Here is a 144179-nt window from a genome sequence, read left to right on the forward strand (position 1 = left end):
AGTAGGCACCCTGTCCGCTACTCACGCCTGTCGGCTTGTTGAATGATCTCCTCCATGCTGTTTGAGCAAAGGCTTCTCCCAAAACCTTCCTATGATATTGTTAGTACGAAAGGTGCCACCACGAACGCAGTTATCGACAGAGCTTAAATCAACCCCTCACGTGGAAATCCCAGGGAAATTCTCCTTCTTTTGCAACTGAAAAAGAATCGGAAAAACTTCCATGTGCAAGCTTACACGTGGTGATAAAACGAGAAGTTTCTGAACAGATGAGGCATGTTGCACCAGAAAGAAAAGCCCCCTTTGCTAGACTTAAAAATCAGCTTGCATAAGCTTGTAAAATGTAAAGAAGAAGATGGGGGGAGCTTCATTCAAATGCTAAACACTTCTTCAGTTTTAGGCCCCCCTCAGCTTTAAGCTACCAGTAAAAATACTCAGTGCTTGCAGGAACAGGTCAAAAAGCACCCCAGATCATTTTGGGCTTTGTGTTTTGTGTTTACGCAGAAGCAAAAAACATGGATGTAAGAAATACCTTTAAAAGGTTAGACGGGTAGACCAACCCCCTCAGCGACTCACGAGTAGAACCCAGCGGCCATACATGCGGGTTGCTTTACTCGTGAGTAGACCCTGGTAGCCTTACTCACGAGTAGACCCCGCTCAGCTTATTCGTGAGAAGAGCACGGGTGGCTTACTCGTGAGTAGACCCTGCTCAGCTTACTCATGAGTAGACCTCAGTTGGCTTACTCGTGAGTAGGCACCCTGTCCGCTACTCAAGCCTGTCGGCTTGTTGAATGATCTCCTCCATGCTGTTTGAGCAAAGCCTTCTCCCCAAACCTTCCTATGATATTGTTAGTACGAAAGGTGCCACCACGAACGCAATTATTGACAGAGCTTAAATCAACCCCTCACGTGGAAATCCCAGGGAAATTCTCCTGCATTTGCAACTGAAAAAGAATCGGAAAAACTTCCATGTGCAAGCTTACACATGGTGATAAAACGAGAAGTTTCTGAACAGATGAGGCATGTTGCACCAGAAAGAAAAGCCCTCTTTGCTAGACTTAAAAATCAGCTTGCATAAGCTTGTAAAATGTAAAGAAGAAGATGGGGGGAGCTTCATTCAAATGCTAAACACTTCTTCAGTTTTAGGCCCCCCTCAGCTTTAAGTTACCAGTAAAAATACTCAGTGCTTGCAGGAACAGGTCAAAAAGCACCCCAGATCATTTTGGGCTTTGTGTTTTGTGTTTACGCAGAAGCAAAAAACATGGATGTAAGAAATACCTTTAAAAGGTTAGACGGGTAGACCAACCCCCTCAGCGACTCACGAGTAGACCCCAGCGGCCATACATGCGGGTTGGTTTACTCGTGAGTAGACCCTGGTAGCCTTACTCACGAGTAGACCCCGCTCAGCTTATTCGTGAGAAGAGCACGGGTGGCTTACTCGTGAGTAGACCCTGCTCAGCTTACTCATGAGTAGACCTCAGTTGGCTTACTCGTGAGTAGGCACCCTGTCCGCTACTCACGCCTGTCGGCTTGTTGAATGATCTCCTCCATGCTGTTTGAGCAAAGCCTTCTCCCAAAACCTTCCTATGATATTGTTAGTACGAAAGCTGCCACCACGAACGCAGTTATCGACAGAGCTTAAATCAACCCCTCACGTGGAAATCCCAGGGAAATTCTCCTGCATTTGCAACTGAAAAAGAATCGGAAAAACTTCCATGTGCAAGCTTACACGTGGTGATAAAACGAGAAGTTTCTGAACAGATGAGGCATGGTGCACCAGAAAGAAAAGCCCCCTTTGCTAGACTTAAAAATCAGCTTGCATAAGCTTGTAAAATGTAAAGTAGAAGATGGGGGGAGCTTCATTCAAATGCTAAACACTTCTTCAGTTTTAGGCCCCCCTCAGCTTTAAGTTACCAGTAAAAATACTCAGTGCTTGCAGGAACAGGTCAAAAAGCACCCCAGATCATTTTGGGCTTTGTGTTTTGTGTTTACGCAGAAGCAAAAAACATGGATGTAAGAAATACCTTTAAAAGGTTAGACGGGTAGACCAACCCCCTCAGCGACTCACGAGTAGACCGCAGCTGCCATACATGCAAGTTGGTTTACTCGTGAGTAGACCCTGGTAGCCTTACTCACGAGTAGACCCCGCTCAGCTTATTCGTGAGAAGAGCACGGGTGGCTTACGCGTGAGTAGACCCTGCTCAGCTTACTCATGAGTAGACCTCAGTTGGCTTACTCGTGAGTAGGCACCCTGTCCGCTACTCAAGCCTGTCGGCTTGTTGAATGATCTCCTCCATGCTGTTTGAGCAAAGCCTTCTCCCCAAACCTTCCTATGATATTGTTAGTACGAAAGGTGCCACCACGAACGCAGTTATCGACAGAGCTTAAATCAACCCCTCACGTGGAAATCCCAGGGAAATTCTCCTGCATTTGCAACTGAAAAAGAATCGGAAAAACTTCCATGTGCAAGCTTACACGTGGTGATAAAACGAGAAGTTTCTGAACAGATGAGGCATGTTGCACCAGAAAGAAAAGCCCTCTTTGCTAGACTTAAAAAAAAGCTTGCATAAGCTTGTAAAATGTAAAGAAGAAGATGGGGGGAGCTTCATTCAAATGCTAAACACTTCTTCAGTCTTAGGCCCCCTCAGCTTTAAGTTACCAGTAAAAATACTCAGTGCTTGCAGGAACAGGTCAAAAAGCACCCCAGATCATTTTGGGCTTTGTGTTTTGTGTTTACGCAGAAGCAAAAAACATGGATGTAAGAAATACCTTTAAAAGGTTAGACGGGTAGACCAACCCCCTCAGCGACTCATGAGTAGACCGCAGCTGCCATACATGCAAGTTGGTTTACTCGTGAGTAGACCCTGGTAGCCTTACTCACGAGTAGACGCCGCTCAGCTTATTCGTGAGAAGAGCACGGGTGGCTTACTCGTGAGTAGACCCTGCTCAGCTTACTCATGAGTAGACCTCAGTTGGCTTACTCGTGAGTAGGCACCCTGTCCGCTACTCACGCCTGTCGGCTTGTTGAATGATCTCCTCCATGCTGTTTGAGCAAAGGCTTCTCCCAAAACCTTCCTATGATATTGTTAGTACGAAAGGTGCCACCACGAACGCAGTTATCGACAGAGCTTAAATCAACCCCTCACGTGGAAATCCCAGGGAAATTCTCCTGCTTTTGCAACTGAAAAAGAATCGGAAAAACTTCCATGTGCAAGCTTACACGTGGTGATAAAACGAGAAGTTTCTGAACAGATGAGGCATGTTGCACCAGAAAGAAAAGCCCTCTTTGCTAGACTTAAAAATCAGCTTGCATAAGCTTGTAAAATGTAAAGAAGAAGATGGGGGGAGCTTCATTCAAATGCTAAACACTTCTTCAGTCTTAGGCCCCCTCAGCTTTCAGTTACCAGTAAAAATACTCAGTGCTTGCAGGAACAGGTCAAAAACCACCCCAGATCATTTTGGGCTTTGTGTTTTGTGTTTACGCAGAAGCAAAAAACATGGATGTAAGAAATACCTTTAAAAGGTTAGACGGGTAGACCAACCCCCTCAGCGACTCACGAGTAGACCGCAGCTGCCATACATGCAAGTTAGTTTACTTGTGAGTAGACCCTGGTAGCCTTACTCACGAGTAGACGCCGCTCTGCTTATTCGTGAGAAGAGCACGGGTGGCTTACTCGTGAGTAGACCCTGCTCAGCTTACTCATGAGTAGACCTCAGTTGGCTTATTCGTGAGTAGGCACCCTGTCCGCTACTCACGCCTGTCGGCTTGTTGAATGATCTCCTCCATGCTGTTTGAGCAAAGGCTTCTCCCAAAACCTTCCTATGATATTGTTAGTACGAAAGGTGCCACCACGAACGCAGTTATCGACAGAGCTTAAATCAACCCCTCACGTGGAAATCCCAGGGAAATTCTCCTTCTTTTGCAACTGAAAAAGAATCGGAAAAACTTCCATGTGCAAGCTTACACGTGGTGATAAAACGAGAAGTTTCTGAACAGATGAGGCATGTTGCACCAGAAAGAAAAGCCCCCTTTGCTAGACTTAAAAATCAGCTTGCATAAGCTTGTAAAATGTAAAGAAGAAGATGGGGGGAGCTTCATTCAAATGCTAAACACTTCTTCAGTTTTAGGCCCCCCTCAGCTTTAAGCTACCAGTAAAAATACTCAGTGCTTGCAGGAACAGGTCAAAAAGCACCCCAGATCATTTTGGGCTTTGTGTTTTGTGTTTACGCAGAAGCAAAAAACATGGATGTAAGAAATACCTTTAAAAGGTTAGACGGGTAGACCAACCCCCTCAGCGACTCACGAGTAGAACCCAGCGGCCATACATGCGGGTTGCTTTACTCGTGAGTAGACCCTGGTAGCCTTACTCACGAGTAGACCCCGCTCAGCTTATTCGTGAGAAGAGCACGGGTGGCTTACTCGTGAGTAGACCCTGCTCAGCTTACTCATGAGTAGACCTCAGTTGGCTTACTCGTGAGTAGGCACCCTGTCCGCTACTCAAGCCTGTCGGCTTGTTGAATGATCTCCTCCATGCTGTTTGAGCAAAGCCTTCTCCCCAAACCTTCCTATGATATTGTTAGTACGAAAGGTGCCACCACGAACGCAGTTATTGACAGAGCTTAAATCAACCCCTCACGTGGAAATCCCAGGGAAATTCTCCTGCATTTGCAACTGAAAAAGAATCGGAAAAACTTCCATGTGCAAGCTTACACATGGTGATAAAACGAGAAGTTTCTGAACAGATGAGGCATGTTGCACCAGAAAGAAAAGCCCTCTTTGCTAGACTTAAAAAAAAGCTTGCATAAGCTTGTAAAATGTAAATAAGAAGATGGGGGGAGCTTCATTCAAATGCTAAACACTTCTTCAGTTTTAGGCCCCCTCAGCTTTAAGTTACCAGTAAAAATACTCAGTGCTTGCAGGAACAGGTCAAAAAGCACCCCAGATCATTTTGGGCTTTGTGTTTTGTGTTTACGCAGAAGCAAAAAACATGGATGTAAGAAATACCTTTAAAAGGTTAGACGGGTAGACCAACCCCCTCAGCGACTCACGAGTAGACCGCAGCTGCCATACATGCAAGTTGGTTTACTCGTGAGTAGACCCTGGTAGCCTTACTCACGAGTAGACGCCGCTCAGCTTATTCGTGAGAAGAGCACGGGTGGCTTACTCGTGAGTAGACCCTGCTCAGCTTACTCATGAGTAGACCTCAGTTGGCTTACTCGTGAGTAGGCACCCTGTCCGCTACTCACGCCTGTCGGCTTGTTGAATGATCTCCTCCATGCTGTTTGAGCAAAGGCTTCTCCCAAAACCTTCCTATGATATTGTTAGTACGAAAGGTGCCACCACGAACGCAGTTATCGACAGAGCTTAAATCAACCCCTCACGTGGAAATCCCAGGGAAATTCTCCTGCTTTTGCAACTGAAAAAGAATCGGAAAAACTTCCATGTGCAAGCTTACACGTGGTGATAAAACGAGAAGTTTCTGAACAGATGAGGCATGTTGCACCAGAAAGAAAAGCCCTCTTTGCTAGACTTAAAAATCAGCTTGCATAAGCTTGTAAAATGTAAAGAAGAAGATGGGGGGAGCTTCATTCAAATGCTAAACACTTCTCCAGTCTTAGGCCCCCTCAGCTTTAAGTTACCAGTAAAAATACTCAGTGCTTGCAGGAACAGGTCAAAAAGCACCCCAGATCATTTTGGGCTTTGTGTTTTGTGTTTACGCAGAAGCAAAAAACATGGATGTAAGAAATACCTTTAAAAGGTTAGACGGGTAGACCAACCCCCTCAGCGACTCACGAGTAGACCGCAGCTGCCATACATGCAAGTTAGTTTACTTGTGAGTAGACCCTGGTAGCCTTACTCACGAGTAGACGCCGCTCTGCTTATTCGTGAGAAGAGCACGGGTGGCTTACTCGTGAGTAGACCCTGCTCAGCTTACTCATGAGTAGACCTCAGTTGGCTTATTCGTGAGTAGGCACCCTGTCCGCTACTCACGCCTGTCGGCTTGTTGAATGATCTCCTCCATGCTGTTTGAGCAAAGGCTTCTCCCCAAACCTTCCTATGATATTGTTAGTACGAAAGGTGCCACCACGAACGCAGTTATCGACAGAGCTTAAATCAACCCCTCACGTGGAAATCCCAGGGAAATTCTCCTGCATTTGCAACTGAAAAAGAATCGGAAAAACTTCCATGTGCAAGCTTACACGTGGTGATAAAACGAGAAGTTTCTGAACAGATGAGGCATGTTGCACCAGAAAGAAAAGCCCCCTTTGCTAGACTTAAAAATCAGCTTGCATAAGCTTGTAAAATGTAAAGAAGAAGATGGGGGGAGCTTCATTCAAATGCTAAACACTTCTTCAGTTTTAGGACCCCCTCAGCTTTAAGTTACCAGTAAAAATACTCAGTGCTTGCAGGAACAGGTCAAAAAGCACCCCAGATCATTTTGGGCTTTGTGTTTTGTGTTTACGCAGAAGCAAAAAACATGGATGTAAGAAATACCTTTAAAAGGTTAGACGGGTAGACCAACCCCCTCAGCGACTCACGAGTAGAACCCAGCGGCCATACATGCGGGTTGCTTTACTCGTGAGTAGACCCTGGTAGCCTTACTCACGAGTAGATCCCGCTCAGCTTATTCGTGAGAAGAGCACGGGTGGCTTACTCGTGAGTAGACGCTGCTCAGCTTACTCATGAGTAGACCTCAGTTGGCTTACTCGTGAGTAGGCACCCTGTCCGCTACTCAAGCCTGTCGGCTTGTTTTATGATCTCCTCCATGCTGTTTGAGCAAAGCCTTCTCCCCAAACCTTCCTATGATATTGTTAGTACGAAAGGTGCCACCACGAACGCAGTCATCGACAGAGCTTAAATCAACCCCTCACGTGGAAATCCCAGGGAAATTCTCCTGCATTTGCAACTGAAAAAGAATCGGAAAAACTTCCATGTGCAAGCTTACACATGGTGATAAAACGAGAAGTTTCTGAACAGATGAGGCATGTTGCACCAGAAAGAAAAGCCCTATTTGCTAGACTTAAAAAAAAGCTTGCATAAGCTTGTAAAATGTAAATAAGAAGATGGGGGGAGCTTCATTCAAATGCTAAACACTTCTTCAGTTTTAGGCCCCCTCAGCTTTAAGTTACCAGTAAAAATACTCAGTGCTTGCAGGAACAGGTCAAAAAGCACCCCAGATCATTTTGGGCTTTGTGTTTTGTGTTTACGCAGAAGCAAAAAACATGGATGTAAGAAATACCTTTAAAAGGTTAGACGGGTAGACCAACCCCCTCAGCGACTCACGAGTAGACCGCAGCTGCCATACATGCAAGTTGGTTTACTCGTGAGTAGACCCTGGTAGCCTTACTCACGAGTAGACGCCGCTCAGCTTATTCGTGAGAAGAGCACGGGTGGCTTACGCGTGAGTAGACCCTGCTCAGCTTACTCATGAGTAGACCTCAGTTGGCTTACTCGTGAGTAGGCACCCTGTCCGCTACTCACGCCTGTCGGCTTGTTGAATGATCTCCTCCATGCTGTTTGAGCAAAGGCTTCTCCCAAAACCTTCCTATGATATTGTTAGTACGAAAGGTGCCACCACGAACGCAGTTATCGACAGAGCTTAAATCAACCCCTCACGTGGAAATCCCAGGGAAATTCTCCTGCTTTTGCAACTGAAAAAGAATCGGAAAAACTTCCATGTGCAAGCTTACACGTGGTGATAAAACGAGAAGTTTCTGAACAGATGAGGCATGTTGCACCAGAAAGAAAAGCCCTCTTTGCTAGACTTAAAAATCAGCTTGCATAAGCTTTTAAAATGTAAAGAAGAAGATGGGGGGAGCTTCATTCAAATGCTAAACACTTCTTCAGTCTTAGGCCCCCTCAGCTTTAAGTTACCAGTAAAAATACTCAGTGCTTGCAGGAACAGGTCAAAAAGCACCCCAGATCATTTTGGGCTTTGTGTTTTGTGTTTACGCAGAAGCAAAAAACATGGATGTAAGAAATACCTTTAAAAGGTTAGACGGGTAGACCAACCCCCTCAGCGACTCACGAGTAGACCGCAGCTGCCATACATGCAAGTTGGTTTACTTGTGAGTAGACCCTGGTAGCCTTACTCACGAGTAGACGCCGCTCTGCTTATTCGTGAGAAGAGCACGGGTGGCTTACTCGTGAGTAGACCCTGCTCAGCTTACTCATGAGTAGACCTCAGTTGGCTTATTCGTGAGTAGGCACCCTGTCCGCTACTCACGCCTGTCGGCTTGTTGAATGATCTCCTCCATGCTGTTTGAGCAAAGGCTTCTCCCAAAACCTTCCTATGATATTGTTAGTACGAAAGGTGCCACCACGAACGCAGTTATCGACAGAGCTTAAATCAACCCCTCATGTGGAAATCCCAGGGAAATTCTCCTGCATTTGCAACTGAAAAAGAATCGGAAAAACTTCCATGTGCAAGCTTACACGTGGTGATAAAACGAGAAGTTTCTGAACAGATGAGGCATGTTGCACCAGAAAGAAAAGCCCTCTTTGCTAGACTTAAAAATCAGCTTGCATAAGCTTGTAAAATGTAAAGAAGAAGATGGGGGGAGCTTCATTCAAATGCTAAACACTTCTTCAGTCTTAGGCCCCCTCAGCTTTAAGTTACCAGTAAAAATACTCAGTGCTTGCAGGAACAGGTCAAAAAGCACCCCAGATCATTTTGGGCTTTGTGTTTTGTGTTTACGCAGAAGCAAAAAACATGGATGTAAGAAATACCTTTAAAAGGTTAGACGGGTAGACCAACCCCCTCAGCGACTCACGAGTAGACCGCAGCTGCCATACATGCAAGTTGGTTTACTTGTGAGTAGACCCTGGTAGCCTTACTCACGAGTAGACGCCTCTCTGCTTATTCGTGAGAAGAGCACGGGTGGCTTACTCGTGAGTAGACCCTGCTCAGCTTACTCATGAGTAGACCTCAGTTGGCTTATTCGTGAGTAGGCACCCTGTCCGCTACTCACGCCTGTCGGCTTGTTGAATGATCTCCTCCATGCTGTTTGAGCAAAGGCTTCTCCCAAAACCTTCCTATGATATTGTTAGTACGAAAGGTGCCACCACGAACGCAGTTATCGACAGAGCTTAAATCAACCCCTCACGTGGAAATCCCAGGGAAATTCTCCTGCATTTGCAACTGAAAAAGAATCGGAAAAACTTCCATGTGCAAGCTTACACATGGTGATAAAACGAGAAGTTTCTGAACAGATGAGGCATGTTGCACCAGAAAGAAAAGCCCTATTTGCTAGACTTAAAAAAAAGCTTGCATAAGCTTGTAAAATGTAAATAAGAAGATGGGGGGAGCTTCATTCAAATGCTAAACACTTCTTCAGTCTTAGGCCCCCTCAGCTTTAAGTTACCAGTAAAAATACTCAGTGCTTGCAGGAACAGGTCAAAAAGCACCCCAGATCATTTTGGGCTTTGTGTTTTGTGTTTACGCAGAAGCAAAAAACATGGATGTAAGAAATACCTTTAAAAGGTTAGACGGGTAGACCAACCCCCTCAGCGACTCACGAGTAGACCGCAGCTGCCATACATGCAAGTTGGTTTACTTGTGAGTAGACCCTGGTAGCCTTACTCACGAGTAGACGCCGCTCCGCTTATTCGTGAGAAGAGCACGGGTGGCTTACTCGTGAGTAGACCCTGCTCAGCTTACTCATGAGTAGACCTCAGTTGGCTTATTCGTGAGTAGGCACCCTGTCCGCTACTCACGCCTGTCGGCTTGTTGAATGATCTCCTCCATGCTGTTTGAGCAAAGGCTTCTCCCAAAACCTTCCTATGATATTGTTAGTACGAAAGGTGCCACCACGAACGCAGTTATCGACAGAGCTTAAATCAACCCCTCACGTGGAAATCCCAGGGAAATTCTCCTGCATTTGCAACTGAAAAAGAATCGGAAAAACTTCCATGTGCAAGCTTACACGTGGTGATAAAACGAGAAGTTTCTGAACAGATGAGGCATGTTGCACCAGAAAGAAAAGCCCTCTTTGCTAGACTTAAAAATCAGCTTGCATAAGCTTGTAAAATGTAAATAAGAAGATGGGGGGAGCTTCATTCAAATGCTAAACACTTCTTCAGTTTTAGGCCCCCTCAGCTTTAAGTTACCAGTAAAAATACTCAGTGCTTGCAGGAACAGGTCAAAAAGCACCCCAGATCATTTTGGGCTTTGTGTTTTGTGTTTACGCAGAAGCAAAAAACATGGATGTAAGAAATACCTTTAAAAGGTTAGACGGGTAGACCAACCCCCTCAGCGACTCACGAGTAGACCGCAGCTGCCATACATGCAAGTTGGTTTACTCGTGAGTAGACCCTGGTAGCCTTACTCACGAGTAGACGCCGCTCAGCTTATTCGTGAGAAGAGCACGGGTGGCTTACGCGTGAGTAGACCCTGCTCAGCTTACTCATGAGTAGACCTCAGTTGGCTTACTCGTGAGTAGGCACCCTGTCCGCTACTCACGCCTGTCGGCTTGTTGAATGATCTCCTCCATGCTGTTTGAGCAAAGGCTTCTCCCAAAACCTTCCTATGATATTGTTAGTACGAAAGGTGCCACCACGAACGCAGTTATCGACAGAGCTTAAATCAACCCCTCACGTGGAAATCCCAGGGAAATTCTCCTGCTTTTGCAACTGAAAAAGAATCGGAAAAACTTCCATGTGCAAGCTTACACGTGGTGATAAAACGAGAAGTTTCTGAACAGATGAGGCATGTTGCACCAGAAAGAAAAGCCCTCTTTGCTAGACTTAAAAATCAGCTTGCATAAGCTTGTAAAATGTAAAGAAGAAGATGGGGGGAGCTTCATTCAAATGCTAAACACTTCTTCAGTCTTAGGCCCCCTCAGCTTTAAGTTACCAGTAAAAATACTCAGTGCTTGCAGGAACAGGTCAAAAAGCACCCCAGATCATTTTGGGCTTTGTGTTTTGTGTTTACGCAGAAGCAAAAAACATGGATGTAAGAAATACCTTTAAAAGGTTAGACGGGTAGACCAACCCCCTCAGCGACTCACGAGTAGACCGCAGCTGCCATACATGCAAGTTGGTTTACTTGTGAGTAGACCCTGGTAGCCTTACTCACGAGTAGACGCCGCTCTGCTTATTCGTGAGAAGAGCACGGGTGGCTTACTCGTGAGTAGACCCTGCTCAGCTTACTCATGAGTAGACCTCAGTTGGCTTATTCGTGAGTAGGCACCCTGTCCGCTACTCACGCCTGTCGGCTTGTTGAATGATCTCCTCCATGCTGTTTGAGCAAAGGCTTCTCCCAAAACCTTCCTATGATATTGTTAGTACGAAAGGTGCCACCACGAACGCAGTTATCGACAGAGCTTAAATCAACCCCTCATGTGGAAATCCCAGGGAAATTCTCCTGCATTTGCAACTGAAAAAGAATCGGAAAAACTTCCATGTGCAAGCTTACACGTGGTGATAAAACGAGAAGTTTCTGAACAGATGAGGCATGTTGCACCAGAAAGAAAAGCCCTCTTTGCTAGAGTTAAAAATCAGCTTGCATAAGCTTGTAAAATGTAAAGAAGAAGATGGGGGGAGCTTCATTCAAATGCTAAACACTTCTTCAGTCTTAGGCCCCCTCAGCTTTAAGTTACCAGTAAAAATACTCAGTGCTTGCAGGAACAGGTCAAAAAGCACCCCAGATCATTTTGGGCTTTGTGTTTTGTGTTTACGCAGAAGCAAAAAACATGGATGTAAGAAATACCTTTAAAAGGTTAGACGGGTAGACCAACCCCCTCAGCGACTCACGAGTAGACCGCAGCTGCCATACATGCAAGTTGGTTTACTTGTGAGTAGACCCTGGTAGCCTTACTCACGAGTAGACGCCGCTCTGCTTATTCGTGAGAAGAGCACGGGTGGCTTACTCGTGAGTAGACCCTGCTCAGCTTACTCATGAGTAGACCTCAGTTGGCTTATTCGTGAGTAGGCACCCTGTCCGCTACTCACGCCTGTCGGCTTGTTGAATGATCTCCTCCATGCTGTTTGAGCAAAGGCTTCTCCCAAAACCTTCCTATGATATTGTTAGTACGAAAGGTGCCACCACGAACGCAGTTATCGACAGAGCTTAAATCAACCCCTCACGTGGAAATCCCAGGGAAATTCTCCTGCATTTGCAACTGAAAAAGAATCGGAAAAACTTCCATGTGCAAGCTTACACATGGTGATAAAACGAGAAGTTTCTGAACAGATGAGGCATGTTGCACCAGAAAGAAAAGCCCTATTTGCTAGACTTAAAAAAAAGCTTGCATAAGCTTGTAAAATGTAAATAAGAAGATGGGGGGAGCTTCATTCAAATGCTAAACACTTCTTCAGTTTTTGGCCCCCTCAGCTTTAAGTTACCAGTAAAAATACTCAGTGCTTGCAGGAACAGGTCAAAAAGCACCCCAGATCATTTTGGGCTTTGTGTTTTGTGTTTACGCAGAAGCAAAAAACATGGATGTAAGAAATACCTTTAAAAGGTTAGACGGGTAGACCAACCCCCTCAGCGACTCACGAGTAGACCGCAGCTGCCATACATGCAAGTTGGTTTACTCGTGAGTAGACCCTGGTAGCCTTACTCACGAGTAGACGCCGCTCAGCTTATTCGTGAGAAGAGCACGGGTGGCTTACTCGTGAGTAGACCCTGCTCAGCTTACTCATGAGTAGACCTCAGTTGGCTTATTCGTGAGTAGGCACCCTGTCCGCTACTCACGCCTGTCGGCTTGTTGAATGATCTCCTCCATGCTGTTTGAGCAAAGGCTTCTCCCAAAACCTTCCTATGATATTGTTAGTACGAAAGGTGCCACCACGAACGCAGTTATCGACAGAGCTTAAATCAACCCCTCACGTGGAAATCCCAGGGAAATTCTCCTGCATTTGCAACTGAAAAAGAATCGGAAAAACTTCCATGTGCAAGCTTACACGTGGTGATAAAACGAGAAGTTTCTGAACAGATGAGGCATGTTGCACCAGAAAGAAAAGCCCTCTTTGCTAGACTTAAAAATCAGCTTGCATAAGCTTGTAAAATGTAAAGAAGAAGATGGGGGGAGCTTCATTCAAATGCTAAACACTTCTTCAGTCTTAGGCCCCCTCAGCTTTAAGTTACCAGTAAAAATACTCAGTGCTTGCAGGAACAGGTCAAAAAGCACCCCAGATCATTTTGGGCTTTGTGTTTTGTGTTTACGCAGAAGCAAAAAACATGGATGTAAGAAATACCTTTAAAAGGTTAGACGGGTAGACCAACCCCCTCAGCGACTCACGAGTAGACCGCAGCTGCCATACATGCAAGTTGGTTTACTTGTGAGTAGACCCTGGTAGCCTTACTCACGAGTAGACGCCGCTCTGCTTATTCGTGAGAAGAGCACGGGTGGCTTACTCGTGAGTAGACCCTGCTCAGCTTACTCATGAGTAGACCTCAGTTGGCTTATTCGTGAGTAGGCACCCTGTCCGCTACTCACGCCTGTCGGCTTGTTGAATGATCTCCTCCATGCTGTTTGAGCAAAGGCTTCTCCCAAAACCTTCCTATGATATTGTTAGTACGAAAGGTGCCACCACGAACGCAGTTATCGACAGAGCTTAAATCAACCCCTCACGTGGAAATCCCAGGGAAATTCTCCTGCATTTGCAACTGAAAAAGAATCGGAAAAACTTCCATGTGCAAGCTTACACGTGGTGATAAAACGAGAAGTTTCTGAACAGATGAGGCATGTTGCACCAGAAAGAAAAGCCCTCTTTGCTAGACTTAAAAATCAGCTTGCATAAGCTTGTAAAATGTAAATAAGAAGATGGGGGGAGCTTCATTCAAATGCTAAACACTTCTTCAGTTTTAGGCCCCCCTCAGCTTTAAGTTACCAGTAAAAATACTCAGTGCTTGCAGGAACAGGTCAAAAAGCACCCCAGATCATTTTGGGCTTTGTGTTTTGTGTTTACGCAGAAGCAAAAAACATGGATGTAAGAAATACCTTTAAAAGGTTAGACGGGTAGACCAACCCCCTCAGCGACTCACGAGTAGAACCCAGCGGCCATACATGCGGGTTGGTTTACTCGTGAGTAGACCCTGGTAGCCTTACTCACGAGTAGACCCCGCTCAGCTTATTCGTGAGAAGAGCACGGTTGGCTTACTCGTGAGTAGACCCTGCTCAGCTTACTCATGAGTAGACCTCAGTTGGCTTACTCGTGAGTAGGCACCCTGTCCGCTACTCACGCCTGTCGGCTTGTTGAATGATCTCCTCCATGCTGTTTGAGCAAAGGCTTCTCCCAAAACCTTCCTATGATATTGTTAGTACGAAAGGTGCCACCACGAACGCAGTTATCGACAGAGCTTAAATCAACCCCTCACGTGGAAATCCCAGGGAAATTCTCCTGCATTTGCAACTGAAAAAGAATCGGAAAAACTTCCATGTGCAAGCTTACACGTGGTGATAAAACGAGAAGTTTCTGAACAGATGAGGCATGTTGCACCAGAAAGAAAAGCCCTCTTTGCTAGACTTAAAAAAAAGCTTGCATAAGCTTGTAAAATGTAAAGAAGAAGATGGGGGGAGCTTCATTCAAATGCTAAACACTTCTTCAGTCTTAGGCCCCCTCAGCTTTAAGTTACCAGTAAAAATACTCAGTGCTTGCAGGAACAGGTCAAAAAGCACCCCAGATCATTTTGGGCTTTGTGTTTTGTGTTTACGCAGAAGCAAAAAACATGGATGTAAGAAATACCTTTAAAAGGTTAGACGGGTAGACCAACCCCCTCAGCGACTCACGAGTAGACCCCAGCGGCCATACATGCGGGTTGGTTTACTCGTGAGTAGACCCTGGTAGCCTTACTCACGAGTAGACCCCGCTCAGCTTATTCGTGAGAAGAGCACGGGTGGCTTACTCGTGAGTAGACCCTGCTCAGCTTACTCATGAGTAGACCTCAGTTGGTTTACTCGTGAGTAGACACCCTGTCCGCTACTCAAGCCTGTCGGCTTGTTGAATGATCTCCTCCATGCTGTTTGAGCAAAGCCTTCTCCCAAAACCTTCCTATGATATTGTTAGTACGAAAGGTGCCACCACGAACGCAGTTATCGACAGAGCTTAAATCAACCCCTCACGTGGAAATCCCAGGGAAATTCTCCTGCATTTGCAACTGAAAAAGAATCGGAAAAACTTCCATGTGCAAGCTTACACGTGGTGATAAAACGAGAAGTTTCTGAACAGATGAGGCATGTTGCACCAGAAAGAAAAGCCCTCTTTGCTAGACTTAAAAAAAAGCTTGCATAAGCTTGTAAAATGTAAATAAGAAGATGGGGGGAGCTTCATTCAAATGCTAAACACTTCTTCAGTTTTAGGCCTCCCTCAGCTTTAAGTTACCAGTAAAAATACTCAGTGCTTGCAGGAACAGGTCAAAAAGCACCCCAGATCATTTTGGGCTTCGTGTTTTGTGTTTACGCAGAAGCAAAAAACATGGATGTAAGAAATACCTTTAAAAGGTTAGACGGGTAGACCAACCCCCTCAGCGACTCACGAGTAGACCGCAGCTGCCATACATGCAAGTTGGTTTACTCGTGAGTAGACCCTGGTAGCCTTACTCACGAGTAGATGCCGCTCAGCTTATTCGTGAGAAGAGCACGGGTGGCTTACTCGTGAGTAGACCCTGCTCAGCTTACTCATGAGTAGACCTCAGTTGGCTTATTCGTGAGTAGGCACCCTGTCCGCTACTCACGCCTGTCGGCTTGTTGAATGATCTCCTCCATGCTGTTTGAGCAAAGGCTTCTCCCAAAACCTTCCTATGATATTGTTAGTACGAAAGGTGCCACCACGAACGCAGTTATCGACAGAGCTTAAATCAACCCCTCACGTGGAAATCCCAGGGAAATTCTCCTGCATTTGCAACTGAAAAAGAATCGGAAAAACTTCCATGTGCAAGCTTACACGTGGTGATAAAACGAGAAGTTTCTGAACAGATGAGGCATGTTGCACCAGAAAGAAAAGCCCTCTTTGCTAGACTTAAAAATCAGCTTGCATAAGCTTGTAAAATGTAAAGAAGAAGATGGGGGGAGCTTCATTCAAATGCTAAACACTTCTTCAGTCTTAGGCCCCCTCAGCTTTAAGTTACCAGTAAAAATACTCAGTGCTTGCAGGAACAGGTCAAAAAGCACCCCAGATCATTTTGGGCTTTGTGTTTTGTGTTTACGCAGAAGCAAAAAACATGGATGTAAGAAATACCTTTAAAAGGTTAGACGGGTAGACCAACCCCCTCAGCGACTCACGAGTAGACCGCAGCTGCCATACATGCAAGTTGGTTTACTTGTGAGTAGACCCTGGTAGCCTTACTCACGAGTAGACGCCGCTCTGCTTATTCGTGAGAAGAGCACGGGTGGCTTACTCGTGAGTAGACCCTGCTCAGCTTACTCATGAGTAGACCTCAGTTGGCTTATTCGTGAGTAGGCACCCTGTCCGCTACTCACGCCTGTCGGCTTGTTGAATGATCTCCTCCATGCTGTTTGAGCAAAGGCTTCTCCCAAAACCTTCCTATGATATTGTTAGTACGAAAGGTGCCACCACGAACGCAGTTATCGACAGAGCTTAAATCAACCCCTCACGTGGAAATCCCAGGGAAATTCTCCTGCATTTGCAACTGAAAAAGAATCGGAAAAACTTCCATGTGCAAGCTTACACGTGGTGATAAAACGAGAAGTTTCTGAACAGATGAGGCATGTTGCACCAGAAAGAAAAGCCCTCTTTGCTAGACTTAAAAATCAGCTTGCATAAGCTTGTAAAATGTAAATAAGAAGATGGGGGGAGCTTCATTCAAATGCTAAACACTTCTTCAGTTTTAGGCCCCCCTCAGCTTTAAGTTACCAGTAAAAATACTCAGTGCTTGCAGGAACAGGTCAAAAAGCACCCCAGATCATTTTGGGCTTTGTGTTTTGTGTTTACGCAGAAGCAAAAAACATGGATGTAAGAAATACCTTTAAAAGGTTAGACGGGTAGACCAACCCCCTCAGCGACTCACGAGTAGAACCCAGCGGCCATACATGCGGGTTGGTTTACTCGTGAGTAGACCCTGGTAGCCTTACTCACGAGTAGACCCCGCTCAGCTTATTCGTGAGAAGAGCACGGTTGGCTTACTCGTGAGTAGACCCTGCTCAGCTTACTCATGAGTAGACCTCAGTTGGCTTACTCGTGAGTAGGCACCCTGTCCGCTACTCACGCCTGTCGGCTTGTTGAATGATCTCCTCCATGCTGTTTGAGCAAAGGCTTCTCCCAAAACCTTCCTATGATATTGTTAGTACGAAAGGTGCCACCACGAACGCAGTTATCGACAGAGCTTAAATCAACCCCTCACGTGGAAATCCCAGGGAAATTCTCCTGCATTTGCAACTGAAAAAGAATCGGAAAAACTTCCATGTGCAAGCTTACACGTGGTGATAAAACGAGAAGTTTCTGAACAGATGAGGCATGTTGCACCAGAAAGAAAAGCCCTCTTTGCTAGACTTAAAAAAAAGCTTGCATAAGCTTGTAAAATGTAAAGAAGAAGATGGGGGGAGCTTCATTCAAATGCTAAACACTTCTTCAGTCTTAGGCCCCCTCAGCTTTAAGTTACCAGTAAAAATACTCAGTGCTTGCAGGAACAGGTCAAAAAGCACCCCAGATCATTTTGGGCTTTGTGTTTTGTGTTTACGCAGAAGCAAAAAACATGGATGTAAGAAATACCTTTAAAAGGTTAGACGGGTAGACCAACCCCCTCAGCGACTCACGAGTAGACCCCAGCGGCCATACATGCGGGTTGGTTTACTCGTGAGTAGACCCTGGTAGCCTTACTCACGAGTAGACCCCGCTCAGCTTATTCGTGAGAAGAGCACGGGTGGCTTACTCGTGAGTAGACCCTGCTCAGCTTACTCATGAGTAGACCTCAGTTGGTTTACTCGTGAGTAGACACCCTGTCCGCTACTCAAGCCTGTCGGCTTGTTGAATGATCTCCTCCATGCTGTTTGAGCAAAGCCTTCTCCCAAAACCTTCCTATGATATTGTTAGTACGAAAGGTGCCACCACGAACGCAGTTATCGACAGAGCTTAAATCAACCCCTCACGTGGAAATCCCAGGGAAATTCTCCTGCATTTGCAACTGAAAAAGAATCGGAAAAACTTCCATGTGCAAGCTTACACGTGGTGATAAAACGAGAAGTTTCTGAACAGATGAGGCATGTTGCACCAGAAAGAAAAGCCCTCTTTGCTAGACTTAAAAAAAAGCTTGCATAAGCTTGTAAAATGTAAATAAGAAGATGGGGGGAGCTTCATTCAAATGCTAAACACTTCTTCAGTTTTAGGCCTCCCTCAGCTTTAAGTTACCAGTAAAAATACTCAGTGCTTGCAGGAACAGGTCAAAAAGCACCCCAGATCATTTTGGGCTTCGTGTTTTGTGTTTACGCAGAAGCAAAAAACATGGATGTAAGAAATACCTTTAAAAGGTTAGACGGGTAGACCAACCCCCTCAGCGACTCACGAGTAGACCGCAGCTGCCATACATGCAAGTTGGTTTACTCGTGAGTAGACCCTGGTAGCCTTACTCACGAGTAGATGCCGCTCAGCTTATTCGTGAGAAGAGCACGGGTGGCTTACTCGTGAGTAGACCCTGCTCAGCTTACTCATGAGTAGACCTCAGTTGGCTTATTCGTGAGTAGGCACCCTGTCCGCTACTCACGCCTGTCGGCTTGTTGAATGATCTCCTCCATGCTGTTTGAGCAAAGGCTTCTCCCAAAACCTTCCTATGATATTGTTAGTACGAAAGGTGCCACCACGAACGCAGTTATCGACAGAGCTTAAATCAACCCCTCACGTGGAAATCCCAGGGAAATTCTCCTGCATTTGCAACTGAAAAAGAATCGGAAAAACTTCCATGTGCAAGCTTACACGTGGTGATAAAACGAGAAGTTTCTGAACAGATGAGGCATGTTGCACCAGAAAGAAAAGCCCTCTTTGCTAGACTTAAAAATCAGCTTGCATAAGCTTGTAAAATGTAAATAAGAAGATGGGGGGAGCTTCATTCAAATGCTAAACACTTCTTCAGTCTTAGGCCCCCCCTTAGCTTTAAGTTACCAGTAAAAATACTCAGTGCTTGCAGGAACAGGTCAAAAAGCACCCCAGATCATTTTGGGCTTTGTGTTTTGTGTTTACGCAGAAGCAAAAAACATGGATGTAAGAAATACCTTTAAAAGGTTAGACGGGTAGACCAACCCCCTCAGCGACTCACGAGTAGACCCCAGCGGCCATACATGCGGGTTGGTTTACTCGTGAGTAGACCCTGGTAGCCTTACTCACGAGTAGACCCCGCTCAGCTTATTCGTGAGAAGAGCACGGGTGGCTTACTCGTGAGTAGACCCTGCTCAGCTTACTCATGAGTAGACCTCAGTTGGCTTACTCGTGAGTAGGCACCCTGTCCGCTACTCACGCCTGTCGGCTTGTTGAATGATCTCCTCCATGCTGTTTGAGCAAAGGCTTCTCCCAAAACCTTCCTATGATATTGTTAGTACGAAAGGTGCCACCACGAACGCAGTTATCGACAGAGCTTAAATCAACCCCTCACGTGGAAATCCCAGGGAAATTCTCCTGCATTTGCAACTGAAAAAGAATCGGAAAAACTTCCATGTGCAAGCTTACACGTGGTGATAAAACGAGAAGTTTCTGAACAGATGAGGCATGTTGCACCGGAAAGAAAAGCCCTCTTTGCTAGACTTAAAAATCAGCTTGCATAAGCTTGTAAAATGTAAATAAGAAGATGGGGGGAGCTTCATTCAAATGCTAAACACTTCTTCAGTCTTAGGCCCCCCTCAGCTTTAAGTTACCAGTAAAAATACTCAGTGCTTGCAGGAACAGGTCAAAAAGCACCCCAGATCATTTTGGGCTTTGTGTTTTGTGTTTACGCAGAAGCAAAAAACATGGATGTAAGAAATACCTTTAAAAGGTTAGACGGGTAGACCAACCCCCTCAGCAACTCATGAGTAGACCCCAGCTGCCATACATGCAAGTTGGTTTACTCGTGAGTAGACCCTGGTAGCCTTACTCACGAGTAGACCCCGCTCAGCTTATTCGTAAGAAGAGCACGGGTGGCTTACTCGTGAGTAGACCCTGCTCAGCTTACTCATGAGTAGACCTCAGTTGGCTTACTCGTGAGTAGGCACCCTGTCCGCTACTCACGCCTGTCGGCTTGTTGAATGAACTCCTCCATGCTGTTTGAGCAAAGGCTTCACCCAAAACCTTCCTATGATATTGTTAGTACGAAAGGTGCCACCACGAACGCAGTTATCGACAGAGCTTAAATCAACCCCTCACGTGGAAATCCCAGGGAAATTCTCCTGCATTTGCAACTGAAAAAGAATCGGAAAAACTTCCATGTGCAAGCTTACACGTGGTGATAAAACGAGAAGTTTCTGAACAGATGAGGCATGTTGCACCAGAAAGAAAAGCCCTCTTTGCTAGACTTAAAAATCAGCTTGCATAAGCTTGTAAAATGTAAATAAGAAGATGGGGGGAGCTTCATTCAAATGCTAAACACTTCTTCAGTCTTAGGCCCCCCTCAGCTTTAAGTTACCAGTAAAAATACTCAGTGCTTGCAGGAACAGGTCAAAAAGCACCCCAGATCATTTTGGGCTTTGTGTTTTGTGTTTACGCAGAAGCAAAAAACATGGATGTAAGAAATACCTTTAAAAGGTTAGACGGGTAGACCAACCCCCTCAGCGACTCACGAGTAGACCCCAGCGGCCATACATGCGGGTTGGTTTACTCGTGAGTAGACCCTGGTAGCCTTACTCACGAGTAGACCCCGCTCAGCTCATTCGTGAGAAGAGCACGGGTGGCTTACTCGTGAGTAGACCCTGCTCAGCTTACACATGAGTAGACCTCAGTTGGCTTACTCGTGAGTAGGCACCCTGTCCGCTACTCACGCCTGTCGGCTTGTTGAATGATCTCCTCCATGCTGTTTGAGCAAAGGCTTCTCCCAAAACCTTCCTATGATATTGTTAGTACGAAAGGTGCCACCACGAACGCAGTTATCGACAGAGCTTAAATCAACCCCTCACGTGGAAATCCCAGGGAAATTCTCCTGCATTTGCAACTGAAAAAGAATCGGAAAAAGTTCCATGTGCAAGCTTACACGTGGTGATAAAACGAGAAGTTTCTGAACAGATGAGGCATGTTGCACCGGAAAGAAAAGCCCTCTTTGCTAGACTTAAAAATCAGCTTAGATAAGCTTGTAAAATGTAAATAAGAAGATGGAGTGAGCTTCATTCAAATGCTAAACACTTCTTCAGTCTTAGGCCCCCCCTCAGCTTTAAGTTACCAGTAAAAATAATCAGTGCTTGCAGGAACAGGTCAAAAAGCACCCCAGATCATTTTGGGCTTTGTGTTTTGTGTTTACGCAGATGCAAAAAACATGGATGTAAGAAATACCTTTAAAAGGTTAGACGGGTAGACCAACCCCCTCAGCGACTCACGAGTAGACCCCAGCGGCCATACATGCGGGTTGGTTTACTCGTGAGTAGACCCTGGTAGCCTTACTCACGAGTAGAGCCCACTCAGCTTATTCGTGAGAAGAGCACGGGTGGCTTACTCATGAGTAGACCCTGCTCAGCTTACTCATGAGTAGACCTCAGTTGGCTTACTCGTGAGTAGGCACCCTGTCCGCTACTCACGCCTGTCAGCTTGTTGAATAATCTCCTCCATGCTGTTTGAGCAAAGGCTTCTCCCAAAACCTTCCTATGATATTGTTAGTACGAAAGGTGCCACCACGAACGCAGTTATCGACAGAGCTTAAATCAACCCCTCACGTGGAAATCCCAGGGAAATTCTCCTGCATTTGCAACTGAAAAAGAATCGGAAAAACTTCCATGTGCAAGCTTACACGTGGTGATAAAACGAGAAGTTTCTGAACAGATGAGGCATGTTGCACCGGAAAGAAAAGCCCTCTTTGCTAGACTTAAAAATCAGCTTAGATAAGCTTGTAAAATGTAAATAAGAAGATGGAGTGAGCTTCATTCAAATGCTAAACACTTCTTCAGTCTTAGGCCCCCCTCAGCTTTAAGTTACCAGTAAAAATAATCAGTGCTTGCAGGAACAGGTCAAAAAGCACCCCAGATCATTTTGGGCTTTGTGTTTTGTGTTTACGCAGATGCAAAAAACATGGATGTAAGAAATACCTTTAAAAGGTTAGACGGGTAGACCAACCCCCTCAGCGACTCACGAGTAGACCCCAGCGGCCATACATGCGGGTTGGTATACTCGTGAGTAGACCCTGGTAGCCTTACTCACGAGTAGACCCCGCTCAGCTTATTCGTAAGAGCACGGGTGGCTTACTCGTGAGTAGACCCTGCTCAGCTTACTCATGAGTAGACCTCAGTTGGCTTACTCGTGAGTAGGCACCCTGTCCGCTACTCACGCCTGTCGGCTTGTTGAATGATCTCCTCCATGCTGTTTGAGCAAAGGCTTCTCCCAAAACCTTCCTATGATATTGTTAGTACGAAAGGTGCCACCACGAACGCAGTTATCGACAGAGCTTAAATCAACCCCTCACGTGGAAATCCCAGGGAAATTCTCCTGCATTTGCAACTGAAAAAGAATCGGAAAAACTTCCATGTGCAAGCTTACACGTGGTGATAAAACGAGAAGTTTCTGAACAGATGAGGCATGTTGCACCGGAAAGAAAAGCCCTCTTTGCTAGACTTAAAAATCAGCTTGCATAAGCTTGTAAAATGTAAATAAGAAGATGGAGTAAGCTTCATTCAAATGCTAAACACTTCTTCAGTCTTAGGCCCCCCTCAGCTTTAAGTTACCAGTAAAAATAATCAGTGCTTGCAGGAACAGGTCAAAAAGCACCCCAGATCATTTTGGGCTTTGTGTTTTGTGTTTACGCAGATGCAAAAAACATGGATGTAAGAAATACCTTTAAAAGGTTAGACGGGTAGACCAACCCCCTCAGCGACTCACGAGTAGACCCCAGCGGCCATACATGCAAGTTGGTTTACTCGTGAGTAGACCCTGGTAGCCTTACTCACGAGTAGAGCCCGCTCAGCTTATTCGTAAGAAGAGCACGGGTGGCTTACTCGTGAGTAGACCCTGCTCAGCTTACTCATGAGTAGACCTCAGTTGGCTTACTCGTGAGTAGGCACCCTGTCCGCTACTCACGCCTGTCGGCTTGTTGAATAATCTCCTCTATGCTGTTTGAGCAAAGGCTTCTCCCAAAACCTTCCTATGATATTGTTAGTACGAAAGGTGCCACCACGAACGCAGTTATCGACAGAGCTTAAATCAACCCCTCACGTGGAAATCCCAGGGAAATTCTCCTGCATTTGCAACTGAAAAAGAATCGGAAAAACTTCCATGTGCAAGCTTACACGTGGTGATAAAACGAGAAGTTTCTGAACAGATGAGGCATGTTGCACCGGAAAGAAAAGCCCTCTTTGCTAGACTTAAAAATCAGCTTGCATAAGCTTGTAAAATGTAAATAAGAAGATGGGGGGAGCTTCATTCAAATGCTAAACACTTCTTCAGTCTTAGGCCCCCCTTAGCTTTAAGTTACCAGTAAAAATACTCAGTGCTTGCAGGAACAGGTCAAAAAGCACCCCAGATCATTTTGGGCTTTGTGTTTTGTGTTTACGCAGAAGCAAAAAACATGGATGTAAGAAATACCTTTAAAAGGTTAGACGGGTAGACCAACCCCCTCAGCGACTCACGAGTAGACCCCAGCGGCCATACATGCGGGTTGGTTTACTCGTGAGTAGACCCTGGTAGCCTTACTCACGAGTAGACCCCGCTCAGCTTATTCGTAAGAAGAGCACGGGTGGCTTACTCGTGAGTAGACCCTGCTCAGCTTACTCATGAGTAGACCTCAGTTGGCTTACTCGTGAGTAGGCACCCTGTCCGCTACTCACGCCTGTCGGCTTGTTGAATGAACTCCTCCATGCTGTTTGAGCAAAGGCTTCTCCCAAAACCTTCCTATGATATTGTTAGTACGAAAGGTGCCACCACGAACGCAGTTATCGACAGAGCTTAAATCAACCCCTCACGTGGAAATCCCAGGGAAATTCTCCTGCATTTGCAACTGAAAAAGAATCGGAAAAACTTCCATGTGCAAGCTTACACGTGGTGATAAAACGAGAAGTTTCTGAACAGATGAGGCATGTTGCACCGGAAAGAAAAGCCCTCTTTGCTAGACTTAAAAATCAGCTTAGATAAGCTTGTAAAATGTAAATAAGAAGATGGAGTGAGCTTCATTCAAATGCTAAACACTTCTTCAGTCTTAGGCCCCCCCTCAGCTTTAAGTTACCAGTAAAAATAATCAGTGCTTGCAGGAACAGGTCAAAAAGCACCCCAGATCATTTTGGGCTTTGTGTTTTGTGTTTACGCAGATGCAAAAAACATGGATGTAAGAAATACCTTTAAAAGGTTAGACGGGTAGACCAACCCCCTCAGCGACTCACGAGTAGACCCCAGCGGCCATACATGCGGGTTGGTTTACTCGTGAGTAGACCCTGGTAGCCTTACTCACGAGTAGACCCCGCTCAGCTTATTCGTGAGAAGAGCACGGGTGGCTTACTCGTGAGTAGACCCTGCTCAGCTTACTCATGAGTAGACCTCAGTTGGCTTACTCGTGAGTAGGCACCCTGTCCGCTACTCACGCCTGTCGGCTTGTTGAATAATCTCCTCTATGCTGTTTGAGCAAAGGCTTCTCCCAAAACCTTCCTATGATATTGTTAGTACGAAAGGTGCCACCACGAACGCAGTTATCGACAGAGCTTAAATCAACCCCTCACGTGGAAATCCCAGGGAAATTCTCCTGCATTTGCAACTGAAAAAGAATCGGAAAAACTTCCATGTGCAAGCTTACACGTGGTGATAAAACGAGAAGTTTCTGAACAGATGAGGCATGTTGCACCAGAAAGAAAAGCCCTCTTTGCTAGACTTAAAAATCAGCTTGCATAAGCTTGTAAAATGTAAATAAGAAGATGGAGTAAGCTTCATTCAAATGCTAAACACTTCTTCAGTCTTAGGCCCCCCTCAGCTTTAAGTTACCAGTAAAAATACTCAGTGCTTGCAGGAACAGGTAAAAAAGCACCCCAGATCATTTTGGGCTTTGTGTTTTGTGTTTACGCAGAAGCAAAAAACATGGATGTAAGAAATACCTTTAAAAGGTTAGACGGGTAGACCAACCCCCTCAGCGACTCACGAGTAGACCCCAGCGGCCATACATGCGGGTTGGTTTACTCGTGAGTAGACCCTGGTAGCCTTACTCACGAGTAGACCCCGCTCAGCTCATTCGTGAGAAGAGCACGGGTGGCTTACTCGTGAGTAGACCCTGCTCAGCTTACACATGAGTAGACCTCAGTTGGCTTACTCGTGAGTAGGCACCCTGTCTGCTACTCACGCCTGTCGGCTTGTTGAATGATCTCCTCCATGCTGTTTGAGCAAAGGCTTCTCCCAAAACCTTCCTATGATATTGTTAGTACGAAAGGTGCCACCACGAACGCAGTTATCGACAGAGCTTAAATCAACCCCTCACGTGGAAATCCCAGGGAAATTCTCCTGCATTTGCAACTGAAAAAGAATCGGAAAAACTTCCATGTGCAAGCTTACACGTGGTGATAAAACGAGAAGTTTCTGAACAGATGAGGCATGTTGCACCGGAAAGAAAAGCCCTCTTTGCTAGACTTAAAAATCAGCTTGCATAAGATTGTAAAATGTAAATAAGAAGATGGGGGGAGCTTCATTCAAATGCTAAACACTTCTTCAGTCTTAGGCCCCCCTCAGCTTTAAGTTACCAGTAAAAATACTCAGTGCTTGCAGGAACAGGTCAAAAAGCACCCCAGATCATTTTGGGCTTTGTGTTTTGTGTTTACGCAGATGCAAAAAACATGGATGTAAGAAATACCTTTAAAAGGTTAGACGGGTAGACCAACCCCCTCAGCGACTCACGAGTAGACCCCAGCGGCCATACATGCGGGTCGGTTTACTCGTGAGTAGACCCTGGTAGCCTTACTCACGAGTAGAGCCCACTCAGCTTATTCGTGAGAAGAGCACGGGTGGCTTACTCGTGAGTAGACCCTGCTCAGCTTACTCATGAGTAGACCTCAGTTGGCTTACTCGTGAGTAGGCACCCTGTCCGCTACTCACGCCTGTCGGCTTGTTGAATGATCTCCTCCATGCTGTTTGAGCAAAGGCTTCTCCCAAAACCTTCCTATGATATTGTTAGTACGAAAGGTGCCACCACGAACGCAGTTATCGACAGAGCTTAAATCAACCCCTCACGTGGAAATCCCAGGGAAATTCTCCTGCATTTGCAACTGAAAAAGAATCGGAAAAACTTCCATGTGCAAGCTTACACGTGGTGATAAAACGAGAAGTTTCTGAACAGATGAGGCATGTTGCACCGGAAAGAAAAGCCCTCTTTGCTAGACTTAAAAATCAGCTTGCATAAGCTTGTAAAATGTAAATAAGAAGATGGAGTAAGCTTCATTCAAATGCTAAACACTTCTTCAGTCTTAGGCCCCCCTCAGCTTTAAGTTACCAGTAAAAATAATCAGTGCTTGCAGGAACAGGTCAAAAAGCACCCCAGATCATTTTGGGCTTTGTGTTTTGTGTTTACGCAGATGCAAAAAACATGGATGTAAGAAATACCTTTAAAAGGTTAGACGGGTAGACCAACCCCCTCAGCGACTCACGAGTAGACCCCAGCGGCCATACATGCAAGTTGGTTTACTCGTGAGTAGACCCTGGTAGCCTTACTCACGAGTAGAGCCCGCTCAGCTTATTCGTAAGAAGAGCACGGGTGGCTTACTCGTGAGTAGACCCTGCTCAGCTTACTCATGAGTAGACCTCAGTTGGCTTACTCGTGAGTAGGCACCCTGTCCGCTACTCACGCCTGTCGGCTTGTTGAATAATCTCCTCTATGCTGTTTGAGCAAAGGCTTCTCCCAAAACCTTCCTATGATATTGTTAGTACGAAAGGTGCCACCACGAACGCAGTTATCGACAGAGCTTAAATCAACCCCTCACGTGGAAATCCCAGGGAAATTCTCCTGCATTTGCAACTGAAAAAGAATCGGAAAAACTTCCATGTGCAAGCTTACACGTGGTGATAAAACGAGAAGTTTCTGAACAGATGAGGCATGTTGCACCGGAAAGAAAAGCCCTCTTTGCTAGACTTAAAAATCAGCTTGCATAAGCTTGTAAAATGTAAATAAGAAGATGGGGGGAGCTTCATTCAAATGCTAAACACTTCTTCAGTCTTAGGCCCCCCTTAGCTTTAAGTTACCAGTAAAAATACTCAGTGCTTGCAGGAACAGGTCAAAAAGCACCCCAGATCATTTTGGGCTTTGTGTTTTGTGTTTACGCAGAAGCAAAAAACATGGATGTAAGAAATACCTTTAAAAGGTTAGACGGGTAGACCAACCCCCTCAGCGACTCACGAGTAGACCCCAGCGGCCATACATGCGGGTTGGTTTACTCGTGAGTAGACCCTGGTAGCCTTACTCACGAGTAGACCCCGCTCAGCTTATTCGTAAGAAGAGCACGGGTGGCTTACTCGTGAGTAGACCCTGCTCAGCTTACTCATGAGTAGACCTCAGTTGGCTTACTCGTGAGTAGGCACCCTGTCCGCTACTCACGCCTGTCGGCTTGTTGAATGAACTCCTCCATGCTGTTTGAGCAAAGGCTTCTCCCAAAACCTTCCTATGATATTGTTAGTACGAAAGGTGCCACCACGAACGCAGTTATCGACAGAGCTTAAATCAACCCCTCACGTGGAAATCCCAGGGAAATTCTCCTGCATTTGCAACTGAAAAAGAATCGGAAAAACTTCCATGTGCAAGCTTACACGTGGTGATAAAACGAGAAGTTTCTGAACAGATGAGGCATGTTGCACCGGAAAGAAAAGCCCTCTTTGCTAGACTTAAAAATCAGCTTAGATAAGCTTGTAAAATGTAAATAAGAAGATGGAGTGAGCTTCATTCAAATGCTAAACACTTCTTCAGTCTTAGGCCCCCCCTCAGCTTTAAGTTACCAGTAAAAATAATCAGTGCTTGCAGGAACAGGTCAAAAAGCACCCCAGATCATTTTGGGCTTTGTGTTTTGTGTTTACGCAGATGCAAAAAACATGGATGTAAGAAATACCTTTAAAAGGTTAGACGGGTAGACCAACCCCCTCAGCGACTCACGAGTAGACCCCAGCGGCCATACATGCGGGTTGGTTTACTCGTGAGTAGACCCTGGTAGCCTTACTCACGAGTAGACCCCGCTCAGCTTATTCGTGAGAAGAGCACGGGTGGCTTACTCGTGAGTAGACCCTGCTCAGCTTACTCATGAGTAGACCTCAGTTGGCTTACTCGTGAGTAGGCACCCTGTCCGCTACTCACGCCTGTCGGCTTGTTGAATGATCTCCTCCATGCTGTTTGAGCAAAGGCTTCTCCCAAAACCTTCCTATGATATTGTTAGTACGAAAGGTGCCACCACGAACGCAGTTATCGACAGAGCTTAAATCAACCCCTCACGTGGAAATCCCAGGGAAATTCTCCTGCATTTGCAACTGAAAAAGAATCGGAAAAACTTCCATGTGCAAGCTTACACGTGGTGATAAAACGAGAAGTTTCTGAACAGATGAGGCATGTTGCACCGGAAAGAAAAGCCCTCTTTGCTAGACTTAAAAATCAGCTTGCATAAGCTTGTAAAATGTAAATAAGAAGATGGGGGGAGCTTCATTCAAATGCTAAACACTTCTTCAGTCTTAGGCCCCCCTCAGCTTTAAGTTACCAGTAAAAATACTCAGTGCTTGCAGGAACAGGTCAAAAAGCACCCCAGATCATTTTGGGCTTTGTGTTTTGTGTTTACGCAGATGCAAAAAACATGGATGTAAGAAATACCTTTAAAAGGTTAGACGGGTAGACCAACCCCCTCAGCGACTCACGAGTAGACCCCAGCGGCCATACATGCAAGTTGGTTTACTCGTGAGTAGACCCTGGTAGCCTTACTCACGAGTAGACCCCGCTCAGCTTATTCGTGAGAAGAGCACGGGTGGCTTACTCGTGAGTAGACCCTGCTCAGCTTACTCATGAGTAGACCTCAGTTGGCTTACTCGTGAGTAGGCACCCTGTCCGCTACTCACGCCTGTCGGCTTGTTGAATAATCTCCTCTATGCTGTTTGAGCAAAGGCTTCTCCCAAAACCTTCCTATGATATTGTTAGTACGAAAGGTGCCACCACGAACGCAGTTATCGACAGAGCTTAAATCAACCCCTCACGTGGAAATCCCAGGGAAATTCTCCTGCATTTGCAACTGAAAAAGAATCGGAAAAACTTCCATGTGCAAGCTTACACGTGGTGATAAAACGAGAAGTTTCTGAACAGATGAGGCATGTTGCACCGGAAAGAAAAGCCCTCTTTGCTAGACTTAAAAATCAGCTTGCATAAGCTTGTAAAATGTAAATAAGAAGATGGGGGGAGCTTCATTCAAATGCTAAACACTTCTTCAGTCTTAGGCCCCCCTCAGCTTTAAGTTACCAGTAAAAATACTCAGTGCTTGCCCGGAACAGGTCAAAAAGCACCCCAGATCATTTTGGGCTTTGTGTTTTGTGTTTACGCAGATGCAAAAAACATGGATGTAAGAAATACCTTTAAAAGGTTAGACGGGTAGACCAACCCCCTCAGCGACTCACGAGTAGACCCCAGCGGCCATACATGCGGGTTGGTTTACTCGTGAGTAGACCCTGGTAGCCTTACTCACGAGTAGAGCCCACTCAGCTTATTCGTGAGAAGAGCACGGGTGGCTTACTCGTGAGTAGACCCTGCTCAGCTTACTCATGAGTAGACCTCAGTTGGCTTACTCGTGAGTAGGCACCCTGTCCGCTACTCACGCCTGTCAGCTTGTTGAATAATCTCCTCTATGCTGTTTGAGCAAAGGCTTCTCCCAAAACCTTCCTATGATATTGTTAGTACGAAAGGTGCCACCACGAACGAAGTTATCGACAGAGCTTAAATCAACCCCTCACGTGGAAATCCCAGGGAAATTCTCCTGCATTTGCAACTGAAAAAGAATCGGAAAAACTTCCATGTGCAAGCTTACACGTGGTGATAAAACGAGAAGTTTCTGAACAGATGAGGCATGTTGCACCGGAAAGAAAAGCCCTCTTTGCTAGACTTAAAAATCAGCTTGCATAAGCTTGTAAAATGTAAATAAGAAGATGGAGTAAGCTTCATTCAAATGCTAAACACTTCTTCAGTCTTAGGCCCCCCTCAGCTTTAAGTTACCAGTAAAAATAATCAGTGCTTGCAGGAACAGGTCAAAAAGCACCCCAGATCATTTTGGGCTTTGTGTTTTGTGTTTACGCAGATGCAAAAAACATGGATGTAAGAAATACCTTTAAAAGGTTAGACGGGTAGACCAACCCCCTCAGCGACTCACGAGTAGACCCCAGCGGCCATACATGCGGGTTGGTATACTCGTGAGTAGACCCTGGTAGCCTTACTCACGAGTAGACCCCGCTCAGCTTATTCGTGAGAAGAGCACGGGTGGCTTACTCGTGAGTAGACCCTGCTCAGCTTACTCATGAGTAGACCTCAGTTGGCTTACTCGTGAGTAGGCACCCTGTCCGCTACTCACGCCTGTCGGCTTGTTGAATGATCTCCTCCATGCTGTTTGAGCAAAGGCTTCTCCCAAAACCTTCCTATGATATTGTTAGTACGAAAGGTGCCACCACGAACGCAGTTATCGACAGAGCTTAAATCAACCCCTCACGTGGAAATCCCAGGGAAATTCTCCTGCATTTGCAACTGAAAAAGAATCGGAAAAACTTCCATGTGCAAGCTTACACGTGGTGATAAAACGAGAAGTTTCTGAACAGATGAGGCATGTTGCACCGGAAAGAAAAGCCCTCTTTGCTAGACTTAAAAATCAGCTTGCATAAGCTTGTAAAATGTAAATAAGAAGATGGAGTAAGCTTCATTCAAATGCTAAACACTTCTTCAGTCTTAGGCCCCCCTCAGCTTTAAGTTACCAGTAAAAATAATCAGTGCTTGCAGGAACAGGTCAAAAAGCACCCCAGATCATTTTGGGCTTTGTGTTTTGTGTTTACGCAGATGCAAAAAACATGGATGTAAGAAATACCTTTAAAAGGTTAGACGGGTAGACCAACCCCCTCAGCGACTCACGAGTAGACCCCAGCGGCCATACATGCGGGTTGGTATACTCGTGAGTAGACCCTGGTAGCCTTACTCACGAGTAGACCCCGCTCAGCTTATTCGTGAGAAGAGCACGGGTGGCTTACTCGTGAGTAGACCCTGCTCAGCTTACTCATGAGTAGACCTCAGTTGGCTTACTCGTGAGTAGGCACCCTGTCCGCTACTCACGCCTGTCAGCTTGTTGAATAATCTCCTCTATGCTGTTTGAGCAAAGGCTTCTCCCAAAACCTTCCTATGATATTGTTAGTACGAAAGGTGCCACCACGAACGCAGTTATCGACAGAGCTTAAATCAACCCCTCACGTGGAAATCCCAGGGAAATTCTCCTGCATTTGCAACTGAAAAAGAATCGGAAAAACTTCCATGTGCAAGCTTACACGTGGTGATAAAACGAGAAGTTTCTGAACAGATGAGGCATGTTGCACCGGAAAGAAAAGCCCTCTTTGCTAGACTTAAAAATCAGCTTGCATAAGCTTGTAAAATGTAAATAAGAAGATGGAGTAAGCTTCATTCAAATGCTAAACACTTCTTCAGTCTTAGGCCCCCCTCAGCTTTAAGTTACCAGTAAAAATAATCAGTGCTTGCAGGAACAGGTCAAAAAGCACCCCAGATCATTTTGGGCTTTGTGTTTTGTGTTTACGCAGATGCAAAAAACATGGATGTAAGAAATACCTTTAAAAGGTTAGACGGGTAGACCAACCCCCTCAGCGACTCACGAGTAGACCCCAGCGGCCATACATGCGGGTTGGTATACTCGTGAGTAGACCCTGGTAGCCTTACTCACGAGTAGACCCCGCTCAGCTTATTCGTGAGAAGAGCACGGGTGGCTTACTCGTGAGTAGACCCTGCTCAGCTTACTCATGAGTAGACCTCAGTTGGCTTACTCGTGAGTAGGCACCCTGTCCGCTACTCACGCCTGTCGGCTTGTTGAATGATCTCCTCCATGCTGTTTGAGCAAAGGCTTCTCCCAAAACCTTCCTATGATATTGTTAGTACGAAAGGTGCCACCACGAACGCAGTTATCGACAGAGCTTAAATCAACCCCTCACGTGGAAATCCCAGGGAAATTCTCCTGCATTTGCAACTGAAAAAGAATCGGAAAAACTTCCATGTGCAAGCTTACACGTGGTGATAAAACGAGAAGTTTCTGAACAGATGAGGCATGTTGCACCAGAAAGAAAAGCCCTCTTTGCTAGACTTAAAAATCAGCTTAGATAAGCTTGTAAAATGTAAATAAGAAGATGGAGTGAGCTTCATTCAAATGCTAAACACTTCTTCAGTCTTAGGCCCCCCTCAGCTTTAAGTTACCAGTAAAAATAATCAGTGCTTGCAGGAACAGGTCAAAAAGCACCCCAGATCATTTTGGGCTTTGTGTTTTGTGTTTACGCAGATGCAAAAAACATGGATGTAAGAAATACCTTTAAAAGGTTAGACGGGTAGACCAACCCCCTCAGCGACTCACGAGTAGACCCCAGCGGCCATACATGCGGGTTGGTATACTCGTGAGTAGACCCTGGTAGCCTTACTCACGAGTAGACCCCGCTCAGCTTATTCGTGAGAAGAGCACGGGTGGCTTACTCGTGAGTAGACCCTGCTCAGCTTACTCATGAGTAGACCTCAGTTGGCTTACTCGTGAGTAGGCACCCTGTCCGCTACTCACGCCTGTCGGCTTGTTGAATGATCTCCTCCATGCTGTTTGAGCAAAGGCTTCTCCCAAAACCTTCCTATGATATTGTTAGTACGAAAGGTGCCACCACGAACGCAGTTATCGACAGAGCTTAAATCAACCCCTCACGTGGAAATCCCAGGGAAATTCTCCTGCATTTGCAACTGAAAAAGAATCGGAAAAACTTCCATGTGCAAGCTTACACGTGGTGATAAAACGAGAAGTTTCTGAACAGATGAGGCATGTTGCACCGGAAAGAAAAGCCCTCTTTGCTAGACTTAAAAATCAGCTTGCATAAGCTTGTAAAATGTAAATAAGAAGATGGAGTAAGCTTCATTCAAATGCTAAACACTTCTTCAGTCTTAGGCCCCCCTCAGCTTTAAGTTACCAGTAAAAATAATCAGTGCTTGCAGGAACAGGTCAAAAAGCACCCCAGATCATTTTGGGCTTTGTGTTTTGTGTTTACGCAGATGCAAAAAACATGGATGTAAGAAATACCTTTAAAAGGTTAGACGGGTAGACCAACCCCCTCAGCGACTCACGAGTAGACCCCAGCGGCCATACATGCAAGTTGGTTTACTCGTGAGTAGACCCTGGTAGCCTTACTCACGAGTAGAGCCCGCTCAGCTTATTCGTAAGAAGAGCACGGGTGGCTTACTCGTGAGTAGACCCTGCTCAGCTTACTCATGAGTAGACCTCAGTTGGCTTACTCGTGAGTAGGCACCCTGTCCGCTACTCACGCCTGTCGGCTTGTTGAATAATCTCCTCTATGCTGTTTGAGCAAAGGCTTCTCCCAAAACCTTCCTATGATATTGTTAGTACGAAAGGTGCCACCACGAACGCAGTTATCGACAGAGCTTAAATCAACCCCTCACGTGGAAATCCCAGGGAAATTCTCCTGCATTTGCAACTGAAAAAGAATCGGAAAAACTTCCATGTGCAAGCTTACACGTGGTGATAAAACGAGAAGTTTCTGAACAGATGAGGCATGTTGCACCGGAAAGAAAAGCCCTCTTTGCTAGACTTAAAAATCAGCTTGCATAAGCTTGTAAAATGTAAATAAGAAGATGGGGGGAGCTTCATTCAAATGCTAAACACTTCTTCAGTCTTAGGCCCCCCTTAGCTTTAAGTTACCAGTAAAAATACTCAGTGCTTGCAGGAACAGGTCAAAAAGCACCCCAGATCATTTTGGGCTTTGTGTTTTGTGTTTACGCAGAAGCAAAAAACATGGATGTAAGAAATACCTTTAAAAGGTTAGACGGGTAGACCAACCCCCTCAGCGACTCACGAGTAGACCCCAGCGGCCATACATGCGGGTTGGTTTACTCGTGAGTAGACCCTGGTAGCCTTACTCACGAGTAGACCCCGCTCAGCTTATTCGTAAGAAGAGCACGGGTGGCTTACTCGTGAGTAGACCCTGCTCAGCTTACTCATGAGTAGACCTCAGTTGGCTTACTCGTGAGTAGGCACCCTGTCCGCTACTCACGCCTGTCGGCTTGTTGAATGAACTCCTCCATGCTGTTTGAGCAAAGGCTTCTCCCAAAACCTTCCTATGATATTGTTAGTACGAAAGGTGCCACCACGAACGCAGTTATCGACAGAGCTTAAATCAACCCCTCACGTGGAAATCCCAGGGAAATTCTCCTGCATTTGCAACTGAAAAAGAATCGGAAAAACTTCCATGTGCAAGCTTACACGTGGTGATAAAACGAGAAGTTTCTGAACAGATGAGGCATGTTGCACCGGAAAGAAAAGCCCTCTTTGCTAGACTTAAAAATCAGCTTAGATAAGCTTGTAAAATGTAAATAAGAAGATGGAGTGAGCTTCATTCAAATGCTAAACACTTCTTCAGTCTTAGGCCCCCCCTCAGCTTTAAGTTACCAGTAAAAATAATCAGTGCTTGCAGGAACAGGTCAAAAAGCACCCCAGATCATTTTGGGCTTTGTGTTTTGTGTTTACGCAGATGCAAAAAACATGGATGTAAGAAATACCTTTAAAAGGTTAGACGGGTAGACCAACCCCCTCAGCGACTCATGAGTAGACCCCAGCGGCCATACATGCGGGTTGGTTTACTCGTGAGTAGACCCTGGTAGCCTTACTCACGAGTAGACCCCGCTCAGCTTATTCGTGAGAAGAGCACGGGTGGCTTACTCGTGAGTAGACCCTGCTCAGCTTACTCATGAGTAGACCTCAGTTGGCTTACTCGTGAGTAGGCACCCTGTCCGCTACTCACGCCTGTCGGCTTGTTGAATGATCTCCTCCATGCTGTTTGAGCAAAGGCTTCTCCCAAAACCTTCCTATGATATTGTTAGTACGAAAGGTGCCACCACGAACGCAGTTATCGACAGAGCTTAAATCAACCCCTCACGTGGAAATCCCAGGGAAATTCTCCTGCATTTGCAACTGAAAAAGAATCGGAAAAACTTCCATGTGCAAGCTTACACGTGGTGATAAAACGAGAAGTTTCTGAACAGATGAGGCATGTTGCACCGGAAAGAAAAGCCCTCTTTGCTAGACTTAAAAATCAGCTTGCATAAGCTTGTAAAATGTAAATAAGAAGATGGGGGGAGCTTCATTCAAATGCTAAACACTTCTTCAGTCTTAGGCCCCCCTCAGCTTTAAGTTACCAGTAAAAATACTCAGTGCTTGCAGGAACAGGTCAAAAAGCACCCCAGATCATTTTGGGCTTTGTGTTTTGTGTTTACGCAGATGCAAAAAACATGGATGTAAGAAATACCTTTAAAAGGTTAGACGGGTAGACCAACCCCCTCAGCGACTCACGAGTAGACCCCAGCGGCCATACATGCAAGTTGGTTTACTCGTGAGTAGACCCTGGTAGCCTTACTCACGAGTAGAGCCCGCTCAGCTTATTCGTAAGAAGAGCACGGGTGGCTTACTCGTGAGTAGACCCTGCTCAGCTTACTCATGAGTAGACCTCAGTTGGCTTACTCGTGAGTAGGCACCCTGTCCGCTACTCACGCCTGTCAGCTTGTTGAATAATCTCCTCTATGCTGTTTGAGCAAAGGCTTCTCCCAAAACCTTCCTATGATATTGTTAGTACGAAAGGTGCCACCACGAACGAAGTTATCGACAGAGCTTAAATCAACCCCTCACGTGGAAATCCCAGGGAAATTCTCCTGCATTTGCAACTGAAAAAGAATCGGAAAAACTTCCATGTGCAAGCTTACACGTGGTGATAAAACGAGAAGTTTCTGAACAGATGAGGCATGTTGCACCGGAAAGAAAAGCCCTCTTTGCTAGACTTAAAAATCAGCTTGCATAAGCTTGTAAAATGTAAATAAGAAGATGGAGTAAGCTTCATTCAAATGCTAAACACTTCTTCAGTCTTAGGCCCCCCTCAGCTTTAAGTTACCAGTAAAAATAATCAGTGCTTGCAGGAACAGGTCAAAAAGCACCCCAGATCATTTTGGGCTTTGTGTTTTGTGTTTACGCAGATGCAAAAAACATGGATGTAAGAAATACCTTTAAAAGGTTAGACGGGTAGACCAACCCCCTCAGCGACTCACGAGTAGACCCCAGCGGCCATACATGCGGGTTGGTATACTCGTGAGTAGACCCTGGTAGCCTTACTCACGAGTAGACCCCGCTCAGCTTATTCGTGAGAAGAGCACGGGTGGCTTACTCGTGAGTAGACCCTGCTCAGCTTACTCATGAGTAGACCTCAGTTGGCTTACTCGTGAGTAGGCACCCTGTCCGCTACTCACGCCTGTCGGCTTGTTGAATGATCTCCTCCATGCTGTTTGAGCAAAGGCTTCTCCCAAAACCTTCCTATGATATTGTTAGTACGAAAGGTGCCACCACGAACGCAGTTATCGACAGAGCTTAAATCAACCCCTCACGTGGAAATCCCAGGGAAATTCTCCTGCATTTGCAACTGAAAAAGAATCGGAAAAACTTCCATGTGCAAGCTTACACGTGGTGATAAAACGAGAAGTTTCTGAACAGATGAGGCATGTTGCACCGGAAAGAAAAGCCCTCTTTGCTAGACTTAAAAATCAGCTTGCATAAGCTTGTAAAATGTAAATAAGAAGATGGAGTAAGCTTCATTCAAATGCTAAACACTTCTTCAGTCTTAGGCCCCCCTCAGCTTTAAGTTACCAGTAAAAATAATCAGTGCTTGCAGGAACAGGTCAAAAAGCACCCCAGATCATTTTGGGCTTTGTGTTTTGTGTTTACGCAGATGCAAAAAACATGGATGTAAGAAATACCTTTAAAAGGTTAGACGGGTAGACCAACCCCCTCAGCGACTCACGAGTAGACCCCAGCGGCCATACATGCGGGTTGGTATACTCGTGAGTAGACCCTGGTAGCCTTACTCACGAGTAGACCCCGCTCAGCTTATTCGTGAGAAGAGCACGGGTGGCTTACTCGTGAGTAGACCCTGCTCAGCTTACTCATGAGTAGACCTCAGTTGGCTTACTCGTGAGTAGGCACCCTGTCCGCTACTCACGCCTGTCAGCTTGTTGAATAATCTCCTCTATGCTGTTTGAGCAAAGGCTTCTCCCAAAACCTTCCTATGATATTGTTAGTACGAAAGGTGCCACCACGAACGCAGTTATCGACAGAGCTTAAATCAACCCCTCACGTGGAAATCCCAGGGAAATTCTCCTGCATTTGCAACTGAAAAAGAATCGGAAAAACTTCCATGTGCAAGCTTACACGTGGTGATAAAACGAGAAGTTTCTGAACAGATGAGGCATGTTGCACCGGAAAGAAAAGCCCTCTTTGCTAGACTTAAAAATCAGCTTGCATAAGCTTGTAAAATGTAAATAAGAAGATGGAGTAAGCTTCATTCAAATGCTAAACACTTCTTCAGTCTTAGGCCCCCCTCAGCTTTAAGTTACCAGTAAAAATAATCAGTGCTTGCAGGAACAGGTCAAAAAGCACCCCAGATCATTTTGGGCTTTGTGTTTTGTGTTTACGCAGATGCAAAAAACATGGATGTAAGAAATACCTTTAAAAGGTTAGACGGGTAGACCAACCCCCTCAGCGACTCACGAGTAGACCCCAGCGGCCATACATGCGGGTTGGTATACTCGTGAGTAGACCCTGGTAGCCTTACTCACGAGTAGACCCCGCTCAGCTTATTCGTGAGAAGAGCACGGGTGGCTTACTCGTGAGTAGACCCTGCTCAGCTTACTCATGAGTAGACCTCAGTTGGCTTACTCGTGAGTAGGCACCCTGTCCGCTACTCACGCCTGTCGGCTTGTTGAATGATCTCCTCCATGCTGTTTGAGCAAAGGCTTCTCCCAAAACCTTCCTATGATATTGTTAGTACGAAAGGTGCCACCACGAACGCAGTTATCGACAGAGCTTAAATCAACCCCTCACGTGGAAATCCCAGGGAAATTCTCCTGCATTTGCAACTGAAAAAGAATCGGAAAAACTTCCATGTGCAAGCTTACACGTGGTGATAAAACGAGAAGTTTCTGAACAGATGAGGCATGTTGCACCAGAAAGAAAAGCCCTCTTTGCTAGACTTAAAAATCAGCTTGCATAAGCTTGTAAAATGTAAATAAGAAGATGGAGTAAGCTTCATTCAAATGCTAAACACTTCTTCAGTCTTAGGCCCCCCTCAGCTTTAAGTTACCAGTAAAAATAATCAGTGCTTGCAGGAACAGGTCAAAAAGCACCCCAGATCATTTTGGGCTTTGTGTTTTGTGTTTACGCAGATGCAAAAAACATGGATGTAAGAAATACCTTTAAAAGGTTAGACGGGTAGACCAACCCCCTCAGCGACTCACGAGTAGACCCCAGCGGCCATACATGCGGGTTGGTATACTCGTGAGTAGACCCTGGTAGCCTTACTCACGAGTAGACCCCGCTCAGCTTATTCGTGAGAAGAGCACGGGTGGCTTACTCGTGAGTAGACCCTGCTCAGCTTACTCATGAGTAGACCTCAGTTGGCTTACTCGTGAGTAGGCACCCTGTCCGCTACTCACGCCTGTCGGCTTGTTGAATGATCTCCTCCATGCTGTTTGAGCAAAGGCTTCTCCCAAAACCTTCCTATGATATTGTTAGTACGAAAGGTGCCACCACGAACGCAGTTATCGACAGAGCTTAAATCAACCCCTCACGTGGAAATCCCAGGGAAATTCTCCTGCATTTGCAACTGAAAAAGAATCGGAAAAACTTCCATGTGCAAGCTTACACGTGGTGATAAAACGAGAAGTTTCTGAACAGATGAGGCATGTTGCACCGGAAAGAAAAGCCCTCTTTGCTAGACTTAAAAATCAGCTTGCATAAGCTTGTAAAATGTAAATAAGAAGATGGGGGGAGCTTCATTCAAATGCTAAACACTTCTTCAGTCTTAGGCCCCCCTCAGCTTTAAGTTACCAGTAAAAATACTCAGTGCTTGCAGGAACAGGTCAAAAAGCACCCCAGATCATTTTGGGCTTTGTGTTTTGTGTTTACGCAGATGCAAAAAACATGGATGTAAGAAATACCTTTAAAAGGTTAGACGGGTAGACCAACCCCCTCAGCGACTCACGAGTAGACCCCAGCGGCCATACATGCAAGTTGGTTTACTCGTGAGTAGACCCTGGTAGCCTTACTCACGAGTAGAGCCCGCTCAGCTTATTCGTAAGAAGAGCACGGGTGGCTTACTCGTGAGTAGACCCTGCTCAGCTTACTCATGAGTAGACCTCAGTTGGCTTACTCGTGAGTAGGCACCCTGTCCGCTACTCACGCCTGTCGGCTTGTTGAATAATCTCCTCTATGCTGTTTGAGCAAAGGCTTCTCCCAAAACCTTCCTATGATATTGTTAGTACGAAAGGTGCCACCACGAACGCAGTTATCGACAGAGCTTAAATCAACCCCTCACGTGGAAATCCCAGGGAAATTCTCCTGCATTTGCAACTGAAAAAGAATCGGAAAAACTTCCATGTGCAAGCTTACACGTGGTGATAAAACGAGAAGTTTCTGAACAGATGAGGCATGTTGCACCGGAAAGAAAAGCCCTCTTTGCTAGACTTAAAAATCAGCTTGCATAAGCTTGTAAAATGTAAATAAGAAGATGGGGGGAGCTTCATTCAAATGCTAAACACTTCTTCAGTCTTAGGCCCCCCTCAGCTTTAAGTTACCAGTAAAAATACTCAGTGCTTGCAGGAACAGGTCAAAAAGCACCCCAGATCATTTTGGGCTTTGTGTTTTGTGTTTACGCAGATGCAAAAAACATGGATGTAAGAAATACCTTTAAAAGGTTAGACGGGTAGACCAACCCCCTCAGCGACTCACGAGTAGACCCCAGCGGCCATACATGCGGGTTGGTTTACTCGTGAGTAGACCCTGGTAGCCTTACTCACGAGTAGACCCCGCTCAGCTTATTCGTGAGAAGAGCACGGGTGGCTTACTCATGAGTAGACCCTGCTCAGCTTACTCATGAGTAGACCTCAGTTGGCTTACTCGTGAGTAGGCACCCTGTCCGCTACTCACGCCTGTCGGCTTGTTGAATGATCTCCTCCATGCTGTTTGAGCAAAGGCTTCTCCCCAAACCTTCCTATGATATTGTTAGTACGAAAGGTGCCACCACGAACGCAGTTATCGACAGAGCTTAAATCAACCCCTCACGTGGAAATCCCAGGGAAATTCTCCTGCATTTGCAACTGAAAAAGAATCGGAAAAACTTCCATGTGCAAGCTTACACGTGGTGATAAAACGAGAAGTTTCTGAACAGATGAGGCATGTTGCACCGGAAAGAAAAGCCCTCTTTGCTAGACTTAAAAATCAGCTTGCATAAGCTTGTAAAATGTAAATAAGAAGATGGGGGGAGCTTCATTCAAATGCTAAACACTTCTTCAGTCTTAGGCCCCCCTCAGCTTTAAGTTACCAGTAAAAATACTCAGTGCTTGCAGGAACAGGTCAAAAAGCACCCCAGATCATTTTGGGCATTGTGTTTTGTGTTTACGCAGATGCAAAAAACATGGATGTAAGAAATACCTTTAAAAGGTTAGACGGGTAGACCAACCCCCTCAGCGACTCACGAGTAGACCCCAGCGGCCATACATGCGGGTTGGTTTACTCGTGAGTAGACCCTGGTAGCCTTACTCACGAGTAGAGCCCACTCAGCTTATTCGTGAGAAGAGCACGGGTGGCTTACTCGTGAGTAGACCCTGCTCAGCTTACTCATGAGTAGACCTCAGTTGGCTTACTCGTGAGTAGGCACCCTGTCCGCTACTCACGCCTGTCAGCTTGTTGAATAATCTCCTCTATGCTGTTTGAGCAAAGGCTTCTCCCAAAACCTTCCTATGATATTGTTAGTACGAAAGGTGCCACCACGAACGCAGTTATCGACAGAGCTTAAATCAACCCCTCACGTGGAAATCCCAGGGAAATTCTCCTGCATTTGCAACTGAAAAAGAATCGGAAAAACTTCCATGTGCAAGCTTACACGTGGTGATAAAACGAGAAGTTTCTGAACAGATGAGGCATGTTGCACCGGAAAGAAAAGCCCTCTTTGCTAGACTTAAAAATCAGCTTGCATAAGCTTGTAAAATGTAAATAAGAAGATGGAGTAAGCTTCATTCAAATGCTAAACACTTCTTCAGTCTTAGGCCCCCCTCAGCTTTAAGTTACCAGTAAAAATAATCAGTGCTTGCAGGAACAGGTCAAAAAGCACCCCAGATCATTTTGGGCTTTGTGTTTTGTGTTTACGCAGATGCAAAAAACATGGATGTAAGAAATACCTTTAAAAGGTTAGACGGGTAGACCAACCCCCTCAGCGACTCACGAGTAGACCCCAGCGGCCATACATGCGGGTCGGTTTACTCGTGAGTAGACCCTGGTAGCCTTACTCACGAGTAGACCCCGCTCAGCTTATTCGTGAGAAGAGCACGGGTGGCTTACTCGTGAGTAGACCCTGCTCAGCTTACTCATGAGTAGACCTCAGTTGGCTTACTCGTGAGTAGGCACCCTGTCCGCTACTCACGCCTGTCGGCTTGTTGAATGATCTCCTCCATGCTGTTTGAGCAAAGGCTTCTCCCAAAACCTTCCTATGATATTGTTAGTACGAAAGGTGCCACCACGAACGCAGTTATCGACAGAGCTTAAATCAACCCCTCACGTGGAAATCCCAGGGAAATTCTCCTGCATTTGCAACTGAAAAAGAATCGGAAAAACTTCCATGTGCAAGCTTACACGTGGTGATAAAACGAGAAGTTTCTGAACAGATGAGGCATGTTGCACCGGAAAGAAAAGCCCTCTTTGCTAGACTTAAAAATCAGCTTGCATAAGCTTGTAAAATGTAAATAAGAAGATGGAGTAAGCTTCATTCAAATGCTAAACACTTCTTCAGTCTTAGGCCCCCCTCAGCTTTAAGTTACCAGTAAAAATAATCAGTGCTTGCAGGAACAGGTCAAAAAGCACCCCAGATCATTTTGGGCTTTGTGTTTTGTGTTTACGCAGATGCAAAAAACATGGATGTAAGAAATACCTTTAAAAGGTTAGACGGGTAGACCAACCCCCTCAGCGACTCACGAGTAGACCCCAGCGGCCATACATGCGGGTTGGTATACTCGTGAGTAGACCCTGGTAGCCTTACTCACGAGTAGACCCCGCTCAGCTTATTCGTGAGAAGAGCACGGGTGGCTTACTCGTGAGTAGACCCTGCTCAGCTTACTCATGAGTAGACCTCAGTTGGCTTACTCGTGAGTAGGCACCCTGTCCGCTACTCACGCCTGTCGGCTTGTTGAATGATCTCCTCCATGCTGTTTGAGCAAAGGCTTCTCCCAAAACCTTCCTATGATATTGTTAGTACGAAAGGTGCCACCACGAACGCAGTTATCGACAGAGCTTAAATCAACCCCTCACGTGGAAATCCCAGGGAAATTCTCCTGCATTTGCAACTGAAAAAGAATCGGAAAAACTTCCATGTGCAAGCTTACACGTGGTGATAAAACGAGAAGTTTCTGAACAGATGAGGCATGTTGCACCGGAAAGAAAAGCCCTCTTTGCTAGACTTAAAAATCAGCTTGCATAAGCTTGTAAAATGTAAATAAGAAGATGGGGGGAGCTTCATTCAAATGCTAAACACTTCTTCAGTCTTAGGCCCCCCTCAGCTTTAAGTTACCAGTAAAAATACTCAGTGCTTGCAGGAACAGGTCAAAAAGCACCCCAGATCATTTTGGGCTTTGTGTTTTGTGTTTACGCAGATGCAAAAAACATGGATGTAAGAAATACCTTTAAAAGGTTAGACGGGTAGACCAACCCCCTCAGCGACTCACGAGTAGACCCCAGCGGCCATACATGCAAGTTTGTTTACTCGTGAGTAGACCCTGGTAGCCTTACTCACGAGTAGAGCCCGCTCAGCTTATTCGTAAGAAGAGCACGGGTGGCTTACTCGTGAGTAGACCCTGCTCAGCTTACTCATGAGTAGACCTCAGTTGGCTTACTCGTGAGTAGGCACCCTGTCCGCTACTCACGCCTGTCGGCTTGTTGAATAATCTCCTCTATGCTGTTTGAGCAAAGGCTTCTCCCAAAACCTTCCTATGATATTGTTAGTACGAAAGGTGCCACCACGAACGCAGTTATCGACAGAGCTTAAATCAACCCCTCACGTGGAAATCCCAGGGAAATTCTCCTGCATTTGCAACTGAAAAAGAATCGGAAAAACTTCCATGTGCAAGCTTACACGTGGTGATAAAACGAGAAGTTTCTGAACAGATGAGGCATGTTGCACCGGAAAGAAAAGCCCTCTTTGCTAGACTTAAAAATCAGCTTGCATAAGCTTGTAAAATGTAAATAAGAAGATGGGGGGAGCTTCATTCAAATGCTAAACACTTCTTCAGTCTTAGGCCCCCCTCAGCTTTAAGTTACCAGTAAAAATACTCAGTGCTTGCAGGAACAGGTCAAAAAGCACCCCAGATCATTTTGGGCTTTGTGTTTTGTGTTTACGCAGATGCAAAAAACATGGATGTAAGAAATACCTTTAAAAGGTTAGACCGGTAGACCAACCCCCTCAGCGACTCACGAGTAGACCCCAGCGGCCATACATGCGGGTTGGTTTACTCGTGAGTAGACCCTGGTAGCCTTACTCACGAGTAGACCCCGCTCAGCTTATTCGTGAGAAGAGCACGGGTGGCTTACTCATGAGTAGACCCTGCTCAGCTTACTCATGAGTAGACCTCAGTTGGCTTACTCGTGAGTAGGCACCCTGTCCGCTACTCACGCCTGTCGGCTTGTTGAATGATCTCCTCCATGCTGTTTGAGCAAAGGCTTCTCCCAAAACCTTCCTATGATATTGTTAGTACGAAAGGTGCCACCACGAACGCAGTTATCGACAGAGCTTAAATCAACCCCTCACGTGGAAATCCCAGGGAAATTCTCCTGCATTTGCAACTGAAAAAGAATCGGAAAAACTTCCATGTGCAAGCTTACACGTGGTGATAAAACGAGAAGTTTCTGAACAGATGAGGCATGTTGCACCGGAAAGAAAAGCCCTCTTTGCTAGACTTAAAAATCAGCTTGCATAAGCTTGTAAAATGTAAATAAGAAGATGGGGGGAGCTTCATTCAAATGCTAAACACTTCTTCAGTCTTAGGCCCCCCTCAGCTTTAAGTTACCAGTAAAAATACTCAGTGCTTGCAGGAACAGGTCAAAAAGCACCCCAGATCATTTTGGGCTTTGTGTTTTGTGTTTACGCAGATGCAAAAAACATGGATGTAAGAAATACCTTTAAAAGGTTAGACGGGTAGACCAACCCCCTCAGCGACTCACGAGTAGACCCCAGCGGCCATACATGCGGGTCGGTTTACTCGTGAGTAGACCCTGGTAGCCTTACTCACGAGTAGACCCCGCTCAGCTTATTCGTGAGAAGAGCACGGGTGGCTTACTCGTGAGTAGACCCTGCTCAGCTTACTCATGAGTAGACCTCAGTTGGCTTACTCGTGAGTAGGCACCCTGTCCGCTACTCACGCCTGTCGGCTTGTTGAATGATCTCCTCCATGCTGTTTGAGCAAAGGCTTCTCCCAAAACCTTCCTATGATATTGTTAGTACGAAAGGTGCCACCACGAACGCAGTTATCGACAGAGCTTAAATCAACCCCTCACGTGGAAATCCCAGGGAAATTCTCCTGCATTTGCAACTGAAAAAGAATCGGAAAAACTTCCATGTGCAAGCTTACACGTGGTGATAAAACGAGAAGTTTCTGAACAGATGAGGCATGTTGCACCGGAAAGAAAAGCCCTCTTTGCTAGACTTAAAAATCAGCTTGCATAAGCTTGTAAAATGTAAATAAGAAGATGGGGGGAGCTTCATTCAAATGCTAAACACTTCTTCAGTCTTAGGCCCCCCTCAGCTTTAAGTTACCAGTAAAAATACTCAGTGCTTGCAGGAACAGGTCAAAAAGCACCCCAGATCATTTTGGGCTTTGTGTTTTGTGTTTACGCAGATGCAAAAAACATGGATGTAAGAAATACCTTTAAAAGGTTAGACGGGTAGACCAACCCCCTCAGCGACTCACGAGTAGACCCCAGCGGCCATACATGCGGGTTGGTTTACTCGTGAGTAGACCCTGGTAGCCTTACTCACGAGTAGACCCCGCTCAGCTTATTCGTGAGAAGAGCACGGGTGGCTTACTCGTGAGTAGACCCTGCTCAGCTTACTCATGAGTAGACCTCAGTTGGCTTACTCGTGAGTAGGCACCCTGTCCGCTACTCACGCCTGTCGGCTTGTTGAATGATCTCCTCCATGCTGTTTGAGCAAAGGCTTCTCCCAAAACCTTCCTATGATATTGTTAGTACGAAAGGTGCCACCACGAACGCAGTTATCGACAGAGCTTAAATCAACCCCTCACGTGGAAATCCCAGGGAAATTCTCCTGCATTTGCAACTGAAAAAGAATCGGAAAAACTTCCATGTGCAAGCTTACACGTGGTGATAAAACGAGAAGTTTCTGAACAGATGAGGCATGTTGCACCGGAAAGAAAAGCCCTCTTTGCTAGACTTAAAAATCAGCTTGCATAAGCTTGTAAAATGTAAATAAGAAGATGGGGGGAGCTTCATTCAAATGCTAAACACTTCTTCAGTCTTAGGCCCCCCTCAGCTTTAAGTTACCAGTAAAAATACTCAGTGCTTGCAGGAACAGGTCAAAAAGCACCCCAGATCATTTTGGGCTTTGTGTTTTGTGTTTACGCAGATGCAAAAAACATGGATGTAAGAAATACCTTTAAAAGGTTAGACGGGTAGACCAACCCCCTCAGCGACTCACGAGTAGACCCCAGCGGCCATACATGCGGGTTGGTTTACTCGTGAGTAGACCCTGGTAGCCTTACTCACGAGTAGACCCCGCTCAGCTTATTCGTGAGAAGAGCACGGGTGGCTTACTCGTGAGTAGACCCTGCTCAGCTTACTCATGAGTAGACCTCAGTTGGCTTACTCGTGAGTAGGCACCCTGTCCGCTACTCACGCCTGTCGGCTTGTTGAATGATCTCCTCCATGCTGTTTGAGCAAAGGCTTCTCCCAAAACCTTCCTATGATATTGTTAGTACGAAAGGTGCCACCACGAACGCAGTTATCGACAGAGCTTAAATCAACCCCTCACGTGGAAATCCCAGGGAAATTCTCCTGCATTTGCAACTGAAAAAGAATCGGAAAAACTTCCATGTGCAAGCTTACACGTGGTGATAAAACGAGAAGTTTCTGAACAGATGAGGCATGTTGCACCAGAAAGAAAAGCCCTCTTTGCTAGACTTAAAAATCAGCTTGCATAAGCTTGTAAAATGTAAATAAGAAGATGGGGGGAGCTTCATTCAAATGCTAAACACTTCTTCAGTCTTAGGCCCCCCTCAGCTTTAAGTTACCAGTAAAAATACTCAGTGCTTGCAGGAACAGGTCAAAAAGCACCCCAGATCATTTTGGGCTTTGTGTTTTGTGTTTACGCAGAAGCAAAAAACATGGATGTAAGAAATACCTTTAAAAGGTTAGACGGGTAGACCAACCCCCTCAGCGACTCACGAGTAGACCCCAGCTGCCATACATGCAAGTTGGTTTACTCGTGAGTAGACCCTGGTAGCCTTACTCACGAGTAGACCCCGCTCAGCTTATTCGTGAGAAGAGCACGGGTGGCTTACTCGTGAGTAGACCCTGCTCAGCTTACTCATGAGTAGACCTCAGTTGGCTTACTCGTGAGTAGGCACCCTGTCCGCTACTCACGCCTGTCGGCTTGTTGAATGATCTCCTCCATGCTGTTTGAGCAAAGGCTTCTCCCAAAACCTTCCTATGATATTGTTAGTACGAAAGGTGCCACCACGAACGCAGTTATCGACAGAGCTTAAATCAACCCCTCACGTGGAAATCCCAGGGAAATTCTCCTGCATTTGCAACTGAAAAAGAATCGGAAAAACTTCCATGTGCAAGCTTACACGTGGTGATAAAACGAGAAGTTTCTGAACAGATGAGGCATGTTGCACCGGAAAGAAAAGCCCTCTTTGCTAGACTTAAAAATCAGCTTGCATAAGCTTGTAAAATGTAAATAAGAAGATGGGGGGAGCTTCATTCAAATGCTAAACACTTCTTCAGTCTTAGGCCCCCATCAGCTTTAAGTTACCAGTAAAAATACTCAGTGCTTGCAGGAACAGGTCAAAAAGCACCCCAGATCATTTTGGGCTTTGTGTTTTGTGTTTACGCAGATGCAAAAAACATGGATGTAAGAAATACCTTTAAAAGGTTAGACGGGTAGACCAACCCCCTCAGCGACTCACGAGTAGACCCCAGCGGCCATACATGCGGGTTGGTTTACTCGTGAGTAGACCCTGGTAGCCTTACTCACGAGTAGAGCCCACTCAGCTTATTCGTGAGAAGAGCACGGGTGGCTTACTCGTGAGTAGACCCTGCTCAGCTTACTCATGAGTAGACCTCAGTTGGCTTACTCGTGAGTAGGCACCGTGTCCGCTACTCACGCCTGTCGGCTTGTTGAATGATCTCCTCCATGCTGTTTGAGCAAAGGCTTCTCCCAAAACCTTCCTATGATATTGTTAGTACGAAAGGTGCCACCACGAACGCAGTTATCGACAGAGCTTAAATCAACCCCTCACGTGGAAATCCCAGGGAAATTCTCCTGCATTTGCAACTGAAAAAGAATCGGAAAAACTTCCATGTGCAAGCTTACACGTGGTGATAAAACGAGAAGTTTTTGAACAGATGAGGCATGTTGCACCGGAAAGAAAAGCCCTCTTTGCTAGACTTAAAAATCAGCTTAGATAAGCTTGTAAAATGTAAATAAGAAGATGGAGTGAGCTTCATTCAAATGCTAAACACTTCTTCAGTCTTAGGCCCCCCCTCAGCTTTAAGTTACCAGTAAAAATACTCAGTGCTTGCAGGAACAGGTCAAAAAGCACCCTAGATCATTTTCGGCTTTGTGTTTTGTGTTTACGCAGATGCAAAAAACATGGATGTAAGAAATACCTTTAAAAGGTTAGACGGGTAGACCAACCCCCTCAGCGACTCACGAGTAGACCCCAGCGGCCATACATGCAAGTTGGTTTACTCGTGAGTAGACCCTGGTAGCCTTACTCACGAGTAGACCCCGCTCAGCTTATTCGTGAGAAGAGCACGGGTGGCTTACTCGTGAGTAGACCCTGCTCAGCTTACTCATGAGTAGACCTCAGTTGGCTTACTCGTGAGTAGGCACCCTGTCCGCTACTCACGCCTGTCGGCTTGTTGAATGATCTCCTCCATGCTGTTTGAGCAAAGGCTTCTCCCAAAACCTTCCTATGATATTGTTAGTACGAAAGGTGCCACCACGAACGCAGTTATCGACAGAGCTTAAATCAACCCCTCACGTGGAAATCCCAGGGAAATTCTCCTGCATTTGCAACTGAAAAAGAATCGGAAAAACTTCCATGTGCAAGCTTACACGTGGTGATACAACGAGAAGTTTCTGAACAGATGAGGCATGTTGCACCGGAAAGAAAAGCCCTCTTTGCTAGACTTAAAAATCAGCTTGCATAAGCTTGTAAAATGTAAATAAGAAGATGGGGGGAGCTTCATTCAAATGCTAAACACTTCTTCAGTCTTAGGCCCCCCTCAGCTTTAAGTTACCAGTAAAAATACTCAGTGCTTGCAGGAACAGGTCAAAAAGCACCCCAGATCATTTTGGGCTTTGTGTTTTGTGTTTACGCAGATGCAAAAAACATGGATGTAAGAAATACCTTTAAAAGGTTAGACGGGTAGACCAACCCCCTCAGCGACTCACGAGTAGACCCCAGCGGCCATACATGCGGGTTGGTTTACTCGTGAGTAGACCCTGGTAGCCTTACTCACGAGTAGAGCCCGCTCAGCTTATTCGTGAGAAGAGCACGGGTGGCTTACTCGTGAGTAGACCCTGCTCAGCTTACTCATGAGTAGACCTCAGTTGGCTTACTCGTGAGTAGGCACCCTGTCCGCTACTCACGCCTGTCGGCTTGTTGAATGATCTCCTCCATGCTGTTTGAGCAAAGGCTTCTCCCAAAACCTTCCTATGATATTGTTAGTACGAAAGGTGCCACCACGAACGCAGTTATCGACAGAGCTTAAATCAACCCCTCACGTGGAAATCCCAGGGAAATTCTCCTGCATTTGCAACTGAAAAAGAATCGGAAAAACTTCCATGTGCAAGCTTACACGTGGTGATAAAACGAGAAGTTTCTGAACAGATGAGGCATGTTGCACCGGAAAGAAAAGCCCTCTTTGCTAGACTTAAAAATCAGCTTAGATAAGCTTGTAAAATGTAAATAAGAAGATGGAGTGAGCTTCATTCAAATGCTAAACACTTCTTCAGTCTTAGGCCCCCCCTCAGCTTTAAGTTACCAGTAAAAATAATCAGTGCTTGCAGGAACAGGTCAAAAAGCACCCCAGATCATTTTGGGCTTTGTGTTTTGTGTTTACGCAGATGCAAAAAACATGGATGTAAGAAATACCTTTAAAAGGTTAGACGGGTAGACTAACCCCCTCAGCGACTCACGAGTAGACCCCAGCGGCCATACATGCGGGTTGGTATACTCGTGAGTAGACCCTGGTAGCCTTACTCACGAGTAGAGCCCGCTCAGCTTATTCGTGAGAAGAGCACGGGTGGCTTACTCGTGAGTAGACCCTGCTCAGCTTACTCATGAGTAGACCTCCGTTGGCTTACTCGTGAGTAGGCACCCTGTCCGCTACTCACGCCTGTCGGCTTGTTGAATGATCTCATCCATGCTGTTTGAGCAAAGGCTTCTCCCAAAACCTTCCTATGATATTGTTAGTACGAAAGGTGCCACCACGAACGCAGTTATCGACAGAGCTTAAATCAACCCCTCACGTGGAAATCCCAGGGAAATTCTCCTGCATTTGCAACTGAAAAAGAATCGGAAAAACTTCCATGTGCAAGCTTACACGTGGTGATAAAACGAGAAGTTTCTGAACAGATGAGGCATGTTGCACCGGAAAGAAAAGCCCTCTTTGCTAGACTTAAAAATCAGCTTAGATAAGCTTGTAAAATGTAAATAAGAAGATGGAGTGAGCTTCATTCAAATGCTAAACACTTCTTCAGTCTTAGGCCCCCCCCTCAGCTTTAAGTTACCAGTAAAAATAATCAGTGCTTGCAGGAACAGGTCAAAAAGCACCCCAGATCATTTTGGGCTTTGTGTTTTGTGTTTACGCAGATGCAAAAAACATGGATGTAAGAAAAACCTTTAAAAGGTTAGACGGGTAGACCAACCCCCTCAGCGACTCACGAGTAGACCCCAGCGGCCATACATGCGGGTTGGTTTACTCGTGAGTAGACCCTGGTAGCCTTACTCACGAGTAGACCCCGCTCAGCTTATTCGTGAGAAGAGCACGGGTGGCTTACTCGTGAGTAGACCCTGCTCAGCTTACTCATGAGTAGACCTCAGTTGGCTTACTCGTGAGTAGGCACCCTGTCCGCTACTCACGCCTGTCGGCTTGTTGAATGATCTCCTCCATGCTGTTTGAGCAAAGGCTTCTCCCAAAACCTTCCTATGATATTGTTAGTACGAAAGGTGCCACCACGAACGCAGTTATCGACAGAGCTTAAATCAACCCCTCACGTGGAAATCCCAGGGAAATTCTCCTGCATTTGCAACTGAAAAAGAATCGGAAAAACTTCCATGTGCAAGCTTACACGTGGTGATAAAACGAGAAGTTTCTGAACAGATGAGGCATGTTGCACCGGAAAGAAAAGCCCTCTTTGCTAGACTTAAAAATCAGCTTAGATAAGCTTGTAAAATGTAAATAAGAAGATGGAGTGAGCTTCATTCAAATGCTAAACACTTCTTCAGTCTTAGGCCCCCCCTCAGCTTTAAGTTACCAGTAAAAATAATCAGTGCTTGCAGGAACAGGTCAAAAAGCACCCCAGATCATTTTGGGCTTTGTGTTTTGTGTTTACGCAGATGCAAAAAACATGGATGTAAGAAATACCTTTAAAAGGTTAGACGGGTAGACCAACCCCCTCAGCGACTCACGAGTAGACCCCAGCGGCCATATATGCGGGTTGGTTTACTCGTGAGTAGACCCTGGTAGCCTTACTCACGAGTAGAGCCCGCTCAGCTTATTCGTGAGAAGAGCACGGGTGGCTTACTCGTTAGTAGACCCTGCTCAGCTTACTCATGAGTAGACCTCAGTTGGCTTACTCGTGAGTAGGCACCCTGTCCGCTACTCACGCCTGTCGGCTTGTTGAATAATCTCCTCTATGCTGTTTGAGCAAAGGCTTCTCCCAAAACCTTCCTATGATATTGTTAGTACGAAAGGTGCCACCACGAACGCAGTTATCGACAGAGCTTAAATCAACCCCTCACGTGGAAATCCCAGGGAAATTCTCCTGCATTTGCAACTGAAAAAGAATCGGAAAAACTTCCATGTGCAAGCTTACACGTGGTGATAAAACGAGAAGTTTCTGAACAGATGAGGCATGTTGCACCGGAAAGAAAAGCCCTCTTTGCTAGACTTAAAAATCAGCTTAGATAAGCTTGTAAAATGTAAATAAGAAGATGGAGTGAGCTTCATTCAAATGCTAAACACTTCTTCAGTCTTAGGCCCCCCCTCAGCTTTAAGTTACCAGTAAAAATAATCAGTGCTTGCAGGAACAGCTCAAAAAGCACCCCAGATCATTTTGGGCTTTGTGTTTTGTGTTTACGCAGATGCAAAAAACATGGATGTAAGAAATACCTTTAAAAGGTTAGACGGGTAGACCAACCCCCTCAGCGACTCACGAGTAGACCCCAGCGGCCATACATGCGGGTTGGTTTACTCGTGAGTAGACCCTGGTAGCCTTACTCACGAGTAGACCCCGCTCAGCTTATTCGTGAGAAGAGCACTGGTGGCTTACTCGTGAGTAGACCCTGCTCAGCTTACTCATGAGTAGACCTCAGTTGGCTTACTCGTGAGTAGGCACCCTGTCCGCTACTCACGCCTGTCGGCTTGTTGAATAATCTCCTCTATGCTGTTTGAGCAAAGGCTTCTCCCAAAACCTTCCTATGATATTGTTAGTACGAAAGGTGCCACCACGAACGCAGTTATCGACAGAGCTTAAATCAACCCCTCACGTGGAAATCCCAGGGAAATTCTCCTGCATTTGCAACTGAAAAAGAATCGGAAAAACTTCCATGTGCAAGCTTACATGTGGTGATAAAACGAGAAGTTTCTGAACAGATGAGGCATGTTGCACCGGAAAGAAAAGCCCTCTTTGCTAGACTTAAAAATCAGCTTGCATAAGCTTGTAAAATGTAAATAAGAAGATGGGGGGAGCTTCATTCAAATGCTAAACACTTCTTCAGTCTTAGGCCCCCCTCAGCTTTAAGTTACCAGTAAAAATACTCAGTGCTTGCAGGAACAGGTCAAAAAGCACCCCAGATCATTTTGGGCTTTGTGTTTTGTGTTTACGCAGAAGCAAAAAACATGGATGTAAGAAATACCTTTAAAAGGTTAGACGAACGAGTTAGATGAAGCTTACTCCATCTTCTTATTTACATTTTACAAGCTTATGCAAGCTGATTTTTAAGTCTAGCAAAGAGGGCTTTTCTTTCCGGTGCAACATGCCTCATCTGTTCAGAAACTTCTCGTTTTATCACCACGTGTAAGCTTGCACATGGAAGTTTTTCCGATTCTTTTTCAGTTGCAAATGCAGGAGAATTTCCCTGGGATTTCCACGTGAGGGGTTGATTTAAGCTCTTTCGATAACTGCGTTCGTGGTGGCACCTTTCGTACTAACAATATCATAGGAAGGTTTTGGGAGAAGCCTTTGCTCAAACAGCATAGAGGAGATTATTCAACAAGCTGACAGGCGTGAGTAGCGGACAGGGTGCCTACTCACGAGTAAGCCAACTGAGGTCTACTCATGAGTAAGCTGAGCAGGGTCTACTCACGAGTAAGCCACCCGTGCTCTTCTCACGAATAAGCTGAGTGGGCTCTACTCGTGAGTAAGGCTACCAGGGTCTACTCACGAGTAAACCAACCCGCATGTATGGCCGCTGGGGTCTACTCGTGAGTCGCTGAGGGGGTTGGTCTACCCGTCTAACCTTTTAAAGGTATTTCTTACATCCATGTTTTTTGCATCTGCGTAAACACAAAACACAAAGCCCAAAATGATCTGGGGTGCTTTTTGACCTGTTCCTGCAAGCACTGAGTATTTTTACTGGTAACTTAAAGCTGAGGGGGGCCTAAGACTGAAGAAGTGTTTAGCATTTGAATGAAGCTCCCCCCATCTTCTTATTTACATTTTACAAGCTTATGCAAGCTGATTTTTAAGTCTAGCAAAGAGGGCTTTTCTTTCCGGTGCAACATGCCTCATCTGTTCAGAAACTTCTCGTTTTATCACCACGTGTAAGCTTGCACATGGAAGTTTTTCCGATTCTTTTTCAGTTGCAAATGCAGGAGAATTTCCCTGGGATTTCCACGTGAGGGGTTGATTTAAGCTCTGTCGATAACTGCGTTCGTGGTGGCACCTTTCGTACTAACAATATCATAGGAAGGTTTTGGGAGAAGCCTTTGCTCAAACAGCATGGAGGAGATCATTCAACAAGCCGACAGGCGTGAGTAGCGGACAGGGTGCCTACTCACGAGTAAGCCAACTGAGGTCTACTCATGAGTAAGCTGAGCAGGGTCTACTCACGAGTAAGCCACCCGTGCTCTTCTCACGAATAAGCTGAGCGGGGTCTACTCGTGAGTAAGGCTACCAGGGTCTACTCACGAGTATACCAACCCGCATGTATGGCCGCTGGGGTCTACTCGTGAGTCGCTGAGGGGGTTGGTCTACCCGTCTAACCTTTTAAAGGTATTTCTTACATCCATGTTTTTTGCATCTGCGTAAACACAAAACACAAAGCCCAAAATGATCTGGGGTGCTTTTTGACCTGTTCCTGCAAGCACTGATTATTTTTACTGGTAACTTAAAGCTGAGGGGGGCCTAAGACTGAAGAAGTGTTTAGCATTTGAATGAAGCTTACTCCATCTTCTTATTTACATTTTACAAGCTTATGCAAGCTGATTTTTAAGTCTAGCAAAGAGGGCTTTTCTTTCCGGTGCAACATGCCTCATCTGTTCAGAAACTTCTCGTTTTATCACCACGTGTAAGCTTGCACATGGAAGTTTTTCCGATTCTTTTTCAGTTGCAAATGCAGGAGAATTTCCCTGGGATTTCCACGTGAGGGGTTGATTTAAGCTCTGTCGATAACTGCGTTCGTGGTGGCACCTTTCGTACTAACAATATCATAGGAAGGTTTTGGGAGAAGCCTTTGCTCAAACAGCATGGAGGAGATCATTCAACAAGCCGACAGGCGTGAGTAGCGGACAGGGTGCCTACTCACGAGTAAGCCAACTGAGGTCTACTCATGAGTAAGCTGAGCAGGGTCTACTCACGAGTAAGCCACCCGTGCTCTTCTCACGAATAAGCTGAGCGGGGTCTACTCGTGAGTAAGGCTACCAGGGTCTACTCACGAGTATACCAACCCGCATGTATGGCCGCTGGGGTCTACTCGTGAGTCGCTGAGGGGGTTGGTCTACCCGTCTAACCTTTTAAAGGTATTTCTTACATCCATGTTTTTTGCATCTGCGTAAACACAAAACACAAAGCCCAAAATGATCTGGGGTGCTTTTTGACCTGTTCCTGCAAGCACTGATTATTTTTACTGGTAACTTAAAGCTGAGGGGGGCCTAAGACTGAAGAAGTGTTTAGCATTTGAATGAAGCTTACTCCATCTTCTTATTTACATTTTACAAGCTTATGCAAGCTGATTTTTAAGTCTAGCAAAGAGGGCTTTTCTTTCCGGTGCAACATGCCTCATCTGTTCAGAAACTTCTCGTTTTATCACCACGTGTAAGCTTGCACATGGAAGTTTTTCCGATTCTTTTTCAGTTGCAAATGCAGGAGAATTTCCCTGGGATTTCCACGTGAGGGGTTGATTTAAGCTCTGTCGATAACTGCGTTCGTGGTGGCACCTTTCGTACTAACAATATCATAGGAAGGTTTTGGGAGAAGCCTTTGCTCAAACAGCATGGAGGAGATCATTCAACAAGCCGACAGGCGTGAGTAGCGGACAGGGTGCCTACTCACGAGTAAGCCAACTGAGGTCTACTCATGAGTAAGCTGAGCAGGGTCTACTCATGAGTAAGCCACCCGTGCTCTTCTCACGAATAAGCTGAGCGGGGTCTACTCGTGAGTAAGGCTACCAGGGTCTACTCACGAGTAAACCAACCCGCATGTATGGCCGCTGGGGTCTACTCGTGAGTCGCTGAGGGGGTTGGTCTACCCGTCTAACCTTTTAAAGGTATTTCTTACATCCATGTTTTTTGCATCTGCGTAAACACAAAACACAAAGCCCAAAATGATCTGGGGTGCTTTTTGACCTGTTCCTGCAAGCACTGAGTATTTTTACTGGTAACTTAAAGCTGAGGGGGGCCTAAGACTGAAGAAGTGTTTAGCATTTGAATGAAGCTCCCCCCATCTTCTTATTTACATTTTACAAGCTTATGCAAGCTGATTTTTAAGTCTAGCAAAGAGGGCTTTTCTTTCCGGTGCAACATGCCTCATCTGTTCAGAAACTTCTCGTTTTATCACCACGTGTAAGCTTGCACATGGAAGTTTTTCCGATTCTTTTTCAGTTGCAAATGCAGGAGAATTTCCCTGGGATTTCCACGTGAGGGGTTGATTTAAGCTCTGTCGATAACTGCGTTCGTGGTGGCACCTTTCGTACTAACAATATCATAGGAAGGTTTTGGGAGAAGCCTTTGCTCAAACAGCATGGAGGAGATCATTCAACAAGCCGACAGGCGTGAGTAGCGGACAGGGTGCCTACTCACGAGTAAGCCAACTGAGGTCTACTCATGAGTAAGCTGAGCAGGGTCTACTCACGAGTAAGCCACCCGTGCTCTTCTCACGAATAAGCTGAGCGGGGTCTACTCGTGAGTAAGGCTACCAGGGTCTACTCACGAGTAAACCAACCCGCATGTATGGCAGCTGGGGTCTACTCGTGAGTCGCTGAGGGGGTTGGTCTACCCGTCTAACCTTTTAAAGGTATTTCTTACATCCATGTTTTTTGCATCTGCGTAAACACAAAACACAAAGCCCAAAATGATCTGGGGTGCTTTTTGACCTGTTCCTGCAAGCACTGATTATTTTTACTGGTAACTTAAAGCTGAGGGGGGCCTAAGACTGAAGAAGTGTTTAGCATTTGAATGAAGCTTACTCCATCTTCTTATTTACATTTTACAAGCTTATGCAAGCTGATTTTTAAGTCTAGCAAAGAGGGCTTTTCTTTCCGGTGCAACATGCCTCATCTGTTCAGAAACTTCTCGTTTTATCACCACGTGTAAGCTTGCACATGGAAGTTTTTCCGATTCTTTTTCAGTTGCAAATGCAGGAGAATTTCCCTGGGATTTCCACGTGAGGGGTTGATTTAAGCTCTGTCGATAACTGCGTTCGTGGTGGCACCTTTCGTACTAACAATATCATAGGAAGGTTTTGGGAGAAGCCTTTGCTCAAACAGCATGGAGGAGATCATTCAACAAGCCGACAGGCGTGAGTAGCGGACAGGGTGCCTACTCACGAGTAAGCCAACTGAGGTCTACTCATGAGTAAGCTGAGCAGGGTCTACTCATGAGTAAGCCACCCGTGCTCTTCTCACGAATAAGCTGAGCGGGGTCTACTCGTGAGTAAGACTACCAGGGTCTACTCACGAGTAAACCAACCCGCATGTATGGCCGCTGGGGTCTACTCGTGAGTCGCTGAGGGGGTTGGTCTACCCGTCTAACCTTTTAAAGGTATTTCTTACATCCATGTTTTTTGCATCTGCGTAAACACAAAACACAAAGCCCAAAATGATCTGGGGTGCTTTTTGACCTGTTCCTGCAAGCACTGATTATTTTTACTGGTAACTTAAAGCTGAGGGGGGGCCTAAGACTGAAGAAGTGTTTAGCATTTGAATGAAGCTCACTCCATCTTCTTATTTACATTTTACAAGCTTATCTAAGCTGATTTTTAAGTCTAGCAAAGAGGGCTTTTCTTTCCGGTGCAACATGCCTCATCTGTTCAGAAACTTCTCGTTTTATCACCACGTGTAAGCTTGCACATGGAAGTTTTTCCGATTCTTTTTCAGTTGCAAATGCAGGAGAATTTCCCTGGGATTTCCACGTGAGGGGTTGATTTAAGCTCTGTCGATAACTGCGTTCGTGGTGGCACCTTTCGTACTAACAATATCATAGGAAGGTTTTGGGAGAAGCCTTTGCTCAAACAGCATGGAGGAGATCATTCAACAAGCCGACAGGCGTGAGTAGCGGACAGGGTGCCTACTCACGAGTAAGCCAACTGAGGTCTACTCATGTGTAAGCTGAGCAGGGTCTACTCACGAGTAAGCCACCCGTGCTCTTCTCACGAATAAGCTGAGCGGGCTCTACTCATGAGTAAGGCTACCAGGGTCTACTCACGAGTAAACCAACTTGCATGTATGGCCGCTGGGGTCTACTCGTGAGTCGCTGAGGGGGTTGGTCTACCCGTCTAACCTTTTAAAGGTATTTCTTACATCCATGTTTTTTGCATCTGCGTAAACACAAAACACAAAGCCCAAAATGATCTGGGGTGCTTTTTGACCTGTTCCTGCAAGCACTGATTATTTTTACTGGTAACTTAAAGCTGAGGGGGGCCTAAGACTGAAGAAGTGTTTAGCATTTGAATGAAGCTTACTCCATCTTCTTATTTACATTTTACAAGCTTATGCAAGCTGATTTTTAAGTCTAGCAAAGAGGGCTTTTCTTTCCGGTGCAACATGCCTCATCTGTTCAGAAACTTCTCGTTTTATCACCACGTGTAAGCTTGCACATGGAAGTTTTTCCGATTCTTTTTCAGTTGCAAATGCAGGAGAATTTCCCTGGGATTTCCACGTGAGGGGTTGATTTAAGCTCTGTCGATAACTGCGTTCGTGGTGGCACCTTTCGTACTAACAATATCATAGGAAGGTTTTGGGAGAAGCCTTTGCTCAAACAGCATGGAGGAGATCATTCAACAAGCCGACAGGCGTGAGTAGCGGACAGGGTGCCTACTCACGAGTAAGCCAACTGAGGTCTACTCATGAGTAAGCTGAGCAGGGTCTACTCATGAGTAAGCCACCCGTGCTCTTCTCACGAATAAGCTGAGCGGGGTCTACTCGTGAGTAAGACTACCAGGGTCTACTCACGAGTAAACCAACCCGCATGTATGGCCGCTGGGGTCTACTCGTGAGTCGCTGAGGGGGTTGGTCTACCCGTCTAACCTTTTAAAGGTATTTCTTACATCCATGTTTTTTGCATCTGCGTAAACACAAAACACAAAGCCCAAAATGATCTGGGGTGCTTTTTGACCTGTTCCTGCAAGCACTGATTATTTTTACTGGTAACTTAAAGCTGAGGGGGGGCCTAAGACTGAAGAAGTGTTTAGCATTTGAATGAAGCTCACTCCATCTTCTTATTTACATTTTACAAGCTTATCTAAGCTGATTTTTAAGTCTAGCAAAGAGGGCTTTTCTTTCCGGTGCAACATGCCTCATCTGTTCAGAAACTTCTCGTTTTATCACCACGTGTAAGCTTGCACATGGAAGTTTTTCCGATTCTTTTTCAGTTGCAAATGCAGGAGAATTTCCCTGGGATTTCCACGTGAGGGGTTGATTTAAGCTCTGTCGATAACTGCGTTCGTGGTGGCACCTTTCGTACTAACAATATCATAGGAAGGTTTTGGGAGAAGCCTTTGCTCAAACAGCATGGAGGAGATCATTCAACAAGCCGACAGGCGTGAGTAGCGGACAGGGTGCCTACTCACGAGTAAGCCAACTGAGGTCTACTCATGTGTAAGCTGAGCAGGGTCTACTCACGAGTAAGCCACCCGTGCTCTTCTCACGAATAAGCTGAGCGGGCTCTACTCGTGAGTAAGGCTACCAGGGTCTACTCACGAGTAAACCAACTTGCATGTATGGCCGCTGGGGTCTACTCGTGAGTCGCTGAGGGGGTTGGTCTACCCGTCTAACCTTTTAAAGGTATTTCTTACATCCATGTTTTTTGCATCTGCGTAAACACAAAACACAAAGCCCAAAATGATCTGGGGTGCTTTTTGACCTGTTCCTGCAAGCACTGAGTATTTTTACTGGTAACTTAAAGCTGAGGGGGGCCTAAGACTGAAGAAGTGTTTAGCATTTGAATGAAGCTTACTCCATCTTCTTATTTACATTTTACAAGCTTATGCAAGCTGATTTTTAAGTCTAGCAAAGAGGGCTTTTCTTTCCGGTGCAACATGCCTCATCTGTTCAGAAACTTCTCGTTTTATCACCACGTGTAAGCTTGCACATGGAAGTTTTTCCGATTCTTTTTCAGTTGCAAATGCAGGAGAATTTCCCTGGGATTTCCACGTGAGGGGTTGATTTAAGCTCTGTCGATAACTGCGTTCGTGGTGGCACCTTTCGTACTAACAATATCATAGGAAGGTTTTGGGAGAAGCCTTTGCTCAAACAGCATGGAGGAGATCATTCAACAAGCCGACAGGCGTGAGTAGCGGACAGGGTGCCTACTCACGAGTAAGCCAACTGAGGTCTACTCATGAGTAAGCTGAGCAGGGTCTACTCACGAGTAAGCCACCCGTGCTCTTCTCACGAATAAGCTGAGTGGGCTCTACTCGTGAGTAAGGCTACCAGGGTCTACTCACGAGTAAACCAACCCGCATGTATGGCCGCTGGGGTCTACTCGTGAGTCGCTGAGGGGGTTGGTCTACCCGTCTAACCTTTTAAAGGTATTTCTTACATCCATGTTTTTTGCATCTGCGTAAACACAAAACACAAAGCCCAAAATGATCTGGGGTGCTTTTTGACCTGTTCCTGCAAGCACTGATTATTTTTACTGGTAACTTAAAGCTGAGGGGGGGCCTAAGACTGAAGAAGTGTTTAGCATTTGAATGAAGCTCACTCCATCTTCTTATTTACATTTTACAAGCTTATCTAAGCTGATTTTTAAGTCTAGCAAAGAGGGCTTTTCTTTCCGGTGCAACATGCCTCATCTGTTCAGAAACTTCTCGTTTTATCACCACGTGTAAGCTTGCACATGGAAGTTTTTCCGATTCTTTTTCAGTTGCAAATGCAGGAGAATTTCCCTGGGATTTCCACGTGAGGGGTTGATTTAAGCTCTGTCGATAACTGCGTTCGTGGTGGCACCTTTCGTACTAACAATATCATAGGAAGGTTTTGGGAGAAGCCTTTGCTCAAACAGCATGGAGGAGATCATTCAACAAGCCGACAGGCGTGAGTAGCGGACAGGGTGCCTACTCACGAGTAAGCCAACTGAGGTCTACTCATGTGTAAGCTGAGCAGGGTCTACTCACGAGTAAGCCACCCGTGCTCTTCTCACGAATAAGCTGAGCGGGCTCTACTCGTGAGTAAGGCTACCAGGGTCTACTCACGAGTAAACCAACTTGCATGTATGGCCGCTGGGGTCTACTCGTGAGTCGCTGAGGGGGTTGGTCTACCCGTCTAACCTTTTAAAGGTATTTCTTACATCCATGTTTTTTGCATCTGCGTAAACACAAAACACAAAGCCCAAAATGATCTGGGGTGCTTTTTGACCTGTTCCTGCAAGCACTGATTATTTTTACTGGTAACTTAAAGCTGAGGGGGGCCTAAGACTGAAGAAGTGTTTAGCATTTGAATGAAGCTTACTCCATCTTCTTATTTACATTTTACAAGCTTATGCAAGCTGATTTTTAAGTCTAGCAAAGAGGGCTTTTCTTTCCGGTGCAACATGCCTCATCTGTTCAGAAACTTCTCGTTTTATCACCACGTGTAAGCTTGCACATGGAAGTTTTTCCGATTCTTTTTCAGTTGCAAATGCAGGAGAATTTCCCTGGGATTTCCACGTGAGGGGTTGATTTAAGCTCTGTCGATAACTGCGTTCGTGGTGGCACCTTTCGTACTAACAATATCATAGGAAGGTTTTGGGAGAAGCCTTTGCTCAAACAGCATGGAGGAGATCATTCAACAAGCCGACAGGCGTGAGTAGCGGACAGGGTGCCTACTCACGAGTAAGCCAACTGAGGTCTACTCATGAGTAAGCTGAGCAGGGTCTACTCATGAGTAAGCCACCCGTGCTCTTCTCACGAATAAGCTGAGCGGGGTCTACTCGTGAGTAAGACTACCAGGGTCTACTCACGAGTAAACCAACCCGCATGTATGGCCGCTGGGGTCTACTCGTGAGTCGCTGAGGGGGTTGGTCTACCCGTCTAACCTTTTAAAGGTATTTCTTACATCCATGTTTTTTGCATCTGCGTAAACACAAAACACAAAGCCCAAAATGATCTGGGGTGCTTTTTGACCTGTTCCTGCAAGCACTGATTATTTTTACTGGTAACTTAAAGCTGAGGGGGGCCTAAGACTGAAGAAGTGTTTAGCATTTGAATGAAGCTTACTCCATCTTCTTATTTACATTTTACAAGCTTATGCAAGCTGATTTTTAAGTCTAGCAAAGAGGGCTTTTCTTTCCGGTGCAACATGCCTCATCTGTTCAGAAACTTCTCGTTTTATCACCACGTGTAAGCTTGCACATGGAAGTTTTTCCGATTCTTTTTCAGTTGCAAATGCAGGAGAATTTCCCTGGGATTTCCACGTGAGGGGTTGATTTAAGCTCTGTCGATAACTGCGTTCGTGGTGGCACCTTTCGTACTAACAATATCATAGGAAGGTTTTGGGAGAAGCCTTTGCTCAAACAGCATGGAGGAGATCATTCAACAAGCCGACAGGCGTGAGTAGCGGACAGGGTGCCTACTCACGAGTAAGCCAACTGAGGTCTACTCATGAGTAAGCTGAGCAGGGTCTACTCATGAGTAAGCCACCCGTGCTCTTCTCACGAATAAGCTGAGCGGGGTCTACTCGTGAGTAAGACTACCAGGGTCTACTCACGAGTAAACCAACCCGCATGTATGGCCGCTGGGGTCTACTCGTGAGTCGCTGAGGGGGTTGGTCTACCCGTCTAACCTTTTAAAGGTATTTCTTACATCCATGTTTTTTGCATCTGCGTAAACACAAAACACAAAGCCCAAAATGATCTGGGGTGCTTTTTGACCTGTTCCTGCAAGCACTGATTATTTTTACTGGTAACTTAAAGCTGAGGGGGGGCCTAAGACTGAAGAAGTGTTTAGCATTTGAATGAAGCTCACTCCATCTTCTTATTTACATTTTACAAGCTTATCTAAGCTGATTTTTAAGTCTAGCAAAGAGGGCTTTTCTTTCCGGTGCAACATGCCTCATCTGTTCAGAAACTTCTCGTTTTATCACCACGTGTAAGCTTGCACATGGAAGTTTTTCCGATTCTTTTTCAGTTGCAAATGCAGGAGAATTTCCCTGGGATTTCCACGTGAGGGGTTGATTTAAGCTCTGTCGATAACTGCGTTCGTGGTGGCACCTTTCGTACTAACAATATCATAGGAAGGTTTTGGGAGAAGCCTTTGCTCAAACAGCATGGAGGAGATCATTCAACAAGCCGACAGGCGTGAGTAGCGGACAGGGTGCCTACTCACGAGTAAGCCAACTGAGGTCTACTCATGTGTAAGCTGAGCAGGGTCTACTCACGAGTAAGCCACCCGTGCTCTTCTCACGAATAAGCTGAGCGGGCTCTACTCGTGAGTAAGGCTACCAGGGTCTACTCACGAGTAAACCAACTTGCATGTATGGCCGCTGGGGTCTACTCGTGAGTCGCTGAGGGGGTTGGTCTACCCGTCTAACCTTTTAAAGGTATTTCTTACATCCATGTTTTTTGCATCTGCGTAAACACAAAACACAAAGCCCAAAATGATCTGGGGTGCTTTTTGACCTGTTCCTGCAAGCACTGATTATTTTTACTGGTAACTTAAAGCTGAGGGGGGCCTAAGACTGAAGAAGTGTTTAGCATTTGAATGAAGCTTACTCCATCTTCTTATTTACATTTTACAAGCTTATGCAAGCTGATTTTTAAGTCTAGCAAAGAGGGCTTTTCTTTCCGGTGCAACATGCCTCATCTGTTCAGAAACTTCTCGTTTTATCACCACGTGTAAGCTTGCACATGGAAGTTTTTCCGATTCTTTTTCAGTTGCAAATGCAGGAGAATTTCCCTGGGATTTCCACGTGAGGGGTTGATTTAAGCTCTGTCGATAACTGCGTTCGTGGTGGCACCTTTCGTACTAACAATATCATAGGAAGGTTTTGGGAGAAGCCTTTGCTCAAACAGCATGGAGGAGATCATTCAACAAGCCGACAGGCGTGAGTAGCGGACAGGGTGCCTACTCACGAGTAAGCCAACTGAGGTCTACTCATGAGTAAGCTGAGCAGGGTCTACTCATGAGTAAGCCACCCGTGCTCTTCTCACGAATAAGCTGAGCGGGGTCTACTCGTGAGTAAGACTACCAGGGTCTACTCACGAGTAAACCAACCCGCATGTATGGCCGCTGGGGTCTACTCGTGAGTCGCTGAGGGGGTTGGTCTACCCGTCTAACCTTTTAAAGGTATTTCTTACATCCATGTTTTTTGCATCTGCGTAAACACAAAACACAAAGCCCAAAATGATCTGGGGTGCTTTTTGACCTGTTCCTGCAAGCACTGATTATTTTTACTGGTAACTTAAAGCTGAGGGGGGGCCTAAGACTGAAGAAGTGTTTAGCATTTGAATGAAGCTCACTCCATCTTCTTATTTACATTTTACAAGCTTATCTAAGCTGATTTTTAAGTCTAGCAAAGAGGGCTTTTCTTTCCGGTGCAACATGCCTCATCTGTTCAGAAACTTCTCGTTTTATCACCACGTGTAAGCTTGCACATGGAAGTTTTTCCGATTCTTTTTCAGTTGCAAATGCAGGAGAATTTCCCTGGGATTTCCACGTGAGGGGTTGATTTAAGCTCTGTCGATAACTGCGTTCGTGGTGGCACCTTTCGTACTAACAATATCATAGGAAGGTTTTGGGAGAAGCCTTTGCTCAAACAGCATGGAGGAGATCATTCAACAAGCCGACAGGCGTGAGTAGCGGACAGGGTGCCTACTCACGAGTAAGCCAACTGAGGTCTACTCATGTGTAAGCTGAGCAGGGTCTACTCACGAGTAAGCCACCCGTGCTCTTCTCACGAATAAGCTGAGCGGGCTCTACTCGTGAGTAAGGCTACCAGGGTCTACTCACGAGTAAACCAACTTGCATGTATGGCCGCTGGGGTCTACTCGTGAGTCGCTGAGGGGGTTGGTCTACCCGTCTAACCTTTTAAAGGTATTTCTTACATCCATGTTTTTTGCATCTGCGTAAACACAAAACACAAAGCCCAAAATGATCTGGGGTGCTTTTTGACCTGTTCCTGCAAGCACTGAGTATTTTTACTGGTAACTTAAAGCTGAGGGGGGCCTAAGACTGAAGAAGTGTTTAGCATTTGAATGAAGCTTACTCCATCTTCTTATTTACATTTTACAAGCTTATGCAAGCTGATTTTTAAGTCTAGCAAAGAGGGCTTTTCTTTCCGGTGCAACATGCCTCATCTGTTCAGAAACTTCTCGTTTTATCACCACGTGTAAGCTTGCACATGGAAGTTTTTCCGATTCTTTTTCAGTTGCAAATGCAGGAGAATTTCCCTGGGATTTCCACGTGAGGGGTTGATTTAAGCTCTGTCGATAACTGCGTTCGTGGTGGCACCTTTCGTACTAACAATATCATAGGAAGGTTTTGGGAGAAGCCTTTGCTCAAACAGCATGGAGGAGATCATTCAACAAGCCGACAGGCGTGAGTAGCGGACAGGGTGCCTACTCACGAGTAAGCCAACTGAGGTCTACTCATGAGTAAGCTGAGCAGGGTCTACTCATGAGTAAGCCACCCGTGCTCTTCTCACGAATAAGCTGAGCGGGGTCTACTCGTGAGTAAGACTACCAGGGTCTACTCACGAGTAAACCAACCCGCATGTATGGCCGCTGGGGTCTACTCGTGAGTCGCTGAGGGGGTTGGTCTACCCGTCTAACCTTTTAAAGGTATTTCTTACATCCATGTTTTTTGCATCTGCGTAAACACAAAACACAAAGCCCAAAATGATCTGGGGTGCTTTTTGACCTGTTCCTGCAAGCACTGATTATTTTTACTGGTAACTTAAAGCTGAGGGGGGGCCTAAGACTGAAGAAGTGTTTAGCATTTGAATGAAGCTCACTCCATCTTCTTATTTACATTTTACAAGCTTATCTAAGCTGATTTTTAAGTCTAGCAAAGAGGGCTTTTCTTTCCGGTGCAACATGCCTCATCTGTTCAGAAACTTCTCGTTTTATCACCACGTGTAAGCTTGCACATGGAAGTTTTTCCGATTCTTTTTCAGTTGCAAATGCAGGAGAATTTCCCTGGGATTTCCACGTGAGGGGTTGATTTAAGCTCTGTCGATAACTGCGTTCGTGGTGGCACCTTTCGTACTAACAATATCATAGGAAGGTTTTGGGAGAAGCCTTTGCTCAAACAGCATGGAGGAGATCATTCAACAAGCCGACAGGCGTGAGTAGCGGACAGGGTGCCTACTCACGAGTAAGCCAACTGAGGTCTACTCATGTGTAAGCTGAGCAGGGTCTACTCACGAGTAAGCCACCCGTGCTCTTCTCACGAATAAGCTGAGCGGGCTCTACTCGTGAGTAAGGCTACCAGGGTCTACTCACGAGTAAACCAACTTGCATGTATGGCCGCTGGGGTCTACTCGTGAGTCGCTGAGGGGGTTGGTCTACCCGTCTAACCTTTTAAAGGTATTTCTTACATCCATGTTTTTTGCATCTGCGTAAACACAAAACACAAAGCCCAAAATGATCTGGGGTGCTTTTTGACCTGTTCCTGCAAGCACTGATTATTTTTACTGGTAACTTAAAGCTGAGGGGGGCCTAAGACTGAAGAAGTGTTTAGCATTTGAATGAAGCTTACTCCATCTTCTTATTTACATTTTACAAGCTTATGCAAGCTGATTTTTAAGTCTAGCAAAGAGGGCTTTTCTTTCCGGTGCAACATGCCTCATCTGTTCAGAAACTTCTCGTTTTATCACCACGTGTAAGCTTGCACATGGAAGTTTTTCCGATTCTTTTTCAGTTGCAAATGCAGGAGAATTTCCCTGGGATTTCCACGTGAGGGGTTGATTTAAGCTCTGTCGATAACTGCGTTCGTGGTGGCACCTTTCGTACTAACAATATCATAGGAAGGTTTTGGGAGAAGCCTTTGCTCAAACAGCATGGAGGAGATCATTCAACAAGCCGACAGGCGTGAGTAGCGGACAGGGTGCCTACTCACGAGTAAGCCAACTGAGGTCTACTCATGAGTAAGCTGAGCAGGGTCTACTCATGAGTAAGCCACCCGTGCTCTTCTCACGAATAAGCTGAGCGGGGTCTACTCGTGAGTAAGACTACCAGGGTCTACTCACGAGTAAACCAACCCGCATGTATGGCCGCTGGGGTCTACTCGTGAGTCGCTGAGGGGGTTGGTCTACCCGTCTAACCTTTTAAAGGTATTTCTTACATCCATGTTTTTTGCATCTGCGTAAACACAAAACACAAAGCCCAAAATGATCTGGGGTGCTTTTTGACCTGTTCCTGCAAGCACTGATTATTTTTACTGGTAACTTAAAGCTGAGGGGGGGCCTAAGACTGAAGAAGTGTTTAGCATTTGAATGAAGCTCACTCCATCTTCTTATTTACATTTTACAAGCTTATCTAAGCTGATTTTTAAGTCTAGCAAAGAGGGCTTTTCTTTCCGGTGCAACATGCCTCATCTGTTCAGAAACTTCTCGTTTTATCACCACGTGTAAGCTTGCACATGGAAGTTTTTCCGATTCTTTTTCAGTTGCAAATGCAGGAGAATTTCCCTGGGATTTCCACGTGAGGGGTTGATTTAAGCTCTGTCGATAACTGCGTTCGTGGTGGCACCTTTCGTACTAACAATATCATAGGAAGGTTTTGGGAGAAGCCTTTGCTCAAACAGCATGGAGGAGATCATTCAACAAGCCGACAGGCGTGAGTAGCGGACAGGGTGCCTACTCACGAGTAAGCCAACTGAGGTCTACTCATGTGTAAGCTGAGCAGGGTCTACTCACGAGTAAGCCACCCGTGCTCTTCTCACGAATAAGCTGAGCGGGCTCTACTCGTGAGTAAGGCTACCAGGGTCTACTCACGAGTAAACCAACTTGCATGTATGGCCGCTGGGGTCTACTCGTGAGTCGCTGAGGGGGTTGGTCTACCCGTCTAACCTTTTAAAGGTATTTCTTACATCCATGTTTTTTGCATCTGCGTAAACACAAAACACAAAGCCCAAAATGATCTGGGGTGCTTTTTGACCTGTTCCTGCAAGCACTGAGTATTTTTACTGGTAACTTAAAGCTGAGGGGGGCCTAAGACTGAAGAAGTGTTTAGCATTTGAATGAAGCTTACTCCATCTTCTTATTTACATTTTACAAGCTTATGCAAGCTGATTTTTAAGTCTAGCAAAGAGGGCTTTTCTTTCCGGTGCAACATGCCTCATCTGTTCAGAAACTTCTCGTTTTATCACCACGTGTAAGCTTGCACATGGAAGTTTTTCCGATTCTTTTTCAGTTGCAAATGCAGGAGAATTTCCCTGGGATTTCCACGTGAGGGGTTGATTTAAGCTCTGTCGATAACTGCGTTCGTGGTGGCACCTTTCGTACTAACAATATCATAGGAAGGTTTTGGGAGAAGCCTTTGCTCAAACAGCATGGAGGAGATCATTCAACAAGCCGACAGGCGTGAGTAGCGGACAGGGTGCCTACTCACGAGTAAGCCAACTGAGGTCTACTCATGAGTAAGCTGAGCAGGGTCTACTCACGAGTAAGCCACCCGTGCTCTTCTCACGAATAAGCTGAGTGGGCTCTACTCGTGAGTAAGGCTACCAGGGTCTACTCACGAGTAAACCAACCCGCATGTATGGCCGCTGGGGTCTACTCGTGAGTCGCTGAGGGGGTTGGTCTACCCGTCTAACCTTTTAAAGGTATTTCTTACATCCATGTTTTTTGCATCTGCGTAAACACAAAACACAAAGCCCAAAATGATCTGGGGTGCTTTTTGACCTGTTCCTGCAAGCACTGATTATTTTTACTGGTAACTTAAAGCTGAGGGGGGCCTAAGACTGAAGAAGTGTTTAGCATTTGAATGAAGCTTACTCCATCTTCTTATTTACATTTTACAAGCTTATGCAAGCTGATTTTTAAGTCTAGCAAAGAGGGCTTTTCTTTCCGGTGCAACATGCCTCATCTGTTCAGAAACTTCTCGTTTTATCACCACGTGTAAGCTTGCACATGGAAGTTTTTCCGATTCTTTTTCAGTTGCAAATGCAGGAGAATTTCCCTGGGATTTCCACGTGAGGGGTTGATTTAAGCTCTGTCGATAACTGCGTTCGTGGTGGCACCTTTCGTACTAACAATATCATAGGAAGGTTTTGGGAGAAGCCTTTGCTCAAACAGCATGGAGGAGATCATTCAACAAGCCGACAGGCGTGAGTAGCGGACAGGGTGCCTACTCACGAGTAAGCCAACTGAGGTCTACTCATGAGTAAGCTGAGCAGGGTCTACTCATGAGTAAGCCACCCGTGCTCTTCTCACGAATAAGCTGAGCGGGGTCTACTCGTGAGTAAGACTACCAGGGTCTACTCACGAGTAAACCAACCCGCATGTATGGCCGCTGGGGTCTACTCGTGAGTCGCTGAGGGGGTTGGTCTACCCGTCTAACCTTTTAAAGGTATTTCTTACATCCATGTTTTTTGCATCTGCGTAAACACAAAACACAAAGCCCAAAATGATCTGGGGTGCTTTTTGACCTGTTCCTGCAAGCACTGATTATTTTTACTGGTAACTTAAAGCTGAGGGGGGGCCTAAGACTGAAGAAGTGTTTAGCATTTGAATGAAGCTCACTCCATCTTCTTATTTACATTTTACAAGCTTATCTAAGCTGATTTTTAAGTCTAGCAAAGAGGGCTTTTCTTTCCGGTGCAACATGCCTCATCTGTTCAGAAACTTCTCGTTTTATCACCACGTGTAAGCTTGCACATGGAAGTTTTTCCGATTCTTTTTCAGTTGCAAATGCAGGAGAATTTCCCTGGGATTTCCACGTGAGGGGTTGATTTAAGCTCTGTCGATAACTGCGTTCGTGGTGGCACCTTTCGTACTAACAATATCATAGGAAGGTTTTGGGAGAAGCCTTTGCTCAAACAGCATGGAGGAGATCATTCAACAAGCCGACAGGCGTGAGTAGCGGACAGGGTGCCTACTCACGAGTAAGTCAACTGAGGTCTACTCATGTGTAAGCTGAGCAGGGTCTACTCACGAGTAAGCCACCCGTGCTCTTCTCACGAATAAGCTGAGCGGGCTCTACTCGTGAGTAAGGCTACCAGGGTCTACTCACGAGTAAACCAACTTGCATGTATGGCCGCTGGGGTCTACTCGTGAGTCGCTGAGGGGGTTGGTCTACCCGTCTAACCTTTTAAAGGTATTTCTTACATCCATGTTTTTTGCATCTGCGTAAACACAAAACACAAAGCCCAAAATGATCTGGGGTGCTTTTTGACCTGTTCCTGCAAGCACTGATTATTTTTACTGGTAACTTAAAGCTGAGGGGGGCCTAAGACTGAAGAAGTGTTTAGCATTTGAATGAAGCTTACTCCATCTTCTTATTTACATTTTACAAGCTTATGCAAGCTGATTTTTAAGTCTAGCAAAGAGGGCTTTTCTTTCCGGTGCAACATGCCTCATCTGTTCAGAAACTTCTCGTTTTATCACCACGTGTAAGCTTGCACATGGAAGTTTTTCCGATTCTTTTTCAGTTGCAAATGCAGGAGAATTTCCCTGGGATTTCCACGTGAGGGGTTGATTTAAGCTCTGTCGATAACTGCGTTCGTGGTGGCACCTTTCGTACTAACAATATCATAGGAAGGTTTTGGGAGAAGCCTTTGCTCAAACAGCATGGAGGAGATCATTCAACAAGCCGACAGGCGTGAGTAGCGGACAGGGTGCCTACTCACGAGTAAGCCAACTGAGGTCTACTCATGAGTAAGCTGAGCAGGGTCTACTCACGAGTAAGCCACCCGTGCTCTTCTCACGAATAAGCTGAGTGGGCTCTACTCGTGAGTAAGGCTACCAGGGTCTACTCACGAGTAAACCAACCCGCATGTATGGCCGCTGGGGTCTACTCGTGAGTCGCTGAGGGGGTTGGTCTACCCGTCTAACCTTTTAAAGGTATTTCTTACATCCATGTTTTTTGCATCTGCGTAAACACAAAACACAAAGCCCAAAATGATCTGGTGTGCTTTTTGACCTGTTCCTGCAAGCACTGAGTATTTTTACTGGTAACTTAAAGCTGAGGGGGGCCTAAGACTGAAGAAGTGTTTAGCATTTGAATGAAGCTCCCCCCATCTTCTTATTTACATTTTACAATCTTATGCAAGCTGATTTTTAAGTCTAGCAAAGAGGGCTTTTCTTTCCGGTGCAACATGCCTCATCTGTTCAGAAACTTCTCGTTTTATCACCACGTGTAAGCTTGCACATGGAAGTTTTTCCGATTCTTTTTCAGTTGCAAATGCAGGAGAATTTCCCTGGGATTTCCACGTGAGGGGTTGATTTAAGCTCTGTCGATAACTGCGTTCGTGGTGGCACCTTTCGTACTAACAATATCATAGGAAGGTTTTGGGAGAAGCCTTTGCTCAAACAGCATGGAGGAGATCATTCAACAAGCCGACAGGCGTGAGTAGCGGACAGGGTGCCTACTCACGAGTAAGCCAACTGAGGTCTACTCATGTGTAAGCTGAGCAGGGTCTACTCACGAGTAAGCCACCCGTGCTCTTCTCACGAATGAGCTGAGCGGGGTCTACTCGTGAGCAAGGCTACCAGGGTCTACTCACGAGTAAACCAACCCGCATGTATGGCCGCTGGGGTCTACTCGTGAGTCGCTGAGGGGGTTGGTCTACCCGTCTAACCTTTTAAAGGTATTTCTTACATCCATGTTTTTTGCTTCTGCGTAAACACAAAACACAAAGCCCAAAATGATCTGGGGTGCTTTTTGACCTGTTCCTGCAAGCACTGAGTATTTTTACTGGTAACTTAAAGCTGAGGGGGGCCTAAGACTGAAGAAGTGTTTAGCATTTGAATGAAGCTTACTCCATCTTCTTATTTACATTTTACAAGCTTATGCAAGCTGATTTTTAAGTCTAGCAAAGAGGGCTTTTCTTTCCGGTGCAACATGCCTCATCTGTTCAGAAACTTCTCGTTTTATCACCACGTGTAAGCTTGCACATGGAAGTTTTTCCGATTCTTTTTCAGTTGCAAATGCAGGAGAATTTCCCTGGGATTTCCACGTGAGGGGTTGATTTAAGCTCTGTCGATAACTGCGTTCGTGGTGGCACCTTTCGTACTAACAATATCATAGGAAGGTTTTGGGAGAAGCCTTTGCTCAAACAGCATGGAGGAGATCATTCAACAAGCCGACAGGCGTGAGTAGCGGACAGGGTGCCTACTCACGAGTAAGCCAACTGAGGTCTACTCATGAGTAAGCTGAGCAGGGTCTACTCATGAGTAAGCCACCCGTGCTCTTCTCACGAATAAGCTGAGCGGGGTCTACTCGTGAGTAAGGCTACCAGGGTCTACTCACGAGTAAACCAACCCGCATGTATGGCCGCTGGGGTCTACTCGTGAGTCGCTGAGGGGGTTGGTCTACCCGTCTAACCTTTTAAAGGTATTTCTTACATCCATGTTTTTTGCATCTGCGTAAACACAAAACACAAAGCCCAAAATGATCTGGGGTGCTTTTTGACCTGTTCCTGCAAGCACTGAGTATTTTTACTGGTAACTTAAAGCTGAGGGGGGCCTAAGACTGAAGAAGTGTTTAGCATTTGAATGAAGCTCCCCCCATCTTCTTATTTACATTTTACAAGCTTATGCAAGCTGATTTTTAAGTCTAGCAAAGAGGGCTTTTCTTTCCGGTGCAACATGCCTCATCTGTTCAGAAACTTCTCGTTTTATCACCACGTGTAAGCTTGCACATGGAAGTTTTTCCGATTCTTTTTCAGTTGCAAATGCAGGAGAATTTCCCTGGGATTTCCACGTGAGGGGTTGATTTAAGCTCTGTCGATAACTGCGTTCGTGGTGGCACCTTTCGTACTAACAATATCATAGGAAGGTTTTGGGAGAAGCCTTTGCTCAAACAGCATGGAGGAGATCATTCAACAAGCCGACAGGCGTGAGTAGCGGACAGGGTGCCTACTCACGAGTAAGCCAACTGAGGTCTACTCATGAGTAAGCTGAGCAGGGTCTACTCACGAGTAAGCCACCCGTGCTCTTCTCACGAATAAGCTGAGCGGGGTCTACTCGTGAGTAAGGCTACCAGGGTCTACTCACGAGTAAACCAACCCGCATGTATGGCAGCTGGGGTCTACTCGTGAGTCGCTGAGGGGGTTGGTCTACCCGTCTAACCTTTTAAAGGTATTTCTTACATCCATGTTTTTTGCATCTGCGTAAACACAAAACACAAAGCCCAAAATGATCTGGGGTGCTTTTTGACCTGTTCCTGCAAGCACTGATTATTTTTACTGGTAACTTAAAGCTGAGGGGGGCCTAAGACTGAAGAAGTGTTTAGCATTTGAATGAAGCTTACTCCATCTTCTTATTTACATTTTACAAGCTTATGCAAGCTGATTTTTAAGTCTAGCAAAGAGGGCTTTTCTTTCCGGTGCAACATGCCTCATCTGTTCAGAAACTTCTCGTTTTATCACCACGTGTAAGCTTGCACATGGAAGTTTTTCCGATTCTTTTTCAGTTGCAAATGCAGGAGAATTTCCCTGGGATTTCCACGTGAGGGGTTGATTTAAGCTCTGTCGATAACTGCGTTCGTGGTGGCACCTTTCGTACTAACAATATCATAGGAAGGTTTTGGGAGAAGCCTTTGCTCAAACAGCATGGAGGAGATCATTCAACAAGCCGACAGGCGTGAGTAGCGGACAGGGTGCCTACTCACGAGTAAGCCAACTGAGGTCTACTCATGAGTAAGCTGAGCAGGGTCTACTCATGAGTAAGCCACCCGTGCTCTTCTCACGAATAAGCTGAGCGGGGTCTACTCGTGAGTAAGACTACCAGGGTCTACTCACGAGTAAACCAACCCGCATGTATGGCCGCTGGGGTCTACTCGTGAGTCGCTGAGGGGGTTGGTCTACCCGTCTAACCTTTTAAAGGTATTTCTTACATCCATGTTTTTTGCATCTGCGTAAACACAAAACACAAAGCCCAAAATGATCTGGGGTGCTTTTTGACCTGTTCCTGCAAGCACTGATTATTTTTACTGGTAACTTAAAGCTGAGGGGGGGCCTAAGACTGAAGAAGTGTTTAGCATTTGAATGAAGCTCACTCCATCTTCTTATTTACATTTTACAAGCTTATCTAAGCTGATTTTTAAGTCTAGCAAAGAGGGCTTTTCTTTCCGGTGCAACATGCCTCATCTGTTCAGAAACTTCTCGTTTTATCACCACGTGTAAGCTTGCACATGGAAGTTTTTCCGATTCTTTTTCAGTTGCAAATGCAGGAGAATTTCCCTGGGATTTCCACGTGAGGGGTTGATTTAAGCTCTGTCGATAACTGCGTTCGTGGTGGCACCTTTCGTACTAACAATATCATAGGAAGGTTTTGGGAGAAGCCTTTGCTCAAACAGCATGGAGGAGATCATTCAACAAGCCGACAGGCGTGAGTAGCGGACAGGGTGCCTACTCACGAGTAAGCCAACTGAGGTCTACTCATGTGTAAGCTGAGCAGGGTCTACTCACGAGTAAGCCACCCGTGCTCTTCTCACGAATAAGCTGAGCGGGCTCTACTCGTGAGTAAGGCTACCAGGGTCTACTCACGAGTAAACCAACTTGCATGTATGGCCGCTGGGGTCTACTCGTGAGTCGCTGAGGGGGTTGGTCTACCCGTCTAACCTTTTAAAGGTATTTCTTACATCCATGTTTTTTGCATCTGCGTAAACACAAAACACAAAGCCCAAAATGATCTGGGGTGCTTTTTGACCTGTTCCTGCAAGCACTGAGTATTTTTACTGGTAACTTAAAGCTGAGGGGGGCCTAAGACTGAAGAAGTGTTTAGCATTTGAATGAAGCTCCCCCCATCTTCTTATTTACATTTTACAAGCTTATGCAAGCTGATTTTTAAGTCTAGCAAAGAGGGCTTTTCTTTCCGGTGCAACATGCCTCATCTGTTCAGAAACTTCTCGTTTTATCACCACGTGTAAGCTTGCACATGGAAGTTTTTCCGATTCTTTTTCAGTTGCAAATGCAGGAGAATTTCCCTGGGATTTCCACGTGAGGGGTTGATTTAAGCTCTGTCGATAACTGCGTTCGTGGTGGCACCTTTCGTACTAACAATATGATAGGAAGGTTTTGGGAGAAGCCTTTGCTCAAACAGCATGGAGGAGATCATTCAACAAGCCGACAGGCGTGAGTAGCGGACAGGGTGCCTACTCACGAGTAAGCCAACTGAGGTCTACTCATGAGTAAGCTGAGCAGGGTCTACTCACGAGTAAGCCACCCGTGCTCTTCTCACGAATAAGCTGAGCGGGGTCTACTCGTGAGTAAGGCTACCAGGGTCTACTCACGAGTATACCAACCCGCATGTATGGCCGCTGGGGTCTACTCGTGAGTCGCTGAGGGGGTTGGTCTACCCGTCTAACCTTTTAAAGGTATTTCTTACATCCATGTTTTTTGCATCTGCGTAAACACAAAACACAAAGCCCAAAATGATCTGGGGTGCTTTTTGACCTGTTCCTGCAAGCACTGATTATTTTTACTGGTAACTTAAAGCTGAGGGGGGCCTAAGACTGAAGAAGTGTTTAGCATTTGAATGAAGCTTACTCCATCTTCTTATTTACATTTTACAAGCTTATGCAAGCTGATTTTTAAGTCTAGCAAAGAGGGCTTTTCTTTCCGGTGCAACATGCCTCATCTGTTCAGAAACTTCTCGTTTTATCACCACGTGTAAGCTTGCACATGGAAGTTTTTCCGATTCTTTTTCAGTTGCAAATGCAGGAGAATTTCCCTGGGATTTCCACGTGAGGGGTTGATTTAAGCTCTGTCGATAACTGCGTTCGTGGTGGCACCTTTCGTACTAACAATATGATAGGAAGGTTTTGGGAGAAGCCTTTGCTCAAACAGCATGGAGGAGATCATTCAACAAGCCGACAGGCGTGAGTAGCGGACAGGGTGCCTACTCACGAGTAAGCCAACTGAGGTCTACTCATGAGTAAGCTGAGCAGGGTCTACTCACGAGTAAGCCACCCGTGCTCTTCTCACGAATAAGCTGAGCGGGGTCTACTCGTGAGTAAGGCTACCAGGGTCTACTCACGAGTATACCAACCCGCATGTATGGCCGCTGGGGTCTACTCGTGAGTCGCTGAGGGGGTTGGTCTACCCGTCTAACCTTTTAAAGGTATTTCTTACATCCATGTTTTTTGCATCTGCGTAAACACAAAACACAAAGCCCAAAATGATCTGGGGTGCTTTTTGACCTGTTCCTGCAAGCACTGATTATTTTTACTGGTAACTTAAAGCTGAGGGGGGCCTAAGACTGAAGAAGTGTTTAGCATTTGAATGAAGCTTACTCCATCTTCTTATTTACATTTTACAAGCTTATGCAAGCTGATTTTTAAGTCTAGCAAAGAGGGCTTTTCTTTCCGGTGCAACATGCCTCATCTGTTCAGAAACTTCTCGTTTTATCACCACGTGTAAGCTTGCACATGGAAGTTTTTCCGATTCTTTTTCAGTTGCAAATGCAGGAGAATTTCCCTGGGATTTCCACGTGAGGGGTTGATTTAAGCTCTGTCGATAACTGCGTTCGTGGTGGCACCTTTCGTACTAACAATATCATAGGAAGGTTTTGGGAGAAGCCTTTGCTCAAACAGCATAGAGGAGATTATTCAACAAGCTGACAGGCGTGAGTAGCGGACAGGGTGCCTACTCACGAGTAAGCCAACTGAGGTCTACTCATGAGTGAGCTGAGCAGGGTCTACTCACGAGTAAGCCACCCGTGCTCTTCTCACGAAAAAGCTGAGTGGGCTCTACTCGTGAGTAAGGCTACCAGGGTCTACTCACGAGTAAACCAACCCGCATGTATGGCCGCTGGGGTCTACTCGTGAGTCGCTGAGGGGGTTGGTCTACCCGTCTAACCTTTTAAAGGTATTTCTTACATCCATGTTTTTTGCATCTGCGTAAACACAAAACACAAAGCCCAAAATGATCTGGGGTGCTTTTTGACCTGTTCCTGCAAGCACTGATTATTTTTACTGGTAACTTAAAGCTGAGGGGGGGCCTAAGACTGAAGAAGTGTTTAGCATTTGAATGAAGCTCACTCCATCTTCTTATTTACATTTTACAAGCTTATCTAAGCTGATTTTTAAGTCTAGCAAAGAGGGCTTTTCTTTCCGGTGCAACATGCCTCATCTGTTCAGAAACTTCTCGTTTTATCACCACGTGTAAGCTTGCACATGGAAGTTTTTCCGATTCTTTTTCAGTTGCAAATGCAGGAGAATTTCCCTGGGATTTCCACGTGAGGGGTTGATTTAAGCTCTGTCGATAACTGCGTTCGTGGTGGCACCTTTCGTACTAACAATATCATAGGAAGGTTTTGGGAGAAGCCTTTGCTCAAACAGCATGGAGGAGTTCATTCAACAAGCCGACAGGCGTGAGTAGCGGACAGGGTGCCTACTCACGAGTAAGCCAACTGAGGTCTACTCATGAGTAAGCTGAGCAGGGTCTACTCACGAGTAAGCCACCCGTGCTCTTCTCACGAATAAGCTGAGCGGGGTCTACTCGTGAGTAAGGCTACCAGGGTCTACTCACGAGTAAACCAACCCGCATGTATGGCCGCTGGGGTCTACTCGTGAGTCGCTGAGGGGGTTGGTCTACCCGTCTAAGCTTTTAAAGGTATTTCTTACATCCATGTTTTTTGCTTCTGCGTAAACACAAAACACAAAGCCCAAAATGATCTGGGGTGCTTTTTGACCTGTTCCTGCAAGCACTGAGTATTTTTACTGGTAACTTAAAGCTAAGGGGGGCCTAAGACTGAAGAAGTGTTTAGCATTTGAATGAAGCTCCCCCCATCTTCTTATTTACATTTTACAAGCTTATGCAAGCTGATTTTTAAGTCTAGCAAAGAGGGCTTTTCTTTCCGGTGCAACATGCCTCATCTGTTCAGAAACTTCTCGTTTTATCACCACGTGTAAGCTTGCACATGGAAGTTTTTCCGATTCTTTTTCAGTTGCAAATGCAGGAGAATTTCCCTGGGATTTCCACGTGAGGGGTTGATTTAAGCTCTGTCGATAACTGCGTTCGTGGTGGCACCTTTCGTACTAACAATATCATAGGAAGGTTTTGGGAGAAGCCTTTGCTCAAACAGCATGGAGGAGATCATTCAACAAGCCGACAGGCGTGAGTAGCGGACAGGGTGCCTACTCACGAGTAAGCCAACTGAGGTCTACTCATGAGTAAGCTGAGCAGGGTCTACTCACGAGTAAGCCACCCGTGCTCTTCTCACGAATAAGCTGAGCGGGCTCTACTCGTGAGTAAGGCTACCAGGGTCTACTCACGAGTAAACCAACTTGCATGTATGGCCGCTGGGGTCTACTCGTGAGTCGCTGAGGGGGTTGGTCTACCCGTCTAACCTTTTAAAGGTATTTCTTACATCCATGTTTTTTGCATCTGCGTAAACACAAAACACAAAGCCCAAAATGATCTGGGGTGCTTTTTGACCTGTTCCTGCAAGCACTGATTATTTTTACTGGTAACTTAAAGCTGAGGGGGGCCTAAGACTGAAGAAGTGTTTAGCATTTGAATGAAGCTTACTCCATCTTCTTATTTACATTTTACAAGCTTATGCAAGCTGATTTTTAAGTCTAGCAAAGAGGGCTTTTCTTTCCGGTGCAACATGCCTCATCTGTTCAGAAACTTCTCGTTTTATCACCACGTGTAAGCTTGCACATGGAAGTTTTTCCGATTCTTTTTCAGTTGCAAATGCAGGAGAATTTCCCTGGGATTTCCACGTGAGGGGTTGATTTAAGCTCTGTCGATAACTGCGTTCGTGGTGGCACCTTTCGTACTAACAATATCATAGGAAGGTTTTGGGAGAAGCCTTTGCTCAAACAGCATGGAGGAGATCATTCAACAAGCCGACAGGCGTGAGTAGCGGACAGGGTGCCTACTCACGAGTAAGCCAACTGAGGTCTACTCATGAGTAAGCTGAGCAGGGTCTACTCACGAGTAAGCCACCCGTGCTCTTCTCACGAATAAGCTGAGTGGGCTCTACTCGTGAGTAAGGCTACCAGGGTCTACTCACGAGTAAACCAACCCGCATGTATGGCCGCTGGGGTCTACTCGTGAGTCGCTGAGGGGGTTGGTCTACCCGTCTAACCTTTTAAAGGTATTTCTTACATCCATGTTTTTTGCATCTGCGTAAACACAAAACACAAAGCCCAAAATGATCTGGTGTGCTTTTTGACCTGTTCCTGCAAGCACTGAGTATTTTTACTGGTAACTTAAAGCTGAGGGGGGCCTAAGACTGAAGAAGTGTTTAGCATTTGAATGAAGCTCCCCCCATCTTCTTATTTACATTTTACAATCTTATGCAAGCTGATTTTTAAGTCTAGCAAAGAGGGCTTTTCTTTCCGGTGCAACATGCCTCATCTGTTCAGAAACTTCTCGTTTTATCACCACGTGTAAGCTTGCACATGGAAGTTTTTCCGATTCTTTTTCAGTTGCAAATGCAGGAGAATTTCCCTGGGATTTCCACGTGAGGGGTTGATTTAAGCTCTGTCGATAACTGCGTTCGTGGTGGCACCTTTCGTACTAACAATATCATAGGAAGGTTTTGGGAGAAGCCTTTGCTCAAACAGCATGGAGGAGATCATTCAACAAGCCGACAGGCGTGAGTAGCGGACAGGGTGCCTACTCACGAGTAAGCCAACTGAGGTCTACTCATGTGTAAGCTGAGCAGGGTCTACTCACGAGTAAGCCACCCGTGCTCTTCTCACGAATGAGCTGAGCGGGGTCTACTCGTGAGCAAGGCTACCAGGGTCTACTCACGAGTAAACCAACCCGCATGTATGGCCGCTGGGGTCTACTCGTGAGTCGCTGAGGGGGTTGGTCTACCCGTCTAACCTTTTAAAGGTATTTCTTACATCCATGTTTTTTGCTTCTGCGTAAACACAAAACACAAAGCCCAAAATGATCTGGGGTGCTTTTTGACCTGTTCCTGCAAGCACTGAGTATTTTTACTGGTAACTTAAAGCTGAGGGGGGCCTAAGACTGAAGAAGTGTTTAGCATTTGAATGAAGCTTACTCCATCTTCTTATTTACATTTTACAAGCTTATGCAAGCTGATTTTTAAGTCTAGCAAAGAGGGCTTTTCTTTCCGGTGCAACATGCCTCATCTGTTCAGAAACTTCTCGTTTTATCACCACGTGTAAGCTTGCACATGGAAGTTTTTCCGATTCTTTTTCAGTTGCAAATGCAGGAGAATTTCCCTGGGATTTCCACGTGAGGGGTTGATTTAAGCTCTGTCGATAACTGCGTTCGTGGTGGCACCTTTCGTACTAACAATATCATAGGAAGGTTTTGGGAGAAGCCTTTGCTCAAACAGCATAGAGGAGATTATTCAACAAGCCGACAGGCGTGAGTAGCGGACAGGGTGCCTACTCACGAGTAAGCCAACTGAGGTCTACTCATGAGTAAGCTGAGCAGGGTCTACTCACGAGTAAGCCACCCGTGCTCTTCTTACGAATAAGCTGAGCGGGCTCTACTCGTGAGTAAGGCTACCAGGGTCTACTCACGAGTAAACCAACTTGCATGTATGGCCGCTGGGGTCTACTCGTGAGTCGCTGAGGGGGTTGGTCTACCCGTCTAACCTTTTAAAGGTATTTCTTACATCCATGTTTTTTGCATCTGCGTAAACACAAAACACAAAGCCCAAAATGATCTGGGGTGCTTTTTGACCTGTTCCTGCAAGCACTGAGTATTTTTACTGGTAACTTAAAGCTGAGGGGGGCCTAAGACTGAAGAAGTGTTTAGCATTTGAATGAAGCTCCCCCCATCTTCTTATTTACATTTTACAAGCTTATGCAAGCTGATTTTTAAGTCTAGCAAAGAGGGCTTTTCTTTCCGGTGCAACATGCCTCATCTGTTCAGAAACTTCTCGTTTTATCACCACGTGTAAGCTTGCACATGGAAGTTTTTCCGATTCTTTTTCAGTTGCAAATGCAGGAGAATTTCCCTGGGATTTCCACGTGAGGGGTTGATTTAAGCTCTGTCGATAACTGCGTTCGTGGTGGCACCTTTCGTACTAACAATATCATAGGAAGGTTTTGGGAGAAGCCTTTGCTCAAACAGCATGGAGGAGATCATTCAACAAGCCGACAGGCGTGAGTAGCGGACAGGGTGCCTACTCACGAGTAAGCCAACTGAGGTCTACTCATGAGTAAGCTGAGCAGGGTCTACTCACGAGTAAGCCACCCGTGCTCTTCTCACGAATAAGCTGAGTGGGCTCTACTCGTGAGTAAGGCTACCAGGGTCTACTCACGAGTAAACCAACCCGCATGTATGGCCGCTGGGGTCTACTCGTGAGTCGCTGAGGGGGTTGGTCTACCCGTCTAACCTTTTAAAGGTATTTCTTACATCCATGTTTTTTGCATCTGCGTAAACACAAAACACAAAGCCCAAAATGATCTGGTGTGCTTTTTGACCTGTTCCTGCAAGCACTGAGTATTTTTACTGGTAACTTAAAGCTGAGGGGGGCCTAAGACTGAAGAAGTGTTTAGCATTTGAATGAAGCTCCCCCCATCTTCTTATTTACATTTTACAATCTTATGCAAGCTGATTTTTAAGTCTAGCAAAGAGGGCTTTTCTTTCCGGTGCAACATGCCTCATCTGTTCAGAAACTTCTCGTTTTATCACCACGTGTAAGCTTGCACATGGAAGTTTTTCCGATTCTTTTTCAGTTGCAAATGCAGGAGAATTTCCCTGGGATTTCCACGTGAGGGGTTGATTTAAGCTCTGTCGATAACTGCGTTCGTGGTGGCACCTTTCGTACTAACAATATCATAGGAAGGTTTTGGGAGAAGCCTTTGCTCAAACAGCATGGAGGAGATCATTCAACAAGCCGACAGGCGTGAGTAGCGGACAGGGTGCCTACTCACGAGTAAGCCAACTGAGGTCTACTCATGTGTAAGCTGAGCAGGGTCTACTCACGAGTAAGCCACCCGTGCTCTTCTCACGAATGAGCTGAGCGGGGTCTACTCGTGAGCAAGGCTACCAGGGTCTACTCACGAGTAAACCAACCCGCATGTATGGCCGCTGGGGTCTACTCGTGAGTCGCTGAGGGGGTTGGTCTACCCGTCTAACCTTTTAAAGGTATTTCTTACATCCATGTTTTTTGCTTCTGCGTAAACACAAAACACAAAGCCCAAAATGATCTGGGGTGCTTTTTGACCTGTTCCTGCAAGCACTGAGTATTTTTACTGGTAACTTAAAGCTGAGGGGGGCCTAAGACTGAAGAAGTGTTTAGCATTTGAATGAAGCTTACTCCATCTTCTTATTTACATTTTACAAGCTTATGCAAGCTGATTTTTAAGTCTAGCAAAGAGGGCTTTTCTTTCCGGTGCAACATGCCTCATCTGTTCAGAAACTTCTCGTTTTATCACCACGTGTAAGCTTGCACATGGAAGTTTTTCCGATTCTTTTTCAGTTGCAAATGCAGGAGAATTTCCCTGGGATTTCCACGTGAGGGGTTGATTTAAGCTCTGTCGATAACTGCGTTCGTGGTGGCACCTTTCGTACTAACAATATCATAGGAAGGTTTTGGGAGAAGCCTTTGCTCAAACAGCATAGAGGAGATTATTCAACAAGCCGACAGGCGTGAGTAGCGGACAGGGTGCCTACTCACGAGTAAGCCAACTGAGGTCTACTCATGAGTAAGCTGAGCAGGGTCTACTCACGAGTAAGCCACCCGTGCTCTTCTTACGAATAAGCTGAGCGGGCTCTACTCGTGAGTAAGGCTACCAGGGTCTACTCACGAGTAAACCAACTTGCATGTATGGCCGCTGGGGTCTACTCGTGAGTCGCTGAGGGGGTTGGTCTACCCGTCTAACCTTTTAAAGGTATTTCTTACATCCATGTTTTTTGCATCTGCGTAAACACAAAACACAAAGCCCAAAATGATCTGGGGTGCTTTTTGACCTGTTCCTGCAAGCACTGAGTATTTTTACTGGTAACTTAAAGCTGAGGGGGGCCTAAGACTGAAGAAGTGTTTAGCATTTGAATGAAGCTCCCCCCATCTTCTTATTTACATTTTACAAGCTTATGCAAGCTGATTTTTAAGTCTAGCAAAGAGGGCTTTTCTTTCCGGTGCAACATGCCTCATCTGTTCAGAAACTTCTCGTTTTATCACCACGTGTAAGCTTGCACATGGAAGTTTTTCCGATTCTTTTTCAGTTGCAAATGCAGGAGAATTTCCCTGGGATTTCCACGTGAGGGGTTGATTTAAGCTCTGTCGATAACTGCGTTCGTGGTGGCACCTTTCGTACTAACAATATCATAGGAAGGTTTTGGGAGAAGCCTTTGCTCAAACAGCATGGAGGAGATCATTCAACAAGCCGACAGGCGTGAGTAGCGGACAGGGTGCCTACTCACGAGTAAGCCAACTGAGGTCTACTCATGAGTAAGCTGAGCAGGGTCTACTCACGAGTAAGCCACCCGTGCTCTTCTCACGAATAAGCTGAGCGGGGTCTACTCGTGAGTAAGGCTACCAGGGTCTACTCACGAGTATACCAACCCGCATGTATGGCCGCTGGGGTCTACTCGTGAGTCGCTGAGGGGGTTGGTCTACCCGTCTAACCTTTTAAAGGTATTTCTTACATCCATGTTTTTTGCATCTGCGTAAACACAAAACACAAAGCCCAAAATGATCTGGGGTGCTTTTTGACCTGTTCCTGCAAGCACTGATTATTTTTACTGGTAACTTAAAGCTGAGGGGGGCCTAAGACTGAAGAAGTGTTTAGCATTTGAATGAAGCTTACTCCATCTTCTTATTTACATTTTACAAGCTTATGCAAGCTGATTTTTAAGTCTAGCAAAGAGGGCTTTTCTTTCTGGTGCAACATGCCTCATCTGTTCAGAAACTTCTCGTTTTATCACCACGTGTAAGCTTGCACATGGAAGTTTTTCCGATTCTTTTTCAGTTGCAAATGCAGGAGAATTTCCCTGGGATTTCCACGTGAGGGGTTGATTTAAGCTCTGTCGATAACTGCGTTCGTGGTGGCACCTTTCGTACTAACAATATCATAGGAAGGTTTTGGGAGAAGCCTTTGCTCAAACAGCATAGAGGAGATTATTCAACAAGCCGACAGGCGTGAGTAGCGGACACGGTGCCTACTCACGAGTAAGCCAACTGAGGTCTACTCATGTGTAAGCTGAGCAGGGTCTACTCACGAGTAAGCCACCCGTGCTCTTCTCACGAATAAGCTGAGCGGGCTCTACTCGTGAGTAAGGCTACCAGGGTCTACTCACGAGTAAACCAACTTGCATGTATGGCCGCTGGGGTCTACTCGTGAGTCGCTGAGGGGGTTGGTCTACCCGTCTAACCTTTTAAAGGTATTTCTTACATCCATGTTTTTTGCATCTGCGTAAACACAAAACACAAAGCCCAAAATGATCTGGGGTGCTTTTTGACCTGTTCCTGCAAGCACTGAGTATTTTTACTGGTAACTTAAAGCTGAGGGGGGCCTAAGACTGAAGAAGTGTTTAGCATTTGAATGAAGCTCCCCCCATCTTCTTATTTACATTTTACAAGCTTATGCAAGCTGATTTTTAAGTCTAGCAAAGAGGGCTTTTCTTTCCGGTGCAACATGCCTCATCTGTTCAGAAACTTCTCGTTTTATCACCACGTGTAAGCTTGCACATGGAAGTTTTTCCGATTCTTTTTCAGTTGCAAATGCAGGAGAATTTCCCTGGGATTTCCACGTGAGGGGTTGATTTAAGCTCTGTCGATAACTGCGTTCGTGGTGGCACCTTTCGTACTAACAATATCATAGGAAGGTTTTGGGAGAAGCCTTTGCTCAAACAGCATGGAGGAGATCATTCAACAAGCCGACAGGCGTGAGTAGCGGACAGGGTGCCTACTCACGAGTAAGCCAACTGAGGTCTACTCATGTGTAAGCTGAGCAGGGTCTACTCACGAGTAAGCCACCCGTGCTCTTCTCACGAATGAGCTGAGCGGGGTCTACTCGTGAGCAAGGCTACCAGGGTCTACTCACGAGTAAACCAACCCGCATGTATGGCCGCTGGGGTCTACTCGTGAGTCGCTGAGGGGGTTGGTCTACCCGTCTAACCTTTTAAAGGTATTTCTTACATCCATGTTTTTTGCTTCTGCGTAAACACAAAACACAAAGCCCAAAATGATCTGGGGTGCTTTTTGACCTGTTCCTGCAAGCACTGAGTATTTTTACTGGTAACTTAAAGCTGAGGGGGGCCTAAGACTGAAGAAGTGTTTAGCATTTGAATGAAGCTTACTCCATCTTCTTATTTACATTTTACAAGCTTATGCAAGCTGATTTTTAAGTCTAGCAAAGAGGGCTTTTCTTTCCGGTGCAACATGCCTCATCTGTTCAGAAACTTCTCGTTTTATCACCACGTGTAAGCTTGCACATGGAAGTTTTTCCGATTCTTTTTCAGTTGCAAATGCAGGAGAATTTCCCTGGGATTTCCACGTGAGGGGTTGATTTAAGCTCTGTCGATAACTGCGTTCGTGGTGGCACCTTTCGTACTAACAATATCATAGGAAGGTTTTGGGAGAAGCCTTTGCTCAAACAGCATAGAGGAGATTATTCAACAAGCCGACAGGCGTGAGTAGCGGACAGGGTGCCTACTCACGAGTAAGCCAACTGAGGTCTACTCATGAGTAAGCTGAGCAGGGTCTACTCACGAGTAAGCCACCCGTGCTCTTCTTACGAATAAGCTGAGCGGGCTCTACTCGTGAGTAAGGCTACCAGGGTCTACTCACGAGTAAACCAACTTGCATGTATGGCCGCTGGGGTCTACTCGTGAGTCGCTGAGGGGGTTGGTCTACCCGTCTAACCTTTTAAAGGTATTTCTTACATCCATGTTTTTTGCATCTGCGTAAACACAAAACACAAAGCCCAAAATGATCTGGGGTGCTTTTTGACCTGTTCCTGCAAGCACTGAGTATTTTTACTGGTAACTTAAAGCTGAGGGGGGCCTAAGACTGAAGAAGTGTTTAGCATTTGAATGAAGCTCCCCCCATCTTCTTATTTACATTTTACAAGCTTATGCAAGCTGATTTTTAAGTCTAGCAAAGAGGGCTTTTCTTTCCGGTGCAACATGCCTCATCTGTTCAGAAACTTCTCGTTTTATCACCACGTGTAAGCTTGCACATGGAAGTTTTTCCGATTCTTTTTCAGTTGCAAATGCAGGAGAATTTCCCTGGGATTTCCACGTGAGGGGTTGATTTAAGCTCTGTCGATAACTGCGTTCGTGGTGGCACCTTTCGTACTAACAATATCATAGGAAGGTTTTGGGAGAAGCCTTTGCTCAAACAGCATGGAGGAGATCATTCAACAAGCCGACAGGCGTGAGTAGCGGACAGGGTGCCTACTCACGAGTAAGCCAACTGAGGTCTACTCATGAGTAAGCTGAGCAGGGTCTACTCACGAGTAAGCCACCCGTGCTCTTCTCACGAATAAGCTGAGTGGGCTCTACTCGTGAGTAAGGCTACCAGGGTCTACTCACGAGTAAACCAACCCGCATGTATGGCCGCTGGGGTCTACTCGTGAGTCGCTGAGGGGGTTGGTCTACCCGTCTAACCTTTTAAAGGTATTTCTTACATCCATGTTTTTTGCATCTGCGTAAACACAAAACACAAAGCCCAAAATGATCTGGTGTGCTTTTTGACCTGTTCCTGCAAGCACTGAGTATTTTTACTGGTAACTTAAAGCTGAGGGGGGCCTAAGACTGAAGAAGTGTTTAGCATTTGAATGAAGCTCCCCCCATCTTCTTATTTACATTTTACAATCTTATGCAAGCTGATTTTTAAGTCTAGCAAAGAGGGCTTTTCTTTCCGGTGCAACATGCCTCATCTGTTCAGAAACTTCTCGTTTTATCACCACGTGTAAGCTTGCACATGGAAGTTTTTCCGATTCTTTTTCAGTTGCAAATGCAGGAGAATTTCCCTGGGATTTCCACGTGAGGGGTTGATTTAAGCTCTGTCGATAACTGCGTTCGTGGTGGCACCTTTCGTACTAACAATATCATAGGAAGGTTTTGGGAGAAGCCTTTGCTCAAACAGCATGGAGGAGATCATTCAACAAGCCGACAGGCGTGAGTAGCGGACAGGGTGCCTACTCACGAGTAAGCCAACTGAGGTCTACTCATGTGTAAGCTGAGCAGGGTCTACTCACGAGTAAGCCACCCGTGCTCTTCTCACGAATGAGCTGAGCGGGGTCTACTCGTGAGCAAGGCTACCAGGGTCTACTCACGAGTAAACCAACCCGCATGTATGGCCGCTGGGGTCTACTCGTGAGTCGCTGAGGGGGTTGGTCTACCCGTCTAACCTTTTAAAGGTATTTCTTACATCCATGTTTTTTGCTTCTGCGTAAACACAAAACACAAAGCCCAAAATGATCTGGGGTGCTTTTTGACCTGTTCCTGCAAGCACTGAGTATTTTTACTGGTAACTTAAAGCTGAGGGGGGCCTAAGACTGAAGAAGTGTTTAGCATTTGAATGAAGCTTACTCCATCTTCTTATTTACATTTTACAAGCTTATGCAAGCTGATTTTTAAGTCTAGCAAAGAGGGCTTTTCTTTCCGGTGCAACATGCCTCATCTGTTCAGAAACTTCTCGTTTTATCACCACGTGTAAGCTTGCACATGGAAGTTTTTCCGATTCTTTTTCAGTTGCAAATGCAGGAGAATTTCCCTGGGATTTCCACGTGAGGGGTTGATTTAAGCTCTGTCGATAACTGCGTTCGTGGTGGCACCTTTCGTACTAACAATATCATAGGAAGGTTTTGGGAGAAGCCTTTGCTCAAACAGCATAGAGGAGATTATTCAACAAGCCGACAGGCGTGAGTAGCGGACAGGGTGCCTACTCACGAGTAAGCCAACTGAGGTCTACTCATGAGTAAGCTGAGCAGGGTCTACTCACGAGTAAGCCACCCGTGCTCTTCTTACGAATAAGCTGAGCGGGCTCTACTCGTGAGTAAGGCTACCAGGGTCTACTCACGAGTAAACCAACTTGCATGTATGGCCGCTGGGGTCTACTCGTGAGTCGCTGAGGGGGTTGGTCTACCCGTCTAACCTTTTAAAGGTATTTCTTACATCCATGTTTTTTGCATCTGCGTAAACACAAAACACAAAGCCCAAAATGATCTGGGGTGCTTTTTGACCTGTTCCTGCAAGCACTGAGTATTTTTACTGGTAACTTAAAGCTGAGGGGGGCCTAAGACTGAAGAAGTGTTTAGCATTTGAATGAAGCTCCCCCCATCTTCTTATTTACATTTTACAAGCTTATGCAAGCTGATTTTTAAGTCTAGCAAAGAGGGCTTTTCTTTCCGGTGCAACATGCCTCATCTGTTCAGAAACTTCTCGTTTTATCACCACGTGTAAGCTTGCACATGGAAGTTTTTCCGATTCTTTTTCAGTTGCAAATGCAGGAGAATTTCCCTGGGATTTCCACGTGAGGGGTTGATTTAAGCTCTGTCGATAACTGCGTTCGTGGTGGCACCTTTCGTACTAACAATATCATAGGAAGGTTTTGGGAGAAGCCTTTGCTCAAACAGCATGGAGGAGATCATTCAACAAGCCGACAGGCGTGAGTAGCGGACAGGGTGCCTACTCACGAGTAAGCCAACTGAGGTCTACTCATGAGTAAGCTGAGCAGGGTCTACTCACGAGTAAGCCACCCGTGCTCTTCTCACGAATAAGCTGAGCGGGGTCTACTCGTGAGTAAGGCTACCAGGGTCTACTCACGAGTATACCAACCCGCATGTATGGCCGCTGGGGTCTACTCGTGAGTCGCTGAGGGGGTTGGTCTACCCGTCTAACCTTTTAAAGGTATTTCTTACATCCATGTTTTTTGCATCTGCGTAAACACAAAACACAAAGCCCAAAATGATCTGGGGTGCTTTTTGACCTGTTCCTGCAAGCACTGATTATTTTTACTGGTAACTTAAAGCTGAGGGGGGCCTAAGACTGAAGAAGTGTTTAGCATTTGAATGAAGCTTACTCCATCTTCTTATTTACATTTTACAAGCTTATGCAAGCTGATTTTTAAGTCTAGCAAAGAGGGCTTTTCTTTCTGGTGCAACATGCCTCATCTGTTCAGAAACTTCTCGTTTTATCACCACGTGTAAGCTTGCACATGGAAGTTTTTCCGATTCTTTTTCAGTTGCAAATGCAGGAGAATTTCCCTGGGATTTCCACGTGAGGGGTTGATTTAAGCTCTGTCGATAACTGCGTTCGTGGTGGCACCTTTCGTACTAACAATATCATAGGAAGGTTTTGGGAGAAGCCTTTGCTCAAACAGCATAGAGGAGATTATTCAACAAGCCGACAGGCGTGAGTAGCGGACACGGTGCCTACTCACGAGTAAGCCAACTGAGGTCTACTCATGTGTAAGCTGAGCAGGGTCTACTCACGAGTAAGCCACCCGTGCTCTTCTCACGAATAAGCTGAGCGGGCTCTACTCGTGAGTAAGGCTACCAGGGTCTACTCACGAGTAAACCAACTTGCATGTATGGCCGCTGGGGTCTACTCGTGAGTCGCTGAGGGGGTTGGTCTACCCGTCTAACCTTTTAAAGGTATTTCTTACATCCATGTTTTTTGCATCTGCGTAAACACAAAACACAAAGCCCAAAATGATCTGGGGTGCTTTTTGACCTGTTCCTGCAAGCACTGAGTATTTTTACTGGTAACTTAAAGCTGAGGGGGGCCTAAGACTGAAGAAGTGTTTAGCATTTGAATGAAGCTCCCCCCATCTTCTTATTTACATTTTACAAGCTTATGCAAGCTGATTTTTAAGTCTAGCAAAGAGGGCTTTTCTTTCCGGTGCAACATGCCTCATCTGTTCAGAAACTTCTCGTTTTATCACCACGTGTAAGCTTGCACATGGAAGTTTTTCCGATTCTTTTTCAGTTGCAAATGCAGGAGAATTTCCCTGGGATTTCCACGTGAGGGGTTGATTTAAGCTCTGTCGATAACTGCGTTCGTGGTGGCACCTTTCGTACTAACAATATGATAGGAAGGTTTTGGGAGAAGCCTTTGCTCAAACAGCATGGAGGAGATCATTCAACAAGCCGACAGGCGTGAGTAGCGGACAGGGTGCCTACTCACGAGTAAGCCAACTGAGGTCTACTCATGAGTAAGCTGAGCAGGGTCTACTCACGAGTAAGCCACCCGTGCTCTTCTCACGAATAAGCTGAGCGGGGTCTACTCGTGAGTAAGGCTACCAGGGTCTACTCACGAGTATACCAACCCGCATGTATGGCCGCTGGGGTCTACTCGTGAGTTGCTGAGGGGGTTGGTCTACCCGTCTAACCTTTTAAAGGTATTTCTTACATCCATGTTTTTTGCATCTGCGTAAACACAAAACACAAAGCCCAAAATGATCTGGGGTGCTTTTTGACCTGTTCCTGCAAGCACTGATTATTTTTACTGGTAACTTAAAGCTGAGGGGGGCCTAAGACTGAAGAAGTGTTTAGCATTTGAATGAAGCTTACTCCATCTTCTTATTTACATTTTACAAGCTTATGCAAGCTGATTTTTAAGTCTAGCAAAGAGGGCTTTTCTTTCCGGTGCAACATGCCTCATCTGTTCAGAAACTTCTCGTTTTATCACCACGTGTAAGCTTGCACATGGAAGTTTTTCCGATTCTTTTTCAGTTGCAAATGCAGGAGAATTTCCCTGGGATTTCCACGTGAGGGGTTGATTTAAGCTCTGTCGATAACTGCGTTCGTGGTGGCACCTTTCGTACTAACAATATGATAGGAAGGTTTTGGGAGAAGCCTTTGCTCAAACAGCATGGAGGAGATCATTCAACAAGCCGACAGGCGTGAGTAGCGGACAGGGTGCCTACTCACGAGTAAGCCAACTGAGGTCTACTCATGAGTAAGCTGAGCAGGGTCTACTCACGAGTAAGCCACCCGTGCTCTTCTCACGAATAAGCTGAGCGGGGTCTACTCGTGAGTAAGGCTACCAGGGTCTACTCACGAGTATACCAACCCGCATGTATGGCCGCTGGGGTCTACTCGTGAGTCGCTGAGGGGGTTGGTCTACCCGTCTAACCTTTTAAAGGTATTTCTTACATCCATGTTTTTTGCATCTGCGTAAACACAAAACACAAAGCCCAAAATGATCTGGGGTGCTTTTTGACCTGTTCCTGCAAGCACTGATTATTTTTACTGGTAACTTAAAGCTGAGGGGGGCCTAAGACTGAAGAAGTGTTTAGCATTTGAATGAAGCTTACTCCATCTTCTTATTTACATTTTACAAGCTTATGCAAGCTGATTTTTAAGTCTAGCAAAGAGGGCTTTTCTTTCCGGTGCAACATGCCTCATCTGTTCAGAAACTTCTCGTTTTATCACCACGTGTAAGCTTGCACATGGAAGTTTTTCCGATTCTTTTTCAGTTGCAAATGCAGGAGAATTTCCCTGGGATTTCCACGTGAGGGGTTGATTTAAGCTCTGTCGATAACTGCGTTCGTGGTGGCACCTTTCGTACTAACAATATCATAGGAAGGTTTTGGGAGAAGCCTTTGCTCAAACAGCATAGAGGAGATTATTCAACAAGCTGACAGGCGTGAGTAGCGGACAGGGTGCCTACTCACGAGTAAGCCAACTGAGGTCTACTCATGAGTGAGCTGAGCAGGGTCTACTCACGAGTAAGCCACCCGTGCTCTTCTCACGAAAAAGCTGAGTGGGCTCTACTCGTGAGTAAGGCTACCAGGGTCTACTCACGAGTAAACCAACCCGCATGTATGGCCGCTGGGGTCTACTCGTGAGTCGCTGAGGGGGTTGGTCTACCCGTCTAACCTTTTAAAGGTATTTCTTACATCCATGTTTTTTGCATCTGCGTAAACACAAAACACAAAGCCCAAAATGATCTGGGGTGCTTTTTGACCTGTTCCTGCAAGCACTGATTATTTTTACTGGTAACTTAAAGCTGAGGGGGGGCCTAAGACTGAAGAAGTGTTTAGCATTTGAATGAAGCTCACTCCATCTTCTTATTTACATTTTACAAGCTTATCTAAGCTGATTTTTAAGTCTAGCAAAGAGGGCTTTTCTTTCCGGTGCAACATGCCTCATCTGTTCAGAAACTTCTCGTTTTATCACCACGTGTAAGCTTGCACATGGAAGTTTTTCCGATTCTTTTTCAGTTGCAAATGCAGGAGAATTTCCCTGGGATTTCCACGTGAGGGGTTGATTTAAGCTCTGTCGATAACTGCGTTCGTGGTGGCACCTTTCGTACTAACAATATCATAGGAAGGTTTTGGGAGAAGCCTTTGCTCAAACAGCATGGAGGAGTTCATTCAACAAGCCGACAGGCGTGAGTAGCGGACAGGGTGCCTACTCACGAGTAAGCCAACTGAGGTCTACTCATGAGTAAGCTGAGCAGGGTCTACTCACGAGTAAGCCACCCGTGCTCTTCTCACGAATAAGCTGAGCGGGGTCTACTCGTGAGTAAGGCTACCAGGGTCTACTCACGAGTAAACCAACCCGCATGTATGGCCGCTGGGGTCTACTCGTGAGTCGCTGAGGGGGTTGGTCTACCCGTCTAAGCTTTTAAAGGTATTTCTTACATCCATGTTTTTTGCTTCTGCGTAAACACAAAACACAAAGCCCAAAATGATCTGGGGTGCTTTTTGACCTGTTCCTGCAAGCACTGAGTATTTTTACTGGTAACTTAAAGCTAAGGGGGGCCTAAGACTGAAGAAGTGTTTAGCATTTGAATGAAGCTCCCCCCATCTTCTTATTTACATTTTACAAGCTTATGCAAGCTGATTTTTAAGTCTAGCAAAGAGGGCTTTTCTTTCCGGTGCAACATGCCTCATCTGTTCAGAAACTTCTCGTTTTATCACCACGTGTAAGCTTGCACATGGAAGTTTTTCCGATTCTTTTTCAGTTGCAAATGCAGGAGAATTTCCCTGGGATTTCCACGTGAGGGGTTGATTTAAGCTCTGTCGATAACTGCGTTCGTGGTGGCACCTTTCGTACTAACAATATCATAGGAAGGTTTTGGGAGAAGCCTTTGCTCAAACAGCATAGAGGAGATTATTCAACAAGCCGACAGGCGTGAGTAGCGGACAGGGTGCCTACTCACGAGTAAGCCAACTGAGGTCTACTCATGAGTAAGCTGAGCAGGGTCTACTCACGAGTAAGCCACCCGTGCTCTTCTTACGAATAAGCTGAGCGGGCTCTACTCGTGAGTAAGGCTACCAGGGTCTACTCACGAGTAAACCAACTTGCATGTATGGCCGCTGGGGTCTACTCGTGAGTCGCTGAGGGGGTTGGTCTACCCGTCTAACCTTTTAAAGGTATTTCTTACATCCATGTTTTTTGCATCTGCGTAAACACAAAACACAAAGCCCAAAATGATCTGGGGTGCTTTTTGACCTGTTCCTGCAAGCACTGATTATTTTTACTGGTAACTTAAAGCTGAGGGGGGCCTAAGACTGAAGAAGTGTTTAGCATTTGAATGAAGCTTACTCCATCTTCTTATTTACATTTTACAAGCTTATGCAAGCTGATTTTTAAGTCTAGCAAAGAGGGCTTTTCTTTCCGGTGCAACATGCCTCATCTGTTCAGAAACTTCTCGTTTTATCACCACGTGTAAGCTTGCACATGGAAGTTTTTCCGATTCTTTTTCAGTTGCAAATGCAGGAGAATTTCCCTGGGATTTCCACGTGAGGGGTTGATTTAAGCTCTGTCGATAACTGCGTTCGTGGTGGCACCTTTCGTACTAACAATATCATAGGAAGGTTTTGGGAGAAGCCTTTGCTCAAACAGCATGGAGGAGATCATTCAACAAGCCGACAGGCGTGAGTAGCGGACAGGGTGCCTACTCACGAGTAAGCCAACTGAGGTCTACTCATGAGTAAGCTGAGCAGGGTCTACTCACGAGTAAGCCACCCGTGCTCTTCTCACGAATAAGCTGAGTGGGCTCTACTCGTGAGTAAGGCTACCAGGGTCTACTCACGAGTAAACCAACCCGCATGTATGGCCGCTGGGGTCTACTCGTGAGTCGCTGAGGGGGTTGGTCTACCCGTCTAACCTTTTAAAGGTATTTCTTACATCCATGTTTTTTGCATCTGCGTAAACACAAAACACAAAGCCCAAAATGATCTGGTGTGCTTTTTGACCTGTTCCTGCAAGCACTGAGTATTTTTACTGGTAACTTAAAGCTGAGGGGGGCCTAAGACTGAAGAAGTGTTTAGCATTTGAATGAAGCTCCCCCCATCTTCTTATTTACATTTTACAATCTTATGCAAGCTGATTTTTAAGTCTAGCAAAGAGGGCTTTTCTTTCCGGTGCAACATGCCTCATCTGTTCAGAAACTTCTCGTTTTATCACCACGTGTAAGCTTGCACATGGAAGTTTTTCCGATTCTTTTTCAGTTGCAAATGCAGGAGAATTTCCCTGGGATTTCCACGTGAGGGGTTGATTTAAGCTCTGTCGATAACTGCGTTCGTGGTGGCACCTTTCGTACTAACAATATCATAGGAAGGTTTTGGGAGAAGCCTTTGCTCAAACAGCATGGAGGAGATCATTCAACAAGCCGACAGGCGTGAGTAGCGGACAGGGTGCCTACTCACGAGTAAGCCAACTGAGGTCTACTCATGTGTAAGCTGAGCAGGGTCTACTCACGAGTAAGCCACCCGTGCTCTTCTCACGAATGAGCTGAGCGGGGTCTACTCGTGAGCAAGGCTACCAGGGTCTACTCACGAGTAAACCAACCCGCATGTATGGCCGCTGGGGTCTACTCGTGAGTCGCTGAGGGGGTTGGTCTACCCGTCTAACCTTTTAAAGGTATTTCTTACATCCATGTTTTTTGCTTCTGCGTAAACACAAAACACAAAGCCCAAAATGATCTGGGGTGCTTTTTGACCTGTTCCTGCAAGCACTGAGTATTTTTACTGGTAACTTAAAGCTGAGGGGGGCCTAAGACTGAAGAAGTGTTTAGCATTTGAATGAAGCTTACTCCATCTTCTTATTTACATTTTACAAGCTTATGCAAGCTGATTTTTAAGTCTAGCAAAGAGGGCTTTTCTTTCCGGTGCAACATGCCTCATCTGTTCAGAAACTTCTCGTTTTATCACCACGTGTAAGCTTGCACATGGAAGTTTTTCCGATTCTTTTTCAGTTGCAAATGCAGGAGAATTTCCCTGGGATTTCCACGTGAGGGGTTGATTTAAGCTCTGTCGATAACTGCGTTCGTGGTGGCACCTTTCGTACTAACAATATCATAGGAAGGTTTTGGGAGAAGCCTTTGCTCAAACAGCATAGAGGAGATTATTCAACAAGCCGACAGGCGTGAGTAGCGGACAGGGTGCCTACTCACGAGTAAGCCAACTGAGGTCTACTCATGAGTAAGCTGAGCAGGGTCTACTCACGAGTAAGCCACCCGTGCTCTTCTTACGAATAAGCTGAGCGGGCTCTACTCGTGAGTAAGGCTACCAGGGTCTACTCACGAGTAAACCAACTTGCATGTATGGCCGCTGGGGTCTACTCGTGAGTCGCTGAGGGGGTTGGTCTACCCGTCTAACCTTTTAAAGGTATTTCTTACATCCATGTTTTTTGCATCTGCGTAAACACAAAACACAAAGCCCAAAATGATCTGGGGTGCTTTTTGACCTGTTCCTGCAAGCACTGAGTATTTTTACTGGTAACTTAAAGCTGAGGGGGGCCTAAGACTGAAGAAGTGTTTAGCATTTGAATGAAGCTCCCCCCATCTTCTTATTTACATTTTACAAGCTTATGCAAGCTGATTTTTAAGTCTAGCAAAGAGGGCTTTTCTTTCCGGTGCAACATGCCTCATCTGTTCAGAAACTTCTCGTTTTATCACCACGTGTAAGCTTGCACATGGAAGTTTTTCCGATTCTTTTTCAGTTGCAAATGCAGGAGAATTTCCCTGGGATTTCCACGTGAGGGGTTGATTTAAGCTCTGTCGATAACTGCGTTCGTGGTGGCACCTTTCGTACTAACAATATCATAGGAAGGTTTTGGGAGAAGCCTTTGCTCAAACAGCATGGAGGAGATCATTCAACAAGCCGACAGGCGTGAGTAGCGGACAGGGTGCCTACTCACGAGTAAGCCAACTGAGGTCTACTCATGAGTAAGCTGAGCAGGGTCTACTCACGAGTAAGCCACCCGTGCTCTTCTCACGAATAAGCTGAGCGGGGTCTACTCGTGAGTAAGGCTACCAGGGTCTACTCACGAGTATACCAACCCGCATGTATGGCCGCTGGGGTCTACTCGTGAGTCGCTGAGGGGGTTGGTCTACCCGTCTAACCTTTTAAAGGTATTTCTTACATCCATGTTTTTTGCATCTGCGTAAACACAAAACACAAAGCCCAAAATGATCTGGGGTGCTTTTTGACCTGTTCCTGCAAGCACTGATTATTTTTACTGGTAACTTAAAGCTGAGGGGGGCCTAAGACTGAAGAAGTGTTTAGCATTTGAATGAAGCTTACTCCATCTTCTTATTTACATTTTACAAGCTTATGCAAGCTGATTTTTAAGTCTAGCAAAGAGGGCTTTTCTTTCTGGTGCAACATGCCTCATCTGTTCAGAAACTTCTCGTTTTATCACCACGTGTAAGCTTGCACATGGAAGTTTTTCCGATTCTTTTTCAGTTGCAAATGCAGGAGAATTTCCCTGGGATTTCCACGTGAGGGGTTGATTTAAGCTCTGTCGATAACTGCGTTCGTGGTGGCACCTTTCGTACTAACAATATCATAGGAAGGTTTTGGGAGAAGCCTTTGCTCAAACAGCATAGAGGAGATTATTCAACAAGCCGACAGGCGTGAGTAGCGGACACGGTGCCTACTCACGAGTAAGCCAACTGAGGTCTACTCATGAGTAAGCTGAGCAGGGTCTACTCACGAGTAAGCCACCCGTGCTCTTCTCACGAATAAGCTGAGCGTGGTCTACTCGTGAGTAAGGCTACCAGGGTCTACTCACGAGTAAACCAACCCGCATGTATGGCCGCTGGGGTCTACTCGTGAGTCGCTGAGGGGGTTGGTCTACCCGTCTAACCTTTTAAAGGTATTTCTTACATCCATGTTTTTTGCATCTGCGTAAACACAAAACACAAAGCCCAAAATGATCTGGGGTGCTTTTTGACCTGTTCCTGCAAGCACTGATTATTTTTACTGGTAACTTAAAGCTGAGGGGGGGCCTAAGACTGAAGAACTGTTTAGCATTTGAATGAAGCTCACTCCATCTTCTTATTTACATTTTACAAGCTTATCTAAGCTGATTTTTAAGTCTAGCAAAGAGGGCTTTTCTTTCCGGTGCAACATGCCTCATCTGTTCAGAAACTTCTCGTTTTATCACCACGTGTAAGCTTGCACATGGAAGTTTTTCCGATTCTTTTTCAGTTGCAAATGCAGGAGAATTTCCCTGGGATTTCCACGTGAGGGGTTGATTTAAGCTCTGTCGATAACTGCGTTCGTGGTGGCACCTTTCGTACTAACAATATCATAGGAAGGTTTTGGGAGAAGCCTTTGCTCAAACAGCATGGAGGAGATCATTCAACAAGCCGACAGGCGTGAGTAGCGGACAGGGTGCCTACTCACGAGTAAGCCAACTGAGGTCTACTCATGAGTAAGCTGAGCAGGGTCTACTCACGAGTAAGCCACCCGTGCTCTTCTTACGAATAAGCTGAGCGGGGTCTACTCGTGAGTAAGGCTACCAGGGTCTACTCACGAGTAAACCAACCCGCATGTATGGCCGCTGGGGTCTACTCGTGAGTCGCTGAGGGGGTTGGTCTACCCGTCTAACCTTTTAAAGGTATTTCTTACATCCATGTTTTTTGCTTCTGCGTAAACACAAAACACAAAGCCCAAAATGATCTGGGGTGCTTTTTGACCTGTTCCTGCAAGCACTGAGTATTTTTACTGGTAACTTAAAGCTAAGGGGGGCCTAAGACTGAAGAAGTGTTTAGCATTTGAATGAAGCTCCCCCCATCTTCTTATTTACATTTTACAAGCTTATGCAAGCTGATTTTTAAGTCTAGCAAAGAGGGCTTTTCTTTCCGGTGCAACATGCCTCATCTGTTCAGAAACTTCTCGTTTTATCACCACGTGTAAGCTTGCACATGGAAGTTTTTCCGATTCTTTTTCAGTTGCAAATGCAGGAGAATTTCCCTGGGATTTCCACGTGAGGGGTTGATTTAAGCTCTGTCGATAACTGCGTTCGTGGTGGCACCTTTCGTACTAACAATATCATAGGAAGGTTTTGGGAGAAGCCTTTGCTCAAACAGCATAGAGGAGATTATTCAACAAGCCGACAGGCGTGAGTAGCGGACAGGGTGCCTACTCACGAGTAAGCCAACTGAGGTCTACTCATGAGTAAGCTGAGCAGGGTCTACTCACGAGTAAGCCACCCGTGCTCTTCTCACGAATAAGCTGAGCGGGCTCTACTCGTGAGTAAGGCTACCAGGGTCTACTCACGAGTAAACCAACCCGCATGTATGGCCGCTGGGGTCTACTCGTGAGTCGCTGAGGGGGTTGGTCTACCCGTCTAACCTTTTAAAGGTATTTCTTACATCCATGTTTTTTGCTTCTGCGTAAACACAAAACACAAAGCCCAAAATGATCTGGGGTGCTTTTTGACCTGTTCCTGCAAGCACTGAGTATTTTTACTGGTAACTTAAAGCTGAGGGGGGCCTAAGACTGAAGAAGTGTTTAGCATTTGAATGAAGCTCCCCCCATCTTCTTATTTACATTTTACAAGCTTATGCAAGCTGATTTTTAAGTCTAGCAAAGAGGGCTTTTCTTTCTGGTGCAACATGCCTCATCTGTTCAGAAACTTCTCGTTTTATCACCACGTGTAAGCTTGCACATGGAAGTTTTTCCGATTCTTTTTCAGTTGCAAATGCAGGAGAATTTCCCTGGGATTTCCACGTGAGGGGTTGATTTAAGCTCTGTCGATAACTGCGTTCGTGGTGGCACCTTTCGTACTAACAATATCATAGGAAGGTTTTGGGTGAAGCCTTTGCTCAAACAGCATGGAGGAGTTCATTCAACAAGCCGACAGGCGTGAGTAGCGGACAGGGTGCCTACTCACGAGTAAGCCAACTGAGGTCTACTCATGAGTAAGCTGAGCAGGGTCTACTCACGAGTAAGCCACCCGTGCTCTTCTTACGAATAAGCTGAGCGGGGTCTACTCGTGAGTAAGGCTACCAGGGTCTACTCACGAGTAAACCAACCCGCATGTATGGCCGCTGGGGTCTACTCGTGAGTCGCTGAGGGGGTTGGTCTACCCGTCTAACCTTTTAAAGGTATTTCTTACATCCATGTTTTTTGCTTCTGCGTAAACACAAAACACAAAGCCCAAAATGATCTGGGGTGCTTTTTGACCTGTTCCTGCAAGCACTGAGTATTTTTACTGGTAACTTAAAGCTAAGGGGGGCCTAAGACTGAAGAAGTGTTTAGCATTTGAATGAAGCTCCCCCCATCTTCTTATTTACATTTTACAAGCTTATGCAAGCTGATTTTTAAGTCTAGCAAAGAGGGCTTTTCTTTCCGGTGCAACATGCCTCATCTGTTCAGAAACTTCTCGTTTTATCACCACGTGTAAGCTTGCACATGGAAGTTTTTCCGATTCTTTTTCAGTTGCAAATGCAGGAGAATTTCCCTGGGATTTCCACGTGAGGGGTTGATTTAAGCTCTGTCGATAACTGCGTTCGTGGTGGCACCTTTCGTACTAACAATATGATAGGAAGGTTTTGGGAGAAGCCTTTGCTCAAACAGCATGGAGGAGATCATTCAACAAGCCGACAGGCGTGAGTAGCGGACAGGGTGCCTACTCACGAGTAAGCCAACTGAGGTCTACTCATGAGTAAGCTGAGCAGGGTCTACTCACGAGTAAGCCACCCGTGCTCTTCTCACGAATAAGCTGAGCGGGGTCTACTCGTGAGTAAGGCTACCAGGGTCTACTCACGAGTAAACCAACCCGCATGTATGGCCGCTGGGGTCTACTCGTGAGTCGCTGAGGGGGTTGGTCTACCCGTCTAACCTTTTAAAGGTATTTCTTACATCCATGTTTTTTGCTTCTGCGTAAACACAAAACACAAAGCCCAAAATGATCTGGGGTGCTTTTTGACCTGTTCCTGCAAGCACTGAGTATTTTTACTGGTAACTTAAAGCTAAGGGGGGGCCTAAGACTGAAGAAGTGTTTAGCATTTGAATGAAGCTCCCCCCATCTTCTTATTTACATTTTACAAGCTTATGCAAGCTGATTTTTAAGTCTAGCAAAGAGGGCTTTTCTTTCCGGTGCAACATGCCTCATCTGTTCAGAAACTTCTCGTTTTATCACCACGTGTAAGCTTGCACATGGAAGTTTTTCCGATTCTTTTTCAGTTGCAAATGCAGGAGAATTTCCCTGGGATTTCCACGTGAGGGGTTGATTTAAGCTCTGTCGATAACTGCGTTCGTGGTGGCACCTTTCGTACTAACAATATCATAGGAAGGTTTTGGGAGAAGCCTTTGCTCAAACAGCATAGAGGAGATTATTCAACAAGCCGACAGGCGTGAGTAGCGGACAGGGTGCCTACTCACGAGTAAGCCAACTGAGGTCTACTCATGAGTAAGCTGAGCAGGGTCTACTCACGAGTAAGCCACCCGTGCTCTTCTTACGAATAAGCTGAGCGGGCTCTACTCGTGAGTAAGGCTACCAGGGTCTACTCACGAGTAAACCAACCCGCATGTATGGCCGCTGGGGTCTACTCGTGAGTCGCTGAGGGGGTTGGTCTACCCGTCTAACCTTTTAAAGGTATTTCTTACATCCATGTTTTTTGCATCTGCGTAAACACAAAACACAAAGCCCAAAATGATCTGGGGTGCTTTTTGACCTGTTCCTGCAAGCACTGAGTATTTTTACTGGTAACTTAAAGCTGAGGGGGGCCTAAGACTGAAGAAGTGTTTAGCATTTGAATGAAGCTCACTCCATCTTCTTATTTACATTTTACAAGCTTATGCAAGCTGATTTTTAAGTCTAGCAAAGAGGGCTTTTCTTTCCGGTGCAACATGCCTCATCTGTTCAGAAACTTCTCGTTTTATCACCACGTGTAAGCTTGCACATGGAAGTTTTTCCGATTCTTTTTCAGTTGCAAATGCAGGAGAATTTCCCTGGGATTTCCACGTGAGGGGTTGATTTAAGCTCTGTCGATAACTGCGTTCGTGGTGGCACCTTTCGTACTAACAATATCATAGGAAGGTTTTGGGAGAAGCCTTTGCTCAAACAGCATGGAGGAGATCATTCAACAAGCCGACAGGCGTGAGTAGCGGACAGGGTGCCTACTCACGAGTAAGCCAACTGAGGTCTACTCATGAGTAAGCTGAGCAGGGTCTACTCACGAGTAAGCCACCCGTGCTCTTCTCACGAATAAGCTGAGCGGGGTCTACTCGTGAGTAAGGCTACCAGGGTCTACTCACGAGTAAACCAACCCGCATGTATGGCCGCTGGGGTCTACTCGTGAGTCGCTGAGGGGGTTGGTCTACCCGTCTAACCTTTTAAAGGTATTTCTTACATCCATGTTTTTTGCATCTGCGTAAACACAAAACACAAAGCCCAAAATGATCTGGGGTGCTTTTTGACCTGTTCCTGCAAGCACTGATTATTTTTACTGGTAACTTAAAGCTGAGGGGGGCCTAAGACTGAAGAAGTGTTTAGCATTTGAATGAAGCTCCCCCCATCTTCTTATTTACATTTTACAAGCTTATGCAAGCTGATTTTTAAGTCTAGCAAAGAGGGCTTTTCTTTCCGGTGCAACATGCCTCATCTGTTCAGAAACTTCTCGTTTTATCACCACGTGTAAGCTTGCACATGGAAGTTTTTCCGATTCTTTTTCAGTTGCAAATGCAGGAGAATTTCCCTGGGATTTCCACGTGAGGGGTTGATTTAAGCTCTGTCGATAACTGCGTTCGTGGTGGCACCTTTCGTACTAACAATATCATAGGAAGGTTTTGGGAGAAGCCTTTGCTCAAACAGCATAGAGGAGATTATTCAACAAGCCGACAGGCGTGAGTAGCGGACAGGGTGCCTACTCACGAGTAAGCCAACTGAGGTCTACTCATGAGTAAGCTGAGCAGGGTCTACTCACGAGTAAGCCACCCGTGCTCTTCTCACGAATGAGCTGAGCGGGGTCTACTCGTGAGTAAGGCTACCAGGGTCTACTCACGAGTAAACCAACCCGCATGTATGGCCGCTGGGGTCTACTCATGAGTCGCTGAGGGGGTTGGTCTACCCGTCTAACCTTTTAAAGGTATTTCTTACATCCATGTTTTTTGCATCTGCGTAAACACAAAACACAAAGCCCAAAATGATCTGGGGTGCTTTTTGACCTGTTCCTGCAAGCACTGAGTATTTTTACTGGTAACTTAAAGCTAAGGGGGGCCTAAGACTGAAGAAGTGTTTAGCATTTGAATGAAGCTCCCCCCATCTTCTTATTTACATTTTACAAGCTTATGCAAGCTGATTTTTAAGTCTAGCAAAGAGGGCTTTTCTTTCCGGTGCAACATGCCTCATCTGTTCAGAAACTTCTCGTTTTATCACCACGTGTAAGCTTGCACATGGAAGTTTTTCCGATTCTTTTTCAGTTGCAAATGCAGGAGAATTTCCCTGGGATTTCCACATGAGGGGTTGATTTAAGCTCTGTCGATAACTGCGTTCGTGGTGGCACCTTTCGTACTAACAATATCATAGGAAGGTTTTGGGAGAAGCCTTTGCTCAAACAGCATAGAGGAGATTATTCAACAAGCCGACAGGCGTGAGTAGCGGACAGGGTGCCTACTCACGAGTAAGCCAACTGAGGTCTACTCATGAGTAAGCTGAGCAGGGTCTACTCACGAGTAAGCCACCCGTGCTCTTCTCACGAATAAGCTGAGCGGGGTCTACTCGTGAGTAAGGCTACCAGGGTCTACTCACGAGTAAACCAACCCGCATGTATGGCCGCTGGGGTCTACTCGTGAGTCGCTGAGGGGGTTGGTCTACCCGTCTAACCTTTTAAAGGTATTTCTTACATCCATGTTTTTTGCATCTGCGTAAACACAAAACACAAAGCCCAAAATGATCTGGGGTGCTTTTTGACCTGTTCCTGCAAGCACTGATTATTTTTACTGGTAACTTAAAGCTGAGGGGGGCCTAAGACTGAAGAAGTGTTTAGCATTTGAATGAAGCTTACTCCATCTTCTTATTTACATTTTACAAGCTTATGCAAGCTGATTTTTAAGTCTAGCAAAGAGGGCTTTTCTTTCCGGTGCAACATGCCTCATCTGTTCAGAAACTTCTCGTTTTATCACCACGTGTAAGCTTGCACATGGAAGTTTTTCCGATTCTTTTTCAGTTGCAAATGCAGGAGAATTTCCCTGGGATTTCCACGTGAGGGGTTGATTTAAGCTCTGTCGATAACTGCGTTCGTGGTGGCACCTTTCGTACTAACAATATCATAGGAAGGTTTTGGGAGAAGTCTTTGCTCAAACAGCATAGAGGAGATTATTCAACAAGCCGACAGGCGTGAGTAGCGGACAGGGTGCCTACTCACGAGTAAGCCAACTGAGGTCTACTCATGAGTAAGCTGAGCAGGGTCTACTCACGAGTAAGCCATCCGTGCTCTTCTTACGAATAAGCTGAGCGGGGTCTACTCATGAGTAAGGCTACCAGGGTCTACTCACGAGTAAACCAACTTGCATGTATGGCAGCTGGGGTCTACTCATGAGTTGCTGAGGGGGTTGGTCTACCCGTCTAACCTTTTAAAGGTATTTCTTACATCCATGTTTTTTGCTTCTGCGTAAACACAAAACACAAAGCCCAAAATGATCTGGGGTGCTTTTTGACCTGTTCCTGCAAGCACTGAGTATTTTTACTGGTAACTTAAAGCTGAGGGGGGCCTAAGACTGAAGAAGTGTTTAGCATTTGAATGAAGCTCCCCCCATCTTCTTATTTACATTTTACAAGCTTATGCAAGCTGATTTTTAAGTCTAGCAAAGAGGGCTTTTCTTTCCGGTGCAACATGCCTCATCTGTTCAGAAACTTCTCGTTTTATCACCACGTGTAAGCTTGCACATGGAAGTTTTTCCGATTCTTTTTCAGTTGCAAATGCAGGAGAATTTCCCTGGGATTTCCACGTGAGGGGTTGATTTAAGCTCTGTCGATAACTGCGTTCGTGGTGGCACCTTTCGTACTAACAATATCATAGGAAGGTTTTGGGAGAAGCCTTTGCTCAAACAGCATAGAGGAGATTATTCAACAAGCCGACAGGCGTGAGTAGCGGACAGGGTGCCTACTCACGAGTAAGCCAACTGAGGTCTACTCATGAGTAAGCTGAGCAGGGTCTACTCACGAGTAAGCCATCCGTGCTCTTCTTACGAATAAGCTGAGCGGGGTCTACTCGTGAGTAAGGCTACCAGGGTCTACTCACGAGTAAACCAACTTGCATGTATGGCAGCTGGGGTCTACTCATGAGTTGCTGAGGGGGTTGGTCTACCCGTCTAACCTTTTAAAGGTATTTCTTACATCCATGTTTTTTGCTTCTGCGTAAACACAAAACACAAAGCCCAAAATGATCTGGGGTGCTTTTTGACCTGTTCCTGCAAGCACTGAGTATTTTTACTGGTAACTTAAAGCTGAGGGGGGCCTAAGACTGAAGAAGTGTTTAGCATTTGAATGAAGCTCCCCCCATCTTCTTATTTACATTTTACAAGCTTATGCAAGCTGATTTTTAAGTCTAGCAAAGAGGGCTTTTCTTTCCGGTGCAACATGCCTCATCTGTTCAGAAACTTCTCGTTTTATCACCACGTGTAAGCTTGCACATGGAAGTTTTTCCGATTCTTTTTCAGTTGCAAATGCAGGAGAATTTCCCTGGGATTTCCACGTGAGGGGTTGATTTAAGCTCTGTCGATAACTGCGTTCGTGGTGGCACCTTTCGTACTAACAATATCATAGGAAGGTTTTGGGAGAAGCCTTTGCTCAAACAGCATGGAGGAGATCATTCAACAAGCCGACAGGCGTGAGTAGCGGACAGGGCGCCTACTCACGAGTAAGCCAACTGAGGTCTACTCATGAGTAAGCTGAGCAGGGTCTACTCACGAGTAAGCCACCCGTGCTCTTCTCACGAATAAGCTGAGCGGGGTCTACTCGTGAGTAAGGCTACCAGGGTCTACTCACGAGTAAACCAACCCGCATGTATGGCCGCTGGGGTCTACTCGTGAGTCGCTGAGGGGGTTGGTCTACCCGTCTAACCTTTTAAAGGTATTTCTTACATCCATGTTTTTTGCTTCTGCGTAAACACAAAACACAAAGCCCAAAATGATCTGGGGTGCTTTTTGACCTGTTCCTGCAAGCACTGAGTATTTTTACTGGTAACTTAAAGCTAAGGGGGGGCCTAAGACTGAAGAAGTGTTTAGCATTTGAATGAAGCTCCCCCCATCTTCTTATTTACATTTTACAAGCTTATGCAAGCTGATTTTTAAGTCTAGCAAAGAGGGCTTTTCTTTCCGGTGCAACATGCCTCATCTGTTCAGAAACTTCTCGTTTTATCACCACGTGTAAGCTTGCACATGGAAGTTTTTCCGATTCTTTTTCAGTTGCAAATGCAGGAGAATTTCCCTGGGATTTCCACGTGAGGGGTTGATTTAAGCTCTGTCGATAACTGCGTTCGTGGTGGCACCTTTCGTACTAACAATATCATAGGAAGGTTTTGGGAGAAGCCTTTGCTCAAACAGCATAGAGGAGATTATTCAACAAGCCGACAGGCGTGAGTAGCGGACAGGGTGCCTACTCACGAGTAAGCCAACTGAGGTCTACTCATGAGTAAGCTGAGCAGGGTCTACTCACGAGTAAGCCACCCGTGCTCTTCTCACGAATAAGCTGAGCGGGCTCTACTCGTGAGTAAGGCTACCAGGGTCTACTCACGAGTAAACCAACCCGCATGTATGGCCGCTGGGGTCTACTCGTGAGTCGCTGAGGGGGTTGGTCTACCCGTCTAACCTTTTAAAGGTATTTCTTACATCCATGTTTTTTGCATCTGCGTAAACACAAAACACAAAGCCCAAAATGATCTGGGGTGCTTTTTGACCTGTTCCTGCAAGCACTGAGTATTTTTACTGGTAACTTAAAGCTGAGGGGGGCCTAAGACTGAAGAAGTGTTTAGCATTTGAATGAAGCTCCCCCCATCTTCTTATTTACATTTTACAAGCTTATGCAAGCTGATTTTTAAGTCTAGCAAAGAGGGCTTTTCTTTCCGGTGCAACATGCCTCATCTGTTCAGAAACTTCTCGTTTTATCACCACGTGTAAGCTTGCACATGGAAGTTTTTCCGATTCTTTTTCAGTTGCAAATGCAGGAGAATTTCCCTGGGATTTCCACGTGAGGGGTTGATTTAAGCTCTGTCGATAACTGCGTTCGTGGTGGCACCTTTCGTACTAACAATATCATAGGAAGGTTTTTGGAGAAGCCTTTGCTCAAACAGCATGGAGGAGATCATTCAACAAGCCGACAGGCGTGAGTAGCGGACAGGGTGCCTACTCACGAGTAAGCCAACTGAGGTCTACTCATGAGTAAGCTGAGCAGGGTCTACTCACGAGTAAGCCACCCGTGCTCTTCTCACGAATAAGCTGAGCGGGGTCTACTCGTGAGTAAGGCTACCAGGGTCTACTCACGAGTAAACCAACCCGCATGTATGGCCGCTGGGGTCTACTCGTGAGTCGCTGAGGGGGTTGGTCTACCCGTCTAACCTTTTAAAGGTATTTCTTACATCCATGTTTTTTGCATCTGCGTAAACACAAAACACAAAGCCCAAAATGATCTGGGGTGCTTTTTGACCTGTTCCTGCAAGCACTGATTATTTTTACTGGTAACTTAAAGCTGAGGGGGGCCTAAGACTGAAGAAGTGTTTAGCATTTGAATGAAGCTTACTCCATCTTCTTATTTACATTTTACAAGCTTATGCAAGCTGATTTTTAAGTCTAGCAAAGAGGGCTTTTCTTTCCGGTGCAACATGCCTCATCTGTTCAGAAACTTCTCGTTTTATCACCACGTGTAAGCTTGCACATGGAAGTTTTTCCGATTCTTTTTCAGTTGCAAATGCAGGAGAATTTCCCTGGGATTTCCACGTGAGGGGTTGATTTAAGCTCTGTCGATAACTGCGTTCGTGGTGGCACCTTTCGTACTAACAATATCATAGGAAGGTTTTGGGAGAAGCCTTTGCTCAAACAGCATGGAGGAGATCATTCAACAAGCCGACAGGCGTGAGTAGCGGACAGGGTGCCTACTCACGAGTAAGCCAACTGAGGTCTACTCATGAGTAAGCTGAGCAGGGTCTACTCACGAGTAAGCCACCCGTGCTCTTCTCACGAATAAGCTGAGCGGGCTCTACTCGTGAGTAAGGCTACCAGGGTCTACTCACGAGTAAACCAACCCGCATGTATGGCAGCTGGGGTCTACTCGTGAGTCGCTGAGGGGGTTGGTCTACCCGTCTAACCTTTTAAAGGTATTTCTTACATCCATGTTTTTTGCTTCTGCGTAAACACAAAACACAAAGCCCAAAATGATCTGGGGTGCTTTTTGACCTGTTCCTGCAAGCACTGAGTATTTTTACTGGTAACTTAAAGCTGAGGGGGGCCTAAGACTGAAGAAGTGTTTAGCATTTGAATGAAGCTCCCCCCATCTTCTTATTTACATTTTACAAGCTTATGCAAGCTGATTTTTAAGTCTAGCAAAGAGGGCTTTTCTTTCCGGTGCAACATGCCTCATCTGTTCAGAAACTTCTCGTTTTATCACCACGTGTAAGCTTGCACATGGAAGTTTTTCCGATTCTTTTTCAGTTGCAAATGCAGGAGAATTTCCCTGGGATTTCCACGTGAGGGGTTGATTTAAGCTCTGTCGATAACTGCGTTCGTGGTGGCACCTTTCGTACTAACAATATCATAGGAAGGTTTTTGGAGAAGCCTTTGCTCAAACAGCATGGAGGAGATCATTCAACAAGCCGACAGGCGTGAGTAGCGGACAGGGTGCCTACTCACGAGTAAGCCAACTGAGGTCTACTCATGAGTAAGCTGAGCAGGGTCTACTCACGAGTAAGCCACCCGTGCTCTTCTCACGAATAAGCTGAGCGGGGTCTACTCGTGAGTAAGGCTACCAGGGTCTACTCACGAGTAAACCAACCCGCATGTATGGCCGCTGGGGTCTACTCGTGAGTCGCTGAGGGGGTTGGTCTACCCGTCTAACCTTTTAAAGGTATTTCTTACATCCATGTTTTTTGCATCTGCGTAAACACAAAACACAAAGCCCAAAATGATCTGGGGTGCTTTTTGACCTGTTCCTGCAAGCACTGATTATTTTTACTGGTAACTTAAAGCTGAGGGGGGCCTAAGACTGAAGAAGTGTTTAGCATTTGAATGAAGCTTACTCCATCTTCTTATTTACATTTTACAAGCTTATGCAAGCTGATTTTTAAGTCTAGCAAAGAGGGCTTTTCTTTCCGGTGCAACATGCCTCATCTGTTCAGAAACTTCTCGTTTTATCACCACGTGTAAGCTTGCACATGGAAGTTTTTCCGATTCTTTTTCAGTTGCAAATGCAGGAGAATTTCCCTGGGATTTCCACGTGAGGGGTTGATTTAAGCTCTGTCGATAACTGCGTTCGTGGTGGCACCTTTCGTACTAACAATATCATAGGAAGGTTTTGGGAGAAGCCTTTGCTCAAACAGCATGGAGGAGATCATTCAACAAGCCGACAGGCGTGAGTAGCGGACAGGGTGCCTACTCACGAGTAAGCCAACTGAGGTCTACTCATGAGTAAGCTGAGCAGGGTCTACTCACGAGTAAGCCACCCGTGCTCTTCTCACGAATAAGCTGAGCGGGCTCTACTCGTGAGTAAGGCTACCAGGGTCTACTCACGAGTAAACCAACCCGCATGTATGGCAGCTGGGGTCTACTCGTGAGTCGCTGAGGGGGTTGGTCTACCCGTCTAACCTTTTAAAGGTATTTCTTACATCCATGTTTTTTGCTTCTGCGTAAACACAAAACACAAAGCCCAAAATGATCTGGGGTGCTTTTTGACCTGTTCCTGCAAGCACTGAGTATTTTTACTGGTAACTTAAAGCTGAGGGGGGCCTAAGACTGAAGAAGTGTTTAGCATTTGAATGAAGCTCCCCCCATCTTCTTATTTACATTTTACAAGCTTATGCAAGCTGATTTTTAAGTCTAGCAAAGAGGGCTTTTCTTTCCGGTGCAACATGCCTCATCTGTTCAGAAACTTCTCGTTTTATCACCACGTGTAAGCTTGCACATGGAAGTTTTTCCGATTCTTTTTCAGTTGCAAATGCAGGAGAATTTCCCTGGGATTTCCACGTGAGGGGTTGATTTAAGCTCTGTCGATAACTGCGTTCGTGGTGGCACCTTTCGTACTAACAATATCATAGGAAGGTTTTTGGAGAAGCCTTTGCTCAAACAGCATGGAGGAGATCATTCAACAAGCCGACAGGCGTGAGTAGCGGACAGGGTGCCTACTCACGAGTAAGCCAACTGAGGTCTACTCATGAGTAAGCTGAGCAGGGTCTACTCACGAGTAAGCCACCCGTGCTCTTCTCACGAATAAGCTGAGCGGGGTCTACTCGTGAGTAAGGCTACCAGGGTCTACTCACGAGTAAACCAACCCGCATGTATGGCCGCTGGGGTCTACTCGTGAGTCGCTGAGGGGGTTGGTCTACCCGTCTAACCTTTTAAAGGTATTTCTTACATCCATGTTTTTTGCATCTGCGTAAACACAAAACACAAAGCCCAAAATGATCTGGGGTGCTTTTTGACCTGTTCCTGCAAGCACTGATTATTTTTACTGGTAACTTAAAGCTGAGGGGGGCCTAAGACTGAAGAAGTGTTTAGCATTTGAATGAAGCTTACTCCATCTTCTTATTTACATTTTACAAGCTTATGCAAGCTGATTTTTAAGTCTAGCAAAGAGGGCTTTTCTTTCCGGTGCAACATGCCTCATCTGTTCAGAAACTTCTCGTTTTATCACCACGTGTAAGCTTGCACATGGAAGTTTTTCCGATTCTTTTTCAGTTGCAAATGCAGGAGAATTTCCCTGGGATTTCCACGTGAGGGGTTGATTTAAGCTCTGTCGATAACTGCGTTCGTGGTGGCACCTTTCGTACTAACAATATCATAGGAAGGTTTTGGGAGAAGCCTTTGCTCAAACAGCATGGAGGAGATCATTCAACAAGCCGACAGGCGTGAGTAGCGGACAGGGTGCCTACTCACGAGTAAGCCAACTGAGGTCTACTCATGAGTAAGCTGAGCAGGGTCTACTCACGAGTAAGCCACCCGTGCTCTTCTCACGAATAAGCTGAGCGGGCTCTACTCGTGAGTAAGGCTACCAGGGTCTACTCACGAGTAAACCAACCCGCATGTATGGCAGCTGGGGTCTACTCGTGAGTCGCTGAGGGGGTTGGTCTACCCGTCTAACCTTTTAAAGGTATTTCTTACATCCATGTTTTTTGCTTCTGCGTAAACACAAAACACAAAGCCCAAAATGATCTGGGGTGCTTTTTGACCTGTTCCTGCAAGCACTGAGTATTTTTACTGGTAACTTAAAGCTGAGGGGGGCCTAAGACTGAAGAAGTGTTTAGCATTTGAATGAAGCTCCCCCCATCTTCTTATTTACATTTTACAAGCTTATGCAAGCTGATTTTTAAGTCTAGCAAAGAGGGCTTTTCTTTCCGGTGCAACATGCCTCATCTGTTCAGAAACTTCTCGTTTTATCACCACGTGTAAGCTTGCACATGGAAGTTTTTCCGATTCTTTTTCAGTTGCAAATGCAGGAGAATTTCCCTGGGATTTCCACGTGAGGGGTTGATTTAAGCTCTGTCGATAACTGCGTTCGTGGTGGCACCTTTCGTACTAACAATATCATAGGAAGGTTTTTGGAGAAGCCTTTGCTCAAACAGCATGGAGGAGATCATTCAACAAGCCGACAGGCGTGAGTAGCGGACAGGGTGCCTACTCACGAGTAAGCCAACTGAGGTCTACTCATGAGTAAGCTGAGCAGGGTCTACTCACGAGTAAGCCACCCGTGCTCTTCTCACGAATAAGCTGAGCGGGGTCTACTCGTGAGTAAGGCTACCAGGGTCTACTCACGAGTAAACCAACCCGCATGTATGGCCGCTGGGGTCTACTCGTGAGTCGCTGAGGGGGTTGGTCTACCCGTCTAACCTTTTAAAGGTATTTCTTACATCCATGTTTTTTGCATCTGCGTAAACACAAAACACAAAGCCCAAAATGATCTGGGGTGCTTTTTGACCTGTTCCTGCAAGCACTGATTATTTTTACTGGTAACTTAAAGCTGAGGGGGGCCTAAGACTGAAGAAGTGTTTAGCATTTGAATGAAGCTTACTCCATCTTCTTATTTACATTTTACAAGCTTATGCAAGCTGATTTTTAAGTCTAGCAAAGAGGGCTTTTCTTTCCGGTGCAACATGCCTCATCTGTTCAGAAACTTCTCGTTTTATCACCACGTGTAAGCTTGCACATGGAAGTTTTTCCGATTCTTTTTCAGTTGCAAATGCAGGAGAATTTCCCTGGGATTTCCACGTGAGGGGTTGATTTAAGCTCTGTCGATAACTGCGTTCGTGGTGGCACCTTTCGTACTAACAATATCATAGGAAGGTTTTGGGAGAAGCCTTTGCTCAAACAGCATGGAGGAGATCATTCAACAAGCCGACAGGCGTGAGTAGCGGACAGGGTGCCTACTCACGAGTAAGCCAACTGAGGTCTACTCATGAGTAAGCTGAGCAGGGTCTACTCACGAGTAAGCCACCCGTGCTCTTCTCACGAATAAGCTGAGCGGGCTCTACTCGTGAGTAAGGCTACCAGGGTCTACTCACGAGTAAACCAACCCGCATGTATGGCCGCTGGGGTCTACTCGTGAGTCGCTGAGGGGGTTGGTCTACCCGTCTAACCTTTTAAAGGTATTTCTTACATCCATGTTTTTTGCATCTGCGTAAACACAAAACACAAAGCCCAAAATGATCTGGGGTGCTTTTTGACCTGTTCCTGCAAGCACTGAGTATTTTTACTGGTAACTTAAAGCTGAGGGGGGCCTAAGACTGAAGAAGTGTTTAGCATTTGAATGAAGCTCCCCCCATCTTCTTATTTACATTTTACAAGCTTATGCAAGCTGATTTTTAAGTCTAGCAAAGAGGGCTTTTCTTTCCGGTGCAACATGCCTCATCTGTTCAGAAACTTCTCGTTTTATCACCACGTGTAAGCTTGCACATGGAAGTTTTTCCGATTCTTTTTCAGTTGCAAATGCAGGAGAATTTCCCTGGGATTTCCACGTGAGGGGTTGATTTAAGCTCTGTCGATAACTGCGTTCGTGGTGGCACCTTTCGTACTAACAATATCATAGGAAGGTTTTGGGAGAAGCCTTTGCTCAAACAGCATGGAGGAGATCATTCAACAAGCCGACAGGCGTGAGTAGCGGACAGGGTGCCTACTCACGAGTAAGCCAACTGAGGTCTACTCATGAGTAAGCTGAGCAGGGTCTACTCACGAGTAAGCCACCCGTGCTCTTCTCACGAATAAGCTGAGTGGGCTCTACTCGTGAGTAAGGCTACCAGGGTCTACTCACGAGTAAACCAACCCGCATGTATGGCCGCTGGGGTCTACTCGTGAGTCGCTGAGGGGGTTGGTCTACCCGTCTAACCTTTTAAAGGTATTTCTTACATCCATGTTTTTTGCATCTGCGTAAACACAAAACACAAAGCCCAAAATGATCTGGGGTGCTTTTTGACCTGTTCCTGCAAGCACTGAGTATTTTTACTGGTAACTTAAAGCTGAGGGGGGCCTAAGACTGAAGAAGTGTTTAGCATTTGAATGAAGCTCCCCCCATCTTCTTATTTACATTTTACAAGCTTATGCAAGCTGATTTTTAAGTCTAGCAAAGAGGGCTTTTCTTTCCGGTGCAACATGCCTCATCTGTTCAGAAACTTCTCGTTTTATCACCACGTGTAAGCTTGCACATGGAAGTTTTTCCGATTCTTTTTCAGTTGCAAATGCAGGAGAATTTCCCTGGGATTTCCACGTGAGGGGTTGATTTAAGCTCTGTCGATAACTGCGTTCGTGGTGGCACCTTTCGTACTAACAATATCATAGGAAGGTTTTGGGAGAAGCCTTTGCTCAAACAGCATGGAGGAGATCATTCAACAAGCCGACAGGCGTGAGTAGCGGACAGGGTGCCTACTCACGAGTAAGCCAACTGAGGTCTACTCATGAGTAAGCTGAGCAGGGTCTACTCACGAGTAAGCCACCCGTGCTCTTCTCACGAATAAGCTGAGCGGGCTCTACTCGTGAGTAAGGCTACCAGGGTCTACTCACGAGTAAACCAACCCGCATGTATGGCAGCTGGGGTCTACTCGTGAGTCGCTGAGGGGGTTGGTCTACCCGTCTAACCTTTTAAAGGTATTTCTTACATCCATGTTTTTTGCTTCTGCGTAAACACAAAACACAAAGCCCAAAATGATCTGGGGTGCTTTTTGACCTGTTCCTGCAAGCACTGAGTATTTTTACTGGTAACTTAAAGCTGAGGGGGGCCTAAGACTGAAGAAGTGTTTAGCATTTGAATGAAGCTCCCCCCATCTTCTTATTTACATTTTACAAGCTTATGCAAGCTGATTTTTAAGTCTAGCAAAGAGGGCTTTTCTTTCCGGTGCAACATGCCTCATCTGTTCAGAAACTTCTCGTTTTATCACCACGTGTAAGCTTGCACATGGAAGTTTTTCCGATTCTTTTTCAGTTGCAAATGCAGGAGAATTTCCCTGGGATTTCCACGTGAGGGGTTGATTTAAGCTCTGTCGATAACTGCGTTCGTGGTGGCACCTTTCGTACTAACAATATGATAGGAAGGTTTTGGGAGAAGCCTTTGCTCAAACAGCATGGAGGAGATCATTCAACAAGCCGACAGGCGTGAGTAGCGGACAGGGTGCCTACTCACGAGTAAGCCAACTGAGGTCTACTCATGAGTAAGCTGAGCAGGGTCTACTCACGAGTAAGCCACCCGTGCTCTTCTCACGAATAAGCTGAGCGGGGTCTACTCGTGAGTAAGGCTACCAGGGTCTACTCATGAGTAAACCAACTTGCATGTATGGCAGCTGGGGTCTACTCGTGAGTCGCTGAGGGGGTTGGTCTACCCGTCTAACCTTTTAAAGGTATTTCTTACATCCATGTTTTTTGCTTCTGCGTAAACACAAAACACAAAGCCCAAAATGATCTGGGGTGCTTTTTGACCTGTTCCTGCAAGCACTGAGTATTTTTACTGGTAACTTAAAGCTGAGGGGGGCCTAAGACTGAAGAAGTGTTTAGCATTTGAATGAAGCTCCCCCCATCTTCTTATTTACATTTTACAAGCTTATCTAAGCTGATTTTTAAGTCTAGCAAAGAGGGCTTTTCTTTCCGGTGCAACATGCCTCATCTGTTCAGAAACTTCTCGTTTTATCACCACGTGTAAGCTTGCACATGGAAGTTTTTCCGATTCTTTTTCAGTTGCAAATGCAGGAGAATTTCCCTGGGATTTCCACGTGAGGGGTTGATTTAAGCTCTGTCGATAACTGCGTTCGTGGTGGCACCTTTCGTACTAACAATATCATAGGAAGGTTTTGGGAGAAGCCTTTGCTCAAACAGCATAGAGGAGATTATTCAACAAGCCGACAGGCGTGAGTAGCGGACAGGGTGCCTACTCACGAGTAAGCCAACTGAGGTCTACTCATGAGTAAGCTGAGCAGGGTCTACTCACGAGTAAGCCACCCGTGCTCTTCTTACGAATAAGCTGAGCGGGCTCTACTCGTGAGTAAGGCTACCAGGGTCTACTCACGAGTAAACCAACCCGCATGTATGGCAGCTGGGGTCTACTCGTGAGTTGCTGAGGGGGTTGGTCTACCCGTCTAACCTTTTAAAGGTATTTCTTACATCCATGTTTTTTGCATCTGCGTAAACACAAAACACAAAGCCCAAAATGATCTGGGGTGCTTTTTGACCTGTTCCTGCAAGCACTGAGTATTTTTACTGGTAACTTAAAGCTGAGGGGGCCTAAGACTGAAGAAGTGTTTAGCATTTGAATGAAGCTCCCCCCATCTTCTTATTTACATTTTACAAGCTTATGCAAGCTGATTTTTAAGTCTAGCAAAGAGGGCTTTTCTTTCTGGTGCAACATGCCTCATCTGTTCAGAAACTTCTCGTTTTATCACCAAGTGTATGCTTGCACATGGAAGTTTTTCCGATTCTTTTTCAGTTGCAAATGCAGGAGAATTTCCCTGGGATTTCCACGTGAGGGGTTGATTTAAGCTCTGTCGATAACTGCGTTCGTGGTGGCACCTTTCGTACTAACAATATCATAGGAAGGTTTTGGGAGAAGCCTTTGCTCAAACAGCATGGAGGAGATCATTCAACAAGCCGACAGGCGTGAGTAGCGGACAGGGTGCCTACTCACGAGTAAGCCAACTGAGGTCTACTCATGAGTAAGCTGAGCAGGGTCTACTCACGAGTAAGCCACCCGTGCTCTTCTTACGAATAAGCTGAGCGGGCTCTACTCGTGAGTAAGGCTACCAGGGTCTACTCACGAGTAAACCAACCCGCATGTATGGCCGCTGGGGTCTACTCGTGAGTCGCTGAGGGGGTTGGTCTACCCGTCTAACCTTTTAAAGGTATTTCTTACATCCATGTTTTTTGCATCTGCGTAAACACAAAACACAAAGCCCAAAATGATCTGGGGTGCTTTTTGACCTGTTCCTGCAAGCACTGAGTATTTTTACTGGTAACTTAAAGCTGAGGGGGGCCTAAGACTGAAGAAGTGTTTAGCATTTGAATGAAGCTCCCCCCATCTTCTTATTTACATTTTACAAGCTTATGCAAGCTGATTTTTAAGTCTAGCAAAGAGGGCTTTTCTTTCCGGTGCAACATGCCTCATCTGTTCAGAAACTTCTCGTTTTATCACCACGTGTAAGCTTGCACATGGAAGTTTTTCCGATTCTTTTTCAGTTGCAAATGCAGGAGAATTTCCCTGGGATTTCCACGTGAGGGGTTGATTTAAGCTCTGTCGATAACTGCGTTCGTGGTGGCACCTTTCGTACTAACAATATCATAGGAAGGTTTTGGGAGAAGCCTTTGCTCAAACAGCATGGAGGAGATCATTCAACAAGCCGACAGGCGTGAGTAGCGGACAGGGTGCCTACTCACGAGTAAGCCAACTGAGGTCTACTCATGAGTAAGCTGAGCAGGGTCTACTCACGAGTAAGCCACCCGTGCTCTTCTCACGAATAAGCTGAGTGGGCTCTACTCGTGAGTAAGGCTACCAGGGTCTACTCACGAGTAAACCAACCCGCATGTATGGCCGCTGGGGTCTACTCGTGAGTCGCTGAGGGGGTTGGTCTACCCGTCTAACCTTTTAAAGGTATTTCTTACATCCATGTTTTTTGCATCTGCGTAAACACAAAACACAAAGCCCAAAATGATCTGGGGTGCTTTTTGACCTGTTCCTGCAAGCACTGAGTATTTTTACTGGTAACTTAAAGCTGAGGGGGGCCTAAGACTGAAGAAGTGTTTAGCATTTGAATGAAGCTCCCCCCATCTTCTTATTTACATTTTACAAGCTTATGCAAGCTGATTTTTAAGTCTAGCAAAGAGGGCTTTTCTTTCCGGTGCAACATGCCTCATCTGTTCAGAAACTTCTCGTTTTATCACCACGTGTAAGCTTGCACATGGAAGTTTTTCCGATTCTTTTTCAGTTGCAAATGCAGGAGAATTTCCCTGGGATTTCCACGTGAGGGGTTGATTTAAGCTCTGTCGATAACTGCGTTCGTGGTGGCACCTTTCGTACTAACAATATCATAGGAAGGTTTTGGGAGAAGCCTTTGCTCAAACAGCATGGAGGAGATCATTCAACAAGCCGACAGGCGTGAGTAGCGGACAGGGTGCCTACTCACGAGTAAGCCAACTGAGGTCTACTCATGAGTAAGCTGAGCAGGGTCTACTCACGAGTAAGCCACCCGTGCTCTTCTCACGAATAAGCTGAGCGGGCTCTACTCGTGAGTAAGGCTACCAGGGTCTACTCACGAGTAAACCAACCCGCATGTATGGCAGCTGGGGTCTACTCGTGAGTCGCTGAGGGGGTTGGTCTACCCGTCTAACCTTTTAAAGGTATTTCTTACATCCATGTTTTTTGCTTCTGCGTAAACACAAAACACAAAGCCCAAAATGATCTGGGGTGCTTTTTGACCTGTTCCTGCAAGCACTGAGTATTTTTACTGGTAACTTAAAGCTAAGGGGGGCCTAAGACTGAAGAAGTGTTTAGCATTTGAATGAAGCTCCCCCCATCTTCTTATTTACATTTTACAAGCTTATGCAAGCTGATTTTTAAGTCTAGCAAAGAGGGCTTTTCTTTCCGGTGCAACATGCCTCATCTGTTCAGAAACTTCTCGTTTTATCACCACGTGTAAGCTTGCACATGGAAGTTTTTCCGATTCTTTTTCAGTTGCAAATGCAGGAGAATTTCCCTGGGATTTCCACGTGAGGGGTTGATTTAAGCTCTGTCGATAACTGCGTTCGTGGTGGCACCTTTCGTACTAACAATATCATAGGAAGGTTTTGGGAGAAGCCTTTGCTCAAACAGCATGGAGGAGATCATTCAACAAGCCGACAGGCGTGAGTAGCGGACAGGGTGCCTACTCACGAGTAAGCCAACTGAGGTCTACTCATGAGTAAGCTGAGCAGGGTCTACTCACGAGTAAGCCACCCGTGCTCTTCTCACGAATAAGCTGAGCGGGGTCTACTCGTGAGTAAGGCTACCAGGGTCTACTCACGAGTAAGCCAACCCGCATGTATGGCCGCTGGGGTCTACTCGTGAGTCGCTGAGGGGGTTGGTCTACCCGTCTAACCTTTTAAAGGTATTTCTTACATCCATGTTTTTTGCTTCTGCGTAAACACAAAACACATAGCCCAAAATGATCTGGGGTGCTTTTTGACCTGTTCCTGCAAGCACTGAGTATTTTTACTGGTAACTTAAAGCTGAGGGGGGCCTAAGACTGAAGAAGTGTTTAGCATTTGAATGAAGCTCCCCCCATCTTCTTATTTACATTTTACAAGCTTATCTAAGCTGATTTTTAAGTCTAGCAAAGAGGGCTTTTCTTTCTGGTGCAACATGCCTCATCTGTTCAGAAACTTCTCGTTTTATCACCACGTGTAAGCTTGCACATGGAAGTTTTTCCGATTCTTTTTCAGTTGCAAATGCAGGAGAATTTCCCTGGGATTTCCACGTGAGGGGTTGATTTAAGCTCTGTCGATAACTGCGTTCGTGGTGGCACCTTTCGTACTAACAATATCATAGGAAGGTTTTGGGAGAAGCCTTTGCTCAAACAGCATGGAGGAGATCATTCAACAAGCCGACAGGCGTGAGTAGCGGACAGGGTGCCTACTCACGAGTAAGCCAACTGAGGTCTACTCATGAGTAAGCTGAGCAGGGTCTACTCACGAGTAAGCCACCCGTGCTCTTCTCACGAATAAGCTGAGCGGGCTCTACTCGTGAGTAAGGCTACCAGGGTCTACTCACGAGTAAACCAACCCGCATGTATGGCAGCTGGGGTCTACTCGTGAGTCGCTGAGGGGGTTGGTCTACCCGTCTAACCTTTTAAAGGTATTTCTTACATCCATGTTTTTTGCTTCTGCGTAAACACAAAACACAAAGCCCAAAATGATCTGGGGTGCTTTTTGACCTGTTCCTGCAAGCACTGAGTATTTTTACTGGTAACTTAAAGCTGAGGGGGGCCTAAGACTGAAGAAGTGTTTAGCATTTGAATGAAGCTCCCCCCATCTTCTTATTTACATTTTACAAGCTTATGCAAGCTGATTTTTAAGTCTAGCAAAGAGGGCTTTTCTTTCCGGTGCAACATGCCTCATCTGTTCAGAAACTTCTCGTTTTATCACCACGTGTAAGCTTGCACATGGAAGTTTTTCCGATTCTTTTTCAGTTGCAAATGCAGGAGAATTTCCCTGGGATTTCCACGTGAGGGGTTGATTTAAGCTCTGTCGATAACTGCGTTCGTGGTGGCACCTTTCGTACTAACAATATGATAGGAAGGTTTTGGGAGAAGCCTTTGCTCAAACAGCATGGAGGAGATCATTCAACAAGCCGACAGGCGTGAGTAGCGGACAGGGTGCCTACTCACGAGTAAGCCAACTGAGGTCTACTCATGAGTAAGCTGAGCAGGGTCTACTCACGAGTAAGCCACCCGTGCTCTTCTCACGAATAAGCTGAGCGGGGTCTACTCGTGAGTAAGGCTACCAGGGTCTACTCACGAGTAAACCAACTTGCATGTATGGCAGCTGGGGTCTACTCGTGAGTCGCTGAGGGGGTTGGTCTACCCGTCTAACCTTTTAAAGGTATTTCTTACATCCATGTTTTTTGCTTCTGCGTAAACACAAAACACAAAGCCCAAAATGATCTGGGGTGCTTTTTGACCTGTTCCTGCAAGCACTGAGTATTTTTACTGGTAACTTAAAGCTGAGGGGGGCCTAAGACTGAAGAAGTGTTTAGCATTTGAGTGAAGCTCCCCCCATCTTCTTATTTACATTTTACAAGCTTATGCAAGCTGATTTTTAAGTCTAGCAAAGAGGGCTTTTCTTTCCGGTGCAACATGCCTCATCTGTTCAGAAACTTCTCGTTTTATCACCACGTGTAAGCTTGCACATGGAAGTTTTTCCGATTCTTTTTCAGTTGCAAATGCAGGAGAATTTCCCTGGGATTTCCACGTGAGGGGTTGATTTAAGCTCTGTCGATAACTGCGTTCGTGGTGGCACCTTTCGTACTAACAATATCATAGGAAGGTTTTGGGAGAAGCCTTTGCTCAAACAGCATGGAGGAGATCATTCAACAAGCCGACAGGCGTGAGTAGCGGACAGGGTGCCTACTCACGAGTAAGCCAACTGAGGTCTACTCATGAGTAAGCTGAGCAGGGTCTACTCACGAGTAAGCCACCCGTGCTCTTCTCACGAATAAGCTGAGCGGGGTCTACTCGTGAGTAAGGCTACCAGGGTCTACTCACGAGTAAACCAACCCGCATGTATGGCCGCTGGGGTCTACTCGTGAGTCGCTGAGGGGGTTGGTCTACCCGTCTAACCTTTTAAAATTATTTCTTACATCCATGTTTTTTGCATCTGCGTAAACACAAAACACAAAGCCCAAAATGATCTGGGGTGCTTTTTGACCTGTTCCTGCAAGCACTGAGTATTTTTACTGGTAACTTAAAGCTGAGGGGGGCCTAAGACTGAAGAAGTGTTTAGCATTTGAATGAAGCTCCCCCCATCTTCTTATTTACATTTTACAAGCTTATCTAAGCTGATTTTTAAGTCTAGCAAAGAGGGCTTTTCTTTCCGGTGCAACATGCCTCATCTGTTCAGAAACTTCTCGTTTTATCACCACGTGTAAGCTTGCACATGGAAGTTTTTCCGATTCTTTTTCAGTTGCAAATGCAGGAGAATTTCCCTGGGATTTCCACGTGAGGGGTTGATTTAAGCTCTGTCGATAACTGCGTTCGTGGTGGCACCTTTCGTACTAACAATATCATAGGAAGGTTTTGGGAGAAGCCTTTGCTCAAACAGCATAGAGGAGATTATTCAACAAGCCGACAGGCGTGAGTAGCGGACAGGGTGCCTACTCACGAGTAAGCCAACTGAGGTCTACTCATGAGTAAGCTGAGCAGGGTCTACTCACGAGTAAGCCACCCGTGCTCTTCTCACGAATAAGCTGAGCGGGGTCTACTCGTGAGTAAGGCTACCAGGGTCTACTCACGAGTAAACCAACCCGCATGTATGGCCGCTGGGGTCTACTCGTGAGTCGCTGAGGGGGTTGGTCTACCCGTCTAACCTTTTAAAGGTATTTCTTACATCCATGTTTTTTGCATCTGCGTAAACACAAAACACAAAGCCCAAAATGATCTGGGGTGCTTTTTGATCTGTTCCTGCAAGCACTGAGTATTTTTACTGGTAACTTAAAGCTGAGGGGGCCTAAGACTGAAGAAGTGTTTAGCATTCGAATGAAGCTCCCCCCATCTTCTTATTTACATTTTACAAGCTTATGCAAGCTGATTTTTAAGTCTAGCAAAGAGGGCTTTTCTTTCTGGTGCAACATGCCTCATCTGTTCAGAAACTTCTCGTTTTATCACCAAGTGTATGCTTGCACATGGAAGTTTTTCCGATTCTTTTTCAGTTGCAAAAGCAGGAGAATTTCCCTGGGATTTCCACGTGAAGGGTTGATTTAAGCTCTGTCGATAACTGCGTTCGTGGTGGCACCTTTCGTACTAACAATATCATAGGAAGGTTTTGGGAGAAGCCTTTGCTCAAACAGCATAGAGGAGATTATTCAACAAGCCGACAGGCGTGAGTAGCGGACAGGGTGCCTACTCACGAGTAAGCCAACTGAGGTCTACTCATGAGTAAGCTGAGCAGGGTCTACTCACGAGTAAGCCACCCGTGCTCTTCTTACGAATAAGCTGAGCGGGGTCTACTCGTGAGTAAGGCTACCAGGGTCTACTCACGAGTAAACCAACCCGCATGTATGGCAGCTGGGGTCTACTCGTGAGTCGCTGAGGGGGTTGGTCTACCCGTCTAACCTTTTAAAGGTATTTCTTACATCCATGTTTTTTGCATCTGCGTAAACACAAAACACAAAGCCCAAAATGATCTGGGGTGCTTTTTGACCTGTTCCTGCAAGCACTGAGTATTTTTACTGGTAACTTAAAGCTAAGGGGGGCCTAAGACTGAAGAAGTGTTTAGCATTTGAATGAAGCTCCCCCCATCTTCTTATTTACATTTTAAAAGCTTATGCAAGCTGATTTTTAAGTCTAGCAAAGAAGGCTTTTCTTTCCGGTGCAACATGCCTCATCTGTTCAGAAACTTCTCGTTTTATCACCACGTGTAAGCTTGCACATGGAAGTTTTTCCGATTCTTTTTCAGTTGCAAATGCAGGAGAATTTCCCTGGGATTTCCACGTGAGGGGTTGATTTAAGCTCTGTCGATAACTGCGTTCGTGGTGGCACCTTTCGTACTAACAATATCATAGGAAGGTTTTGGGAGAAGCCTTTGCTCAAACAGCATGGAGGAGATCATTCAACAAGCCGACAGGCGTGAGTAGCGGACAGGGTGCCTACTCACGAGTAAGCCAACTGAGGTCTACTCATGAGTAAGCTGAGCAGGGTCTACTCACGAGTAAGCCACCCGTGCTCTTCTCACGAATAAGCTGAGCGGGCTCTACTCGTGAGTAAGGCTACCAGGGTCTACTCACGAGTAAGCCAACCCGCATGTATGGCCGCTGGGGTCTACTCGTGAGTCGCTGAGGGGGTTGGTCTACCCGTCTAACCTTTTAAAGGTATTTCTTACATCCATGTTTTTTGCTTCTGCGTAAACACAAAACACATAGCCCAAAATGATCTGGGGTGCTTTTTGACCTGTTCCTGCAAGCACTGAGTATTTTTACTGGTAACTTAAAGCTGAGGGGGGCCTAAGACTGAAGAAGTGTTTAGCATTTGAATGAAGCTCCCCCCATCTTCTTATTTACATTTTACAAGCTTATCTAAGCTGATTTTTAAGTCTAGCAAAGAGGGCTTTTCTTTCCGGTGCAACATGCCTCATCTGTTCAGAAACTTCTCGTTTTATCACCACGTGTAAGCTTGCACATGGAAGTTTTTCCGATTCTTTTTCAGTTGCAAATGCAGGAGAATTTCCCTGGGATTTCCACGTGAGGGGTTGATTTAAGCTCTGTCGATAACTGCGTTCGTGGTGGCACCTTTCGTACTAACAATATCATAGGAAGGTTTTGGGAGAAGCCTTTGCTCAAACAGCATGGAGGAGATCATTCAACAAGCCGACAGGCGTGAGTAGCGGACAGGGTGCCTACTCACGAGTAAGCCAACTGAGCTCTACTCATGAGTAAGCTGAGCAGGTTCTACTCACGAGTAAACCACCCGTGCTCTTCTCACGAATAAGCTGAGCGGGGTCTACTCGTGAGTAAGGCTACCAGGGTCTACTCACGAGTAAACCAACTTGCATGTATGGCAGCTGGGGTCTACTCGTGAGTTGCTGAGGGGGTTGGTCTACCCGTCTAACCTTTTAAAGGTATTTCTTACATCCATGTTTTTTGCATCTGCGTAAACACAAAACACAAAGCCCAAAATGATCTGGGGTGCTTTTTGACCTGTTCCTGCAAGCACTGAGTATTTTTACTGGTAACTTAAAGCTGAGGGGGCCTAAGACTGAAGAAGTGTTTAGCATTTGAATGAAGCTCCCCCCATCTTCTTATTTACATTTTACAAGCTTATGCAAGCTGATTTTTAAGTCTAGCAAAGAGGGCTTTTCTTTCTGGTGCAACATGCCTCATCTGTTCAGAAACTTCTCGTTTTATCACCAAGTGTATGCTTGCACATGGAAGTTTTTCCGATTCTTTTTCAGTTGCAAATGCAGGAGAATTTCCCTGGGATTTCCACGTGAGGGGTTGATTTAAGCTCTGTCGATAACTGCGTTCGTGGTGGCACCTTTCGTACTAACAATATCATAGGAAGGTTTTGGGAGAAGCCTTTGCTCAAACAGCATGGAGGAGATCATTCAACAAGCCGACAGGCGTGAGTAGCGGACAGGGTGCCTACTCACGAGTAAGCCAACTGAGGTCTACTCATGAGTAAGCTGAGCAGGGTCTACTCACGAGTAAGCCACCCGTGCTCTTCTCACGAATAAGCTGAGCGGGCTCTACTCGTGAGTAAGGCTACCAGGGTCTACTCACGAGTAAGCCAACCCGCATGTATGGCCGCTGGGGTCTACTCGTGAGTCGCTGAGGGGGTTGGTCTACCCGTCTAACCTTTTAAAGGTATTTCTTACATCCATGTTTTTTGCTTCTGCGTAAACACAAAACACATAGCCCAAAATGATCTGGGGTGCTTTTTGACCTGTTCCTGCAAGCACTGAGTATTTTTACTGGTAACTTAAAGCTAAGGGGGGCCTAAGACTGAAGAAGTGTTTAGCATTTGAATGAAGCTCCCCCCATCTTCTTATTTACATTTTAAAAGCTTATGCAAGCTGATTTTTAAGTCTAGCAAAGAAGGCTTTTCTTTCCGGTGCAACATGCCTCATCTGTTCAGAAACTTCTCGTTTTATCACCACGTGTAAGCTTGCACATGGAAGTTTTTCCGATTCTTTTTCAGTTGCAAATGCAGGAGAATTTCCCTGGGATTTCCACGTGAGGGGTTGATTTAAGCTCTGTCGATAACTGCGTTCGTGGTGGCACCTTTCGTACTAACAATATCATAGGAAGGTTTTGGGAGAAGCCTTTGCTCAAACAGCATGGAGGAGATCATTCAACAAGCCGACAGGCGTGAGTAGCGGACAGGGTGCCTACTCACGAGTAAGCCAACTGAGGTCTACTCATGAGTAAGCTGAGCAGGGTCTACTCACGAGTAAGCCACCCGTGCTCTTCTTACGAATAAGCTGAGCGGGGTCTACTCGTGAGTAAGGCTACCAGGGTCTACTCACGAGTAAACCAACCCGCATGTATGGCAGCTGGGGTCTACTCGTGAGTCGCTGAGGGGGTTGGTCTACCCGTCTAACCTTTTAAAGGTATTTCTTACATCCATGTTTTTTGCATCTGCGTAAACACAAAACACAAAGCCCAAAATGATCTGGGGTGCTTTTTGACCTGTTCCTGCAAGCACTGAGTATTTTTACTGGTAACTTAAAGCTAAGGGGGGCCTAAGACTGAAGAAGTGTTTAGCATTTGAATGAAGCTCCCCCCATCTTCTTATTTACATTTTAAAAGCTTATGCAAGCTGATTTTTAAGTCTAGCAAAGAGGGCTTTTCTTTCCGGTGCAACATGCCTCATCTGTTCAGAAACTTCTCGTTTTATCACCACGTGTAAGCTTGCACATGGAAGTTTTTCCGATTCTTTTTCAGTTGCAAATGCAGGAGAATTTCCCTGGGATTTCCACGTGAGGGGTTGATTTAAGCTCTGTCGATAACTGCGTTCGTGGTGGCACCTTTCGTACTAACAATATCATAGGAAGGTTTTGGGAGAAGCCTTTGCTCAAACAGCATGGAGGAGATCATTCAACAAGCCGACAGGCGTGAGTAGCGGACAGGGTGCCTACTCACGAGTAAGCCAACTGAGGTCTACTCATGAGTAAGCTGAGCAGGGTCTACTCACGAGTAAGCCACCCGTGCTCTTCTCACGAATAAGCTGAGCGGGGTCTACTCGTGAGTAAGGCTACCAGGGTCTACTCACGAGTAAACCAACTTGCATGTATGGCCGCTGGGGTCTACTCGTGAGTTGCTGAGGGGGTTGGTCTACCCGTCTAACCTTTTAAAGGTATTTCTTACATCCATGTTTTTTGCTTCTGCGTAAACACAAAACACAAAGCCCAAAATGATCTGGGGTGCTTTTTGACCTGTTCCTGCAAGCACTGAGTATTTTTACTGGTAACTTAAAGCTGAGGGGGGCCTAAGACTGAAGAAGTGTTTAGCATTTGAATGAAGCTCCCCCCATCTTCTTATTTACATTTTACAAGCTTATGCAAGCTGATTTTTAAGTCTAGCAAAGAGGGCTTTTCTTTCCGGTGCAACATGCCTCATCTGTTCAGAAACTTCTCGTTTTATCACCACGTGTAAGCTTGCACATGGAAGTTTTTCCGATTCTTTTTCAGTTGCAAATGCAGGAGAATTTCCCTGGGATTTCCACGTGAGGGGTTGATTTAAGCTCTGTCGATAACTGCGTTCGTGGTGGCACCTTTCGTACTAACAATATCATAGGAAGGTTTTGGGAGAAGCCTTTGCTCAAACAGCATGGAGGAGATCATTCAACAAGCCGACAGGCGTGAGTAGCGGACAGGGTGCCTACTCACGAGTAAGCCAACTGAGGTCTACTCATGAGTAAGCTGAGCAGGGTCTACTCACGAGTAAGCCACCCGTGCTCTTCTCACGAATAAGCTGAGCGGGGTCTACTCGTGAGTAAGGCTACCAGGGTCTACTCACGAGTAAACCAACCCGCATGTATGGCCGCTGGGGTCTACTCGTGAGTCGCTGAGGGGGTTGGTCTACCCGTCTAACCTTTTAAAGGTATTTCTTACATCCATGTTTTTTGCTTCTGCGTAAACACGAAACACAAAGCCCAAAATGATCTGGTGTGCTTTTTGACCTGTTCCTGCAAGCACTGAGTATTTTTACTGGTAACTTAAAGCTGAGGGGGGCCTAAGACTGAAGAAGTGTTTAGCATTTGAATGAAGCTCCCCCCATCTTCTTATTTACATTTTACAAGCTTATCTAAGCTGATTTTTAAGTCTAGCAAAGGGGGCTTTTCTTTCTGGTGCAACATGCCTCATCTGTTCAGAAACTTCTCGTTTTATCACCACGTGTAAGCTTGCACATGGAAGTTTTTCCGATTCTTTTTCAGTTGCAAATGCAGGAGAATTTCCCTGGGATTTCCACGTGAGGGGTTGATTTAAGCTCTGTCGATAACTGCGTTCGTGGTGGCACCTTTCGTACTAACAATATCATAGGAAGGTTTTGGGAGAAGCCTTTGCTCAAACAGCATGGAGGAGATCATTCAACAAGCCGACAGGCGTGAGTAGCGGACAGGGTGCCTACTCACGAGTAAGCCAACTGAGGTCTACTCATGAGTAAGCTGAGCAGGGTCTACTCACGAGTAAGCCACCCGTGCTCTTCTTACGAATAAGCTGAGCAGGGTCTACTCATGAGTAAGGCTACCAGGGTCTACTCACGAGTAAACCAACTTGCATGTATGGCAGCTGGGGTCTACTCATGAGTTGCTGAGGGGGTTGGTCTACCCGTCTAACCTTTTAAAGGTATTTCTTACATCCATGTTTTTTGCTTCTGCGTAAACACAAAACACAAAGCCCAAAATGATCTGGTGTGCTTTTTGACCTGTTCCTGCAAGCACTGAGTATTTTTACTGGTAACTTAAAGCTGAGGGGGGCCTAAGACTGAAGAAGTGTTTAGCATTTGACTGAAGCTCCCCCCATCTTCTTATTTACATTTTACAAGCTTATGCAAGCTGATTTTTAAGTCTAGCAAAGAGGGCTTTTCTTTCCGGTGCAACATGCCTCATCTGTTCAGAAACTTCTCGTTTTATCACCACGTGTAAGCTTGCACATGGAAGTTTTTCCGATTCTTTTTCAGTTGCAAATGCAGGAGAATTTCCCTGGGATTTCCACGTGAGGGGTTGATTTAAGCTCTGTCGATAACTGCGTTCGTGGTGGCACCTTTCGTACTAACAATATCATAGGAAGGTTTTGGGAGAAGCCTTTGCTCAAACAGCATGGAGGAGATCATTCAACAAGCCGACAGGCGTGAGTAGCGGACAGGGTGCCTACTCACGAGTAAGCCAACTGAGGTCTACTCATGAGTAAGCTGAGCAGGGTCTACTCACGAGTAAGCCACCCGTGCTCTTCTCACGAATAAGCTGAGCGGGGTCTACTCGTGAGTAAGGCTACCAGGGTCTACTCACGAGTAAACCAACCCGCATGTATGGCCGCTGGGGTCTACTCGTGAGTCGCTGAGGGGGTTGGTCTACCCGTCTAACCTTTTAAAGGTATTTCTTACATCCATGTTTTTTGCTTCTGCGTAAACACGAAACACAAAGCCCAAAATGATCTGGTGTGCTTTTTGACCTGTTCCTGCAAGCACTGAGTATTTTTACTGGTAACTTAAAGCTGAGGGGGGCCTAAGACTGAAGAAGTGTTTAGCATTTGAATGAAGCTCCCCCCATCTTCTTATTTACATTTTACAAGCTTATCTAAGCTGATTTTTAAGTCTAGCAAAGGGGGCTTTTCTTTCTGGTGCAACATGCCTCATCTGTTCAGAAACTTCTCGTTTTATCACCACGTGTAAGCTTGCACATGGAAGTTTTTCCGATTCTTTTTCAGTTGCAAATGCAGGAGAATTTCCCTGGGATTTCCACGTGAGGGGTTGATTTAAGCTCTGTCGATAACTGCGTTCGTGGTGGCACCTTTCGTACTAACAATATCATAGGAAGGTTTTGGGAGAAGCCTTTGCTCAAACAGCATGGAGGAGATCATTCAACAAGCCGACAGGCGTGAGTAGCGGACAGGGTGCCTACTCACGAGTAAGCCAACTGAGGTCTACTCATGAGTAAGCTGAGCAGGGTCTACTCACGAGTAAGCCACCCGTGCTCTTCTTACGAATAAGCTGAGCAGGGTCTACTCATGAGTAAGGCTACCAGGGTCTACTCACGAGTAAACCAACTTGCATGTATGGCAGCTGGGGTCTACTCATGAGTTGCTGAGGGGGTTGGTCTACCCGTCTAACCTTTTAAAGGTATTTCTTACATCCATGTTTTTTGCTTCTGCGTAAACACAAAACACAAAGCCCAAAATGATCTGGTGTGCTTTTTGACCTGTTCCTGCAAGCACTGAGTATTTTTACTGGTAACTTAAAGCTGAGGGGGGCCTAAGACTGAAGAAGTGTTTAGCATTTGACTGAAGCTCCCCCCATCTTCTTATTTACATTTTACAAGCTTATGCAAGCTGATTTTTAAGTCTAGCAAAGAGGGCTTTTCTTTCCGGTGCAACATGCCTCATCTGTTCAGAAACTTCTCGTTTTATCACCACGTGTAAGCTTGCACATGGAAGTTTTTCCGATTCTTTTTCAGTTGCAAATGCAGGAGAATTTCCCTGGGATTTCCACGTGAGGGGTTGATTTAAGCTCTGTCGATAACTGCGTTCGTGGTGGCACCTTTCGTACTAACAATATCATAGGAAGGTTTTGGGAGAAGCCTTTGCTCAAACAGCATGGAGGAGATCATTCAACAAGCCGACAGGCGTGAGTAGCGGACAGGGTGCCTACTCACGAGTAAGCCAACTGAGGTCTACTCATGAGTAAGCTGAGCAGGGTCTACTCACGAGTAAGCCACCCGTGCTCTTCTCACGAATAAGCTGAGCGGGGTCTACTCGTGAGTAAGGCTACCAGGGTCTACTCACGAGTAAACCAACCCGCATGTATGGCCGCTGGGGTCTACTCGTGAGTCGCTGAGGGGGTTGGTCTACCCGTCTAACCTTTTAAAGGTATTTCTTACATCCATGTTTTTTGCATCTGCGTAAACACAAAACACAAAGCCCAAAATGATCTGGGGTGCTTTTTGACCTGTTCCTGCAAGCACTGAGTATTTTTACTGGTAACTTAAAGCTGAGGGGGGCCTAAGACTGAAGAAGTGTTTAGCATTTGAATGAAGCTCACTCCATCTTCTTATTTACATTTTACAAGCTTATCTAAGCTGATTATTAAGTCTAGCAAAGGGGGCTTTTCTTTCCGGTGCAACATGCCTCATCTGTTCAGAAACTTCTCGTTTTATCACCACGTGTAAGCTTGCACATGGAAGTTTTTCCGATTCTTTTTCAGTTGCAAATGCAGGAGAATTTCCCTGGGATTTCCACGTGAGGGGTTGATTTAAGCTCTGTCGATAACTGCGTTCGTGGTGGCACCTTTCGTACTAACAATATCATAGGAAGGTTTTGGGAGAAGCCTTTGCTCAAACAGCATGGAGGAGATCATTCAACAAGCCGACAGGCGTGAGTAGCGGACAGGGTGCCTACTCACGAGTAAGCCAACTGAGGTCTACTCATGAGTAAGCTGAGCAGGGTCTACTCACGAGTAAGCCACCCGTGCTCTTCTCACGAATAAGCTGAGCGGGGTCTACTCGTGAGTAAGGCTACCAGGGTCTACTCACGAGTAAACCAACCCGCATGTATGGCCGCTGGGGTCTACTCGTGAGTTGCTGAGGGGGTTGGTCTACCCGTCTAACCTTTTAAAGGTATTTCTTACATCCATGTTTTTTGCATCTGCGTAAACACAAAACACAAAGCCCAAAATGATCTGGGGTGCTTTTTGACCTGTTCCTGCAAGCACTGAGTATTTTTACTGGTAACTTAAAGCTGAGGGGGCCTAAGACTGAAGAAGTGTTTAGCATTTGAATGAAGCTCCCCCCATCTTCTTATTTACATTTTACAAGCTTATGCAAGCTGATTTTTAAGTCTAGCAAAGAGGGCTTTTCTTTCTGGTGCAACATGCCTCATCTGTTCAGAAACTTCTCGTTTTATCACCAAGTGTATGCTTGCACATGGAAGTTTTTCCGATTCTTTTTCAGTTGCAAATGCAGGAGAATTTCCCTGGGATTTCCACGTGAGGGGTTGATTTAAGCTCTGTCGATAACTGCGTTCGTGGTGGCACCTTTCGTACTAACAATATCATAGGAAGGTTTTGGGAGAAGCCTTTGCTCAAACAGCATGGAGGAGATCATTCAACAAGCCGACAGGCGTGAGTAGCGGACAGGGTGCCTACTCACGAGTAAGCCAACTGAGGTCTACTCATGAGTAAGCTGAGCAGGGTCTACTCACGAGTAAGCCACCCGTGCTCTTCTCACGAATAAGCTGAGCGGGCTCTACTCGTGAGTAAGGCTACCAGGGTCTACTCACGAGTAAGCCAACCCGCATGTATGGCCGCTGGGGTCTACTCGTGAGTCGCTGAGGGGGTTGGTCTACCCGTCTAACCTTTTAAAGGTATTTCTTACATCCATGTTTTTTGCTTCTGCGTAAACACAAAACACATAGCCCAAAATGATCTGGGGTGCTTTTTGACCTGTTCCTGCAAGCACTGAGTATTTTTACTGGTAACTTAAAGCTGAGGGGGGCCTAAGACTGAAGAAGTGTTTAGCATTTGAATGAAGCTCCCCCCATCTTCTTATTTACATTTTACAAGCTTATCTAAGCTGATTTTTAAGTCTAGCAAAGAGGGCTTTTCTTTCCGGTGCAACATGCCTCATCTGTTCAGAAACTTCTCGTTTTATCACCACGTGTAAGCTTGCACATGGAAGTTTTTCCGATTCTTTTTCAGTTGCAAATGCAGGAGAATTTCCCTGGGATTTCCACGTGAGGGGTTGATTTAAGCTCTGTCGATAACTGCGTTCGTGGTGGCACCTTTCGTACTAACAATATCATAGGAAGGTTTTGGGAGAAGCCTTTGCTCAAACAGCATGGAGGAGATCATTCAACAAGCCGACAGGCGTGAGTAGCGGACAGGGTGCCTACTCACGAGTAAGCCAACTGAGCTCTACTCATGAGTAAGCTGAGCAGGTTCTACTCACGAGTAAACCACCCGTGCTCTTCTCACGAATAAGCTGAGCGGGGTCTACTCGTGAGTAAGGCTACCAGGGTCTACTCACGAGTAAACCAACTTGCATGTATGGCAGCTGGGGTCTACTCGTGAGTTGCTGAGGGGGTTGGTCTACCCGTCTAACCTTTTAAAGGTATTTCTTACATCCATGTTTTTTGCATCTGCGTAAACACAAAACACAAAGCCCAAAATGATCTGGGGTGCTTTTTGACCTGTTCCTGCAAGCACTGAGTATTTTTACTGGTAACTTAAAGCTGAGGGGGCCTAAGACTGAAGAAGTGTTTAGCATTTGAATGAAGCTCCCCCCATCTTCTTATTTACATTTTACAAGCTTATGCAAGCTGATTTTTAAGTCTAGCAAAGAGGGCTTTTCTTTCTGGTGCAACATGCCTCATCTGTTCAGAAACTTCTCGTTTTATCACCAAGTGTATGCTTGCACATGGAAGTTTTTCCGATTCTTTTTCAGTTGCAAATGCAGGAGAATTTCCCTGGGATTTCCACGTGAGGGGTTGATTTAAGCTCTGTCGATAACTGCGTTCGTGGTGGCACCTTTCGTACTAACAATATCATAGGAAGGTTTTGGGAGAAGCCTTTGCTCAAACAGCATGGAGGAGATCATTCAACAAGCCGACAGGCGTGAGTAGCGGACAGGGTGCCTACTCACGAGTAAGCCAACTGAGGTCTACTCATGAGTAAGCTGAGCAGGGTCTACTCACGAGTAAGCCACCCGTGCTCTTCTCACGAATAAGCTGAGCGGGGTCTACCCGTGAGTAAGGCTACCAGGGTCTACTCACGAGTAAACCAACCCGCATGTATGGCCGCTGGGGTCTACTCGTGAGTCGCTGAGGGGGTTGGTCTACCCGTCTAACCTTTTAAAGGTATTTCTTACATCCATGTTTTTTGCATCTGCGTAAACACAAAACACAAAGCCCAAAATGATCTGGGGTGCTTTTTGACCTGTTCCTGCAAGCACTGAGTATTTTTACTGGTAACTTAAAGCTAAGGGGGGCCTAAGACTGAAGAAGTGTTTAGCATTTGAATGAAGCTCCCCCCATCTTCTTATTTACATTTTAAAAGCTTATGCAAGCTGATTTTTAAGTCTAGCAAAGAAGGCTTTTCTTTCCGGTGCAACATGCCTCATCTGTTCAGAAACTTCTCGTTTTATCACCACGTGTAAGCTTGCACATGGAAGTTTTTCCGATTCTTTTTCAGTTGCAAATGCAGGAGAATTTCCCTGGGATTTCCACGTGAGGGGTTGATTTAAGCTCTGTCGATAACTGCGTTCGTGGTGGCACCTTTCGTACTAACAATATCATAGGAAGGTTTTGGGAGAAGCCTTTGCTCAAACAGCATGGAGGAGATCATTCAACAAGCCGACAGGCGTGAGTAGCGGACAGGGTGCCTACTCACGAGTAAGCCAACTGAGGTCTACTCATGAGTAAGCTGAGCAGGGTCTACTCACGAGTAAGCCACCCGTGCTCTTCTTACGAATAAGCTGAGCGGGGTCTACTCGTGAGTAAGGCTACCAGGGTCTACTCACGAGTAAACCAACCCGCATGTATGGCAGCTGGGGTCTACTCGTGAGTCGCTGAGGGGGTTGGTCTACCCGTCTAACCTTTTAAAGGTATTTCTTACATCCATGTTTTTTGCATCTGCGTAAACACAAAACACAAAGCCCAAAATGATCTGGGGTGCTTTTTGACCTGTTCCTGCAAGCACTGAGTATTTTTACTGGTAACTTAAAGCTAAGGGGGGCCTAAGACTGAAGAAGTGTTTAGCATTTGAATGAAGCTCCCCCCATCTTCTTATTTACATTTTAAAAGCTTATGCAAGCTGATTTTTAAGTCTAGCAAAGAGGGCTTTTCTTTCCGGTGCAACATGCCTCATCTGTTCAGAAACTTCTCGTTTTATCACCACGTGTAAGCTTGCACATGGAAGTTTTTCCGATTCTTTTTCAGTTGCAAATGCAGGAGAATTTCCCTGGGATTTCCACGTGAGGGGTTGATTTAAGCTCTGTCGATAACTGCGTTCGTGGTGGCACCTTTCGTACTAACAATATCATAGGAAGGTTTTGGGAGAAGCCTTTGCTCAAACAGCATGGAGGAGATCATTCAACAAGCCGACAGGCGTGAGTAGCGGACAGGGTGCCTACTCACGAGTAAGCCAACTGAGGTCTACTCATGAGTAAGCTGAGCAGGGTCTACTCACGAGTAAGCCACCCGTGCTCTTCTCACGAATAAGCTGAGCGGGGTCTACTCGTGAGTAAGGCTACCAGGGTCTACTCACGAGTAAACCAACTTGCATGTATGGCCGCTGGGGTCTACTCGTGAGTTGCTGAGGGGGTTGGTCTACCCGTCTAACCTTTTAAAGGTATTTCTTACATCCATGTTTTTTGCTTCTGCGTAAACACAAAACACAAAGCCCAAAATGATCTGGGGTGCTTTTTGACCTGTTCCTGCAAGCACTGAGTATTTTTACTGGTAACTTAAAGCTGAGGGGGCCTAAGACTGAAGAAGTGTTTAGCATTTGAATGAAGCTCCCCCCATCTTCTTATTTACATTTTACAAGCTTATGCAAGCTGATTTTTAAGTCTAGCAAAGAGGGCTTTTCTTTCTGGTGCAACATGCCTCATCTGTTCAGAAACTTCTCGTTTTATCACCAAGTGTATGCTTGCACATGGAAGTTTTTCCGATTCTTTTTCAGTTGCAAATGCAGGAGAATTTCCCTGGGATTTCCACGTGAGGGGTTGATTTAAGCTCTGTCGATAACTGCGTTCGTGGTGGCACCTTTCGTACTAACAATATCATAGGAAGGTTTTGGGAGAAGCCTTTGCTCAAACAGCATGGAGGAGATCATTCAACAAGCCGACAGGCGTGAGTAGCGGACAGGGTGCCTACTCACGAGTAAGCCAACTGAGGTCTACTCATGAGTAAGCTGAGCAGGGTCTACTCACGAGTAAGCCACCCGTGCTCTTCTCACGAATAAGCTGAGCGGGGTCTACCCGTGAGTAAGGCTACCAGGGTCTACTCACGAGTAAACCAACCCGCATGTATGGCCGCTGGGGTCTACTCGTGAGTCGCTGAGGGGGTTGGTCTACCCGTCTAACCTTTTAAAGGTATTTCTTACATCCATGTTTTTTGCATCTGCGTAAACACAAAACACAAAGCCCAAAATGATCTGGGGTGCTTTTTGACCTGTTCCTGCAAGCACTGAGTATTTTTACTGGTAACTTAAAGCTAAGGGGGGCCTAAGACTGAAGAAGTGTTTAGCATTTGAATGAAGCTCCCCCCATCTTCTTATTTACATTTTAAAAGCTTATGCAAGCTGATTTTTAAGTCTAGCAAAGAAGGCTTTTCTTTCCGGTGCAACATGCCTCATCTGTTCAGAAACTTCTCGTTTTATCACCACGTGTAAGCTTGCACATGGAAGTTTTTCCGATTCTTTTTCAGTTGCAAATGCAGGAGAATTTCCCTGGGATTTCCACGTGAGGGGTTGATTTAAGCTCTGTCGATAACTGCGTTCGTGGTGGCACCTTTCGTACTAACAATATCATAGGAAGGTTTTGGGAGAAGCCTTTGCTCAAACAGCATGGAGGAGATCATTCAACAAGCCGACAGGCGTGAGTAGCGGACAGGGTGCCTACTCACGAGTAAGCCAACTGAGGTCTACTCATGAGTAAGCTGAGCAGGGTCTACTCACGAGTAAGCCACCCGTGCTCTTCTTACGAATAAGCTGAGCGGGGTCTACTCGTGAGTAAGGCTACCAGGGTCTACTCACGAGTAAACCAACCCGCATGTATGGCAGCTGGGGTCTACTCGTGAGTCGCTGAGGGGGTTGGTCTACCCGTCTAACCTTTTAAAGGTATTTCTTACATCCATGTTTTTTGCATCTGCGTAAACACAAAACACAAAGCCCAAAATGATCTGGGGTGCTTTTTGACCTGTTCCTGCAAGCACTGAGTATTTTTACTGGTAACTTAAAGCTAAGGGGGGCCTAAGACTGAAGAAGTGTTTAGCATTTGAATGAAGCTCCCCCCATCTTCTTATTTACATTTTAAAAGCTTATGCAAGCTGATTTTTAAGTCTAGCAAAGAGGGCTTTTCTTTCCGGTGCAACATGCCTCATCTGTTCAGAAACTTCTCGTTTTATCACCACGTGTAAGCTTGCACATGGAAGTTTTTCCGATTCTTTTTCAGTTGCAAATGCAGGAGAATTTCCCTGGGATTTCCACGTGAGGGGTTGATTTAAGCTCTGTCGATAACTGCGTTCGTGGTGGCACCTTTCGTACTAACAATATCATAGGAAGGTTTTGGGAGAAGCCTTTGCTCAAACAGCATGGAGGAGATCATTCAACAAGCCGACAGGCGTGAGTAGCGGACAGGGTGCCTACTCACGAGTAAGCCAACTGAGGTCTACTCATGAGTAAGCTGAGCAGGGTCTACTCACGAGTAAGCCACCCGTGCTCTTCTCACGAATAAGCTGAGCGGGGTCTACTCGTGAGTAAGGCTACCAGGGTCTACTCACGAGTAAACCAACTTGCATGTATGGCCGCTGGGGTCTACTCGTGAGTTGCTGAGGGGGTTGGTCTACCCGTCTAACCTTTTAAAGGTATTTCTTACATCCATGTTTTTTGCTTCTGCGTAAACACAAAACACAAAGCCCAAAATGATCTGGGGTGCTTTTTGACCTGTTCCTGCAAGCACTGAGTATTTTTACTGGTAACTTAAAGCTGAGGGGGGCCTAAGACTGAAGAAGTGTTTAGCATTTGAATGAAGCTCCCCCCATCTTCTTATTTACATTTTACAAGCTTATGCAAGCTGATTTTTAAGTCTAGCAAAGAGGGCTTTTCTTTCCGGTGCAACATGCCTCATCTGTTCAGAAACTTCTCGTTTTATCACCACGTGTAAGCTTGCACATGGAAGTTTTTCCGATTCTTTTTCAGTTGCAAATGCAGGAGAATTTCCCTGGGATTTCCACGTGAGGGGTTGATTTAAGCTCTGTCGATAACTGCGTTCGTGGTGGCACCTTTCGTACTAACAATATCATAGGAAGGTTTTGGGAGAAGCCTTTGCTCAAACAGCATGGAGGAGATCATTCAACAAGCCGACAGGCGTGAGTAGCGGACAGGGTGCCTACTCACGAGTAAGCCAACTGAGGTCTACTCATGAGTAAGCTGAGCAGGGTCTACTCACGAGTAAGCCACCCGTGCTCTTCTCACGAATAAGCTGAGCGGGGTCTACTCGTGAGTAAGGCTACCAGGGTCTACTCACGAGTAAACCAACCCGCATGTATGGCCGCTGGGGTCTACTCGTGAGTCGCTGAGGGGGTTGGTCTACCCGTCTAACCTTTTAAAGGTATTTCTTACATCCATGTTTTTTGCTTCTGCGTAAACACGAAACACAAAGCCCAAAATGATCTGGTGTGCTTTTTGACCTGTTCCTGCAAGCACTGAGTATTTTTACTGGTAACTTAAAGCTGAGGGGGGCCTAAGACTGAAGAAGTGTTTAGCATTTGAATGAAGCTCCCCCCATCTTCTTATTTACATTTTACAAGCTTATCTAAGCTGATTTTTAAGTCTAGCAAAGGGGGCTTTTCTTTCTGGTGCAACATGCCTCATCTGTTCAGAAACTTCTCGTTTTATCACCACGTGTAAGCTTGCACATGGAAGTTTTTCCGATTCTTTTTCAGTTGCAAATGCAGGAGAATTTCCCTGGGATTTCCACGTGAGGGGTTGATTTAAGCTCTGTCGATAACTGCGTTCGTGGTGGCACCTTTCGTACTAACAATATCATAGGAAGGTTTTGGGAGAAGCCTTTGCTCAAACAGCATGGAGGAGATCATTCAACAAGCCGACAGGCGTGAGTAGCGGACAGGGTGCCTACTCACGAGTAAGCCAACTGAGGTCTACTCATGAGTAAGCTGAGCAGGGTCTACTCACGAGTAAGCCACCCGTGCTCTTCTTACGAATAAGCTGAGCAGGGTCTACTCATGAGTAAGGCTACCAGGGTCTACTCACGAGTAAACCAACTTGCATGTATGGCAGCTGGGGTCTACTCATGAGTTGCTGAGGGGGTTGGTCTACCCGTCTAACCTTTTAAAGGTATTTCTTACATCCATGTTTTTTGCTTCTGCGTAAACACAAAACACAAAGCCCAAAATGATCTGGTGTGCTTTTTGACCTGTTCCTGCAAGCACTGAGTATTTTTACTGGTAACTTAAAGCTGAGGGGGGCCTAAGACTGAAGAAGTGTTTAGCATTTGACTGAAGCTCCCCCCATCTTCTTATTTACATTTTACAAGCTTATGCAAGCTGATTTTTAAGTCTAGCAAAGAGGGCTTTTCTTTCCGGTGCAACATGCCTCATCTGTTCAGAAACTTCTCGTTTTATCACCACGTGTAAGCTTGCACATGGAAGTTTTTCCGATTCTTTTTCAGTTGCAAATGCAGGAGAATTTCCCTGGGATTTCCACGTGAGGGGTTGATTTAAGCTCTGTCGATAACTGCGTTCGTGGTGGCACCTTTCGTACTAACAATATCATAGGAAGGTTTTGGGAGAAGCCTTTGCTCAAACAGCATGGAGGAGATCATTCAACAAGCCGACAGGCGTGAGTAGCGGACAGGGTGCCTACTCACGAGTAAGCCAACTGAGGTCTACTCATGAGTAAGCTGAGCAGGGTCTACTCACGAGTAAGCCACCCGTGCTCTTCTCACGAATAAGCTGAGCGGGGTCTACTCGTGAGTAAGGCTACCAGGGTCTACTCACGAGTAAACCAACCCGCATGTATGGCCGCTGGGGTCTACTCGTGAGTCGCTGAGGGGGTTGGTCTACCCGTCTAACCTTTTAAAGGTATTTCTTACATCCATGTTTTTTGCATCTGCGTAAACACAAAACACAAAGCCCAAAATGATCTGGGGTGCTTTTTGACCTGTTCCTGCAAGCACTGAGTATTTTTACTGGTAACTTAAAGCTGAGGGGGGCCTAAGACTGAAGAAGTGTTTAGCATTTGAATGAAGCTCACTCCATCTTCTTATTTACATTTTACAAGCTTATCTAAGCTGATTATTAAGTCTAGCAAAGGGGGCTTTTCTTTCCGGTGCAACATGCCTCATCTGTTCAGAAACTTCTCGTTTTATCACCACGTGTAAGCTTGCACATGGAAGTTTTTCCGATTCTTTTTCAGTTGCAAATGCAGGAGAATTTCCCTGGGATTTCCACGTGAGGGGTTGATTTAAGCTCTGTCGATAACTGCGTTCGTGGTGGCACCTTTCGTACTAACAATATCATAGGAAGGTTTTGGGAGAAGCCTTTGCTCAAACAGCATGGAGGAGATCATTCAACAAGCCGACAGGCGTGAGTAGCGGACAGGGTGCCTACTCACGAGTAAGCCAACTGAGGTCTACTCATGAGTAAGCTGAGCAGGGTCTACTCACGAGTAAGCCACCCGTGCTCTTCTCACGAATAAGCTGAGCGGGGTCTACTCGTGAGTAAGGCTACCAGGGTCTACTCACGAGTAAACCAACCCGCATGTATGGCCGCTGGGGTCTACTCGTGAGTCGCTGAGGGGGTTGGTCTACCCGTCTAACCTTTTAAAGGTATTTCTTACATCCATGTTTTTTGCTTCTGCGTAAACACGAAACACAAAGCCCAAAATGATCTGGTGTGCTTTTTGACCTGTTCCTGCAAGCACTGAGTATTTTTACTGGTAACTTAAAGCTGAGGGGGGCCTAAGACTGAAGAAGTGTTTAGCATTTGAATGAAGCTCCCCCCATCTTCTTATTTACATTTTACAAGCTTATCTAAGCTGATTTTTAAGTGTAGCAAAGGGGGCTTTTCTTTCTGGTGCAACATGCCTCATCTGTTCAGAAACTTCTCGTTTTATCACCACGTGTAAGCTTGCACATGGAAGTTTTTCCGATTCTTTTTCAGTTGCAAATGCAGGAGAATTTCCCTGGGATTTCCACGTGAGGGGTTGATTTAAGCTCTGTCGATAACTGCGTTCGTGGTGGCACCTTTCGTACTAACAATATCATAGGAAGGTTTTGGGAGAAGCCTTTGCTCAAACAGCATGGAGGAGATCATTCAACAAGCCGACAGGCGTGAGTAGCGGACAGGGTGCCTACTCACGAGTAAGCCAACTGAGGTCTACTCATGAGTAAGCTGAGCAGGGTCTACTCACGAGTAAGCCACCCGTGCTCTTCTTACGAATAAGCTGAGCGGGGTCTACTCATGAGTAAGGCTACCAGGGTCTACTCACGAGTAAACCAACTTGCATGTATGGCAGCTGGGGTCTACTCATGAGTTGCTGAGGGGGTTGGTCTACCCGTCTAACCTTTTAAAGGTATTTCTTACATCCATGTTTTTTGCTTCTGCGTAAACACAAAACACAAAGCCCAAAATGATCTGGTGTGCTTTTTGACCTGTTCCTGCAAGCACTGAGTATTTTTACTGGTAACTTAAAGCTGAGGGGGGCCTAAGACTGAAGAAGTGTTTAGCATTTGAATGAAGCTCCCCCCATCTTCTTATTTACATTTTACAAGCTTATGCAAGCTGATTTTTAAGTCTAGCAAAGAGGGCTTTTCTTTCCGGTGCAACATGCCTCATCTGTTCAGAAACTTCTCGTTTTATCACCACGTGTAAGCTTGCACATGGAAGTTTTTCCGATTCTTTTTCAGTTGCAAATGCAGGAGAATTTCCCTGGGATTTCCACGTGAGGGGTTGATTTAAGCTCTGTCGATAACTGCGTTCGTGGTGGCACCTTTCGTACTAACAATATCATAGGAAGGTTTTGGGAGAAGCCTTTGCTCAAACAGCATGGAGGAGATCATTCAACAAGCCGACAGGCGTGAGTAGCGGACAGGGTGCCTACTCACGAGTAAGCCAACTGAGGTCTACTCGTGAGTAAGGCTACCAGGGTCTACTCACGAGTAAACCAACCCGCATGTATGGCCGCTGGGGTCTACTCGTGAGTCGCTGAGGGGGTTGGTCTACCCGTCTAACCTTTTAAAGGTATTTCTTACATCCATGTTTTTTGCATCTGCGTAAACACAAAACACAAAGCCCAAAATGATCTGGGGTGCTTTTTGACCTGTTCCTGCAAGCACTGAGTATTTTTACTGGTAACTTAAAGCTGAGGGGGGCCTAAGACTGAAGAAGTGTTTAGCATTTGAATGAAGCTCACTCCATCTTCTTATTTACATTTTACAAGCTTATCTAAGCTGATTATTAAGTCTAGCAAAGGGGGCTTTTCTTTCCGGTGCAACATGCCTCATCTGTTCAGAAACTTCTCGTTTTATCACCACGTGTAAGCTTGCACATGGAAGTTTTTCCGATTCTTTTTCAGTTGCAAATGCAGGAGAATTTCCCTGGGATTTCCACGTGAGGGGTTGATTTAAGCTCTGTCGATAACTGCGTTCGTGGTGGCACCTTTCGTACTAACAATATCATAGGAAGGTTTTGGGAGAAGCCTTTGCTCAAACAGCATGGAGGAGATCATTCAACAAGCCGACAGGCGTGAGTAGCGGACAGGGTGCCTACTCACGAGTAAGCCAACTGAGGTCTACTCATGAGTAAGCTGAGCAGGGTCTACTCACGAGTAAGCCACCCGTGCTCTTCTCACGAATAAGCTGAGCGGGGTCTACTCGTGAGTAAGGCTACCAGGGTCTACTCACGAGTAAACCAACCCGCATGTATGGCCGCTGGGGTCTACTCGTGAGTCGCTGAGGGGGTTGGTCTACCCGTCTAACCTTTTAAAGGTATTTCTTACATCCATGTTTTTTGCTTCTGCGTAAACACGAAACACAAAGCCCAAAATGATCTGGTGTGCTTTTTGACCTGTTCCTGCAAGCACTGAGTATTTTTACTGGTAACTTAAAGCTGAGGGGGGCCTAAGACTGAAGAATTGTTTAGCATTTGAATGAAGCTCCCCCCATCTTCTTATTTACATTTTACAAGCTTATCTAAGCTGATTTTTAAGTCTAGCAAAGGGGGCTTTTCTTTCTGGTGCAACATGCCTCATCTGTTCAGAAACTTCTCGTTTTATCACCACGTGTAAGCTTGCACATGGAAGTTTTTCCGATTCTTTTTCAGTTGCAAATGCAGGAGAATTTCCCTGGGATTTCCACGTGAGGGGTTGATTTAAGCTCTGTCGATAACTGCGTTCGTGGTGGCACCTTTCGTACTAACAATATCATAGGAAGGTTTTGGGAGAAGCCTTTGCTCAAACAGCATGGAGGAGATCATTCAACAAGCCGACAGGCGTGAGTAGCGGACAGGGTGCCTACTCACGAGTAAGCCAACTGAGGTCTACTCATGAGTAAGCTGAGCAGGGTCTACTCACGAGTAAGCCACCCGTGCTCTTCTTACGAATAAGCTGAGCGGGGTCTACTCATGAGTAAGGCTACCAGGGTCTACTCACGAGTAAACCAACTTGCATGTATGGCAGCTGGGGTCTACTCATGAGTTGCTGAGGGGGTTGGTCTACCCGTCTAACCTTTTAAAGGTATTTCTTACATCCATGTTTTTTGCTTCTGCGTAAACACAAAACACAAAGCCCAAAATGATCTGGTGTGCTTTTTGACCTGTTCCTGCAAGCACTGAGTATTTTTACTGGTAACTTAAAGCTGAGGGGGGGCCTAAGACTGAAGAAGTGTTTAGCATTTGAATGAAGCTCCCCCCATCTTCTTATTTACATTTTACAAGCTTATGCAAGCTGATTTTTAAGTCTAGCAAAGAGGGCTTTTCTTTCCGGTGCAACATGCCTCATCTGTTCAGAAACTTCTCGTTTTATCACCACGTGTAAGCTTGCACATGGAAGTTTTTCCGATTCTTTTTCAGTTGCAAATGCAGGAGAATTTCCCTGGGATTTCCACGTGAGGGGTTGATTTAAGCTCTGTCGATAACTGCGTTCGTGGTGGCACCTTTCGTACTAACAATATCATAGGAAGGTTTTGGGAGAAGCCTTTGCTCAAACAGCATGGAGGAGATCATTCAACAAGCCGACAGGCGTGAGTAGCGGACAGGGTGCCTACTCACGAGTAAGCCAACTGAGGTCTACTCATGAGTAAGCTGAGCAGGGTCTACTCACGAGTAAGCCACCCGTGCTCTTCTTACGAATAAGCTGAGCGGGGTCTACTCATGAGTAAGGCTACCAGGGTCTACTCACGAGTAAACCAACTTGCATGTATGGCAGCTGGGGTCTACTCATGAGTTGCTGAGGGGGTTGGTCTACCCGTCTAACCTTTTAAAGGTATTTCTTACATCCATGTTTTTTGCTTCTGCGTAAACACAAAACACAAAGCCCAAAATGATCTGGTGTGCTTTTTGACCTGTTCCTGCAAGCACTGAGTATTTTTACTGGTAACTTAAAGCTGAGGGGGGCCTAAGACTGAAGAAGTGTTTAGCATTTGAATGAAGCTCCCCCCATCTTCTTATTTACATTTTACAAGCTTATGCAAGCTGATTTTTAAGTCTAGCAAAGAGGGCTTTTCTTTCCGGTGCAACATGCCTCATCTGTTCAGAAACTTCTCGTTTTATCACCACGTGTAAGCTTGCACATGGAAGTTTTTCCGATTCTTTTTCAGTTGCAAATGCAGGAGAATTTCCCTGGGATTTCCACGTGAGGGGTTGATTTAAGCTCTGTCGATAACTGCGTTCGTGGTGGCACCTTTCGTACTAACAATATCATAGGAAGGTTTTGGGAGAAGCCTTTGCTCAAACAGCATGGAGGAGATCATTCAACAAGCCGACAGGCGTGAGTAGCGGACAGGGTGCCTACTCACGAGTAAGCCAACTGAGGTCTACTCGTGAGTAAGGCTACCAGGGTCTACTCACGAGTAAACCAACCCGCATGTATGGCCGCTGGGGTCTACTCGTGAGTCGCTGAGGGGGTTGGTCTACCCGTCTAACCTTTTAAAGGTATTTCTTACATCCATGTTTTTTGCATCTGCGTAAACACAAAACACAAAGCCCAAAATGATCTGGGGTGCTTTTTGACCTGTTCCTGCAAGCACTGAGTATTTTTACTGGTAACTTAAAGCTGAGGGGGGCCTAAGACTGAAGAAGTGTTTAGCATTTGAATGAAGCTCACTCCATCTTCTTATTTACATTTTACAAGCTTATCTAAGCTGATTATTAAGTCTAGCAAAGGGGGCTTTTCTTTCCGGTGCAACATGCCTCATCTGTTCAGAAACTTCTCGTTTTATCACCACGTGTAAGCTTGCACATGGAAGTTTTTCCGATTCTTTTTCAGTTGCAAATGCAGGAGAATTTCCCTGGGATTTCCACGTGAGGGGTTGATTTAAGCTCTGTCGATAACTGCGTTCGTGGTGGCACCTTTCGTACTAACAATATCATAGGAAGGTTTTGGGAGAAGCCTTTGCTCAAACAGCATGGAGGAGATCATTCAACAAGCCGACAGGCGTGAGTAGCGGACAGGGTGCCTACTCACGAGTAAGCCAACTGAGGTCTACTCATGAGTAAGCTGAGCAGGGTCTACTCACGAGTAAGCCACCCGTGCTCTTCTCACGAATAAGCTGAGCGGGGTCTACTCGTGAGTAAGGCTACCAGGGTCTACTCACGAGTAAACCAACCCGCATGTATGGCCGCTGGGGTCTACTCGTGAGTCGCTGAGGGGGTTGGTCTACCCGTCTAACCTTTTAAAGGTATTTCTTACATCCATGTTTTTTGCTTCTTCGTAAACACGAAACACAAAGCCCAAAATGATCTGGTGTGCTTTTTGACCTGTTCCTGCAAGCACTGAGTATTTTTACTGGTAACTTAAAGCTGAGGGGGGCCTAAGACTGAAGAATTGTTTAGCATTTGAATGAAGCTCCCCCCATCTTCTTATTTACATTTTACAAGCTTATCTAAGCTGATTTTTAAGTCTAGCAAAGGGGGCTTTTCTTTCTGGTGCAACATGCCTCATCTGTTCAGAAACTTCTCGTTTTATCACCACGTGTAAGCTTGCACATGGAAGTTTTTCCGATTCTTTTTCAGTTGCAAATGCAGGAGAATTTCCCTGGGATTTCCACGTGAGGGGTTGATTTAAGCTCTGTCGATAACTGCGTTCGTGGTGGCACCTTTCGTACTAACAATATCATAGGAAGGTTTTGGGAGAAGCCTTTGCTCAAACAGCATGGAGGAGATCATTCAACAAGCCGACAGGCGTGAGTAGCGGACAGGGTGCCTACTCACGAGTAAGCCAACTGAGGTCTACTCATGAGTAAGCTGAGCAGGGTCTACTCACGAGTAAGCCACCCGTGCTCTTCTTACGAATAAGCTGAGCGGGGTCTACTCATGAGTAAGGCTACCAGGGTCTACTCACGAGTAAACCAACTTGCATGTATGGCAGCTGGGGTCTACTCATGA

The sequence above is a fragment of the Hemicordylus capensis genome, chromosome 3, assembly GCF_027244095.1.
Source record: "Hemicordylus capensis ecotype Gifberg chromosome 3, rHemCap1.1.pri, whole genome shotgun sequence".
Classification (NCBI taxonomy): Eukaryota; Metazoa; Chordata; class Lepidosauria; order Squamata; family Cordylidae; genus Hemicordylus; species Hemicordylus capensis.